The 144,179-nt window shown below is 38.0% G+C and overlaps 11 protein-coding genes, 2 long non-coding RNA genes and 1 pseudogene across 14 annotated transcripts; 7 read left to right on the forward strand and 7 right to left on the reverse strand.

Moving 5' to 3' along the window:
- The first annotated feature begins 16,170 nt into the window (after window positions 1-16,170).
- LOC143580831 (protein PHOSPHATE-INDUCED 1-like) lies at window positions 16,171-17,135 on the forward strand. Its single transcript, XM_077063766.1, has one exon. The coding sequence runs from the start codon at window positions 16,177-16,179 to the stop codon at window positions 17,122-17,124; it is 948 nt and encodes a 315-aa protein (XP_076919881.1). The 5' UTR covers window positions 16,171-16,176; the 3' UTR covers window positions 17,125-17,135.
- A 5,596-nt stretch (window positions 17,136-22,731) lies between these two features.
- Window positions 22,732-31,633, forward strand: LOC143580853 (histone H3.3). Of its 2 annotated transcripts, none has more exons than XM_077063786.1 (5): window positions 22,732-22,740; window positions 30,788-30,859; window positions 30,954-31,030; window positions 31,108-31,198; window positions 31,299-31,633. In XM_077063786.1, the coding sequence occupies exons 2-5, from the start codon at window positions 30,788-30,790 to the stop codon at window positions 31,467-31,469; spliced, it is 411 nt and encodes a 136-aa protein (XP_076919901.1). In that variant the 5' UTR covers window positions 22,732-22,740; the 3' UTR covers window positions 31,470-31,633. The 2 variants fall into 2 exon arrangements, with proteins under 2 accessions (XP_076919901.1, XP_076919896.1); XM_077063781.1 differs by lacking the exon at window positions 22,732-22,740 and adding an exon at window positions 30,102-30,225.
- Window positions 27,901-28,738, reverse strand: LOC143580843 (serine--tRNA ligase, chloroplastic/mitochondrial-like). The gene is made up of 3 exons (XM_077063774.1): window positions 28,495-28,738; window positions 28,320-28,413; window positions 27,901-28,242 (listed from the first exon to the last, which is right to left on the reverse strand). The coding sequence occupies exons 1-3, from the start codon at window positions 28,590-28,592 to the stop codon at window positions 27,958-27,960; spliced, it is 477 nt and encodes a 158-aa protein (XP_076919889.1). The 5' UTR covers window positions 28,593-28,738; the 3' UTR covers window positions 27,901-27,957.
- A 3,430-nt stretch (window positions 31,634-35,063) lies between the features above and the next one.
- Window positions 35,064-36,086, forward strand: LOC143580872 (putative membrane-associated kinase regulator 1). Its single transcript, XM_077063794.1, has one exon. It carries the CDS (start codon window positions 35,241-35,243, stop codon window positions 36,024-36,026), a length of 786 nt encoding a protein of 261 aa, XP_076919909.1. The 5' UTR covers window positions 35,064-35,240; the 3' UTR covers window positions 36,027-36,086.
- A 9,145-nt stretch (window positions 36,087-45,231) lies between these two features.
- LOC143581655 (GEM-like protein 4) lies at window positions 45,232-48,395 on the reverse strand. Its single transcript, XM_077064395.1, has 4 exons — window positions 48,290-48,395; window positions 48,094-48,150; window positions 46,072-46,346; window positions 45,232-45,595 (listed from the first exon to the last, which is right to left on the reverse strand). The coding sequence occupies exons 1-4, from the start codon at window positions 48,393-48,395 to the stop codon at window positions 45,425-45,427; spliced, it is 609 nt and encodes a 202-aa protein (XP_076920510.1). The 3' UTR covers window positions 45,232-45,424.
- A 13,452-nt stretch (window positions 48,396-61,847) lies between these two features.
- Window positions 61,848-65,879, reverse strand: LOC143581665 (zinc finger BED domain-containing protein RICESLEEPER 1-like). The gene is made up of 7 exons (XM_077064402.1): window positions 65,431-65,879; window positions 65,214-65,348; window positions 64,158-65,140; window positions 63,900-64,090; window positions 62,489-62,660; window positions 62,249-62,395; window positions 61,848-62,179 (listed from the first exon to the last, which is right to left on the reverse strand). The coding sequence occupies exons 1-7, from the start codon at window positions 65,877-65,879 to the stop codon at window positions 61,848-61,850; spliced, it is 2,409 nt and encodes an 802-aa protein (XP_076920517.1).
- Window positions 65,880-70,772: 4,893 nt separating this feature from the next.
- LOC143580883 (protein FANTASTIC FOUR 3-like) lies at window positions 70,773-71,770 on the forward strand. Its single transcript, XM_077063801.1, has one exon. The coding sequence runs from the start codon at window positions 71,059-71,061 to the stop codon at window positions 71,713-71,715; it is 657 nt and encodes a 218-aa protein (XP_076919916.1). The 5' UTR covers window positions 70,773-71,058; the 3' UTR covers window positions 71,716-71,770.
- A 12,693-nt stretch (window positions 71,771-84,463) lies between these two features.
- On the reverse strand, window positions 84,464-86,587 carry LOC143581674 (putative GPI-anchored protein At3g06035 pseudogene; annotated as a pseudogene).
- A 1,690-nt stretch (window positions 86,588-88,277) lies between these two features.
- Window positions 88,278-90,193, reverse strand: LOC143582802 (uncharacterized). Its single transcript, XM_077065292.1, has 3 exons — window positions 90,115-90,193; window positions 89,901-90,010; window positions 88,278-88,817 (listed from the first exon to the last, which is right to left on the reverse strand). The coding sequence occupies exons 2-3, from the start codon at window positions 89,997-89,999 to the stop codon at window positions 88,365-88,367; spliced, it is 552 nt and encodes a 183-aa protein (XP_076921407.1). The 5' UTR covers window positions 90,000-90,010; window positions 90,115-90,193; the 3' UTR covers window positions 88,278-88,364.
- Window positions 90,194-94,222: 4,029 nt separating this feature from the next.
- LOC143582813 (stem-specific protein TSJT1-like) lies at window positions 94,223-96,748 on the forward strand. Its single transcript, XM_077065302.1, has 4 exons — window positions 94,223-94,518; window positions 95,420-95,660; window positions 95,750-95,870; window positions 96,373-96,748. The coding sequence occupies exons 1-4, from the start codon at window positions 94,316-94,318 to the stop codon at window positions 96,558-96,560; spliced, it is 753 nt and encodes a 250-aa protein (XP_076921417.1). The 5' UTR covers window positions 94,223-94,315; the 3' UTR covers window positions 96,561-96,748.
- Window positions 96,749-107,892: 11,144 nt separating this feature from the next.
- LOC143580893 (uncharacterized) lies at window positions 107,893-108,177 on the reverse strand. Its single transcript, XR_013143737.1, has 3 exons — window positions 108,139-108,177; window positions 108,017-108,062; window positions 107,893-107,915 (listed from the first exon to the last, which is right to left on the reverse strand). It is a non-coding gene; the product is annotated as an uncharacterized LOC143580893 (long non-coding RNA).
- An 81-nt stretch (window positions 108,178-108,258) lies between these two features.
- Window positions 108,259-110,206, reverse strand: LOC143581685 (meiotic recombination protein DMC1 homolog). The gene is made up of 6 exons (XM_077064416.1): window positions 110,180-110,206; window positions 110,001-110,077; window positions 108,694-108,785; window positions 108,556-108,627; window positions 108,415-108,453; window positions 108,259-108,321 (listed from the first exon to the last, which is right to left on the reverse strand). The coding sequence occupies exons 1-6, from the start codon at window positions 110,191-110,193 to the stop codon at window positions 108,259-108,261; spliced, it is 357 nt and encodes a 118-aa protein (XP_076920531.1). The 5' UTR covers window positions 110,194-110,206.
- Window positions 110,207-111,720: 1,514 nt separating this feature from the next.
- Window positions 111,721-113,869, forward strand: LOC143581697 (uncharacterized). Its single transcript, XM_077064420.1, has 6 exons — window positions 111,721-111,929; window positions 112,281-112,426; window positions 112,502-113,329; window positions 113,432-113,532; window positions 113,629-113,690; window positions 113,805-113,869. Exons 2-6 carry the CDS (start codon window positions 112,370-112,372, stop codon window positions 113,867-113,869), a joined length of 1,113 nt encoding a protein of 370 aa, XP_076920535.1. The 5' UTR covers window positions 111,721-111,929; window positions 112,281-112,369.
- A 39-nt stretch (window positions 113,870-113,908) lies between these two features.
- Window positions 113,909-115,013, forward strand: LOC143580901 (uncharacterized). The gene is made up of 3 exons (XR_013143740.1): window positions 113,909-114,031; window positions 114,101-114,163; window positions 114,557-115,013. It is a non-coding gene; the product is annotated as an uncharacterized LOC143580901 (long non-coding RNA).
- Window positions 115,014-144,179: the final 29,166 nt, after the last annotated feature.

The raw sequence follows: 144,179 nt of genomic DNA on the forward strand, positions 1-144,179 counted from the left end.
TAGGCAGTTATGCGCGAACGAAAGAACTGAAGAATGTGTAATAGCCAATGGTAGGCAGTTATGGGCCTGAATTCACTTGGGAAAGAGAAGACCAGATGCGCATGAAATACCCACACCTCTTTCAGAACATGGCTTCTGCCAGCAACGTCTCCTAAATTTCGGGACGAAATTCGTTTAACGAGGGGAGAATGTGACACCCGGTAAATTCCCAACCCCTTAAACTAAGTAATCAACCTAATAATTAGGTGATTGTGAATATTAAGCGCGCCATATTAGTCAGCGCGTGCATTTGTTATGTGCGCCCTGCGCGAGCGCGCCATGTTAGTCAGCGCGTGCATTTGTTATGTGCGCCCTGCGCGAGCGCGCCATGTTAGTCAGCGCGTGCAGTTGTTACATGCAACCTGCGCGAGCGCACCATGTTAAGAACCAGCGTGAGCATGTGTTATATGCGCCATGCGTGAATATTTTGGCTTTATGTTTTCATGTAACTTAACGTTATGTTGTCTATGGGTTGACCATCCCGCATGATGCTAAGGCGGGTGCATCCTAAATCGTTTATGCGCGTGCGGAAGGGAACTAACCTCCCCGCATGGCGGGAACATTGAGAGCTAGTTTGTCTGAAGCTCCAAGATGGAATTGACTTCAACATGACTGATCACTATGTTGAAATACCAAGACCCCCTGGAGAATCTACAAATGAAACTCAATGTCCCTAACTGCGAGAAGGTTACGCACCTACCCGCAGCAAAGAAATGTCCTTCACGCAGAAAGCTATGCGCACAAAGTGATGCGCACAGAACACTTAGTCTATTCTCCAGACATAAGGAGATTACTCCCGCCCAAAAGGAAACAGTAGCGTGTTTCAGAGATTTTCCACTTTTTACTGTACACTGACAAAAGTTCCTGAAAAAGCACGCTGTAACATGAAAAGTCAACTGTCAGCCACCCTATTCTCACCAACCCCAGACCTGCATGTCCTGACCAAATCAAATCAAATCTTTTATCCACTACTCCACTTTTAAATAAATAACAATAATTTCCATACTTTATCATCATTACACCTAGATATGAAAAGATTACAATCCCCTAAAGCAAGGGATTGTGTTCCCTTGAGTTTGCCTATAAATTTGTAACCTAAATTATCACCCAAAACACACTTCAAAGAACTACAAACTTGCACTAATCCTCTCCCAAGCATCCGGTGTTTTCATTTCCGATCCTGTTACTAGGTAAGCCGAGAATATAACCTTGAGATCTACTATCCAACCCTTATATTCTCCTACTTCTTGATCTTAATATATATATACTTCTTGTTATTTAATCGTATTCTAGACCTTCGATTCCGAGGCCAACACCAAGAAAACCCGAATCTCGATTAATCCCTTAACAAGAACCTCAGGTGAGTCTCACAGCCCCTATTTTCACTGTTTTCACTACGTTTAAACTGTTTTCGGGGCGAGGGACACGTACTTAAATATTGTTTTATCATGGTATACTTACAAGCTATGCAAGCGATTATGTGTTTAAATTATGTTTCATGATGAGCAATGCAAACGGTTATCTATGGTTTTCGATGAGAGTGCGATACGAGTAAGTGATCACTTTACCATTGGAACTCTAAGGGTAGGGACTGCTGGTTTGATCCACCCACTCGTAGGGGTCGCACCTCTTACACAGACGAGTGCCTAGTACGGGGCAGTACTATGGGATTGAGCCCGCTCGTAGAGGTCGCTCCTCTTACGCAGACGAGCGCCTTGTTTTCCGGCACAACGTCAGCGCGTAACCCGCGGGACGGTATTATTCGCTCGTAGTGGCAGCGCCACTTACACAGACGAGCACGATTTTTCAGAAGTGTCCGCGCGTAACCCGCGGGACAGTATTACTTGTTTCGCTCGTAGTGGCAGTGCCACTTACACAGACGAGCACAGTTCCCAGAAATGTTCGCGCGTAAACCGCGGAACGATTTTATCAGAATATGTTGATAGAACTATGTTTTACCAAGCATGTGTTTTAATGATGCTACCAGAATTATGTTTCAGAATGATTATGATGCAATACGATTTATCAAGTTACTAAAACTTGTGAACTCACTCAGTTTATACTGATTCAAATGTTTTTACGTGTCTTTCATGAGATAATTAGGTAGCGCATGGAGTCACACTTAGAGCACCTCACGCTGAACATCTAAACTAGCTTTTTGGAAGATTTTAGTTCTATCCCTTCGATGCGCGTGGTTGTTCCCGCCGCGCAAGGGGATATGGCTTGGAAATCTTCAACAGTTTTATACTTGGATGTTTTTATGTAATTTTTAAACAATGTAATGTATTGTATTAAACAATTCATGCGCAATGAAAATCTTTGAATGTTTGCAATGGCCCGTGCTTAATTATCAATCCCCACTCGCGCGCGCCCGGCTGTTTCCGCCGCTCAGGGCCGGGTGTGACATCATGCCATAAACTTAAGGACAAAAGGACGTGAATGCTGCAAATTGCAATGCATATCTATCATCTTCCTAACCAACCGGAATGATCATAAGATTAATGATGATGACAATGACGAGCAATAATATATAGGAACAAGAACATGGCGATGAATGACTAGATTACATGCTCTGACTAATCATCAGTATTAAGTGTTTTCTTAACTAGACCATCATCGAACTATCGGTTCACTGGTCAAAGAGGCCTCAAGGACTGGAGTTCTTATGTTTCAATCTTGTAAGCCAGCTATTTTTAATATAGATGAACTCTACATGAGAGTATTTATTTAAATGTCATAATATTACGAATTTATGATATAGCATCAACATCTTCATAGAAGAGAGTAGTCAAACCATTTTACATGCGTACATGGCCGGGATACGTAAACATACGTAACACGAAATTAAAGAAGTTTTTAGTTACTTATTAAGTAGTTAAGTTCAAGAAATAATTGAACGAGTAATAACAATTAAAGTTCACGTTCACTCATTTATATTTATGAACATACAGTTATGTATTCGTTTATATATTTTATTTGTTTATGTACATTCATTTACATTTACATGTGTTTATGTTTATCCTTCTAAGTTTGTTTCTCTATATTCATTCATTGAAGCCTTTTTATATTATATATATCGTAGTTTATTTAACAATTACACTTTTTATATTTTTTATTTGTTTTAGGTTACTAAGTACTAACTTAAGTGACTAGCCCTAAATTCACTTCACAATCTTGTTTCCTCTCCGCTAACGAGTTTAATGTTCCTGATTATGCCAGGCAATGTTTTAAAAACCGGTTTGAACCGGCCGGTTCAACCGGTTAACCGGATTTCGGGGACAAGCCCGGTATATTATACCCGGTATAGTTGAACGGTTTTGGGAGACATCGAACCGGCCGGTTTTCATACCGGTAAACCGGTTTAAGGCCCACCAGTTTTGTTTTTTTTATTATTTTTTTTAGGCCAATGTTGTTTTACATTTACAATTATGTTAAAGTAACATTAACCTAGCGTGAAAGCGTCCATCACCCATTCACCTTTTCACAATTAAGTTAAATAATAACCTATCAGACTGCTCACCATCTCCATTTGAACTGCTACAGTGCTACCAGTCTACCAAGGTCGGTTCTTATTTTGCAAAGCATATTGTGTTATTGATTGATATAGTATCCAAATTCCAAAGTAAAAATAACTTCTTGTTTAATAATTTTGCATGTATAATGTATTTTAATGGTTTAAAATTGGTTATTATCTTGCATCTATTGTGATTTGATCGGTTGATTATATATGGTTTTATTATCTTAATATAGTAGTTAATAGATTACACATGGTGACATCTCCTAAAAATAGTTTATTGTTTTTATATGGAATCTCATATTTTGATTTTTATTTTTTAGTTAAAGTTGCATTTATATAAAATTATAGGGTAAACTAGACAACCCGGTTGAACCTCCCGGTACAATCCGGTTCAACCGGTTGTACCATTTTTTAGTATAATCCGGTACGATTAAAATACCGGTTTTTAAAACATTGATGCCAGGTGTTTATAAATTAAACTTGATTTATCTTTTGTATGGTTACTTCTAATGTTTGGGACTGCCAATGTTATTTTCTATTTCAAACTAATATATGTTCAACTGTGTTTGTTTAAATTCGCTTAAGTTCATTTGTTCGTGTTCAAAAAGTTAATGAACACGAACAAAATTATTTCCTTAACAAACGAACACGAACATTAAACTTGTATGTTAAGCATTCGTGAACGGAAACCATGGCTTGTTCGTTTTGGTTAATTTATAATCCTAATAATTACCATCTAAATCTTACTGCTTAAGGTAAAAAGCTTTAAAACTACCTGCAATTTAACGCATATCAGAACTTACATGTTTTATACAAAAATGATGTTTGAAACTCTTTTACTAAAATTTAATCTGCATTCATTTCAATCACTTAACTCTTCAAGTAATTATCAAGCAATTGTAAATCCGATCAAACAATATATATATATATATATATATATATATAGGTATTGGATTATTTCAGAATTTTTTTACAGTGAGAAGTGCGAGAAGTGAAGGTGTAACTTCATTAATCCCTAATTTCACTCCATTTCTTATGTGTAGGTGTGTTGTGTAGGTGCATATGTACGTGTGTAGGTGTGTATGTACGTGTGTAGGTACGTATGTTTGTATATGTGTATGTATGTTTGTATGCGTGTAGGTACGTAGGTTTTAATGTGGATCGGTACATTTGTATGTGTATAGGTAGGTTTGAATGTGTATTAAGACATAAATTCAACCAACCTACATACATGTAGGTAACATCATAAGCAACGGAGTGAAAAATTAGGGATTAATGGAGTTACACATTCACTTCTCGCACTTCTCACTGTAATATCACTTCTCGCAAGATTCATCCCCTATATATATATATATATAGTTTCCTAGGAAGACTAGGAATAAATCATAGCCATTGGATCATATCAATCAATGGTTGAGATTCAAAATTACAAAAAACTGTCATAGTTTCCTACAATTACTCTTTCACCATTATAATCGACATAGTTTCTTATAATTTTTCTTTCACCATAGCCCAAAAGTTTTCTTTTAGTTCAAAACGATCAATATGTAGAATCAGAACAAGTCATTTGGTCTGTTCCGATTCTGATAGGTGCGCCCGACATGGCATTTCCACGATTAAATAATATTTCATTCTGGTTGTTGCCACCAAGTCTCTTGCTCCTATTAAGCCCAGCCTTAGTAGAAGTGGGTAGTGGCACTGGGTGGACGGTCTATCCGCCCTTACCCCTTGTCCCCGAATATGGGTAATATGTTCTCATACAATGTTGCTCCAATCTGACCTAGCTGGCGAGCGATCTCAGTTCGCGACACGAGGTGCTCTACCAACTGAGCTACAGCCCTTAGTGCTTGTAATACATATTTTATTATGTAGATAATTTCTTGTCAAGATGACTATTCCATGATCCAAGATCATATTGATCGGTATTGCTTCTAAGTAATATGATATTTATAGTTTTAATACCAAATAGAGAGAGAGAGAAAATGGTTCAAATAAAAATAAGTTGTTTAATATATATATATATATATATAGAAAAGAGTTCAAATAAAAAATAAGTGTTTTATGAGAAGTGTGAGAAGAGCTTTAAAATAAAACAAACCACCTCAATATGACAATATACAATATAAATATGAAACAATACAATTATTTAGAAACAACCAATCTCAACCACTAGATCATAGATCCAAGGGCCTAGATCTATTCTTCTTCTTCTCACAAAAATATTGTTTTTTACATTAACCCTATCAAATATATATATATATATATATATATATATATATATATATATTAGTTAGCCCTTACGGATTTTTAAATATTTGCTAAGACTCTTACGAGTGTTATGATTTTAATAGATGGTAACAACATTTTTAATTTAGGTTATATTTTTATGTACGTGCATAGCGTTAACTCATTCAAAGTGATTAATCAAAGCAATATATTTAGTCGTGGGGTTGGTGGCCCGATGACAAAGACAAAGTATTTTAAACACCTAAAGATCACAAGTTCAAGTCGTTGAAAATACAACACAAAAAACAAAAATTGTCATACAAAAAATAGCTATAAATTAGGTTGTTATGAAACGACATAGTATTCTACTATTCTAGGAAACAAGTTGTGTAAGTCATGATAAAAAAAAAGTAACTACACACAAACTATATTTGATAGTCCATGCAATAAATCCAATACTATTCCACGACCGACCATTACTAATTGGTAGATAACCTTGTACTCAACAACTCTCTTTTCATCGATGACAATTCAGATACGTGACTAAATAAATATTACGTTAATATTAAAAGATTTAGTGTATTGTAAGAGTTTCAGTTTTCTTTTTCATGCACACATTTTATTTTATATAGAATTTTTAGAACGGCTTCAAAACATAACATGTAAAATTAGGCAGTTATATTGAAATTGTAAATTTTTTTATAATCAAACTTATACGTTATACGTTGATGTATTTATACTACATTCTCGTATATATTGTAATAAGCACAAGTTCATTCGATATTCACTTTTCGTTCAAACCCATTTTCATACTTATCACAAACACTCGAATCATCGCTAGATATCCAACAGATCATAAAGATGATTAAAGTTGTATTAATCATCCATGATCAAGAATGTGATAACGATATATTTGTTACTTCTACGTAGTAAAAGCTCAAACTGTCCGTAACTATATGATACAAGTGGGATATTTAATTAGTTTGTTTGTGTTAAGCAATGTAAATACTAGAAATAGAACAAAAAAAGTACATTAATTACAACCGTGGCTCTAAAAGATTCATAAGTTCATGAGATTAATTGCTCGATCTTCATCGATACGATGTTTAAATTAAATTTGGTACCTTTGAATTATGTATTTTCTGGGTTCCATAACAACCTGATTCAAACTAATCATGGGTTTTTATAAAGAGAATGTATACAAGAAAGTGACAGTTTTATTTAGTCTATAGCACATATCATAAATACTCATATTTCTGGCACTGCAAGATGCATGAGAAAACAATTCTCACCAAAGAGTTAGAGCCCTTCTGCAGCAAAATTCTTCCAATTTTAGTTACAAATTGGGACCATTGAATTTAAGGCATTTGCTTTCATACCTAAATACATATTTAGTTTACAAAAGCATAACAAACTAATTACAACCATTTCTATCAACCATATCATTCTCTCCAGCTAGATAATATATATCCCTCCTCTAATTCTATATACTCCCATTCTTCAACATCATTAAGATAACAGCCTCATGGATCTATATGGTTCTTCGAGTTCACGAAACATCACGGTGTATGAGCCGTTTGATTTTTTGAAAGGCAAAGAAGAAGAAGAAGAAGAAGAAGAAGAAGAAGAAGAAGAAGAAGAAGAAGAAGAAGAAGAAAAGTTGTTGAAAACAATACCCTTTTATAGTTTTCTTCCTCAAGAACCATGCAAGCTTGAGACTAGTTCAAGATCATGTGGTAAAGTTGTGAATGATGATCAAGATGAGACTGTGGCATTGCACATTGGGCTTCCTAGCAATGATGATAAGATTATTGTTGTTGATGATACCAGTGATAACAACAACAATGATAGCAATAACAACATGGTGGGAAATATGTTTGTGAATGCTGAGTATTGGATACCTAGCCGCGCACAAATACTTGCTGGATTTACTCACTTCGCTTGTCATATTTGCGATAAAACCTTCAATCGTTACAACAATCTTCAGGTGATGCCCCCTTTTCAATATGCCATCTTTATATTTTATCCATTTTGAAATTCTTTTAGCATGTCAAGTGAAAGTTTAATTTGTATATCTAAAATTATTTTCAATATATATGTCATCTTTATATTAAATTTATCAATGAATTACTTATATATGAACAATTCTGAGTACATTTGTGTTTAAACATGCAATTTAGGTGATTAATATATATACCATTTGATTCATGGGTGTATCTTCAACTTTTGTTATGGAAAGGTATTGATATATGGTTTCTAATAATTTGATAGATGCACATGTGGGGACATGGATCTCAATATAGGAAAGGAGCGGATTCGCTTCGTGGAACACAACCGCGAGTAATGATAGGGGTGCCATGTTATTGTTGTGAAGAAGAATGCAAGAACAACATTAGCCATCCACGGTCTAAGCCACTCAAGGATTTCAGGACACTCCAAACACATTACAAAAGGAAACATGGGGCAAAGTCTTTTTTGTGTAGAAAGTGTGGAAAGAGTTTCGCGGTGAAAGGCGACTGGAGAACACATGAGAAGAATTGTGGCAAACGATGGTTGTGTGTTTGCGGTTCGGATTTCAAGCACAAGAGATCACTTAAAGACCATATTATGTCTTTTGGTCATGGTCATTCGCCAGCCCCGCCGTCGTATAAATCATCATCATGAGGCAAATAGTTGAAACATATACATGACAATAATCATACAGTTTGGTTTATGTGTTTTGGTTATATCATTCTAGTTGAACATTGTTTTTTCTTTGTATTAACTATATTCGTTTGGTGGTTTCATGCTTACTAATCACTCCTAAAGGTTACGGTACCGATTCCAAAACCTTAAAAACTTGGTATCGAATTAATTGATACCGATGGTACTTGATACTTTTTGTTCATCCCTATAACAAACAAACAAACTTTGAACAACCAATTAACAATTTTGTTGTCATGTAAAATCATGTTTTTAAATATGATAAAAAGCTTACTTTATTTTGAATTAAACACATCATGAATCAAAGACCAAGAATCGGTACAGCCCACGTATATATGATCGACCCGTATGATGGACCTCGTACGCGGGCATACGACACATATGGAGTATCATCATGCGTAGTTCGGTGACACCAAGTGTCCTGACATTAAATACGACCGATGTTGCGCTTTGTTCCACTAATTCCATCTCTCGCAAAGTAGCGACATCTCTCGTCATGTGGTGGTGTTGGTGGTGGTGGTGGTTGCCAGTGGTGGTGTTGGTGATAGCGGCTCAAGGGTGGTGAAGGAATATTTTGAGGTGTTTAGAGCGAATAGGATTCCTTGTGTAATATGTGATTCATTCACTTGACCAACCACACATTATTTTTTACTCATTCATGGCAATCCATTTCATTCAGCTTGTGATTTCCGCATACCAAACGCTAAAAAGTTATATGTAGACTTTATAGGATATTATGGACTATTATATCTAGGAGTAGAATATGCTATCTATAAGATTTAATAAAACACAATAATTTAGTGCAACACATGAACACAAAACTGCAAAAGGCCACCTGCTTCAAGTTTCTAAATGACCTCATGATGGGCTTAAACAAAGTGCCACAATATTTATTATACAAATGGATATAAAAATTTAGCCTACAATATAGGAGGCCTATAGTCCGCAAGCCCATCAACAATTTCAACTTTTATTTAGGTTTATTGTCATAGGTCATAACTCATAACCTTTAATACGAACATGACTCTTATTTATTCTTGTCCAAAAAAACGATATATAACCTAGACACAAAGTCGTGTAAGTAGTTGTAACTCGTTTATCTTAACTTGTGAAAGGGATTGATGAGTAATAATCAAGTTGTAAATATGTTAGTTAATCTAGTTGGTGGGTTGTACTTAATGGGATGGGTTTAAAGTTTAAACAGTTTATTAGGACTAGGCAGGAGCCCATATTTTAGGCCCAAAACTGTAATTATGGCATTTAATAACTCTTGAGTCTTGAGGACTTACATAATTTATAAGCTGAAAACTTATTTTTTCAAAAAGAAAATAGTTAATGACAATAAGTTACAAATTAAATATATATCTCTTTCTTCTTTTTTAATGGGTCAACTCCATGCCCATACATGGTCACAATCATTTATGCTTACCCATAGATTCTACGTATTTGTTAGTCTCGTATATTTTTATTATAAAATATTTTTTATTTGTATCAATCATTTTGATTATTATAATATAAATAAAAGGAACATAAGGAATATAAAGCAGCAAAAACAAATTACAAGTCGCAAGGCAAGAGACAGGCTGCATGCTTACTTCTACCCCAACATCAACTGCTGGAACGCTATCCATAGGAACCATTCTCCCACAAACACACTTTTATATTTAATCCCGTTAGATAACATCTTTAATTGTTGCTATATACATACTCAACCTATCATATCATATCATGTTATATGTCAAGCGTTTTTAAAAGGGTTGTTTGGGTATAGCTAGCAGACCAAACGTAACACGTTAGGATTACAAGACCACTTTGAATTTTTATTTTCAGTAGAGCGTATATGAGAATTATCTTGGTGATCACCTCATTAATATAATTGGAGTGACCACGTATAATAACTTGAGAAATAGTGTAGTGGTAAATCTCATGTCTCTTAGCGTGTAGGTCTTTGGTTAAAATCCTACTCATTGCATAATTATAGCATTTTGTCGTTATACGAATGATTGTCGGCTTGTCACGTTTGTTATATTGAAAAGGAATTTCTTGCGAATGTTTCTGTTAAAGATGTAATCAAGCGTTTTAAATAGATGAAAACTTGCAGGATATAACTACAGGAATTTGTGATGTTTTTATTTTCTAGTGAAATCGTAATATTATTGTGAGATGTGTGTTCCCTGGCCCAATCCAGTGACCCGATCCAACTCAAAGGTCAAAACGTATGGTTGTGAGATCTATGGTCAAAACGTATGGTTGTGACCATAGAAAAAAGTGATCCCACATGTAAAAATTTCTGAGTCCGTCACGTACCGGCACTAGCGACTTTACGAATTCCTCTTGGCTTTATCACGTTTTGGTCTTTTATGACGGATCACCACAATCCTACAAATTTTAATAGTATGCTATTATTTGGTAAAATGACATTATTTTAGAGTAGTTATATATTGTATGTTTAGACGGTTTTAACAAAAACCTAAAACTTATATTTAAGTTGTTATTTTTATAATTAAATAATACAAAATAACTTGAGGTAAACCAGTGTCTACGGGTAATGAAATAAGGGACCACTTAAGTCTGATCTAAACAAATCTTTAAATGGTTTTTATTTTAATTTATTATTTGTCTCATAATTCTTTAACCGATATTTATTTATTTTCTTGTTTGTCTCACGCATCCAAGCAAGTTGCCACATATAAAATTCAGTTAATACAATAAAATAAAGCTAAGAGCCTCGCGAATACAAGTTAATTTAAGTGGCAGTTAACATAAACCAAGTTTTTTTGGCTCGTGATTTTAGGTTCATGGTAAGGTGACGATGCCTTTCGGTTCAGACGTACAAATTCATGTTTCTTTATACTAGCACCCCATTGGGAAGTGTCCATGTTAGAAAAATAAAATCTTTGTTATTACATTATGATCTTAAAAAACCCGTATTAGACCGTTAAGATTAAAAGATCATAAAATGTTCAAATCTTTTTTGAAAGTCCAGTATATTAATAAGGAAAAAAAGAAGAAGAAGAAAACAATTCAAAATTAGCAAGAAGCTCAATGAGATCCAATTTTTTGGTTATTAAGGAGCACAAAAAGAGACGTCGAAAAAATGACAAGATATTATCTATCTGAATATAAAGTCTCAATTCCAATAAGTAAAAAGCAAGTCAAAAGGGGGGATATTTCCTTATTTCGGAATGGTTGATAATGAGATATTTCGATTTTTTAGTACAATTAAAGATAAACCAGAGGGGCTTGCCCCAACGGCCAGGAACATGATGTCAACATAGCTGGCCTGAGTGGGGTGGTGGGGCGCGACTTGGTCGCGTAGTGCTAGCTTAACTGTGAAAGTCGCCATTCGAAAAAAAAAGTACAGTTAAAGATAAAAAAACACATTATAACCTTACAATGGAAAATTAACAAAATTAAATTTATTTCATTTATCACAATCCAACAACACGCTTCTACTCCTATGATTCACCCATAGAAATGAAGTTATCTTAATTTCAATAATCACATTGGCTAACGAGAACTCTTTTCCATCAAAATTATTCCATTCCTTGATTTCTAAATCACCCAACAAGTATCCGCAAAATTTTCTTGAACCCCATGACGCTCTTCCGTGTTGCTTTTATGCATGCTCAGGTACTCTACAATCTCCCTAACCGAGACTCGAAATGAACCTATATAGGTAGTTTTACCCACATGTGAAGTAAAGACCAAATATGTTTACCAACCGAACAAGGCACTATAAGATGCATAGCGGTTTAGGTGTAAATCACAAAGTCTACATCAAATATTTTCCAAAATTATCCCTATGTGTGATAGAGTCATTTTGTAGCAACTCGATCCAACAACCTCCTACAAATAAAGCAATTAACTTTAACCGATACCCAAATAAACCAATAATTTAAATCAACTATATGATGTTCTTATGTTATCAATTTCCCACCTTAATGATTTTACCATATGTGCGGATTTAGTTCCATCTGACCGACGAAAAGCCCACAAATTCGAATTTCTAGTCACCATTTTGCTTTAGTTCCATATATGTTGGGTTGAACTAGGAACTCTTATCCATCTCTATGGCCATCTCATTTCATCATTCACTTATGTGTAACAATCTTTCACAAGTATATCTTTCTTACTTTCTAAGGAGAAGAATAAGGGAAATCTCGCTTTTAACCGTGTGAACTTCTATATGTTTTGTGTAACCATCAACCTCAATATTATGACCCAACACACTAAACGATTGAATGCACCACACACAAATAGTATTATGGTATAAACATAGAATGAGATTTTCTAGCTTACCCGAAACCACTAAACTGAGTAACTAGTAACCGAACCAAATTATCACAGTTCGGGTTCAGCTTTGGTGAATTCGGGTTCAGGCTCCATGAATGCGAGTACTTCGGTTTCAGGTTAACACCTAACAGATGAGGTTTCATATTTGGAATTTGACTCAAGTGTTTTCTCACAATGATGAGTTACATTATTAATGGTGTTCTAGTGCATCATACACGTAGCGTCAAAATTATTATGAACATTTGACATTTACTTTAAAAATAGCTCAATCAGGTATTGATTATTGAGGATGGTTTCAAAGATTGTTAAAAAGATACTATATTCGTAGTATTATAATAATATTTAATTTTAATAAAAGAAAAGAAAAGGCATTGGTCATTTAATTACAGTTGTGGAAAAGGAAAAGGAGTTTAAAAGAGCATAGAATTACGTGATTCTCGGTGCTGTAAAAATTTGCAAGAAGCCACACTTCACGGTCCACACTTTGATGCTCACGTATTATTATTATTTTTTTATTCTGACTTTATAATATTTTTTAAACACTTTAAAACCCAGTTTTCTCTTTTTTTATTACTTTATTTCTGAGAAATTTAAAATTTAAAATATTATGTTAACATATAACAGGCTGTCTTACAGTATTCATTGTGTCTCATAAATTAAATAATTTTCATGATATAAAATAATTGATAATCATTTTCCATTCGGGTCTAGTTCATAATTTAGTTTGAACTTATTCGACTTAAAGTAGTTTACTCCTATAAATTTTCAGTCTCTTTATTCTCGTAGATTTATACTTCATAACTAAGTTATTTAGTATCTAATGCTGGTATGTTTCAAAATTGTTGCTAACTTACGTATGTCAATACTCTTTTAATAACACATAGGAACTCATAAGAACTCTTTTAAAATAAAAAGAAAAAGTTAGTTCACTAAGCTAAAATAACTTGAATGGCTATAAACCGAACTTTTTTAACTTTTAACCCGTATTAATACTTACAAGTTACAAGTTCAGCTAACTCTCTTAGTAGAAATAAAGCTAAAGCCTGAGTTGGTATTTATTTGTCTCAATCAACTTGTTGAACAAATCTACACATAAATATCGAAGAAGAACGTTACATGGATAGTTGGCCCGGCATTAGAGGTTTATCTCTTGGTGGAAAGTCTTAAATTCAATCTTTGGCTTAGTGTTAGTTTGGAAAAACTAGTGTGGTACATGGGTAGCATAGCTTGTCGTTAAAAAAAATATATCAAGATCATGTGTGGGTCCAAGAACGTGAAATATTAAACTTCCATACTAATTGAACTCATACAACTTACAAACACAAATAGTAAATACATATCTAATTTTCTCGAATTTAAATCACCTTGTATATATTTATTCGAACGATGAATTTCATTAACAAAGAAAAGAGGCCAAACACCGCTAACAAGCAGCTGGCGGGAGAGGCACACCATCCACACACAAACCAAAAGAGGAAAATTGTATAGTTAATACTTAATAACTATCTTACACTAATTATCAGATATTGTAATTGCATATTAATAACATAAATATAAAAAGATACGTTATACTAATTTAAAAATAATGAAAATAACCCTTTTCAAGTAAATTTGAATAATAAATGAAGTTTGTTACTCATTTGTCCCAAAATATAAAAATAGTAATAATGAAGACAGTTGTGTTATGTAAGCATGACCAGCTGGACAACCACTGGTTTAGTGTCACGAGGATCGAGTGCGACGTATTAATTCGGCTCATCGTCCGCGTATTCGTAACTCGCATCCACTTTAGAAACTAGAAAGAAGCCGTTACAGTTAAAAATAAAGAGACAATCTTAAATAAACATAATTATTTTATTAAATCCTAAATGGTACAAATTATATGATCCTTAAGGTTTATTGACAATTTATAATGGATCATTAAAATACATGACTGATTAAAAAGTAACCTCTGAATCATTTAATATGTTTGTAAAACTTAATCGTTAAGAACTTTCATGACTTTTAAATTTTTCGGTTCGACTAATGAATATACATATAATGTGGGTTTAGTGATTGATCACGTAACGGTTTTATCGCATTGGCTCGTATCATACATATGTAAGTCAAATTGTGCATTTTTAGGATTTGTGCAAATGAACATTAGGGAAATTTTTATGGAGTATTTATATATATATTTTTTACCATGGTACCATCCCTATTGAGGAGGAAGTGAGGTCATTTTCGTCCAATAAATTGTTTCTACTTACAGTCGTGATTACTTGTATGTATATTGTTGTTTAGCTGAATAAATGGAAGCCCTTTCACGCTCCCATTCATATCATGCCCACGCATCCCGTTTTACCGCATTGTACAATTGCTTCCTTTTTATAATAAACTCCAAAATGTACTTCTTTCACATAATCAGATCTAAATTTTTATTTCATAAACATTTTTTATATTCAATGTTAACCTTGTTACTTTTATTTATCGTGTTTTTAATTTAACTTTTGAATTAAAAGTAGCACCAATTGTGTTCTAACATTAGGGTAATTCCAATTAACTGTGTACGAATGTAATCTCTTTTGTCAGATATGGTTTAGGCCATATGTAATGCATGAGTCGTTCTTCACTTAAGAAAGACGTATCATGTCATTTGACAGATAAACAAAACCTTTATTTTTACCAATTTTCTTTTCAAACAATCAATTTGTTTAGCTTAAACATTTACACAACTTTACAAAAAAATATATATATATTAAAACATTAAAATGTGACTCGGGAAGTCTCCCATGACCATGTCACCAGGATCACAAGAAAAACGACTATAGATAGACTTGCACAATATAACATATGTGACACTTTCATATATCTCATTTCATGTCATATTTCAGGTGTGACAAGCATTGCAATTACTATTAGACCATCTCGGTCTTTAAGCTTATACAAGCTAATCAGGCGTATAAACTATTACAGGTAATTTGTTAATAATTAAATTATATGGATTTAAATATCAAAGATATGGAATATTAAAACAAAAATGATCAAATAATTAAGGAGCAATGCAAACAAGTTTTAAAATCCTAAATTTTATCTCAATCCATAGCAAATATTTTCACCCCATAAATCAAGAAAAATAAATAAAAAATGATATCATTTAAGTTGATACTTTAATACTCCAATACATTCGAAAGTTGAAACTAGAAACAGCTGTCGATATATTCATTGCAACGCGGAAGCAGCCTCATCAGGTTTATATGGGCAAGCAACTCCACCCCATAAATCACCCATCATTTTATTTTATTAATATTATTATTTATATATTTTTTAATCCAATAAAGTTAAACCAAATCTACCTCCTATAAATACCTCAATCCCCACTTTCATATTCATCACAAAAACCTCTTTCAACAACAATGGCTTCAACTTCTTCTTTCCACTTAATTATTTTCTTCATGTTATCTGTTTTTAACATCTCATTTGCCGCGAGGCGACTTAAGGAGTCGCCCCGCGACACGTCCACTCTTTTACAATACCACAATGGCGCCCTCCTCACGGGCGACATTTCCGTAAACCTTATTTGGTACGGTCACTTCAAACCGTCGCAAAAAGCGACCGTTACCGATTTCATCACCTCTCTCTCCTCCACGTCAGCTAAATCCCAGACCCAACCATCCGTTGCCACGTGGTGGAAAACCACCGATAAATACTTCACTAAAACTAAAAAGCCCACCCTCCGGATCGGTAAACAAGTATCTGATCCGGAGTGCTCATTAGGAAAGTCTTTATCAGAAAAACACCTACGTTTATTGGCCGCGAAGGGCCAACAAACTAACGCTGCTAACGTTGTGTTAACAGCCAATGATGTGTTAGTTGATGGGTTTTGTTCCAGCAGGTGTGGGACCCACGGATCAGTTTCTAGTAATTCCAAAACTGCCCATGTGAAAGCCAAAAATTACAAGTTTGCCTATATTTGGGTCGGTAACTCGGAGACTCAATGTCCTGGTCAATGCGCGTGGCCGTTTCACCAACCCGTCTACGGCCCACAAGGTGCACCGTTGATTGCACCGAACAATGATGTGGGTGTAGACGGGATGGTGATTAATTTGGCTAGTCTTTTGGCGGGTACGGCTACGAACCCGTTTGGGAACGGGTATTATCAGGGGGATGCTAGTGCACCGTTAGAAGCTGCATCTGCATGCCCCGGGGTGTATGCTAAAGGGGCGTACCCAGGGTATGCTGGAGACCTTTTGGTGGACCTGACTACGGGTGCAAGTTATAATGTGCATGGTACAAATGGAAGGAAGTATTTGGTTCCGGCTTTATTCGACCCGTCTACTTTTTCGTGTTCGACTTTAGTGTAACAAGAGCTACGGAAAAAATTTTGTATAAAAAAATAAAAACAAGAGCTAGGAAGTACTATGTGATTTGTATTCGTTAATTCATTTTTAATTATTTAATTTATGTGGTTGTTTTATCTATCTATTAGCATGTTGGAATGTTGTGAAATAATTATAGGCAATAGGTAGTTGTTATGTAACCGGTCTAGCTAGGTTTATTCAATTAGACAACTGATATAACCTATTATAAGTAAATTTTGAAACGGGTCATTATAAGTTAACGGTTGGTTTGGAAAAAAGTAAAAATTGAAGGGTATTTTGTAAAAGTTTAGTTAGCAAGGAATAGCTTGAATATAATTATCAAGTTTGTTTATTTTTTGTTTAGGTTAAACAGAATGTTCGGTCGTTTGTTTTCAAGTGTGTTTTTCCAATTGAATGATAAAGTGTCCAGCAAAAGGTTCGTTCTTCTCCGGTTCTTTGTTTAATATTTAAGGGTGTTTTTTCAGATGAATTATAAAGTGTCGAGCAAAAGGTTCGTTCAGGCCCGTCTACGAGAATGATAAAAAAAATTTAGGTCTCGTGCGAAAAAAAATTGGGCCTCCTCCTTGTATTGTAAACTCATCAATTTTATATCAAAAACCACAATGCAAATAGAACTGATATAGAATAAACAAAGCAAAAATAGTGTTTCAAAAATAACTGAAATTACTTAAGCTGACTTTTGAGGGTCCCCTAACGTTTGGGAACGGGAGGCGTGATTTGTAGACAAAAACAAAAATATTCAAAGTTTCAAACATTAAGTTTTATTTTACAAAGGCTAAACATCAACTTAACTTTATAAGTCTTATTATATTTAAAAAAGCTATAAATTAAATCAATTAGACTAAGGGGTGTGGGGGCTTTAGTGGGGGCTCCAGCAGAGCCAAGAACCAATAATATTATAACGTGTGGCAGAGAGAGAAATTGGATAAGGGGGGTGTTGGAGCCCCTGGCCCCTGGTGTGGAGAGCAGGGGCTCCAGCGAATTTTTTTTTAATTTTTTTTATAAATATATTCAGATAACATATTATTAAAAAAACACATAAAATATTAAAAAAACACACATTAATAAAAAAACACATTAATATCTAAAATTCAAATTACAAAAAAAAACATATTAAAAATTAAACAAACAATAATACTTAATAATAACACTAATCTAATACAAGATCATCGGGTCGCCTCGCCCACAAATGTTCAACCAACTCATGTCGAAGATTCCCGTGTGTCTCACGGCTCTTGATATTTGCTATGTTATGAAGTCTTTGTTGATCACTGATTGTGGACGGTTGTGGCGGAATGTCACCTTGGTAGTTTTGGCAGATAGCTTTGCCCTCGTCTTCTAACGTCATGTTGTGTAGGATCAAACACGTGTAGACGACGTCCATTATCCTCTCCCGAGTCCAATAACGTATCGGGTTCGCCAGCACATAATATTGTTTTTTCAGAACTCCAAAAGCTCTTTCAATATCTTTTCTAGCAGACTCTTGCTTCTTCGTAAAATACTTCTGTTTATCGGCGATTGGATCTGTAAAAGCTTTCACTAACAAAGCCCATTCGTTGTAAATACCATCGACCAGATAGTACCCGTACTTGAAGAGTTCTCCATTTGCAACAAAAGCTTGAGGTGGTTCAACCCCGTCGATAAGGTCATTGATCAAATGTGACTGATCGATAACATTAAGGTCGTTATTTGACCCAGCAACACCAAAAAAAGCATGCCAAAACCAAAGATCATGTGACACCGCTGCCTCAAGTATAAGGGTCGGCCCTTCATGATCACCACGGTGGAACTGACGCCAGGCCGTTGGACACATAGCCCATCCAACATGCGTACAATCGAGGCTACCTAGCATCCCAGGAAAACCATGTTTTTCTGCGTGCACCTCATATATGCGTTGGATGTCATACATTGTAGGTTTACGCAGATATCTCCGAGAGTAAATCGATATGACTCCTACGTATATAAATACGATATAAGTATATATATATCTATAGTTATAGGCATTAAAATAATCTATAAACATATAATATATATTAAAAATGTAATAAATATTTAATAAAAACTAAAATTAATGTTTTTTACCTTGGCAGAAAAAATGAAGTGATTCACGTGCAACCCTTTTCGACATCTGTAAATACTCATCCAAAGCTTCCGACGAAATGCCGTACGCTAATTGGCGGATAGCAGCCGTGCATTTTTGAAGAGAGGTAAAACCGGGGAGACCCCTAGCATCCTCCCTTTGTTGAAAAAAGGGATACCGTGCCTCTAAATCACTTGCTATACGCATGAACAATTGTCTTCTCATTCGGAAACGAGTTCGAAAATCCGACTCCTCGTATACCGGTTGAGGGCTAAAATAATGCCTAATCAAAGTATCGTTAGCACCCGATCGATCACGATCACGAGGTGGTGCTATAACTCTCGGGACTCGAGGTTGCTGGGCTTGATTTTGCAAAAGATCCACCACGGTTGCGGTTAAAACTCCCCCTACTTGAAGAAGCAAATCATCCTCTTCGGATGAGTCGGAATCAAACGAGAACCACGACATTTTTTTTGTTAATTTTGAGAGGATTTTAGAAGAAAATGTGTGTAATTGTGAAATGGAGTATATTTTATAAAGGTATATATTAAGAAACACGATCGGAATTTTCATAGGCGGCTCTAGTGAGCAGCCATGAGAGCTCTGTTCTTTTGCTTTGTGAGTTGTGACTTTGTTTGGACCTGAGAGGAAGAAGAAAGAAGGAAGGATTAGGTTTAAGTCTGGGCTTTTTTATTAAATGGTAGTAGGCCCACTTTTAATTTTAGAATAAATTACAAGAAGTAAAAGTAAAAAACTTGTATAAAAAATCTTTTTGTGGGCTTACAAGTTTTTTTTAATTTAATACGAGCCAACGGCTCTTTTTGCTAAAAACAAGGTGACTTCCTCTCTCTCTTCTCCCGTTACCAAGCTCACGCCTGCCTCTATTTGCCCTCTAGCGCCCCTGATGGTGTGGTGTTAGCGCATGGGGGCGCGAGCGGAGGGACTCCAGCGCCCTCGTTGAAGCCCCCACACCCCTCAGTCTTATTTTAAAACTTTCAAAAATATTAGTATGTTCCAACTAGAATATATACTTCTTTAAAAGGTTAAAATCATAGAATCATATAAAGTAATAAATTTAAAAAATCATGAAATAATACAATTACATCAAATGTATTATTTAACTATTAAATAACGATACTATAATAAAAAAGAACCTATATTATACAAATTACTAAATGATAAGCCAAATAAAATAATAAGTATAATGGTTAGAATCCATGTAGATTTATTAGTGTTAAAGCCCACAAAAAGATTTTTGATACAAGTTTTTAACTTTTACTTCTTGTAACTTATTCTAAAATTAAAGGTGGGCCTACTACCATTTAATAAAAAAGCCCAGACTTAAACCTAATCCTTCCTTCTTTCTTCTTCCTCTCAAGTCCTAACAAAGTCACAACTCACAAAGCAAAAGAACAGAGCTCTCATGGCTGCTCACTAGAGCCGCCTATGAAAATTCCGATCGTGTTTCTTCACCTTCTTACTTCAGTTTTACACATCATGACCAATCTTAGATGTCAAACTATTCAAAAACGGTAATAGTATTCCAAAAACCTTTGGCCCCCTTTGCATTTTGGGCCTCGTGCTACCGCACGGTTCTCACAGCCCTAAAACCGGGCTTGGGTTCGTTCATCTACAGTTCTTCGTTTAATATTTTGTGTGTGAGTGAATTTGGGCCAACATAACTAGTTAGATATTTAAGTTAATTACACAAATAGTTCACTAATGTAAGATGGTAAAATGGTTGGTTTCATTTTGTTCAATAGGATTACATTATATAGAGATTGAAGAAACAAGGATCCACTCCCCGGGTATGGGTCCTGGATCCGATGAGTCCACATGGTAGAGTATGATAATTACTAACACGATATGAGTATAACCTCCCCAAGTCCAGTGACCGGAACCTGCAAAACAGACACCGTGAGTCTCGTTAAAGGAATGACAAGAGTGGGGGTCTTCCTGTAACCACCATCCGGCGTGAGAATCAGTAACGTTCGTAAATAGAGAAAGTACTGAAATAAGCAGACTAAGTATAATCAGAATGTAGGTGAGTAATAATATATGTACCTTATACCGTTTGACAAGGTATTTATAGCCGCAGGATGAAGGAAGATGATTAGGGCAGCTATCCTCTTCTAGAAGATCTTCAATAACCACCTGGACGCGTGACCTTCTATGATAGGCTGAGCTATACGTCCCATGTGCATGGGTATAACAACCTGGACACGTGTCGCCCAATGATAGGACAGATCACGCCTGGGCCATGTGCACGGTTATAACAACCTGGCCAGGTGTCCTTTATTCATTGATTAGTATGTCACGTATTCCTCAAGTAAGAATCGTGAACCTTCTTCTAGAGAGTATTTGAGTGGTGACAGCTGTCCCGTTGGCATTATCCTCCGGTTATCCAAGCGGACAGATGTCCAGTCCTGCGGATGACTTTTGAGGATGCCAGGATGCTTCCGCGTGTGTTATGAGGACATATTTCCTCAATCGTGATATGCGGGTGATCCGTGTGTTCCGCGGGTGACTTACGAAACGCCTTTCTTTGAACCATATCACATATGCATAATTAACTATTTTATTTATTTGCATGTTGGGTGGGGTCTCGTTAAACACACTACCCGTTGAAGTGAATTTGAATTTGGGAGGGTAAGATTAAATGAGTTAAATCGAAATCCGGGTTCAAACACCAAGAACCAATTCTTGAAATTGAAAGCCAATAAGCCATGCCTCAACTGTGAGTCTGTGACTAGCATTTAATGTATAGGTGGAGTTAAAAATGATTTAATGTATAGGTGGAGTTAAAAATGATGGAACTGAAAGTGACAATTGTAATTAGTAGAGAGGGTTATAGGCAATGGTTATTTTATATTAAATTAACGGGTATACTTGAAAACTGTGGGCATGTCTGATACCAGACGAGGAGTTACTGGATATGTTTTGGGATGGGGTTGAGAATACCTAAACTTGTCTGGCCTTCTTAAACCCGACTCATTATCATCCCTAACAACTATGAAAGAATTGTTTAATTGATGGAAACTAGTCATTTACAAAAGATAAATAAAGAGCTCAATTCTGATAATTAAAAACATTTCCTAAAGCTAATTAAAGTGCTCATTTTAAACATCAAAACTCACTCCTACTTATTGGACTCGACTTTTCTACTTTTCACCATCTAGTAGCCATTGAATTTAAAACGACTCGTTTTTTACACTAGTGCATTTTAGACAAAACTGTATTGACTCGGACCCATTTCAACCTGTCCGACCCATCGGGTTTATCAGTTTTACCCAAAACTAAGTCTTACCCAACAAGTATCAATCCTCAATTCAAACATGTCATCCAAAGCCACTTCATGATTCTTAATTTCTTTTTAATAATAAAAGTTAATAAAAGAAAAGGCAAAAGTGAAAGAAAAAAAATGATGGTCCACTATAACCTTGCTTCTAACATACTTCATGACACTTGCCTTTGTGAGCCCTCTCTTATCCTACTTTTTATCCAGATCTCTGTTTAATGTTTACTATGTGATGTGAATTGTAACCATGCCACAGTACTGTTTTGACTTTTTATGTAAACGTGGAGTTAAAAAGAAATGACTAAGTTAACAAATCCAAAAAAAGTTCACAGAATGACAAATCATCCACATCCACATCCACATCCACATCCACATCCACAAAATATAATCATCATTTCGTTCTAGTATATTCTTGCCTTTTCACATCATTCCAAATTTAATGATAACATTTTTTTAATTGATAATAAGTCATTTATTTATTTTATTTTTTACAACTTTATAAAGTTTTAAATATATTTATACATGTATTAACGGACAAAAAGTGAAAGAAATTGTAAAGCGGTAATTTCATTAAAAAACTATTCAAATACATATTTGAAAACATTCAATTCTACGACGTTTGTTAATTCACGTTGTGGTGCCTGTTGAGAGCAAGAAATGAGTGCTTAACCGAATGTCGGTAAATCTTGGTGCTTTGGTGGAAAGTAAAAAGGTGTTGGGGGTATTTATGAGTTCGACATAGATAGAAAAAGGAGGAAATATCATGGGAGAAGTGGCCGGGTTTTAACGTGTAAGGGTCACGTTTTGAATAGGTGGGTACACGGTTAATTGTATTTTGAATACCATCGGGTGGCTTGTGTATGGTTGGTTAGTATCTTGTTATACCGTTTGGTGATAAATAAAAGTTTTGCCGGTTCTTAAAAGAAATCATTCAATTCCAAGGGGTATTTTTATGATTTTAGTCTTTTATTATTAGGCTAAGGGTAATGGGGCTTGGTTGAGCCCCAAGTGAGCCAACCAAAATCCCACACGTAGGCGTTGACGTGGCACAGGATCAAGCCCCTCAACCAAGCCTCAGAGGGTGTAATGGTCCAGGTGATCAGGGACTTGATCCAGTTATTTATTTATTTTAAATATTAATATTAATATTCTTCTTCTTCACCTCCAGCAAATTAGCCCTGCTTGTGGTGCGCACATATGATGTATATATGTGTGAACCCTCGGGTGGGCAAAAGTGAAATTGCACTAATTTTGACGTTATTTTACTAATCTCGTGAAAATAACGTTAAAAGTGACGGACGGTTAATCAGGCATCATGTAGTGGCGTTGATAGCCGAAAGACAAGGGTACATGCACCGATCAGCCGGTGTCCCGATGATTGAGTGCTATGTGCCTTATGTCCAAGGCTTGATGCAAAACTACTATCGAGCCGGGGGTCTCACCGAAAGCAGTCTCTCTATCCTTATAGGGTAGAGGTAAGGCTGTCTACATCTTACCCTCCTCAGACCCTACCATAGCTTTGCTATTGGTGGGATATACTGAGTACGATGATGATGATGATGATGATTCACCTCCAGCAAACATACACACAGATCACACCACCACCGATCACCAGACCACCGGATCACCACCACCACCACCTATCACCGGACCACCGGACCACCACCACCACCACCGATCACACCACCTCCACCTATCACCGGACTACCACCACCACCACAGATCACACACTCCTCTCTCTCTCTCTCTCTCTCTCAAGAACCCAACACACACACTCCTCTCTCTCTCTCAAAACATACACAGTTACACACACTCCTCTCTCTCTCTCTCTTTTGCGCCCCGCGGCCACAGCCACGCCGGACCATCGCGCCCCCAACCACTTGAGGGGTGTAGCGGTGTTCGCGAGCCACGTAGGCGGCCGCGCGCCCCGTTCACCCCCCATTACCCTCAGTCTTACATAAACCTTAACAAACAAAATACAAGATCAGAGAATATATCAAGAGAAAAAAAACATAGAGGATCCGACACGACAGTGAGTTAATTTATCTTCATTCTAGCTAAAAACCAACCAACCCCTTGGCAAAAATGAAAGGAGAGGCCCATCCCACATAACCACATTCATGAACCTGTTCATGCAATCATACCCACAAATGAGTTCGCTACAAGTGGTCATGGACGAACCATGCAATGTGAGCGTCCGTGTGAGGGCGTACGTTAGTGTCAGATAAGTGTTAGTGGGGCTATACAAACCGGACAATGTGGGTTCCCTAAAAAGTAGGTGATCGTGAGTAGGGGCATACCTAACCTATGGGTACCCTTATCAAGTGACCCCAGGATCACACCTATATTATCGAAAGCTGGTTAACTCCGTTGTTATGGTGAAAACACTTGAGAAACAATAGGACACACGTAACATAATAAAATAAAAATTACCTGAAACTACAATCCCGTTTATCTATATTTATAAAAGTTCTTCAAATGGTAGATACACGTCATAGATACACATCATAAACGTACGGCAGACCTATTAGCACATGATATGTTAAATGTGTAATACATGTTATTATAGCATGTTTTTAGTCGTGAGCTGAATGTGTCGACTTGTTATGAGACGAACCCTTTTACCCCAAACACTAACCCGTTTAACTTTTTATCGTGTTATAACTTGTCATTGCTAAAGACACATCACTATAACATGATTGTTATTGTCAACAATGCATCAGAATGTTGAAAAAACTATTGTTCGTTTAAAAATGATTAGTATATTTAAATTAAGGAGAATACATAGTATAGCTTTAGAAAAACAATAAAGTATACAATAGTTATTAAAATCAAACTCCGGTGGAACTAAATTTACAAGAAAGGTCAACAAATAACAAATTTAATTATTTTACTTAATTTAGCCATACTTCACTTTCATTTACAAATTTGTCACTTTGCTAACCTTTGTCACATTTAACTCATTTAAACTATGATCCATAATACCTACTATATTAAAAAAAAAAAAAAAAAAAAAAAAAAAAAACATGTAACCAACTTAAGTTTTGCTTTGCTAGAAAAACTAAACCATCACTTTGATGATAGAACAAGTGTTGGTTGTCGAGTCGGTAAGGATGGGAACAACAACTATATATGTCATATGAATTTCCGCATTATTATTATTATTCAGTTAATATTTCTTTAACTTTTATAGCATCACAATGAGTCCATTATTTATGGCAACTATATTTTGCTTAGCTAATTTGGCAAACCTTACTTATTCACCCCATCCATCATTGAAACGGTATGGCCCTTTTCATTGCATACGCATTGAATTGATGGGCATGGATCTACTTCGGGCCAACACGAACTCGATCTAGGTGAAAGAATATTATGTGTAGATGAAACATGTTAGAAAGTGGTTTTAATTGTTCCAACTAAAGTATCATGATTCATGTATACACACACAATAGACTCCTGTGAGTAAATAATTTCTTTTATCGTTTCAAAATGAAATTTATGCCTTGTCGGTTTAACTACAAGTACAGGTATCACTATCCATGAACAACAGCTACAAACGACATTTTACTCATTGATAAAAAAAAATTGGTAACAAAAATGAAGGATGAAAATTACAGATGTTCACAGCACGTATATGGCATCTATACATACGGTATATAATCGTTTTCAAGAGAAAGTGAAACACCTTTTTACCCCTTATATGGTGATGAATAATTGTTTTTTTTTATTATTTTATGAATATCAACAACTTATTAGTTTTAAGGTACACTTATGGTTGTTTGTCCAAAGTAAAATAAAACTTGGTAAAACCACAATCATATAAAACGTGATTAGATAAAGTGTTATAAAAAGTAAAAGATGAAATTTATACCCAAAGTAAAACCACAATCTTTTTTCCTTTGTTTGTTATTACACATAAAAACTTTGTCAAATCGATCAATGATATATAATCTAACATTAACTTAGTATACTTAATGTTTAACGCGTGATTTAAGTACTATTTTTTTTTCCTAAAAACTATTTTTTGTAGATAACTTTTTAGAAATATGAATAACTAGAATTCACCCGTATAGACATAACTTATAAAGCTAAATAAACACGACACATTATTTTAAATGTAATGTAAATAATGTATTAAAGTATAAAACGTATATCACAAGTACAATATCTTTCTATCTTCTATTACATATATGTTTAAAAATGACAACTTAACCATACTCTCAAACTCTATTCCTAAATTACATTTAGCTTATGACAATCACAAGACTTAACCTTCATCATTTGTAACAGCGAAACTTTATCAAAAACCTTAATAACGCTAGGTTAAAAACCATTTGGCATCTCCTATTATATACAGTTAGTACTCGGTTAAATGTTTACTTAGTTATGCGTATTTCCTTGAATTAAAATGCTGTTTGTTTTTTTAGAGGTAAAATATCTGCAGTCTGCGGACCATATCTGCAGGCATCTGCAACAGAAAAGGTGGACCAAATATCTACAGTCTGTAAGAAGACTGTTTGTTTTTTAACGTCTGCCTAAAATAAACTAAAATTTATTATCATTAATGGATGGCAATGAGCAAATCATGGAGACTTTTTCAAAAAGTATTACTCCTTGATCTACTTGCTCCTATATCATCATCATTAACAATACAATGATTAATCACCAAAACAATGAAAAATAAATCAATAATAAAGCCAGATTTCATCAGGTCTTCCAATAATTCCCTTAATCAACAGTCCCATCTTCTTCAATTCAACAAACAAACAACTGGTACCGTCAATCAGCTAACCGAATTCACCTATCTTAATAGAATCCATTACGATCACATCTACATAATGAGAGGGAGAGAGAGAGAGAGCGGCGGTGGAGGAGTGGAGGCGCCAGCGGTGGAGGAGTGGAGGCGGCAACGGTGGAAAAGTGGAGGCGGAGGCGGAAGTTAGGGTTGGAGATGGAGAGAGAAGGAGCGGTGGTGGCGTGAGGACGGTTGGGGCAGCGGCGGTGGCGTAACCGGCGTGGCAGCGGTGGTTATGGAGGAAGAGAGGTTGATGGTTGGAGGGGGAAGAAGAGACTAGGGTTAGAGGTTTATGTGTCTGGTTTAAAAGAAAGAAGGATAGAAGATATTAGAAGTTAATGGTCCATCACTTCTAGGAAAATAGGACGCGTAAATATTTTTTAATGAAAGGTCTTCCGAAAAACAAACGCACTGCAGAGCCCAATGTTTGAACGCCCTCATCATTGACTTCTTAAACTATTATTTTTATTTCAAATACACGAATTTGTTGTCATATATCTTGGTTTCATTATACAAACAAATATACTATTATTTTTATTTTTTAAATTTGCAAAATACATCATCTAACAAGTCCTCTAATTTCTTGTTTATCCGGCATACATAACAAAAATTAAAAAATCAAACAATTTAATTTATAAAATTCTAATTTGATTTTGAAGTAATTACCTGAATGCCACCCATGAAAGGCCTTAGTGGTTCAGGGATAACAACAGACCCATCTTCTTGCTGATAATTCTCAAGCAAACACACGATCATGCGTGGGACCGCACACGCGGTTGCATTCAGCGTGTGCACGAATTTTGGTGGGCTTAGATTCCGCCCTTTATTTTTCTTTGTATTTGTCGGAGGACTTGATGGATTTTCGGGACGATATCTAATTCCCAATCTTCGACTCTGGTAATCAGTACAATTTGACGCACTTGATATCTGCAATTACCCGGTTGGAACAAATTTAGTGACAATTTTTTAGAATTCTTTTTAATAATTAATTATATTAAGTGTACCTCGCCGTATCGTCCTAAACCTGGCATCCAGGCTTCAACGTCGTATTTACGGTAAGCGGGTGCACCTAAATCCCCAGTTGCCATATCCAAAGTTCTGTCCAGATGTAATAATATATTAAAAATAATATTCATAATTTCGAGCATTTTGTAATAATGAAATGCAAAATCATCACACTTGAAATGAAGTCCCAATTTTGAAAAGAGTTCCTCCTCAATTTCAATTAGTTCTTGATGGTAAGCATTGCTTTCTTCAGGTCGGCATAATATAAACATTTCCACCTTGCTAAACTGGTGCACTCGGTATAGTCCCCTGCACCACAAAAAATAAAAAATAGATAAACCTTAATGAACATTGGTGTAAATGATCGGATTGGAACTCGAGCTATCCAAGATCGCCTCACTATAAGCTCGAATTGAGCAGAGCATAAATGAGCTCAATCCAACTGAAGATTATTTAACATACAAACTCCAGACCGAACTTCACTAGACTCAAGAGTGTAAATGGGTAAATGGGCCTATTCTTTATATTAATTTAATAACTTTTATTTAATATGATAAAAATAACTAAATAAAATACACACTCTATTTTATATGTGTGTGCGTATATGTATTTAGATAAAATAAATTATTAAATAACAAATGATCCAAGTTTGAGCTCAAGCTTGGAAAAGTGTACATATATGAATCACTAACAAGGATGGGTCGGGTTCGGGTGATAGGGATCGTTTGCGGTGGCCGGAGTTTATGGTGGCCGGAGTTTATGGTGATGGTGGTGGCTTAGAGAGAAAGAAGAGAGAAAGGAGGGGATTATATATATATATATATATATATATATATATATTAATTTAAAGATACACTAAAATTACAATTATGCCCATCACATGTCTGGCACATGTCATACTTAACTGAGTTTTTCTAACCCAGTTAGCGTAAAGGACATAACGTGTAGGAAAAAAATGTTTAAAGTACACCGCCTGCAAGGAAACTTAACAAAGGACACGAACCGTAATTTGGCTTTTTTAAAGGACAAAATTTGTAATTCTGTCTTTATATTTTTCTAAAATTTTCGCTCGTCGATTGGCTTTTAGAGATTTGACTATCGGGTCAAACATTTGCAGGACGGGTACGGTTGGCGTTGGGGCGGTAGATTGGTTCGGTTGTGGATTTTGGTTGCCTTGACGGGCATATTGACCGAAACCGAGAATATTTTGGTTGTTGTTTGGAAACATTTTGGTAGAAATATTTGTGTAAAAGATATAAATTGGTATAAAAGTGGAAGGAGTGTGTTAAAAAAATGAGTTTGGTTTGTTTATATAGTATAAATATAATTAATATAATTTTTTATTTTTTTTTAAATCCCAACGGCATCAAAACCCACCCACCCCAACGGCTAGGTTTTTTGATTTCTGTGCCACCATGCACGTTATTTATAAAACGCATCAAAAAAAATTATCATAACGCAGGGGGGGGCGGTGTACCCCCTTCGTTTTCCCCCACAACGCACCAACAACGCGACCACTACACTTGGTCTAACAACAACCAGCTAGTTGTGCGAGTCGATACAAAAAATGGTTAAATTAGTTCGGTTGATGTTAACTCAAAATAATATAAACAAATGTATTTTACTAAACCTTTTAACAATCTAAATACAGAAAACCAACCAATAAGAAGAGAGTATTATGGTTCCACGATCCGGCTAGTACACCTAGAAGAGAAATCTGAACCGTCCAATCAAACTCAACAAAACACAAAGATACCAAATCATCATCGTCAGAATCATCCAACCACCCAATACACGGAAACACAATACCCTATAAATACCTTCTATCTTCATATCTTCATTCAATTATTCTATTCTGTTCCATAATTTCATATCCGCCGCCGATTAAGAAGATTTCAATTCACGGTACAATTTTGCTTAATCTTTTATATATTATTCGATTTCAGTTTCGTTTATTCGATTAGGGTTCTGTTATTCAACTTGGTATATGTTTTAGGATTTAATTTCGATAGTAATTAGGGTTTTTTTATGTTTATTATACAAATTGTTAGTTGGTGAGCTTGCAAATAAGGGGATTTGATTGTTTTAACAAACTTTAATTGATCTTTGAATTTATAACAAATATTGAATAATCTTTGTTGAATGAATTGGGGCTTTTATCAGATTCTACATGCTTAAATTGTGAACAATTAATTTTTGTAGAATAATTTGTCTGTTGTTCTGAACTTTAATTGGCCTTAATATTGTTGCAGACATATCAATTAGTTTGATTAGGGTTTGTTTAAACAACTTTTAAAAAATTTAATTTTGATAGTTACTTTGCAATTAGGGTTTTATATAATATTAATTGATCTCAAATACTGGGGCTTCTTTCAGATTATATACATGTTTAAAAATAGTGAAAATTTTGGTAGAATAATTTGTCTGTTATTTTGAATATTAATATTAATATTAATTACAATTGCAGATGGCCCGTACCAAACAAACTGCTCGTAAATCTACCGGAGGAAAGGCTCCCAGAAAGCAGCTTGCTACCAAGGTAAATAAAACAATCATATAATCATCTTTCCACAACTTATTATCACATTTAATCAAATTATTATTTGTATTTTAATGTGATATGTTTGTTACAGGCTGCCCGCAAGTCTGCCCCAACCACAGGAGGGGTGAAGAAGCCACACAGATACAGACCTGGAACTGTTGCCCTTCGGTTCGTCACTTTCTTTGTAGCTCAATTACACAACTTATGTTCTTGTTTATAATATGATTTTTTTTGTGTTGGTGCAGTGAAATCCGTAAGTACCAAAAGAGTACTGAGCTTTTGATCAGGAAGCTGCCATTCCAGAGGCTTGTTCGTGAAATTGCTCAAGACTTTAAGGTAATGTACTCACTGGTTTGTGAATTCCCATTGTTCTGAGGTTATTGTTGTTATTCTGATGGGGTCTGTTTTAATATGTGGGTGAATATTGTTTTTGCAGACGGATCTTCGTTTCCAGAGTCATGCTGTGTTGGCTCTACAAGAAGCAGCTGAGGCTTATTTGGTTGGATTGTTTGAGGACACCAACTTGTGCGCGATCCATGCTAAGCGTGTGACCATCATGCCTAAGGATATTCAGTTGGCTAGGAGAATCAGGGGTGAGAGGGCTTGATTGGTGATATGTGGTCGATAGTAAAAGGGTGTTTTCCTAGTTTTAATATGTTTTGTTTGATGGGAAACCTTAAGTTTCTTTGTTATGTTTAGTTCTGTTAAACTGTATTGTTGGTGATACTGGTAGTAGTGTTTGAATGGAACTTTTATGAAATTTGCTTGCAACATGTTTGATTGTGTGACTCTTTTCTTGTTTTTTGTATTTGTGTTCGGTTTGCAAAACTTGGCGTGTGTTATTTGGACATTATTACTTATGCCACTTGGGTTGTAAACAAGTAGCTGTTCCTGAGCTATGTGGGTCGTAACAAGTTCGAACCATGTTGGCCTAAACAACCTGAGTTTTGAGATCATGTCTAATTTTTCATTGTTTCTTAAGCGTGTACTACATGCTAATTTACTGGATCTGTGTCGAAGTGATAAAGCGTTTATTAAGTGAGCTTGGGTACTAAATACTACTCAGTAAACAACTAAAAAGTCTTTCAGATTTGCTCATATATCTATCTGAGTAACCTTCTTGTAACAAACCAAGTTGGCCTAAACAGGCTTTCTTAATCGTGTACCACATGCTAAGTTTACCAGATTTTTGTCAAAGTGAAAATCGTTTATTAAGCGAGCTTGGCTACTAATACTACGATTAAACAGCTAAATCGTCTTTCAGATTTGGTCTTATTTGTCTGTTTCATCTAATTAACCTTGAGATTTTGCTATCCTTGTCACTTTCATCCATTCTCTAACCTGTTAATTTTCTAATTTTCTAATGTTAAATGAGAGGCAATATGCTCAAATCATATTCAAAGTCAAGATTTTAAAAGTTAGTCTTAGATATCTACTAGGGGATATCCTAGTAACTTGTGAACATGTAATAGTGCTTGGGTTTCAATTTACTAGTTGCCCATGTTACAACTTTCATCGTATTGTGCTCTCCAAAGAGTTACTCGTCTCAAAATCTCATTCAAAAGGTGTGATTCATCATGTAAAAATATCATTATTCATCATGTAAAAACATCATTATTCATCATGTAGGTATAGAACTCAATAACCTGCTAACTTTTATTAACCTTATTGTCATTGCCACAAAAAAAACATTCATGTTTAAACAACACTGTGAACCAGAACACGAACAAAGTGCCATACGTTTCCAAACTCAACTCTCATGTTTTTATTAAATCACTGGTTTGGTGCACCAAAATTTTACGATAGCCATAGAATTGGCAACACCCGATTCTTTATAGAGGACCCGGAAAAGTGCCATTCTCCCTTTGCTCGGAGAGATTTGTTAGGTTTTACTGAAGATGAAATTAATAAATAACAAACTATTAATAATGTTTCCTAGTTTATACAAATATAACCAAAAATAGTATAATCCTTAATGGAGTTCTAACCGATTAACCTACCGATATAATCGAACAAAAGCAAGAGCTGACGGTTTGGTTTTAAACGTTTTTTCTAAAAACTAAATTATGGGCTGGTTTTGGTTATCTATCCATGTTGCCATCCTAACAAAACTGAATCAAATTGATGTTTTGTAATTCATGGTTAGCTAAACAGACCCAGTCGATTTGTATAACTAAAGTAAGCATACCACAAGGATACGAAAAGACCCACTCTTCTAAAGAGTTTCATGATCCCAATCGAATGTATTTCGATTTTCATAAAAATAGTCTTACACCCCCCCCCCCCCCCAACAATTTTTTTAAATGTATTCCACAAAATTAAAATACTAATATCTATGGCAGTTGTCACTTCTTATCGATATTTAGTTAGCTTTTTGATTCTTGAGATTTCAAGACAGATAGACAAACGACAACATCGTTCACTTCTCATAGGTTGAACAACCACAATTGGCCTACCTTCTTGTCATCCATCTCTCTCTCTCCATCCAGCAAAGAAACTATATTTAGAAGAACCGAGTAAAAAAACAGAAGAAGAAAATAACACGGATATGTGACCAGATCCTAACGCAAGTGCTAGTAATGATATATTGTACATTGTGCACAAAAAATAATTGTAACTTATCTACATTCTAAAAAAACTAACTAAATTTACTACATAATTTGTCTAATCATATAGAATAAATGACATTTCAAAACAATTAAGGTGGGTAGCACGTATGGTGTTATGAGAGGCAAACCTAGGTTCGAGTTCCTCTCCACCCGCTAGGCCTGTCATAACATGTCGGACACGACACGATAAGACACGACACGATAAAACACGATGACTTGTTGTACTAAACACGAACACGACACGATAACTAATCGTGTCATTTTTTCCAAACATGAACCTGTTTAGTAACAGGTTAACCTGTTAAGAAACATGTTTAAACATACAATGAATAATACTTGTGTAATGAAAACAAAATTTTCAAAACAAGCATAAAAGTCTTAGTTCTTACAAAATACATAGCATATTTGAAACAAAAACCACAATCCTTAACATATAAGAAATAGAAAACCACAAATCCATGACATACTTGAAATAAAAAATCATATAACCAAATCATAACATCCATTAAAAATATAATAGCGGATCCTAAAAAACATAAGTGAAATGTCGTATATAAGTATGACTTTAGGTTTAGGACTTTAGGAGTGTATATTTATATATTATTTTTAAATTAAAAATCTACACATGTTACTAACAGGTTAACAGGTTTTTAACCTGTTAGGACACGAATTTTAGCATGTCTTAAACAGGTCGACATGTTTAAAACACGAAACCTGTTAAGCCCAAACCCAAACATGTTAAAACCCATGTCGTGTCGTGTTAACAGGTTCGTATCATAAATTGATAGGCCCGCTGCCTTGTATCGCTCATATTTATAATGCTTTTACGGTCCTACTTAACCTTTTCTTTTTCTTTATTTTTTATTTTCATAGTTTAGTTATGATAAATTTGGGTAGGTTACATAATATATATTTTTTCCTTTTTATAATTGGATTCAGTTTAGATTTTCGTTCAATATTTGACTAGTTATGTCAATTTGGTCAACATATATATTCAATCAATACAACATAAAAGTGAAAGTAACTACAGAAATAAATATCGTTTCTTCTATTTTTAGCGATATGAGTAGCAAATGAAAATGCCTTTCAGATCCGTAAATGTGAAGTATATCCTATTCTCTTTTTGGTTATGCAATTGATCGCCAAAAAACAGAACTTCTAGAAAGCTGCCAAAAAACAGAACTTACATTTAGGGAGCTAAAATGAATTTTAAATCCAAACTTTTGTTTTTTAAAAGAAAAAGTTTTTTTTAAGATCCTAACATTTTTTTAAGGGATAATAACACATTTTCTTTAGAATACTTCTGAAAGATATAGGATCACACAATGAGCTTTATTAAAAGAAAAACTATTACAATGATCTTTTTCTCTTTTTTGAAAAGTCAAAACCTAAAAGTTTAAACTTTTAAAATTAAATAACACGTAAGATATTTTTTGTATACGATTTCTAAAAGATATGCAATTGCAAGTATTGAAGTTGTATCGAGTTTTATTAAAAATAAATTCCATTATAATGATTCCTTGCTCCTTTTTCCGAATGTTTGATCTCTTCTATAGATATTAAACAAACATACTTATTTGTTAATTAATTAGTGAGTTTGTTCTCATTGAAAGTTATGAAATCAAAAGTTCAAAACTTGTACTAGAAGTCAATAAATTTAATGAAAGAAGGTGAAGTATGTCAACCCCAAACCCTTAATTAATATTCCTTTCTCACCACAATAACATCACTTCTTTACTTCCAATTTCAACATACCTTCTCTTAACACAATGGCCATTCATAAACATTCCCATTCTCATACCCTCCCTTCCACCCCAACCCACCGCCGCACCTCCTCCGATTTCGCATTCATCGTCTCACTCTCCCCTCCCAACTCGTCGACCGCCAGTCTTCGCCCTGCCGACGAGCTTTTCTACAATGGTCAACTCCTCCCCCTCCACCTCTCCCCTCCTAACTCCATGGTCCACACTCTCTTAGCCACCGCCGCCCGCCACTCATCCGACTATCACCACCCTCTCTCCTACAAATCCTCCGCCTCTACCCACCCTATCTCCGCCATCGAAGATGGCAATGCCATTGATTGCCTCTCTCATAAACCATCACATTTCAATGACCAAACAACCACCACCTCCAACCAAAACAAAGCCCTCATCAACAAACAATTCTCATTTAACCGATTCTCTTCCGTCTTTCGCAAGGAAACCAAACCTGCTCCCACAGCTGAAGCAGGAACAGTTTCCTTGACACAAAAGATAAGAAAATACATGAAGAAACTATCCAAATATTATTGTGAGAAAACAACTCCTCCAATGGTGAAAAGAGACGACATAATATCCTATTCATTTTCGGGTAACTTAAGGTTTTTAAGAAAGACAAGCTGCGTGTCAAGCTGTCCATCCACCATGCCATCATCTCCATACCATTCCGGTGTTCTTCGACAGAAAAACGTCGTCGAAAGCTACACAAACAGATCGTCATCATCAACTGAACAAGAACTGCAAAGCGCGATTCAAGGGGCGATTGCACATTGCAAAAACTCTATGACGACGACTTAGTAAATTTAAATTTATTGGTTATCCTGAACATGTCTTTGATGATCCAATGATTTAGATTCGTGCATCTGGATCTGATCTACAGGATTTGGCGGCGACTTCCGGTTTAGTAGATTAATATTATGAAGTACGTGGTACTAATTCTGTTTCTTAATTTTTATTTTATATTATTTATATATATATTTAGGAAGAAGTTGAAGAGTGTGCATGTGATATTATTTATTATGTGTAGATCATGCATTTGCTACTTCTATATTTAGCTTGTTTTGTGTTCAATATATTCTTTTCACTACTCCCATTGTCAATCTTATAATAAGATTGGTGGGTCCAAAGTTAAAAAAGAAATTGAAAAAAGAAAATAATGCAATCTAGATTGGCAATCTAGGTTTTGGTGGAGCAAACCTAGATTGCAATCCAAACTAACCCCCGATAACTTAATTATTTAATTAACTTTTAATATCCTATCTAAAAAAAATAATTAAATACATGATATTTCTTAAAAAATAAATTATGAACATTTCGATATAAATTTTATTAAAAACGGACTTCGTTAAAAAAACATTTTTTTAAGTTGGGATGAGTTGTGAATATGTATAAAAGATTGGAATGAGTTAAATTATGTAGACTGGAGAGAGAGAAATTAATTTTATAATGTATGATTGAAATTGTGAGATTGCCAATGGGAGTAGTCTTATATTAATTTCGTTTACTTGATCTATTATTGTTTAGTATGTTTCATTATTATGTTACTTGTTAACATAAATAAGTACGTTCAATCCTGTGGATATAATATGTCGGCCAAGCTTAAAGCTAAAGCCCTAAAGCCCTAACGAGTAACGTTATAACAATAAGCATAGCAAATAATATAGTATAAAATTGACATACTTTAATAGCTAACTAATGATTCGTGTAATTTAACAAAAAATAATTGCTATTTTATAAGACATAATTGCTAACACGTACTCAATATAGGGCTAAATAAAAAATTATATATTATGACTAAATTATATATACGTCCTGCTTGTGGTGCGCACATATAATGTATATATGTGTGAACCCTTGGGTGGACAAATGTAAAATTGCATTAATTGTGACGTTATTTTACTAATCTCGTGAAAATAACGTTAAAAGTGGCGGAAGGTTAATCAGGCATCATGTGGTGGCGTTGATAGCCGAAAGACAAGGGTACATGCACCAATCAGCCGGTGTCCCGATGATTGTGTGTTATGTGTCTTATGTCCAAGGCTTAATGCAAAACTACTATCGAGCCGGGGGTCTCACCGGAAGCAGCCTCTCTATCCCTATAGGGTAGAGGTAAGGCTGTCTACATCTTACCCTCCTCAGACTCTACCATGACTTTGCTATTGATGGGATATACTGAGTATGATGATGATGATGACGACGATGATGATGAAATTGAGTTCATTGGTGGCCTATTGGTGGTCAGCAATGGCTTGTTGATGGACTCATTGGTGGGTAATGACAGTTGATGGTGGTGGATTAGGTCGTCATGTACTTGACAGTCAATTACTTGACTCTTCCCCTATTTGTCGCTAGTACTCATCTTCTTATTACTTTTATAATTAGTTCTCTTTTACTTTTATTTTGGGTCAAATAACTCAACCAATTATAGTTGGATATTTGGTTTATAGATCAAAAATATCATTTTAGCTCAATGATTATAAGTTTTAAACTTTTACTAGGATCCAATATCCAATAATTTTTATAAGATCTCAAATTTTTAAATACACGTATAATTAAAAATATAAAAAAAACCTCTCAAGAAAAGGGTCTCAGCCTGAGGTGCGATCCGCACCCCTCAGAGCTAGCTGACCCTAGTTAATATCATGATAAGATTGCCCCCCCCCCCCCCTCCCCTTCCCCTCCCACCCCACAATACACATCCGTAATATCATGATATCCAAAAGTCAAATAATAATGAAAACTAACATGAATTTCAAGAGATTGATTTGCAAAATTTACAAAGTAACACTAATAAGATTGCCCCCCACAATACACATCCGTAACTGCATTAGCCCATTGCGCGTAGGTCCTATAAGTGCCTCCTCTGTTGTTGTCGGCTATTGTAGCATCCATAGTTGTTGTTGCCCCCTAGAGACTTACTTCCTTGTACCCCACTCATATCATATCATTGTCCCTAGCTAGCCCTTTCGGCTATTCAGTATTTTGTTTTAATTTGTCCAATCTACTCTAGTAGTCTCATTTAGTGTTTTGATGCTTTGATCACATTTTGTCAAGGGATTAAAGTACATATTATGTTTTAATAATTTTTTGTAATTATTGGTTAATCAACAAAAAAGAAGATGCCAGCAGCAAATACCTAATTTTGTTACTCAATGACCAATATCCTATGCCAATCATTGTTATTTTTACACTTAAATCATACATACTGTGAAACTACATTTAAATCTATTATCAATGTGGCATAGACCAATTAACCACTTGAAGAGAAATAACTCTACTACACAACTTAACACCGTTAAATTACAAGCTCTTTGATATTCATCCTTAATTCACAATGCAACTTCGCATCATTGCTATGTACACGTGCGATGTTAATTTAAAAGCTAACGAAAGTAAACAAGCTTGTAACACATTTATTATCCAAGTTGATTTTTCACATTATTAAATTATATATACACAAATGTGAGTTAAACAAACAATGATAGCTTAACGTACATTAAGCACACGAATCACGTTCAAGGTTAAAAACCTAAGACACTCAAATCGAATTCCAAAACCTGATACGTTCAAGGTTAAACCTAATACAGTAGAACCTCTATAATTTAATACTCTAAATACAAAATTGGACCCTAATCAATAAATTAATAAAATAATATATTTTTTTTGATAATGTAAATATATTGGTCCCGGCGAAACTGTAAATTAATAATTTACTAAAATACTCCAAAATTCTAGGATTGCCTAGTAAAAAATGAATTTATAATCACTTGTTTTTTTATTGCCTACAAATCTATATTGAGTTCATTTATAAATCTCCTCATTTCACTTAAGAGTTGATGCACCGTATTTTCATATTGCAACAAAAAGGTGTGAAGAGTTGTTGCCGCTTCCAATGCTTCTTTCCGAGTGATGGTTCCAAAGGTACTGAATGATCATCTACTTCATCATCAACCAGATGTTGAACAATATCCGCCATAATTTCTTCAATGCTTTGAACCTCGTAACATTCATTATTTTCACCCAGATAATCCAACAACTCATTCACATCCATTTGGTGCTGATAATGCATTCTCATAATCGAATTTTCAAGCTCATTTGAGCCGGTTGTATTAGTCGAACGAATTTTACAATGTCGAAAGCAATTTGCTATGGACTATTGTTTCACAATTTTCCAAGCCAAGACAACCAAATTTAAGGAATCTAAAAACATTAATATATTATAGGGAAAAATGTTTAACTCATAACCTTTCAAAATCTTACGACAAAACCTTTTACGATAGTACTCTTTAAATTAATAATGTATTAATACATCTTTAAATTAATAATATGTTAATTTATCGATATAATGATATCTCGCTGAATTAATAATATATCCCGGTCCCAACCTTATTAATTTATAGATGTTTTACTGTACTTTAAGGTTAAAACCTAAAACGATCAAGATTAAAACCTAATACTTTCAAGGTTAAACCTTAAAACGTTCAAGGCTATAACTTAATACTTCAGGGCTTAAACCAATTATGCTCAAGTAAAAGAATAACTTAAAAAAGATCCAAATGTGTTTAGATGAATTTATGATTAATTGGACCAATTTTAAAGTTTAATTGATCAATTGCTAAAACAAACTTGTGAAACAAGGAAGCGGCATTCGTGTTTTTTTCGACGAGTTGTCGGACACTCGTTGTCGTAGCCAGTGATGGTGACGTTGGAGTGTTGATGCCGACGAGTGGTGGATCAGTGGCGATATGGCAATAGAGATAGCTTGAGGGAGAGTGATGGAGCAAATGAGTGTATTTGTTATTTAGAGTTTTTGAAATCAGCGCTGTATTTGGTCGTTGTATGTAACTGTGGGATTATTTTATTGGATCATTTACACACGCGCTAGTTTTTATCCCCGTATTATGGGGTTGTTTTACATTATTTATTTATAATATTAATATATTTTTCTGAATTTTAATTTTATGCATTGTAAGTTAAAAATATATTTAGGGTGTGATTATGAAAGAGCCTCATAGAAAAATAAGATGCTATAACTTATTTTAAAAGCTATCTGGATTTGGTGAGATCCACAACCCATTTGAGAAGATGTGAGAATTGTGGAGCTTTTAAATATTTCGTTTGATAACATTAAGATAAAAATAGGTAGAAATACAAAAATTCAAAAATACGTTGGTGAGAAAACTTCATTTTCTACACAATATGGACTTATGAGGCCTACAGCTGGCCCAATAGCACTACACTTCGGCATTTTGGGACTAAAACCTATCAATACCACTTTGCCACACTAAGATTTTGTAATATCATTAGCTAATCTCTATGTATCTTGATATTTTATATACTTGACCAAATAGAGCATTCTAGATCCAAAAACTACCCTTATATGAAGCACGTTCTATAATCATTTGATGTGGCTTATATGATTGAATGACTTGATGTAACATTTGAAAGACTGAGAGGGATAATGAAATTAGTTATTGCGGGAGAACGAGAAAAAAATGTTTGGTGTGCTAGTGTAATGAAATCAACAGTTACACAAGAAATTTTATTAAATCCATTCGTTTTCATCCCCTTCTTTTTTATCATTCTATTCATCTTTCACTTTACTCTCTAGATAACACCACCTGACAACAACCACCACCGCCACCACCTTACCACCACCAGTGCGCCTCCACCACCACCGTCACGCCACACCTCCACCACCACCACCATCACTGTCTTTGCCTGACCACCACCGCCGCCGCCATTACACCTGACAAGCTACCGTCGCCGCCACCACAACTGTCGCCGCCATACCACCACCACATGACCACCACAACACTGCCATACCATTGCCGCCACCACCTGACCACCATCATCGCCGCTGACGCCTTCGTTGCCATTGCAATTTTGTTTTATTCTTGTTATTTTTTAATTTTGAAATATGGGTATTTTTATCGTTTCTATTTCATTCATATCATGGTCCAGGATAGAGATTCGTGAAGACGTAGGATTAAGGTTAGCGACTTCTAGGGGAAGGCACCTAGTTAGCTTAGCTTTCTATTTAGGGTCTAGTTGGCTAGTCTTGATCCTTGTTGTTTATGAATATTTTTTTTGTTTTGATGCTGCTTTTTGTTTCTTATGCCCTTTTCTTAGTAGGTTACAGATTCCTTGCTGTTTTGGTAGTTTGTTATCTATGTATTGCTAAGTGTCTTTTGCTTGTAGGATGTATCTTTACTATGATTACCTGTATGTAGCTTTATGAGCCGGGGGTCTCTCTGGAAGCAGCATCTCTATTCTCTCGGATAGAGGAAAGACTTGCCTACATCCCATCCTCCCTTGACCCTACCGATAGCGTGCTATGCGGTGGGATATACATGGCTTGATTGATTGATTGACTTCTAAATAACACAAAATAATAATTCATTCAATTCCCCTATAAGTTAACCTAACATGACAACGAAATGATAACGTGTCATTTCAATCACTTGTCCATTTCATTATTTCTTCTTCTATTCACAGACTTGTACATATATACTAAAATATACTTGGTTAAAGACTTAGAGCATTCACATCCCATCCCCTAAATTTATGTGAGGAGAGTACGTAAATTATAGGATGAGGTTTTGAGTGGTTGGGAGTGTAAATTATAGGGTGGAGAGAAAAATGTAGTGATTTTTTTGTAAATTTGGGGAAACATTTGGGGAACATTGTTTGCCTCTATTTATTTTTTAATATTTGTTGGATTGGTTGTGAGTAGAGGAGAGAGAAAAATGTAATGATAAAGGTATAAAAAATATTATTTAATTGAACAGGAGAAAGAAATGTAGTGTTTTTTATTGTAATTATAGAGATAAGGATGGAGAATGGGTTAAGAATGCTCTTAGTTACGGAAGCCTAAATATGGCATGACCAAACCCACATATGTAATTGTAGTGTATGCTACATATTATAATTTGTATAATTAAATAAGTAGATAATAATTTTCCAAATAAAATTTTACAATTTTAATTTATGCATGTATTTTTAGTTTTTCTTAGTAATATTTTTCTTAACGTATTTATTATTATTTTATTATTAATATGCATGATTTTTTTTTGTTAGAATAATATAAAAGAATAAAAGTGAAGCTACAGTGAAAATTTGGTTATGGTTATAGTTTTTGTGTCTTCTTTGATCGACTTTAACCAAAACTGAATATTATATGCTTGTGTTTGTATAAATTTAATACCTCTATCCTTATATCTCAATTTCCATCATCGAACTTTAAAATTTATGTTGTAATTAGGGATGAGCAAAATCGGTATCGGTACCGATACCGAAATCGGTACCGATTTGGTACCGTCGGTTCCGAATCGGTACCAAAGTTTTAAGTTTCGGGATCGGTACGGTACCGGTATTTCCCGATATTTAACTCTCGGTACCGATACTATCTTGGTACCGTCCCGGTACCGAACCGAATATTTCGGTACGAGTACCGGTACTAAGAATTTCCAATTTTCGGGATCGGGAAAATCGGGATCGGCACCGGTCGGCACCGGTACCATCCCATGCTCATCCGTAGTTGTATTGTCTATAACCAAATTTGGAACCATCATATTTCAGCTTCAAAACTTCATTAATATGCTTGAAAACCATATCTGAACTAATTTCAACTTAGAGCATTCCCAACCGATTCTCCAAATTATGTGAGAGGGCTCCTATTTTTTAGAGATGGTTAAAAGTGGTTGTGAGAGGAGAAAAGGGAAAATGTTACCGTTCATAGTTATATTTGAAAAAACACACTATTCATCTCTATAATTTTTCAATATTTTTTAAAGTGGTTGTGAGTGAAGTAAAGAGAAAATGTAATGAAAAAAGTATAAAAAAAGTAAACAAAATGGCAAAACACATCATTTATGTTTGCACGGTTTTTCAATTGACGTCATTTGACAAATTAATAACATAAAACATCCTTCATGTTCAAAAAATGTTGCACAGTTCATCCTTTTCACTAACGAAGGTTAGTTTTTCTCGTTAAAACCAGTAATGTGCACCTCATGTAAGGACAATTTAGTCTTTTTACCCCCTCAAAGGTTATTTGTGTAATTGACTTAAAATTTTGGACTTTAAAAAAAAAAAATTTAACCATCATCATCTTCTTCCCCAAATCTTCCTTTCACCATCATAATCAAACACTAGCCACCACCCAATCATCATCATCATCTCAGATGCAACCATCAACCAACGACGGTGGTTCCTACGTACTGCTCAAACTACTCTTTGTAGGCCGAGACCGTTGATACTCGTAATTGGGTTATTGATCTTCGGCCACCAGAAAGTTCGTCTTAGCCTTAACACCACAAAGAGACACGGCGGCCGCGTTGTACGCACGCGCCGCGTTGCCGGAGATTCTGACCCAATACACAAAAGACACCACGTTGCCGGAAATTCTGACCCAATACACGCGTCGCGCCGTGTTGCCGGAAATTCACTAAAACACAATCAAGATCCACACTTTCGGTACAGATCTAGTCAAACAAATGGACGATTTTGATCTTTTAGCTAGAGATTTCGGGTTGAAGCCCCAAGGCAAATCCGCTTCGATGAAATCCGATATCCAATCGATGATATCCGACCCAAGTTTTTGACTTCTTCACTTGATATCGCCGATGATGATGGCGGCGGTGGTGGTTTAAATACCCCTAATTAGAGTTGGTGGTGGTGCTGGGGTGGGTGGTGGATGTGCAGGTGTGGGTGTTGCCGGAGAAGTAGTGGTGAGGTGCAGGTGAGGTTTGAAGAAGGAGAGAGAGAGAGAGAGAGTTTTTATTTTAAATAATTTTATGTTTTTATATTAATTATTAAATAAAAAATGTATAAATTTACAAAACTACCCTCATTTGCAAGGCACATGACCAGATTTAACAAGAAAATTTAACTGGGTTAGCATTAAAGAACAAAACGTGATATAGTTTTTAAATATAAAGGATGTTTTATGTTATTAAGTTTGCCAAATGATGTTCATTGAAAAACCATGCAAATATAAAGGACGTGTTTTGCCATTTTGTCTTTTTAATTGAAAATGAGTGAGAAAAAATGATGTTTTTATTGTACTTATAGAGATCGAGAATGAATTGAGAAAACAAAAACACATAATAAATACATTGGACAGTTAGCCAAACTTAAATGGTTAACCGACCATTCAGTTATGGACTTAGGGTTATAGACTTATGGCTAAGCAGTCTTAATAACTGAACCTCGATTATGGTTATGGTTATGGTTATGGTTAAGCCACCGTAATCGAACCGGCTTCGCACATCGCTAGTCTAACTAATAACCTCTTCAGTCTAACTCGGAAATCCAATCGGATGCTGGACTTTTATATAACGGGATGTCGATGTATAAATTACAAGTTAGTATGACGAGTTCAGTCATCTTGTATCATCTAACAAGTGTTTTAAAAGTGATTTCTTCCCTATTATGTGTTCTATATGGATTCAAGGAATAAAGTGAATTATTTTAAATGGTAGGCTTACCAGGTCAACGTTTGGTGTCAAAAGGCCGCCACCGTGTTCTTAGTCATTCAACCGCGTGACAGATGGACGAATCACCTGCCACCTTGACCATTTGGTCACTGGGTACCCACTTGCTTCGAAATTTCCTTCTCCCCCTTTCTAATAATATTATTATTCAATCGAATGAAAAAATTAGTCTATTTTAGATAACGACTAATCGCGACTTGGGTAATGATATTTTTAACAGCGTTTGGAATTATCATGTACCCGAGTGAGATTTTCTAAAGCAGAGTCTCAAACGTCCATACTGATTTTGACGCTCTAAGCCTAATTTATCTAAGAACACTATCAAAACACCACGGTAGGAAAACTGTCTTGAGTCAGACAAAGTAGACGAGAGGAAAATGTTAGTGACATGTTAAAAATAATTCTCATCGTTAAAGAGTATAGTTCTTTAATCATCTACTTAAAAAGAAAGACTTAATCAATAACCGCTAAACAAATAGGTATAGTTTAACATTTGATTATGAAACGGACATAGAGATAGAGAACAATAAAAAGTAGACAAGGGAGTCTTTTTCCACTTGTTAAAAATTCGAAGCGCTAAATAATAGTTCTTTAACCATCTTATTTTTTACATAAGACTTCAAAAAATAGATTAATGCAAATAATTTGTACAAAAGAAAAAAGAAACCATACAAACTAACTACCATCATAACAGTTTGGCTATTTTGGAACCACCTTCCTAAGATGGAGAAATGCTTTCTCGTATCTTACAAATCCCATGAACCAAAACTCAAAGTCATCATCGGTAATGATTTGAATGTACTTTTGTTCTGCGTTTTCCACATTCTCCCGCTCGTGACTTTCTTTAATCTTGTTCGTCGGGATCACCACCTACAAAAACAATACAAGCAAATTACACAATTTCTTACTTGTGTAAAATTTTCTAATTGTTCAGTAGACTAGTGTCACTCGAGTATCAGATACTATATGACAATAAAAAAAGGTTATCGAGTACTATTAATACACTTAAGTCGGTGCAAACTAACAGAGAAACACACAAATATGGTCATTTTTATGTTTGTTAAAAGCACTTAAGTCGCTTCATATCAAAATATCTATAAACCATGTGACTTCAAATCGGTGCAAACTTTATATTCTAGTACCATCATAACTTCCATTTAATGCAAACTTAATGCCATATGATACATGAAATAAGTCACATGTCACATGACTCTTAAGTCGTTAATAAAAGTTAGTCCGACACGCAAATATAAAGTAGTACAAAGTCACATGTCTCGTAACTAGGATACTTTGTTACACAAAATAGTCATTTTAGATAAAAAAAAAACAACAATAAAAATGGTTACCTTGTATGGGTTTCTAATAAGATCACCGTTTGACGAACGCAATTTAATGGATCTTTCACTACAGAAAGCAAGCTTTTGCGTGGAGATGAACAATATCCCAGCAATCGGACCTGCACTTGTTGATACATAACACTGTGAAGCTTTCAACAATTTCTCTCCATCATTTGCCCCAAATACTTCCTTGAATATGTTTTCTCTCCCGCCTTTTTGTATTATTTTCGCCCCCAATGTCAGCTTCCCCTTCAAGGTTTCCGAGAATTTCGGCCCCATTTTAACTGCCAATTCACCAACTAACCGTTTTCTGTTACTCAATTTCACAATAGATCTCAGAATTAAACTAGCATTACACCTCAATTTGAGCTAAAATTCATAATTTGTCAGAATCTTGGTTTAAAAGAACGCCCAAAAAGCTCATCGCTTTTGACTACCTAAGACGCAAACTTTCCAAAACGCGCACTAAAAACAGCCCGAGGCACAGGTGACTAGGTGAAGCACACACCTTTTGTACATCAATTTTTTCTTTTTCTTTTTTTAATTTTTAATTTTTTTTTCAGTGATTTTTTTTGGGTTGTACATATATGTTATTTATATACTAAATCATATATAACGCTTATTTATAGCTAAATTTTGAGATATATAAAAACTTTAGGCGGTGAGCTTTGCTATTTATCATTTTAGGCAATGTCGCTTTTGTGCGTGAAGAAACACTAATCGACCTCGGGCAGATTATGGATAATCTGGGGGTTAAGTAGATGTTTCCCACGAGGGTTAGGTCCGGCGAAGATGGTTGTTCTTCAGATGACCTGCAAAACAGACACCGTGAGCTCGTCACTGAGAAGGGGGGGGGGTTCCTCCTTGTGACCACCCTCCGGCGTGAGAATCAGACTAGATTGCTCTGAATATAAGTGTATATTGAGAGAAATAGCTAGTGAAGATAAGATACAAGATAATAATACCGTTCCAAGGTGTTGGAGTATTTATAGCCGAAGGTAGGTTTCCAAGCAGGTACAGCCAGCTGTATAATTTCCTGTTCTACCAACTGTGGGTTATGCACGTGCCATGCCAGTGGTTGGTGGGTAGGCAGCGGCTGATAGTGACAAAGCCGGCTGTGTACTGTTCCTTTTCCGCCGGCTGTGTACTATTCCTTTTCCGCCGGCTGTGTACTATTCCTTTTCCACCAACTGCAGGCTATGCGCGTGCCACGACAAGGGTTGGTGAGTAGGCAGCGGCTAATAGTGACAAACAGTACTAGAGCGTGCTCCTCCTCGTACTGTTGTCGGTGAGCTGTCACCCTGTGATTGGTTCATGGGCTGCTCTGGTCAGATCTTGTCTATTTGGTCCATACCTTGGCAGGTATAGTATAAAAGACCTTCCAGAAGCGTACGGACTGGCTCATTTGGGCGGGAGTATTCCCGCCTTGCTCATTCCTTCAGGTGACACTGAATTATTGAGAGTTAGTGTCTTGTGCGTGTAGCCTTGCTATTAGTGCGGGTAGCCTCCCCTGATGGCTTGTATCCGCAGCTGCGGGAACAGGCGGGGTACTTCACCATTGGGAGGCTTTTCCTGCGGGAACAGCTGGCGTACTGCGCGTAAGGTCTTCATCTCTGAGCATGGTGGGTCCTGCGGAACCAGTTGGTCCTTGCGCAGACGTCCCTCTTCAAGGTGAGTCTTGCGGGTCCAACTGGGCTCTGCTGGGACTTACCTCTTCAGTGCGTTTCTCGCTTTTTAAAACCAAGGCAAGAAGATTTAAAGTGTTTCCAATGCTCAATTGAAGCTTTGTGATTTTAAAATCAAGTAGCGAGAAACTAGCCCTAAACCTCAACTTAAACACCAATTCATAAAATTAAAACCAAATTAAAACACTTTCGACAAACAATTGAATTGAACCTCAAAAGTCAAAACCATTGCAATCTTACTCAAATCTCAAAATCAATTAGTGTAAAAAACAAAACCCTAAACCTCAAATTGAGCTTAAATTCATAAAATTAAAGTGTTTCCAAAGCTCAATAATTGAAATCTCACCGTGATCTCGAACTCTGTAGGCGAAATTACTGGTTTTTCGTCCGTGATTCTTAATTTCTTACCATTTGCCTTCATGTTTTCGTCTTCAAAACCTTCAGAAATCAAAACCCACAATTAATCATATATTTATAGAGAGAAAACCGTTTAACTGTGTGTTTATGTGTGTGTGTGTGTCAGAGAGAGAGAGAGAGAGTACCTTGAGTGGAATCTAGAAACGGAGACCAAGTCGAGAGCAAACGCGCCGGCGGTGACGTGGCGGCGGAGCTCCGGTGTTGGTCGGCGGTGTAGTTGATGCCGTTCATGTTATTATATCATAAGATAAAAATCGGATGGCGGTACCACATAAATGTTTACAGCTGCCTTTTGTTTTATATATATATAAAATATGTATGGCATAAAACTCAATTGTGTTATTTGGTAAGTTGACACTTTGGGCTTTCCATCAGTCTTACTGTTTTTGGTTCTTCTCCTGTCCATGCTCGAATCCTTCTAATAGCGTTTTATTATTCTTTTTGTTTGTTAAACAAGAGTTCTTCACTCGTCTAGATGATTTTTTGAATTGTTTTTATTTACAATATTTTCTTTTCAGGTTTTTATTTGTTTAAAACAGTTTTACTTTTAGGTTTTTATTTGTTTTAGAAAAATGTGAACTATTTTATGAGTTTATTCTTTTCTTTAGTTCCGGTACTATAACGAACTTAATTGATACCAACAAAATTTGCATCGGCCAGGAGTCAAAAAGTATGGTTTTTACCAATTTTTGTTGTTCCTTTTGTTTTGTTTTAAACATGTTCATTTTACGACTGTATGTTTTGGGTTTAGTTCCGATATCGTGGCAAACTTAACCAATACCAACCGAATTTTCATCTTACCGATTTTTGTTTTAAATATGTTTTTTTGTTATCCTTTTGTTTTAAATTTATTTTTTGGCTTTAATGTTGACATCGTAACGAACGTAACAAATATCGAACGAATATGTATTGTTTGATCATACTTTATGTTTTGGGTTTTGTTCCGGTATAGTGACAAACTTAACCAATACCAACTGAATTCTCACCGACTAGCCGCCTCAACGCCTAGGTTTTACCGATTTCTGTTTTAAATATGTCTTTTTGTTATTCTTTTGTTTAAATAATTTTTTTGGCTTTTTTTTTTGAATTTAGTGCGGGGTCCATAACAAGTTTAACTAATACCGACCAAATTCGTGACAATGCATTGCCCGCGACGCGGCGGTTGACACCTAGTTATTATTAATATTATTATGTGTAACAAACAAATGTGTGGAAGAAAGAGAATTGGAGAATAATAATATGGTTGGTTGGTTTGTTAAGTGGGGTTGCGGCGGTTGACACCTAATTATTAATATTGTTATGTGTAACAAACAAATGTGTGGAAGAAAGAGAATTGGAGAATAATAATATGGTTGGTTGGTTGGTTGGTTGGTTTGTTAAGTGGGTGGTCTTCTTCAACAACGCTGGTTTTGATATTAATTGTATTGTAAACTTCCACCAGGCTTCTATTTTCAATTTCAATTACTTGACTTGTACATAATTTCATAACTAAGACTATACGTTATGGGGCGTCCATGGCTGAGGTGGCGTGGGACGATGGGCACGGAACACCGCAGTGGGGCGCGGTGGTTCCTTGAGCGCCGTTACTTTGATTGTTCAAACGACCGGCGCGCTTGGAGAGGTTTGGTGGTCCCCCATCCCCAACGTTCATTTTGAACGGCTAGTTTTTTTTAAAAAAAAACTAATTATTTTATTTATAAATACTAACTCATTTTATCATTTTATACTCAAACAAATACCAAATTACTATCAAATTTCATAACAAAAAACTCTCAACTCTCTACCATGAATTATTTCTCAAATTTCACCGGCTCGAGCTCAAATCCGAACCCAAACCAGAACACGAGCTCGAGCTCAAACCCTAACCAAAACCCGAACACCAACCCAAACCCGTGGGATCCGTCTCAAAGGTGATGGGCTAGTTTACTCGCAAACAACAATGACCCCGATGACCGTCGTTTGAGTCAATCAAAAACCTAATTATTCTAAATAGTTATAGCAAGTAGGGTATCGTATCACAAGGAGTATGTGGTCAATGTATTCGTGTAACAGATTTAATATTATGAAGTGACTAATTTTTAGTGCTGATCACACAAGCAATTTTTAGTAAATTCAGAGAACTAAGCAATGAACAAGTAAACGGATTTCAAACAATTAACAAAGCAAATCACACCCGGGAATTCAAGTAAGCAACCAACAGTATCTCATGCAACCTAACAGATTAATTATTAACGATTAACTGAAAGCTGATCAATTAGACAAAACCTTAGACATCAACAATTATTTACACACGGCACTGGTTATCAAACAGTCCTTGCCAGTGTGACTCAGTTAAGGGTAATTGTATGTTTTATCGTATTCAATCTAACCAAACAGTTATATGACTAATTATCTAGCAACTGGTAACAGATCGTTCAAACCAACGTAAACCTAAACCGACCGAACACTCAGAAATACCAAACATCAATAATCATATATTAATCATCAATAACAATACACAAGTGTTATAAATCACATGAGAAAAACTGTAAAATGTTACAAACTATACATCCCGGGTGCGATTCTAGGAGATTAGCCGAGCCGCGACATCATCGAGTCTTCAATACGGATGATATGGATCATAGATATGGACTTGACACGAGCTAGGATGGTGAAATCGCCTATAGGAACTGCTGGAAATCGCCTCTATTCTTCAAAAACGGAGTTAGGGTTTCATAATGATGAAGAATATGATTTAAACTAAAAATCCCGTCTGCAACTCCCGTCGCGGTACGTGACGGGGTCTTTCATGGTCAATCGCTTATCGCGATTGACCCAAAGTCAACAGATATTTTTCCCACCCATCGCGGTACGCGATGGGGACCTCAGCAAGCCCATCGCGTACCGCGATGGGATCCCGTTACAGCAAACTTCAATTAGATCATCGATTTGCGCGCTGGACATCCCGGGTTTTCATTCTGTGTCACAACAGGTCCATATTGAGTACTTTAACGCCTATGACCTGAAATCCAATAATACACGTATGAAGTATCGATAGTTCTAGAATAAACAGTTAAAACTAAATAATAAACGAACTAAAACATATACAAATTAACCGACCATCACCTAATTATATTTAGAATAATTAGGTTTTTGATTGACTCAAAACGACGGTTATTTCACGAAGCCATTACTAGATATAAAGACATGATCAGGAAATGCCCACATCACCAGATCGAACTGTGGGAACTGGTAAAATGCTTTGTTAATGGTTTGACATACGAGGACTGAAAGCATCTTAAGGCCTCGTGTAATGGTCTGTTGCTGAATCAGCCTGAGGAAGATGATTGGGATTTTTTGGAATTTATGTGTGAAGATTCCAAGGCATAAGCAACAGCTGAAAGACGAAGACGTGGTAATTCCTCCAGGTCAGTTAAGTCAGTCACGAGTGAATCTGAAAGAATTACTGAGTTGGAACGCGAACTGGCTGAGTTGAAAAAAGGTAAGAAAAAAGAGGCCGGGAAAGTTGGAGTGAAATTCCCGGTTTGCGAAGATTGTGGTAATCTCGGGCATAAGACAGAAAATTGCCCCGAGTTTTATGATGACGAGGAGGATGAACCCGAGGAAGTTAATTATGCTTACGGGGATTCCAATGGTCAAGGGTTGAATTCAAACACCTATCACCCGGGCCTGAGGAATCACCCGAACTTTTGTTACAGGAACGCGTCTACACAGTTAAACCCGAACTTTCAGGGATCGAGCCAGAACATGTCGCAGGGTAATTACCGCAAGGGCGGTTATCAGCAGCAGCGAGGTTCGTATGATCAGAATCGGGGGTATAACAGAGACGGTAACCGGGGTGGAAATTTATCGGGTAATCAGGATCAGTAGAGGGGGTCCTCGGAAAATTCGGATGAGTCGGTGCACTCAAAGTTGGATGCGTTGCTGAAGGTTATGACTGATCATAAAGCTGAAACGAAGCAACAGTTCGAGTTACGAGATAATTCTTTAGAGGCAATGATGAAGCAGATCGGTCAGCTCGCTTCAGATGTGGCAAAGTTACAGAAGAACACGAGCCAATTCCCGAGTGACACCACAGTCAACCCGAACCATTACTGCTCAAGCTCCAAGAAAGGAGATAATGTGCACATCAACGCTGTAAGTCTTTTACCTCATTTTGAAATTTCTGTTGTTGAAGTTGATTCACCACCACAGTTTGTTGAGGGGGTGGTGGAAGAGGTTAGTAGTGAGAGTGATTGTGTCGGTCAAAATGAATCAATTTTCCAAAATGAATCAGAACCAAAAACATATGAAATGTCTTTTTGTGAAAATTGCACATGTGAAAAGAGTTTAAATGGTAAATTGACCAACATGAGAGATGAGGATGTGGAGAATAATACCACCTCAAGTAAACTCTAAGACCCGGGAGTGCCACTTTTATCAATTCAAATTGGGAAATTTAAAACTGATCGGGCACTTCTAGATTTTGGAGCATGTGTTAGTATCATGCCTGGTTGTTTATATGATCAGTATGAATTTGGCCCATTAGAAAAGGTAAACACCACCGTGGTGTTGGCGGACCAAACTCATACACTTCCCCGGGGCATGGTGACTAATGTAATGGTTCAGGTGGAGGAATTTTTCTACCTAGTTAACTTTCTTGTACTTGACTATACCAAACGTGTGAATAATACACAGCCGCAAGTCATATTGGGTAGGCCATTCCTTGCCACAGCACATGCGGTAATTGATTGTGCTAAGGGGATATTGGAGATTAAGTGTGGGGATCGTGATAAACGGTTACCATTGTTTGAAAATGCTACTAACCATGTTGCTGACAAGTGTGAATCCTTGAGAAAGGATCACACAAAAGAGAAATGTTTTGTGACTGACAGGAATGAGCTAAGGAGTAGCATGAAGGAGAAAGGATGGAATGAGATGTTGCATGGAGTTAGAGATGATGAGGAAGCAACTACAAGAAAAAAAAAGAAGACGAAAAAGAAAGATGTAAAGAAACCGCCAGACGTAAATGAAAAATGGCAGGATCATGTCGTTCCAAAAGGTTGGAAGGAATCTCTTGAGGAGCGTGCATGTAACGAGAAGGCTGCACAGGGGCAGGCTAGATGCCCACCTTGAATGTCATAAAATTTTTAAAAGGGTGGTATTTGTACATTTTGTATATTTTTAGTTTGCATTTTTTTTTATTTATTACTAATTGTATTTCAAGGGTACCATCATAGCAAAAGCTAAGTGTGGGGATAACGCTCCCCGAGAAAATGAGGTTTCAGTTAAGCGACCCAGAGTGCTTTCATGTTGATTTTGCTGTGGTTAATTCTGGTACATGTATATTATGTTGTAACTGAACTTTGTGGGTGTAGTTCACTATAAACACTCACGAGACCCCACTCGTCCTCCCGGGCTACCGGGAGGTTTACAGGGCTTGTTGCATATGCTAAATGCAATCGTGATTCCTACGAAAGTGAGTTAGGTCTTTTAACGTTTTTAACTAGTTTAACAAAATTTATTATGAAATGACTTAATTTGGGCTCGGTAATTGTTTTAATAAAATTAACAGAAAATCATTTTCATAACTCGTAAAAGACCTATGTCTTACACTTGTGAGAAGCTTGCTTCTACACGTCTCGAGATTTTGCAGGTTCAGTTGTCAGTTTGGTACTTGGTCGAGACGAGAGTATACGAGTGTTTATGAGAGTTCGCGTGCCAACTGGTCCTTTTCCAATCTCATTGATATCAGGTGATTTCGGTTTCATAATTTATTTTGTCTTATTAGTTTAAATGTTAAAAGTGTAATTGTATATTTGCTAGGAGAACCATCACATTTGAGCCCCGAATTTTAAAAATTGTTGAACAGTCAAAAAGTCAATTTCAACCCTGTCCCTCAAATGTTCATTAATTGTTTAAATATTTTAACATTGAGGACAATGTAAACCTCAAGTGTGGGGATGGGGGAAATTTGAAAATTTTAGCCCGATAGTACCTCAAAGAGTGTTCAGAAACCAAAGTTATTAACTGTTAATTATTGTCGTTAATGCCAAGTTATAGGTTTCTGGTCATGGTTGGTTTTTCAGCTTCTCGATAGTTTTACTCACGAATGTTTTCAAAAAGAGAAGTTGAAAATGGGGTCGTTTAGGCGGGGATAACGAGTCAAGGGGACGGGTATACATGTTTCATATCGGCAGCCCAATATTCCAGACATATTGTGAGATGGCCCCCTATACTTAATACACATACTATATAATAGATATAAAACATGTCTTACACCATTGATTGAGGGAAACATGTATGTTTTACAGAGTTAGAACTTGCTTGTCACATGCTTATCGAGATCTTAATACCACCACCTGTATGGAGATTAGGACTTTAGAAAACCTTTACATACACTTTTCCTCCACTAAATAAATTTCCTTACCCGACAATATCCCCCTAGGAGCCCATTTGGACCTCATTCCTGTTTATTTGCTAAACCAGACATTACTCACCATTTCAGCCTTGGCCTTCATTATATTTTAACCTTGTGTGATGAAATCCAGTTCGTTATCGAGTTGTATATAGTCAATTGTTGAGCATAGTACACAATGTACGTATGTCTCGGTTGAGTTGTAAATATGTGTTTGTCAGAGTTGTATAATTATTTGCTTCAGTGTATTGTCTATCAGTTTGAAAATAATAATAATAATAATAATAATAATAATAATAATAATAATAATAATCATCATCATCATAAAAATTCAGCAAAAAGTCAAAAAGAGAGTCGGTTCTTATTCAGTTATCTATTTAGCAATCTGTTTATTTTTGATTAGTTGTTTGTGTATTTGTAAATTGGGTTTCATTCATATTAGTCACTAAATATGCCTAATCCGCACCCAGCCTAAGCCACAGCAGAACCTTAGTCCGAGTCTTTATGCAACCGGTGGGTAATGGGTGGAGATAAGACTGGCCTGCAAGCTTATTAAGTTGTAACTCATATTTGGTATTTGAGGGCAGAGACATATACTGACACATCTTTTGCTAGTCCAGATATTAAACCGAGAGGAGTGTTGATAGTGTGAGGGGTATGAACATGTATGCATTAACCGGAAACAAAGTACACTCGTCTGGGCGGCTCTATTGTTTTCATGATATCATTTAACCTTATTTGTGGGATGTCAATCTAGAAAGTGTCAGTCTAGGAAACTGGGTATGACCTTAAACCTTACTAGTATTAATGGCGATAATCTACATACCTATGATAGAGGTTGATGTTTGCTTTAGAGTTTTGCTTGAGGGCAAGCAAAAGATAGGTGTGGGGATGTGATGGTCGGTTAATTTGTATATGTTTTAGTTCGTTTATTATTTAGTTTTAACTGTTTATTCTAGAACTATCGATACTTCATACGTGTATTATTGGATTTCAGGTCATAGGCGTTAAAGTACTCAATATGGACATGTTGTGACACGGAATGAAGACCCAGGATGTCCAGCGCGCAAATCGATGATCTGATTGAAGTTTGCTGTAACGGGGTCCCATCGCGGTACGCGATGGGCTTGCTGAGGTCCCCATCTGCACCTCCCGTCGCGGTACGCGACGGGGTCTTTCATGGTCAATCGCGTATCGCGATTGACCCAAAGTCAACAGATATTTTTCCCACCCATCGCGGTACGCGATGGGGACCTCAGCAAGCCCATCGCGTACCGCGATGGGACCCCGTTACAGCAAACTTCAATCAGATCATCGATTTGCGCGCTGGACATCCCGGGTCTTCATTCCGTGTCACAACAGGTCCATACTGAGTACTTTAACGCCTATGACCTTAAATCCAATAATACACGTATGAAGTATCGATAGTTCTAGAATAAACAGTTAAATAACATATACAAAATTTCAAAATTTAACCTTGCATTTGCATTAACTTATGTAACACTAGTACATTAATTACCAGCATGAGATTCGTGTAATAGATATTTTTTTAATTATAAGATAACGTATTATAATTCATCATTCGATGAAATTATACACAAGCATTTGTAACATAAACAAAATACAATGTATAGTTAAATTATCACTATCGTATTGTCATTCTTATTTTGGTAATGTGGTAAGATGATTAATGTGTGTAATAGGAGGTCATGAGTTCAATCATAAAGTGCAAAACTTAGTCGTTGAAAATATATTATTAATATAATTGAGAAGTGAATATGGTGTCATACACCTAAGCTTAGATGTAAAACATTTCAAAACTACATCGTTTTGATTAAAACCTTAAAAGATAAAACTAAAAGGTTGCTTTTATTTTAATCTTGTAAATGAATATATAAATATTAATTTATGCATTATTATCGCGTGTCATATTATTATTTTTGTGGCCAACGTTCGTATGCTTTGTTTTTGTAATATTTCACGAAATAGGTTTGTTAAAATAGTTATAAGTTCGAAGATTCAATTTGTTATCGTTGTTGATATTTTATAAAATAATTATAAAATGTATTCATAAATACAGAATCAAAACTTATTGGTTCGTTAAATACATTCAAGTCGTTTGTAAAAATTATCACCGACGCTCGTATTCATCGGATAAAATCCGACAGTTCGTATGCTTTCTAAAAGAATCACTTAGATGCAATGTATCGTTCATGCGTGGGGACTTATGCTAGATTCGTTACGATTAACCTGATAATTTTAAATAATTAAGGAATTAACATAATGGAATCATGTTTGGGGAAATTGTTTTTTACATGGAGAATTATCAAGCCAAACATCCAACGAGAAGCGTATTTTCATTTTCTCCCCACAAAATAGGCAACAACACAAACCCAAACCCCCATCTTCATTTGCCTCGGTTTCACGCTACCCAACAAATCTTGGTTATATTTTCATTTCCTCCCCACAAATTAAAACTTATCTTCTCTTAGTCTCTAAATTTTCCAATATTTTAGTTTGAGATTTATAAAGAGAGATAATAACTATGGAGACAATTGAGAACCGATTTAGGCATAGTGAACCGACCTCCCATAGATAGGGTGCGAGGTTTCCAATCCACGAGCCTTTTGTCAAAGATATTAACTACTGGTTGGTCTTATTCATATTAGCTCCCACCTTTATTCCAAAATAAAAAAAGAACTTTTAAATATCGTTACAAAACAACAGTTGGAAGAAATATACTTTGCAAACAACAACAACGAATAAATATTATATTCGATGTAATCCAGCGGCATATTCAGACAAAGTAGTTTTGACAAAATGCAAGTATGCGGCACGATGGCCCGAACAAAATGGGTCGGGTTTCATATATATAGTTAACATAAGGTTACAAAATCTATTTTATTAAAAATTAAATATCTCTTGAAGTACTAAAACAATTTAGAATGATCTGAGCAGTTAGCTTGAATGTAGCGTAAGTCAATGAATACAAGTAACTGTTTAGTTTAAGACAGATATTTTGAGTTTTTGACATCAGAATATAGAGTTGTAAATGTGAATTGAAGATGAGCTCAAAAGGAATGAGCTCGGGATGGTACCGGTATCGATCCCGAAAATCCCGATCCCGAAATTCGAAATATTTTGTTTCAATACCGATATTTTGTGAAAAATTCGGGAAATAGCTTTATCGTACCGATATCGAAACTCAAACTTGGTACCGATGGTACCAGTACCGATAACGCTCATCCCTAAGCTCAATTATTAACACCGGAGGGGAAACACTTGCTACATATACAAGTAGGAGCGCTAGAAACGTCGATACTTGAGCCCATGGCCGTAATCAAATAAACACAAAATATACAATTAAGGGTGTGTTTGGGATTGCTTATATAAGTTCAAAAGAACCTATTAATGACTAGTCCAAAATGAGTTTTTAAAAAAATGTTTGAATTAACTTATGTGATAGAGTAAGGAAAGTCAATAAATTGTATTTCAAAAAGGGTTTGGATTAACTTATGTGATAGAGTAAGGAAAGTCAATAAATTATATTTTAAACATATGTCTTTATTATATTATTAGAAAATGGGCTAGAATAAGAACCGCTAACATATCTTGGTATTTCACATAATTTTTTGTTGTTTACAAATTATTTTGTTCTGCAACATATCAAGGGCAACACATAGTTGAGATGTGAAAGTGTAGTTTTCAAAATATATTTCGTTCTTGTTTTTGTTGTTTACAAATGTATGCATCTATTCTTGGTATTCACAAATATTTCAGTAAGTTTTTTGTAATCAACTTTGTTCTTTTAAATTTATACATTGTCCACACTTGTTACAAAAACATATATTATTTAAAGAATTAAAGTAGTTTAAAAACATAACTTTGATCTCACATGTATAGGGAACAAAGCCCAAAGTGTGTAAAGAATTGTTTACGGTGCAAGCCCATTGGAGTGATTGTTTCGAAAACAAAAACCCAACTAAAACCATTTTAGACATTAACTAAACTTACACGAGGGGTATGTTTTACAAAACCACATGTTGGCTAAAAGCTGGTAACTTTATAAGCGGTGGCAGATCTAAGATTTTTTTCCAGTTGATTCATTATTTGGGTCAGTTAGCGGTTCGGGTTGATTTGACGGTTCGGTTCGATTAAACTTTCACATAATAAAAATACGATACAATAACAAAAAAACTAATATTGTCATTAGAACTTAAAAAACACATAATACGAATATGAAGGTTAAATCCATTCCAATCTTTCTCTTTCTCTTGTTTTATTCATTGTGAATAATTTTGTAACAACTACTAGCTTATTAGATTACACATCCAACACTAATGAATAATCATTTTGCTTGAAATAATAACTCCCACTATGGAAAAAAACTAGTTTTAGGTTTCAAGCGAAACTATTACTTTATCTTAAAAGAAATCTTAATGTACCCTCAAATAGTCAAACATCATGATAGTCACATTACCGATGTACTAGAGTAAAACTTTTTTGCAATCAAATCACATATTACAACCTTCTTAGAAATTAAATAAATTATCTGCAAAACAGAGGAGGGTATAAAATCTAATTACTTAACCAGTTTAAAAAACTCGCTTACGAAGGGATTTGAACACGGAACCTAACAGTTGGAATGTTGAATACTTACCATTGGGCTATAGATTCAGTTTGTTTATAGGTTCACTCAAAAAGTATATATATGAGTTAACTCTCATATGTTATTAAGGTATTCTACGTAAAATTCGAAACTCAGTGGGTTCCCGTGAACCCGTACCACTATATGTAGATCCACCCATGTCTATAAGTATGTTTGGCAAAACTAGCTGCTAGCTGTAGCTGGAAGTTGGTGGCTAGTGGTTTGAAGCTGAAAGTTGGTGGCTGTATCTGATAGCTGTAGCTTTTTAGATATATTTAGATGTTTGGCAGGGTAGCTGGAGCTTTTAATAAAATGTATAAAATTACTAAAATAGGCATAACTAAAACAATAATAGTAAATGTATTTAGTTTGAAATGTTATTTATGTAAATTAAAATACTAAAAGCTTGTAGCTCTTTCTAAACTCTACTAGTAGAAGCTTTAAGTTTTTTCTCCTGACCTAAAAGCTTCAAGCTCCTTAAACCAAACAATGTTTTTAATTGAGTATGAATTTTTTCTTAAAAGCTTGAAGCTCCTAAAAGCTTCATGTCATACATACACATATTTAGGTATTGAACAGAGTAGCAAAAGCTTTTAATAAACTGTATAACATGACCAAAATGAGCATAAGTAAAAAACATAATATTAAACGTACACACACACACATCTTAAATGTATATAAACGAAACATTTAAAAACTCTTTGGCTGCTCTCTACATTCTCTAAAGCCACCAGATTGTATTATTTATAAATGGATGATTCCCATGAGTCTCACCAAATCCTGATAGCCCTTAAATAGATTATAATATTTCATTAAATTAAAACGTAATCTCACCAAATATTTGATATCAAAATCTTATTCCCTCCGTCCCATTATAAGTGTCCACATTTCCTCTTTTATTTGTCCTACTAAAAGTGTCCACTTTCAAAATTTATTAGCCAATTTTCAAGTTTTCCCTTAGACACACACAACTAACATTAATAAACAATATTGATGGACCCACTTTTCAAGGGCATTATTGTCATTTGGTAAAAAAAATGTAATCATTCAATTCACATTAAATTTTGTGTTTTTCAAATTTGGACACTTACTATGGGACGGAGGGAATATAAAATAGGGATATGCTAAAAATTATAATATCCGATTTATAAAAAAAGATATTAGTTATAATTAAGAAACAATTTTATAGTAAAAAAATAATTAGGTCGTGGGTCTCACCAAACTTAAACATATTTTAAACAGATTATAACATTATATTTATTTGTAAAACCTTGAATATACTATTAACTTTCTTATTATATATATTAGAATAATGACTAGCAACTAAGAAATCAAAACAAAAGCTAGGAGTTACCTACAATTCATATTCATACCTGAATTTATAAAACTTCAAAATGGCAGGAAGAAACCCCAACAAATCTACAAAAGTAAAAAGGTGAAAACCAAAAGAGAACAAAGGACGTCGATGGCACTAGCTTAAAAGGAAAAAATTGTATATTAAGTCTCAACTTGGGCTTTTAATTAGCTCATTTAAATTTTAAAAGGATATAAGAATGAAGTTATGGAGGATTCTGGTAATTATGTAATATGCTAATTTTTTAAAGTTAAATAAGTATAACTATATCATATATCATAATCAAATTAAAAAGAATAAAATACTTATTTTTATTTTTTATGATGTAATTTTTTTCTAAAAAATAATAACATGTGAAAAAAGAATGGCTTTTTAAAAGTCATGGAGGGTAGTTGGTTTTGAATAAGGGTTAAATGTGTAGCTATTATATAAATTAACAAAAGTTGATGAAAGTATAAGTACCAAATTGTAATTCAAATATAAAAACTTGTGGCCTTTTTCTCAAACGCTAATAGTAGAAGCGTTCAAATTTGGAGCCCTTTCTCCCAACATAAAAGTTTCAATAAATATATATATAGAGAGAGTGTGTTCCATCACGAAATCCCCATAACTCGTGATGGGCATCATGCAAACCCCCTCATCACGCGTGATGAGGGGGGTGGCGCCGGTGTTCTTGGTGATATAACGGGGTGATGAGGTCCATCACGGAACCACCCCCACCCCTCTAATCAAACAAACTTTTCTTTATTGATTTTGAGCTTTATTTTTAAAAGTTTGAAGCTAGAAGCTCTTAAAAGCTTCATGTCAAACATATCATTGGTAAGACTTTTTAAGCTTGTAGCTTTTTCTAAACGCTACTAGTAGGAGCCTTAAGCTTTAAGACTTTTCTCATGACCTAAAAGCTTCAAGCTCCTTCAACCAAACAAGGTTTTTAATTAAATAAGATTTTTTTCTTAAAAGCTTGAAACTCCTAAAAGCTCTCAACCAAACATACCCCGAGTATGAGTTTTTTCTTAAAACTTGAAACTAAAAGCTCTATACCAAACAATACCCTAGATGATTACAATTCAAGTAAGGAATTTAACAGAAACCCAACTTAACCAAAAATGAAGGAGCAACTTTAAGCCATTACAATTCAAATATCCAATAAACAGGTCTGAAGTAAGAAAACCAACCCTCTTCATAAGGAATTAAACAAAAAAGCCAACTTAACCAAAATGATATCAACAATTACAATTCAAATATCCAAGAAACACGTCTGAAAAGGAAACCGACTCTCTTCTTCTAATCATGCTCATACCCAGCATGACCATATATCATCAACAATAGCATCATCACCACTAACTTGGTCGGCACCTTCACATTTTCGATTACTGCAAGCTTATTCGTGATCCTTTTGAATTCCTTAAACAACACATCTTCCTCCTCTAATTCGTGATGAGCAAGGTCCGCCGTCATGGCTTGAAGTTCCCTCTTGTGGCTTATGAACCGAGCTACATGTCTAGCAGGAATTGGAAACTCTTGATTAGTGATGATGCTAACAGCTTGAAGAATCCTATGGTCCACCAAACTTAATTCATAGTGCAACATATCTCTGGATTTCATCTTCATTGCATCTTCAATGGTAATAAATAGTAATGAGAAAAAGTGGAGTGATACAATAATTAAATAATAATATTAGCTACCAGTTTGTTCTTGTTCTTCATAGGTGATGTGCATATGTGGATAAATGGTCTTTGAATCAAAACCTTTATCATGGAACAGACGAGCCAAATCAATTGCGAGATCAATGAAATTGAATATGCCATCCAACTTCTTGTGTGTTACTCGTCCTAGTTAACATTACGAGACATCAATGAAAAATAATAACTTCATATTCTAATATAGACATAAAAACAAGAAAACATTACCTAGATGTTAATCACTATCTAAGTCTGAATCACTAAGATCCTCCACATGAACATATGCCAGATTCACATGTTTGATCATTTCAGAAAGCCATTTAACCCTTGTTCTGAGCTCCTCCCTAACCAACACATCTTCGTCTCTTATGTAAACTCTAACTCGAATTGTTGTGTGTTCATCAAATATGTTAACCTTAATCAGCAATTTCATTAAATATCTATGTTCAGTTTAACATTTTAATCTTGCTTCGATATGCTACAGTGTTAACATATTCGAAATCAAACAAAATCATAATTTGGGGTTCTGTTTCATAATGTTTTTAGAACGATTGAATTAAGTTTTGTAGCTCCATTGAATTTTAATATTTTAGATGTTCAATTTTGGATTGTAGATAAATCTAGGCTGTGATGTTCATTACTCAAACTACTTATTGTGAAATTCTTAAAAAGTTGAACTTTGTGAATTTGTATTAATTCTGTTTGTTTGAAAACAAGGGTTAATTGCTAATAAAATGTTACACATTTGGTACTCAATTGTGTGATTTTGAGAAATCTCACCTGCTTATTTGTGAAGAATGCTTCCAAATGAAACATGTTTTTTTTCCTTTTAAATGAAGTAATTTAGTTTATCTTTTAGTTTAGAACCTATTATCTCACCATAGGGATGGCAACGGGGCGGTTTCGGGGCGGGGAATGCCAATCCCATACCCGCCCCGGTTTATAAAACCCATTACCAAAACCGTCTAAAAACCCGCGGGGACTAAACGGGGAATCCCCATCTGGGATTCGGGGAAAACCGCGGGTATTCGGGGAACCCGTCTAGCATAAATGGTTTTTAAACGGGCTAAATTCCCCGTGGGGATCCCCATTTAACCGTCGGGTTCACCGTTTAAAACCCGATTGTAAGAAAATGATACAAAATTACAATACAATATTAATACACAAAAAGTTCAATATCCAAACACATTACACATACAAAAGACATTATTAATACATAAAAATGTTTATTTCTCCCATCACAACGGAAATTAACTTCATGATTGATCCTTCTTACACGTCCATACCGCACCCATTCAACCATTCAAACACTTGTCACGCCGGATTGCTATGATAATCAAACATTAACATATTAATTGGAAACTATATAAGAATCAATGTTAAACCATATTAAAATGTAAACGATAAACCATATATATATGTATTACCTCAATACCATCGTCACAATCATATTCAATAGTTTGGCAATATGCCTCGGATTCTTCTGAACAAGTTGCTATATTCATATCACAAAAGTCAAAAGTTTATATAGTAGCTAAGTTAAAAATAAAAAATAAAATGTTTGTTTACCTTTGATTTCATTCAACAACCAACTTTGGGCGCACATTAACGCTTCCAATGTTTTTGGATGAAGACGGCTACGATGTGGACTTACCAATCTACCACTTGTACTAAAAGCGGACTCGGAAGCAATGGTAGATATTGGAATCGCCAATATATCTCGAGCAATCTTTTGCAACCTTGGGTACTTGACACCATTTGTTTTCCACCAAGCTAAAAGGTCAATCTCAGTTTCTTTTATCCAAACTTTCTCTTGTAGATACAAATCAAGCTCCGTTGTGACACCTAATATATAAATAAAGTTAATACAATTAATGAATAAAGTTAAATTAATGTAAATAATAAGTCATACCCGAATGATTATCCTCTTCAACGAATGTGAAGTATTCGTTGAAAAATCTTCCACCCACCGCATTGTTTTGACTTGATCTCACACCATCATCCCGTGAAGTTCCTTGACTGTAACTTTCATAATCTTGAAACAACCTATATACAAGCTCCTTAAGTTTTATTATCGCACTCTCCGACTTTTCAGAACCATATATCTTTGGAAAAGCAAACTCCATTGCTTTCAATTTGTAACGAGGATCCAAAACTGCTGCTACTCCCATTACCCCATGAATAACCGACCAATATTTATCAAACTTAACAATCATCTTCTCTGCCATCATCTTGATCATAGGGTCTCGATCTTCTTTCCATATACCCAAAGAAGATTTAATTTCACATATTGATGGAAAAAAGACATTCGCTGTCGGATATTTAGTACCCGAGAACATCAAAGTCAGCTCATAAAACAAACTCAACTTATCACAAATGCTTGAACCTAATTCCCAATCTCTTTCAGTTGGCAAAGTTTTATATTGGGTTTCTCTTTGCTTTAAACGTTTGAAAACTTCCTTGTAAAGAATAGCGACTTTCAACATTAGATATGTCGAATTCCAACGTGTTTTGCAATCAAGAGGTAACTTTTTTGAACAATCTATTGCTAAATGACGAGCAGCTTCCTCAAACTTTTCTACTCTTTTTTGTGTTCCCGTCCAAAAAACAACACTCTCTCTAATTCTTTCGATTCCTTCACCAATGACAGATAAACCATCTTGAACTATTAAGTTCAATATGTGCGCACAACATCGCATATGAAACAACTCCCCACCTAGAATCAAAGAGCTTAAAGACAACTTATCCAATAAATAGTGAATCATTAAATCATTAGTGCTGCAATTATCAACTGTTACTGTTGATATCTTTCTATCAATATTCCAATCACACATTGATTGATATAACACCTCAGCAAGAACTTCAGCAGTATGTGGAGAAGGTACATAAATAAACCTAGTAAAAGTACATTTGATAAAACATTCAACATATTAAAGTGGCAATTAATAAAACAAATTTTGAAGTATACCTCATTATTCGGCTTTGCATTTCCCATTTCTCGTCAATTAGATGTGCGGTAATTGACATGAAACCTTTCTTTTGATTACCTGATGTCCACATATCCGTGGTAATTGCAATCCGGCTTTGATTTTTCTCCAAGATCCTTTAATAAATCAAAGATATAAATTAAAAGGCAATTAAGTAATAACTAATTATATTAAAACCAAATAATTAATGAAACATACCCCATTGTCTTTTCTTTTTGAAAGTCATAAATCTTCAAAATATCTCTCTTTAAGGTATTTCGTGATGGAACCTTAAATAAAGGTTGTAGTCCGGTCACAAACTTTCTAAATTTATGATGTTCAACAATCACAAGAGGATATTCATGAACAATAACCATCTCGGCTAGATCTTTCCTTGACTTGTCGGGATCAAAGTTTAAACAAGTTAGATTTGCTTGTCCGTCGGTTGTTTTTTGTCCCATCCCCAATACTTGTTGACGTATATCTCTTTGGTTTCGTTTTGGACAAAATTTGTTATAATGATCAAGTAAGTGGCGTGTTCCATTCTCACTCTTAGCTCCTAATTTTCTCTTGCAATAGTGGCACTCCGCCTTGTCTTCACCATTGATCGTCATCTTCTCGAAGTGGTTCCATACAATTGACGTAAGTTTTCGCTTCCTAGAACCCATGTTGCTATCATCATTTTGGGTTGGGGTTTGGGTTTGCTCTCCTGTGGTTGTGTGTGATGGACCTTCATTGCTTGTATTTGGTGAAGATTGGTTCATACAGTTATTGCTATCGGCTTGTGAGTTATCACCCGGATATGTTTGTGGTTGTTGTGTGTGTCCTTCCATAAATCCTACGAATAATTATGAAAATGAAAATGTTCTTAGCATCGCAATCAAAACACAAAGCATGCTTCACAACAGTCAATGCACTTAATACAATACACTTATACACAAGCATGCTTCACAACAGTCAATGCACTTAATACAATACACAAGCATGCTTCACAACAGTCAATGCACTTAATACAATACACAAAGCATAACTTACAACCGTCAATGATCTAATAGAATGAACAATGAGTTAGTGAGTGTTGACCTAACTGCAGAATGGGGAACGGGCGAGATGCGCGGCGGCGACTGCAGAATGGGGAACGGGCTGTGCCTACTCACTGCAGAATGGCGAGTCCGGCGACTGCAGAATGGGGAACGGCGACTGCAGAATGGCGAGTCGGGCTGTGAGATCAGAGATGCGCGGCAGCGTGCGGGCGGGAGGTTGTTCTAGGGTTAGGGTAAATGGCCAAATGGGAAAGTAGGAAACTGGTTTTAAACGGGTATACGGGAAAATGGGTTAGGCAGCCTTATTGGGAAAATAAATAATAAATAATATATTATATATAAATATAAAAATTATATTTAATTAAACGGGTTTTAAACGGGTATACGGGGCGGGTATACGGGGCGGGTACAGGCTATACCATACCCGCCCCGAACCCGATTAACTTAAACGGGGAAACCCCGAACCCGGACCCGTCCCCGATTAAGTGTCCCCGAACCCGCCCCGTTCGGGGCGGGTTTCGGTTTTCCCCATCGGGTTTGGTTTTTTTTGCCATCCCTAGTCATTTCAAACCCTCATTTACAATTTACAGTGACAAACTAGAAATCTTCACCTTCATTGTTATAGTTGGTAGAAGCCATTTTGAAATTAAACTCGGCTTCAAATTGTGAAATAAATCTTGAATAATGCAAAAGAAAGTTTTGTTTAAATACTTATGGTGAGTCAAATGACAAAGATGCGGGGTAGGGGGTGCTAAGGTTATATCAATCAGTCAAAGCTGAGAATCAACATGTCTTTATTTCTTTTACTTTTGATATATTTGGGTCCATTTGTTTCTGAAAATAGTTCAGATAGTCATGCACAATAACATATCAACGCCGAAGAACTGTAACTTTGTTTTCAATAGGATCGGTTTTCCATTCAAAAGGGGGATGCGGTGTAGTTTGTTACCCGTTTGTCTGCCTCTCTTTTGTAATTGATTCCATTTTTGAATTCATATAATTTTGTTTCAGTTAAAAAAACAACAAATTTATTCACTCAGTATTAAATAAATATAAACTTGTTGCCTTTTAGGATATTTTAGCAATGCTAATGTTTTCAAATAATTAAATTGCCATATAGAAATTCAAGAGAGATTTGTTTTCAAATAATCGAATTCAGTTATGATAAATTTGAAGCCAAGTAAGGCTATGTGTAGTGGAGGAGTTATAAATTGGGCGAATTGCGACACGTGGCGTCCAGTCAGCAAATGGTATGAATTTGTTTTTGGGGTGTAATGATGTTATAGGCTAATATATATATATATATATATATATACCACACACAAACATATATAATAATAATAATATATAATAATAATAATTCAATCCAAAATAGCCCGACAAATAGTTGTGCCCCCCCCCTTTTCGCCTCACATTTCGGCTGGGGGCGGAGGGTGGGTTGTTGCCGGATTTCGCCCCCTTTCGTTGCCCACTACGGGTAGTCTAATAGAGGTGCATTTGATGGGTGAACAAAAGGTACGTTAAAAGTTTCCACTGACTTACCAATACGAGCCATTCAGATGAATACTATGGTGATGATCCTAAAAAATGAGCAAATCCAGTTGGGAATTTGAACAGCTTAAAAAATTTGTATGTAGTTTTTATCATTCTCGAGTATATACAAGTTTTGAATAAAGTTGCTCAAAGTTTTTCTTAATTACAAAAACACATAAGTTTAATTTTTCATTTTTTGTGAACTATCTTTTATAAATGGTTAAAAGTAAGTTACCTTAACGAAAAAATTATGAAATTTAGTTATTATTTGGTTGGTTTTCTCGAAAGTGAAGAAAACCCAGTAAATAGTAATCATTTTTTATAATTGAGTATAGGTCACTTGGTTTAACATAAAAAGTTTCATCATAATAGAATAATATTGAAATTGTGGAGGATTTTTTTTTCGTAGTCAAGAAAAAGTTTTGAGTGATTCTAACGTGAAATAATTTAAGACTTGGTCACAGTTTCATTATGTATTTATTATTATTATTTTATTTATTTTTAAAAGATGACTTTCTTTTTGTGCTCAGACCACCACACTCTTTAATTTTATTATTTATTTAATACACACAGATACATACATACATTGTTAGGATTACAATTTCATTAGTTATTTAAGGATGTTAAATTGAGTTCTATTTTTTTTTTGTTTTTATTGTTAGGATCCTGGTGGAAAGGTTTTGTTGGTTACAAATCGCATCTATCAAACGACAAAAATTAATCGGAAAAGACATGTAACAACCATTTTTGTGTGGACCCAACAAAATCGTGCGGTACACATGTTATTAGTGTAACATAATATATATTATTTAATTATTTTTATCATGATTTTATATATACTGATTGTTACTATATAAGTATATATTTAACACATTAAATACAAAAAGACATTTTTAATATTTATCATTTTAACCATTTATAGTTTTAACTTTAATAACTCTTTTCAGGATATTTTTACATTAAGATTAAGCTTAATGGTTCGTTTATTGCAAAAATATTTTTGTTGAAAGTTGAAAGAATTGAGCCATCCATAATTTGTTGAAACATTTGTTTTTACATTAATCAACTTTATGTTTTGAAGATTTTGACCAACACATTTAATCAAGGCTTAATCAAGATTACAGTGGATTTTGTATTTGTTAAGCTCGTAAGTTCATAAATTGAAGTTATTATTAATTTATTATTTATTAATAATTCCAATCGATGTTTTCATTTATGTTCTAATTAATTTAAAATTGTTTGCCTGTTTCTGTTAATTGTTCTTCGACATTTCAATGGAGGATTTTATGGAATTGAATATATCAAACAAAGTGAAAATAGTTAGGTAGAAAGGACACGTAATAAAAGGAATCCAAAAATTTGACGCGTGACAAAAGGAACCAATTATGAACGAGTATACATGTCCGATAATATAAAGAATCACATCTACTCGGTAAGGACAAAATGTGGTCCCGAAAAAGACATGTAACGGCCATTATCGTGTGGACCCGACAAAATTGTACCAACGCAGATTTCCTAGATAGCGATATGTGGTATAGTACATGTAGATGTGACCTACATATGTTAAACGATTGTAACAAAGCCAAGTAGATGTGACCTACATATGTTAAACGATTGTAACAAAGCCAATAAGATAACTTAATTTTACCCCATAATTGTGTTTTTTACTCTCCGACCTTACCCTCTCATTCTTGATACACAATAACATTTCCGATAAAGTTAATATTTTCCAATCAATCCAAGAGGGCTGATGTTTGCTTTAACAGTAATATTAAAATTTTTCTTTGGAATGTCAAAAATTCATTCAGTAATATTAATTTTTCAGTAATATTAAAATGATCCCTTGCTTCTTATTTTCAAGTTTGATCCCTTGCTAGGTGAATTTTGATATCTTAAAGCTATTACTATATAACCATAGTGAACACCTTAATTAACTTACAAGTATAAAATTAGAATATCATAGAAACATCAAACGATTTACAATGAAGTGACATGTAAGCGGGCAACAAGCTGTGTCGTAACCCCCTTTTGGATAGCAAACTTAATCCTACTAAAAACAAAGTTTCGATTCTTATGGGTCGATACGTTACTATGCACAACTTTCTGAACCCTATTCAAAAGGTCCACGGCATCCGGAGCTAAGAAACCAAAAGTGTCAAAGGCAAAGGGGATAAACACGTGTTGATTCTCCAAACAAGCTCTCTCGTGTTTAGCAACCTTGCCCGATGCCGCCTTCAATGCTGTCTGGCCTGCTACAAACCCATTGTCTCTAATCCCAACAAGAGGGGACACTCCTGTGAGGTCGACACAAACGTGTTTTTCCCCTACCCACCCAAAAACTATATGAACACTTACAAGTTTGATATCTTTAATGAGAGAAGAAAAAAAGATTAAGATGCCTGAGTTGAAGTCAAAATAATTTCCCTACCGTATATGAAAAATGCATATGAAATTGCTATAGCTAATTTATTATAATAGTCAAAATAAAATATTCAACAAAAAAAAAAAAGAAAAACACAAAGTGGCACTCACACTCACAAACCAAATTCGACCATATGTACCTTCCTTTTAGAAGGCCCGAAAGAAGAAAGAAAATTCAATGATAGAACATTTTTTAAATGATATTCACGCACATTATATTCAATAAAAATACATTATACATCTTCAATCCATTAGCTATATGCATGTTTCCTTGGGCTACTTTAATGAATATAATTTGTAAATAACTCTTTATGCAAATGGGCTTAATTTACTTTTTACCTTAAGTAAATTTAATATGACATATATAACAGTGATTTTTAGTTTACATCTGTAGTAAATTTGTTTTCTTGGAAGTTGATATATTTTAAACAATATATTCAAATAATTCACAAAAAAAGACAGTAAAAAGAAAAGATTAAAGTAGATAATATACATATTTTTATATATATATAAAGGCCAAAAGTTTATTATAAAAAGCAAAAATGATTTAAAGCGTAATTGTTTATGATATTTTAAAGCTTTATAAAAAAAAGTCCAAATTGTAATACTTTGCAAAGATAATTTCACTGTATATATACTAGTTTGGTTAATACTCAAAAAAGAAAACAAATCCTGATTTATATTTTGTCACTAATAAAAGTATAAAGAATATTGCAAAATAACACATTTATACAATATCAAGTGGTGCAAAAAGGTGTCTATAACATCATACATCATCTTGTGTCACTACTTTTACTCCTTATAAATTCTTCCCTACTCTCTTATTTTCTCTTATCCCTCAAACTCAAACATGTCTACAGTTTTCTGTCTGCAGCCTTCCATGAATTCCTCACATGTCGTAGAGGCAACCACCATGAGACTTAAACTGGTTTCACCCAAACAACACAATAAAACATCATGTTTTGAAGATTATTTCAACACAGATATAAACTCATATCTATACAACCAAAAATCTTTAAAACTCAGCCAAAAAAGCCTAGAGCTTTGCACCGAAAGTTTAGGCAGTGAATCGGGCAGTGACATGAGCGATAACGATGTCTTGTTTTCTGTCCCGGCATCAAGTTTATTAGTGAACAAGAGTAGAAATAGTCGTATGGAGTCAAAGAAGGTGTTATCAAGAAGCTTTCCACCTCCATTGATGACTATGAGTGGACCAAAACCGTTTCAAGTTAGGCCTCATCGCGAAAGCGGGAGGTTGGTTATCGAAGCTATTGAGACAGATTTTGGGAATAGTTGTTTACAAGTGGAAAGGAGTGATGGGCGACTTCGGTTGACATGTTGGAAGATTGAAAAGAGTGATTTGGATATGGGAAGCCATGAAAATGACATGAAGGAATTAGAGAAGAATGAGAAACTTCAAAGGGTTAGAAGGTGCAATGAAGATGAGAATGGAAATAAAGGAATATGTTGTAATTGGGAGCCTTGTTGTTGGGTGGCTATATCTTAAGTTGTATGAACTATCCCATATTCATACTTAATTACTATGAACTACACAATAATGTAATTAACTCATCTGGTTTTCTAATAAACAAAACTCAAGTTACTGTATGGACTATCTATAATATTATTTAGGAATTCACAAAAACATGAGCAAAGAAACAAGATGCAAGCCACCCCAAGAATAGAGGCATGCATAAAGATGTTAGGATATGTTGGCTTAAACTGGTCTAAGGTTTGGCCTATTAGGAGGAGGCGCAAGATAGGGTGGCCGACCCTAATCCTAGTGGGCCTAGTTTGTTTACTTGTTGCTTAAGTTAATCACGAGCCTAACCCTTATGTTTTCTATTTATATCTCATTGTGTACTTGTAACATTGCATAACTCATATAAACCCTAGACCGAACTTTGTGTTCATTTATTTGCTTTTGTGTGTGTGTTTGTGTTCAGTTCATGTGTGCGTGTTAAATCCCACACATAAGAATCGCTGGACATGCTTATTCGATCACATGAAAGCGCTCCTCAACAAGCTCTACGACATGGCATCTTTAATTCTTCAAATATGACTTGAGTGCCTTATCGGCTAAGGAATGCCACATAACCATTAACCCTTCCACCAGAAGAGTTTGCCAACAGATTAAGGTGATCAATGACAAGGTGGACAAGTAGCTACAAGCTGATGCATGGGCAGTACTTTTTAGAGAAAACTATAAAAGTGGTGATATTCCTTACTTTTATATATACCTCTGTAGTACATGTAAAACATAGCTGTATACACACGTGATGGGCAATCTCAAACATTATAATATCTACTTTAACTCAAGTAACATACTTTATTCTTATTAATCTTAATAATTCATATGTTAATATATGTGATACTAGTACACATATCACCTTTTCACCTATGCAATTCAGAAACCGTCAACCTTTAATGAGATTATGAGAATCATGATAATACTTGACACAAACTCATGTATTAATTATCTACAATTTCACATAATCTCATTAAAGGTTAAACATAACACATAGCAGCCCGGAATTACTGAGGCCGAAGGATTAGTAGGCCCACCAAAGGTTAAACATAACACATAGATAAAAAAAAAGGTTAAAAAAAACACCAAAATAACATTTACAAGGAGATTGATCGTAATTAGATCTTATCTTCAAACAAAGCATAGCTTCCTCTTTAATCATCTCCATGATTTTTTGTTTCTCGGAATCTTCTAATGTCAAAATACTCCGTTCCTGCACTTCCATAGCACCCAAAACGCGACTAAAAAATTGCTTTTATATAACCTTCTCACATTCTCTAGTTTATATTTATTTGTGTTTGATTTTATCTTTTTCTGCTTTCTTCTTCATTAGTGTTTCATAATTTAATGTGAAGTCATTGTGTTTCTCTCTACCATCATATGTAGATAAATGGTCACTTATATGTGTCTCTACCTAGCACATAATTTGAGTCCTTTGACAAAAGATTTTGGGTCTCGAACGACTAGTTCAGCTCATTCAAGACGAGAATGAGGACGGATTAACGAAAACACATTGGAGAAATTAAGAGTTTAATTGCTCATTTAAGATGAGATCAATGAGACATATGCCACCCAGTATAAACAATGAGGGGAATTGAAGGTGACTTTTATAGAAAGAAATATAATAATATAATAAAGTTTTTAATATCTTTATTGTTCAATATGTGTGTGTGTTTTTATATAATACACTACTTTTGGATGATGTATACGTGACAATTATAAGAAAGACGTAGTACGTCTTAGTTGGACGAATTGTATATTTTTTCTTTTCTTTACAAAAAGAAGAATTGTCCACTAATTGCGTTATTGGTAAGGCTGAGGGGTGTGGAGCGTGAGAAAGGGCGCAAGAGGACAGCCGCTCGCGCCCCGGGGCGCGAGCACCACACCACCGAGGCGCGAGAGGGGCGCGAGCGCAGAAAAAGAGGCAGGCGCAAGGGGGTTCGCGGGACATGTGTGGCGTTTAGGGCATGGGGAATGGTGAAAAGAGCCGTTTGAAAGCTTAAATGAGCCGTTGGCTCTTAAATTTAAAAAAAAAAAAAATTTTTCTACTCCTATATATTACCCATTTTATACAACACTTTAACACAACTTCAAAAAACACCAAACTTACCCATTTCTTTATACAACACTTCCTATATATTACCCATTTCTTTCAAACTTTTTTAAAAAAACCTTTACAAAATCCTATATAATACCCCTAAATCAACCCATTTTTACCATATCAAACACAACTTCAATCTCCAAACAACCCAATCAACCCATTTTTACCATATCAAACACAACTTCAATCTCCAAACAACCCATCGTCCCATTTTTTTTTTAAAAATAATGTCGTCGTACTCGTCTGATTCCGACTCCTCCGAAGAGGATGATTTGCTTCTTCATGTAGGGGGAGTTTTGACCGCAGCCGTGGTAAATCTCTTGCAAAATCAAGCCCATCAACCCCGACTCCCGAGGGTTAGAGCACCACCTCGTGATCGTGATCGATCGGGTGCTAACGATACTTTGATGAGGCATTATTTTAGCCCTCAACCGGTATACGCGGAGTCGGATTTTCGAACTCGTTTTCGAATGAGCAGGCAATTGTTCACGCGTATAGCGAGTGATTTAGAGGCACGGTATCCCTTTTTCCAACAAAGGGAGGATGCTAGGGGTCTTCCCGGTTTTACCCCTCTTCAAAAATGCACGGCTGCTATCCGTCAATTAGCGTACGGCATCTCGTCGGACGCTTTGGATGAGTATTTACAGATGTCGAAAAGGGTTGCACGTGAATCCCTTCATTTTTTCTGCCAAGGTAAAAAACATTAATTTTACTTTTTATTAAATATTTATTACATTTTTTAATATATATTGTACGTAGGAGTCATATCGACTTACGGTCGGAGATATCTGCGTAAACCTACAACGTATGACATCCAACGCATATATGAGGTGCACGCAGAAAAACATGGTTTTCCTGGGATGCTAGGTAGCATCGATTGTACGCATGTTGGATGGGCTATGTGTCCAACGGCCTGGCGAGGTCAGTTCCACCGTGGTGATCATGAAGGGCCGACCCTCATACTTGAGGCGGCGGTGTCACAGGATCTTTGGTTTTGGCATGCTTTTTTTGGTGTTGCTGGGTCAAATAACGACCTTAATGTTATCGATCAGTCACATTTGATCAACGACCTTATCGACGGGGTTGAACCACCTCAATCTTTTGTTGCAAATGAAGAACTCTTCAAGTACGGGTACTATCTGGTCGATGGTATTTACAACGAATGGGCTGTGTTAGTTCAAGCTTTTACAGATCCAGTCGCCGACAAACGGAAGTATTTTACGAAGAAGCAAGAGTCTGCTAGAAAAGATATTGAAAGAGCTTTTGGAGCTATAAAAAAACAATATTATGTTCTGGCGAACCCGATACGTTATTGGACTCGGGAGAGGATAATGGACGTCGTCTACACGTGTCTTATCCTACACAACATGACGTTAGAAGACGAGGGCAAAGCTATATGCCAAAACTACCAAGGTGACATTCCGCCACAACCGTCCACAATCAGTGATCAACAAAAACTTCATAACATAGCAAATATCAAGAGCCGTGAGATACACGGGGATTTTCGACATGAGTTGGTTGAACATTTGTGGGCGAGGCGACCAGAGGATCTTGTATTAGATTAGTTTTATTATTAAATATTATTGTTTGTTTAATTTTTAGTATGTTTTTTTTATTATATGAATTTTCAAAAAAATGTGTGTTTTTTTAAATAATTTTTGAGTTTTTTTAATAATACGTTTTTTTACTACATTTAAAAAATAATAAAAAAAAAACCCGCTCGTGCCCCCTCTCGCGCCCCTCCACACCATGTCCCGGGGCGCGAGCACCACTACCAACACCCATCTTATCAACTTTCTCTCTCTGCCACACGTCACAATATTATTGGCTGGCGCCCCCACTCGCGCCCCCTCTCGCGCCCCCCACACCCCTCAGCCTAAGGGATTAATTTCTTTGGTTACTATATACTATTTGGTTTCTTAAAACATATTGGAAAATATGAATAGATGGTAAACGAACACATGTTAGGTTTTTTTTTTTCGATGTCAGGATTTTAATTAATCCAACTTGCAAAACAATAAAACGATATGATAGTAAGCACGCTAGTTGTTTTCTTCTAAACTGTATATGTTGTCCTTGGTTGTGACAAAATGGGACGACGCATCCATATGAAATTTTAACCGTGGCTTGATCATGGTAAATTTCTCAGTGAAGGTAGGTTCTGTCAGTAATATAACGTATTTACCGAACAGTTACAGTTACTGATCGACGAAATTTATCAAGATTCACTGATGGGTCTATGAGAGACGAATTATGGACCATGACAATTGCATCAGAAGTGAGATACCTTAACCAACGGTTTTCCTAACAGACTATAGATGATTAAATGGTCATCTTTTTACCGATAGACCAGTGGTCTCACCAATGGAGAAAATCCATTAGTAGTGTTGACTAAAATAATAATATTGAAGTTATTACAAAAAAAAATAGTAGAAATAGAAATAAATAATAATTTGTGGATATAAAAAATTACAAAATCTGTAATGATTTCTAGAAAACAAAATAAGGATATTGAAATATTTATCTACAAGGAGGGAAGGTGGGGGGTGATTGTATATTTGTATTAGCATTTGTGTAGGGCTTTCGGTTTCAACTTATGCCTCATGAAGTAACTAGACAACCTAGTGTCCTAGTGGTTAAACAAGAGACAAGAGGATTAGCTCATTTACACAATTTTTGATAGCATAAAACAAATATAAATCGATCATTATTATTACTACATGTTTTAAACAGTTGTAATTTTAGAAATACAATGTCAACCAATCTATCTAGTTCTTCTGACGTGCACTCGAGTGGTGGCCTATAGTAACTTCACAATTAATCTATGCAATTTAACGGAAAAATGTGTATACAGACGTATATGCATATACAAGCGCGCGCATTTACATAAGTTAAAGGATGGTTTAGACGAGGAAATATGTAATAGTCCATATTTTGAATTTTCTTTTATTTGAAATGAGTCGCTATCAAACTATGGTAGTGAACTTAAATGGTTTATGAAAGATTGTAGAAAGTAACTTTACAAGGTTTGCTCTACGTTTGTTACGTTCGATGACCTGAACTTGAAACTTTTACTATATATAGTCATAAATCTGAAACTGGAATAATGTTTATGTGCACCGTCAACTTAAGTAAGGGTGCCCCCGGCCCTACACTAAGCTTCGGCCATGTGTAAGGGTGTCCCGTCTCAGGTTTCAATTAAAATCAATAAATATGTAGCCAATAAGCTTTAGCTCAATTAGTATTGGAGGGGAAGTAAGAATTTTGGTTGGAAACCGTAAAGTCTTAAATTTGAGTCAGATCCCAAGTACCGGTTTTTACCTGGTGGGTCTTTGGGCGGCGGTTTTATATGAAACAAGAGATGGTGGGCTTAGGCCAGTGTTGTGTGAGATGTGTGATCATGAATGTATGAGATTACCTTTTACCATTGGGTTACCCTGGATAACCGGACTTTTTTTTATAACACATTAAGGTGCATATGTTTATTTTTTTCCATCAGCCTAATGTTAAGATTAATGAGAGAATAAAGTAATGTGTAATTGTTTGGTCGTCAAGTTAGAATCTGCATGGATAAGTACGAAACAGCTTTGCATATGCAAAAACTTTTCAACGAGTTTTAAATGGTTGTCCGAAAATGGAAACCAGAGTGTAGTGCCAAGTGACTACGTACCCAATCCAAACACAACATCAGCTACAGAAATGCAATCATAAAAAGTTTGCTTTTTTAATAATTATTGGCTTTATATATTAATTATAATCTTTTTGACCCACCTCTTTGGCAAATCTTTTCGTTCCTTAATTTGCAAGAGTCGATAGTGGCCAGAAAGTTCAACCATATATATGCAACATGACATAGCTCTTATTACTTATTATTAAATAATATAATTTAATGTACGCTATTGATCACCATAAGGCTATGTATTATGGGGGCTTTAAAGGGTTTAAGATGGAAACCGTGCTCTCACGTGTAGATACGTATGCACCATGCAGAATTGGTAGAAGGGGCTTTAATGGGGTGTTGTGGGGCTTTATGTTATATTGTGGTATTAATTGGGTAAATATGATTGGTCGAAAACTATAAGAACACGCACACACAATCCGTCCACACCCTTGTCTAATTGGTAGAAGGGGCTTTAATGGGGTGTTGCGGGGCTTTATGTTATATTGTGGTATTAATTGGGTAAATATGATTGGTCGAAAACTATAAGAACACGCACACACAATCCGTCCACACCCTTGTCTTGCCCACGCCCTAAGGTCTAACGCCCCCTTTAAAGTCCTTGTGTATTGATGTTGGGGCTTTAGAGAGGAAGGGGCACCCATATGGGTAAGTTTGTATGGCTTTCAAACCACATGACAACACCACCCCATCCCACGTGGGTAAGGTCCATGGCTTCATTCCATGGCAAACCTTTGCCACACAAAATTGATTCATTATTGACCATTGAATAACTAAAATAAATTAATAAAGTTAGGGTAATTGTGGGTAGGTGTTGCCTGTAAGTTTGTGGTTTGTGGGTAACTAAGGGTAGAAATGAGGTGACGGTACATGATTGATCAATGCATGGGTAATACCCATAAGTGCCCATTCCCCTCTTAAAGCCGGTAAAGTGCAAGGGGCTTCAACCCTTCCAACTTCCAAGCCCCACAACATATACTCTAGTGAATCATTCAAGACATTTATTGTTAATAATCACCTTGGGGTCATCAATGAGTAGTTCAATCCTAAATTAATAAAAGTAGAAAATACATACATTATTTCTACATATGTTGCAGATTGGTCTGAGATTGCTTGAGGATCAAAGACAATTGATTCAATTAAATTAGAAAAAAACGGAGATGTTGCAAATCATCCGGTGATAGTAACCGACGGACTTACATAATTAGACGTTAGGAGGATTTCATTCCAAGCTTTCCGGATGTTGTCAACGAGTTCATAATTGTGACGAACAGGTCGGCCCAAAGGGAGGATGAAGAGCGCGACTGTTGGTAATTTCGGACCGTATTCACAAGTCAGTGAATATGGAAGTACCTAAGTTGGTTTAGTTTCCTAATTGTAATATGATTATTATGGTAATGTCAAGTTAGAGTTAGATTATAAATATAGGACTAGCTTGGTTAGAGGCTTATGATGGGTGATCAATAGAGAATTATTGTAACGAGTTTTTGAGTCAATTTTCTTTACAATAATAAAGTGTTTGATCGATCTTGTGCCTTGAGCGACCACCCAAGGCCCAGTCTTTTGGAGGCGCGGAAGTTATATATATATATATATATAGATACTTTTTTAATAATATATTTGTTCTCTTATTTTCTTTTCTCTCTTCTTTAAAAGGTTAGCCCACATCACCAATGTAAGTAAATTTAACATTTCACACTCTTAGTAGTCACGATTATTTCAATTTCACTTTTAGAGTCTCCTGCTAAAGAAATAATTTGAGCCACAGCTAACCAGATTGGCTTGGTTTGTAGTCAAGCTCGAGCAGGTTTGATTGTGGTTTAGGGTCCATTTTCTTCTCTCGCCTGAGCTAGGTGATTCTTATCAATTCTTAGAGATGGTCATGGTGACGAATTTGTCGTAGGCTATTCATTGAAAATTTTGAAGATAAAGATTTCGAATGAGATTTATTGTGAGGCTCTTAAAAGTTGGTTTTGGTTGAAAAGGGTCACTGATGATTGTCTTTATGCGACCACATTTTACTATATGAAAACTTTTTGGTTTTCACATACATTCTTTGGTAGATATTTTCTTATTAAAATTTTTGTTTTTAAATAATCTTCAAAACAAAAGACACCCACAGTTACATCCGCTACTTAACACACTTTGATTTTTAGTGTGTGTCTTTTGATATAAAAGTTTGAAGACCGTGTGTAATGACACCATGTGTCTCATGGTTTTACTCGACAATATTATATTATATACTCAATTGTCTTTTATATGTTTTTTTCCTTGGGATGTTTGGCATAGCGTTTAAAAGGTATAATGTTTGATTTGACATCTAGTGATTTGGATCCATTAACCTGGTAAAAAGTATAAAATTTGATTTTGCATGTCGAGTAAAATACCTAAGAAAGTAAAAATGTCAAATCTTAAAAAAAAAGTATTATTAGGATTAAACTGTTTTTTGTCACTCCATAGTCCTAAAAAAACAATGAAAGCAATGGCCACTAGCAAGTGCATAAATGGAGTTGCATTCTAAATGATAGCAAATCTGTCGAGAAAATAACAAGTGGCGAATTATGGATTGTGTTAGGATATGGTTACAATTTATAAACACACACGTTGCATAAAAGCAAAGAACACGATGATTTAGGTCTAAGTTGACCTGAATACACACGCTGCAACTAAGATATATGATGAGATATTACAAATAAAGTGTGTCAAATATATTATTTAAATTAGGGTTTACTAATTATTTTTCAAAAAAAAAAACTAATTATGGACTAAAATTAATAAAAGAAACGAGTCAACTCATTTTTTTAATTTTTTTGTCACTATGGACTTAAAGTAAATCGAGCCTCCATAAACCCAACATATTGAACCTATTAACACAAGATGGTGATAAGATGATTAAGCTTCACCAATATACTCAAATTTTGTGGATTGAACGTAATTATTAGCGGTGCGCAAATATTGATCGTATGTCGAGTACAACTACAGGGGTGGTCATAAGCCGATTGACAATGAAAAGTCGAGTGACACTGCAAATATGACAACTTTAATATACAAGTAGTTTGCCTTATCAAAACCCAGATATGGAAAAAAGACGATAACCTTAGCGATTTTTTGTGGATTCCAAGTAGGCGAAAATCATGCCTGATACCGATATCTACAAGTCTAGAATTAGAGAAATGTAGTTTTTATTATATATGTTTAAAATAATTTTAGTTCACTGTAACGGTTTAAAGGGTTGTGGCCTTACAGTTTATAATTACCAACCAATTAATGGGAAGTTGGGAACAAAAAGGTCACAAAGACGCATTTTCAGAACCATGACCCTCAATAGATTCGACTAACTAGAACCAGTTTGTTTGATGGATTCGTTGGACGCTAACTACCCGACCCACCACGATGTATCAATCAAACCACGTGAATCGTTGCGGGTATATGAATTAACCAATTGTCATCAATTAAAGGGCTGTTTGATATCCTCTCAAGAGTCATTAACAGGCTACCTTAATTGTTCATAACTCTTAATGGTTAAGAGGTAGCCTTAAGTCTGAATGATTAAGAGTATGGGTGGCAATCTTGACCCAAACCCTTTCAAATGGGTCAATTTGAGTTGTTTTAAAAATTAAATGAGTTGATTTGGGTAAAAGGTTTTAACTAAATGGGTCAAGATGAGTCATTTTAAATTTCATCATTTTATTTTTGGGTCAAAATGGGTTTACAAGTTCAAAGAATTGGGTCGATGTGGGTTAGCGTCCTAAGGAAATGTGACAGGTCTCGGATCGGAACGGGTTTTCATACCAGACAGGTTTCGACACGAAACGGGTTTCAAATTGGAACGTGTTCGGTTCATGTTTCAAGCCAACACGAGTTTTCACTCGTGACGGGTTGGGCTTTGGTTTCTTTTTGGTCGATTCGGGACTCGTTTTTGTCCGTTTTTTCGGTTTCGGTTCGATACTCAGGTTTTTTTTTTATGGAACGAGGTCAACGTAGGAAACATTTTAGTGTTTTTACTTTTTTTGTTTATGCTTTATATTTTGAGCTATAATTTTTTTATTATTATTTTTGAATATTTTTTTTGAGGGTTTTTGATTTTTATAGAAAACCCCTCAAAAAAATTCAAAAAAAATAATAAAAAAATCATAACTTAAAATATAAATAAAAACCAAAATTTTAAAAAAACTAAAATGTTTCCGCCATTATTCCCGTTCATAAAAAAAAAAAAAAAAACTCGAAACCCGGTTCAACCCTAACCTATTCCGACCCAAACCAAAACAACCCTTTTTTTAATTGACCCGTTCTGACCCAAACTCATTCTAATCCAAACTCGTTTTGTCCCATGACTCATTTCAACCCATGACTCGTTCGACCCGACCCAACCCATTTGCCACCTCTAATTTAAGAGGTAACTCATTAACTCTGAATGGTTAAGAGGTGACTCATTAAGAAATATCATTTTAACAATTTGGACTTAAGATTACATCTTAACTATTAAAATGCTATGAATCATTAAGAGTTATCCTTTTAATGACTATTAATAGGCTATCAAATGGTCCCTAAATCAAGGTTTGTCTTTTTAGTTTTATCTTTATCTAAGATTCAATCCAAAATACGTACTTTTAATTCCTAAACTATCCCGTATCTAATGTAATAGTAATAGATCGCCTTTGGGAGCACTCTACATCCATATAAAAGTTTTCTTTTAAAGCTACTTGGCTACCGGCCACAAAAAAGTATCAACTTTAAACCAATGTGCTATTTATTTTTAGAATTCTAAAGTCCGCAGTGTCTGTTGCTATTATGTCTTTTTTACATTTCTTTCTTTTAGGTGTATTCCACTAAAACATATATAACTAAACATTGCGCATTAAGCATATTCAAGGTTTATACATCATTCGATTGATGGACTCTTTCTTATTGTGGATATGCTGGTCATATCAATATGGATTTTGATTTTTGTCCTGCCGTATAAAAGTTTAGGTATGTTTCGTAGGTCAGTTGTGGATATTAATAGTGGCAGCCCTTAGAATTAATGTCGAGCCGGAAAAAATATGCTTCTTATAGGCTTAATGATAAATAATGTAAACTGTTTTTTTGAACGACGATTAAAGTTATGACAATAAACATAGCAATTAGCAAAATCATGGTATTATAATGAGTTTATCACGGCAGTGGGTTTATAAGTGTTATGGCGTATAAAAGTATATACATATTCGGAATTTTTAAAATTGTGTCCCGTCTGGGGCGCCCATGTCACGCCTCCCCAAGGCCTCCCCTATTATTAACAACTCGTTAAACCTTAATCCGGCTAATTTGTAACCAACTATATGGTATTATAAACACAATATCGAATATGTAACAATTAAAAACCTCTCTATTTAAGCAATAGTTGTTGGTGGGGATCCATAGGGTTTTATGATTCAATCAACACGAACACACAATACACCCACATGCACACTAATCTTAAATAACATAATGAACGCGAGAGTTTTATAGTTGTTTGGTTTAAACTGACCTACATACACTCTCCACGGCTACTTATCTTAATTTCTATTAGGTGCTTTGCCTCCAAAAGGGGAGGGGAAGCCACAATCACACAACCACAATCTTTGTTGATATAATAAGAGAGTACTTATATGGGGAAAAATCTAGGGCTTCGCTAGACATTCAAAACATCCTTTGGTCATATTACTACTTAAACAACCTATACTCTTAACAAGTCTAGTCAGCAAGCCTCTGCTCTAACTTGTTTAGTGAGCCAGCAACCTTTGGTCTGTTGTCTAGTGAGCCAACAACCTCGGGTTTGGTAAGTTAGGCCTTGGTCTAGTGAGCCAAAGCATAACCCTTGCTATAGAATAACCGATGCTCTATTATCCCCCGCTCTGGTTGTTAAAGACTCCACACCCAACAATTGTAGCTATCAAAATGTTACATTTTTCATCTTTTATTATTTTTGCACTTTTAATAAGTGTCTTGTTTTGGTTAATAGCTAATACCTGGATCGGAACCAGACCCGTGAGAGTGATAATATCAACTACGTGACCCATAGTTGGTGTGATTGATGGGTTTGGCAGGTTCAGTTCGCGAGTTCTGCGAGTAACTTAATGCCTTCATTTGGTGCTTTATTACCCGGGTTTGACACATCTTGAATTTGATCAACATAATCCTTTACGTGAGCTGTAATTTGCAATTGGGCTAAGCCATTTACTCTAGAGTCTAGACTAGATTTAAAGCCTTATGCGAAATTGGGTTGAGCAGCCTGCAAATGGACATTTCAACTAGATCAAAGAATATTGAAATTGCCAAATTGGGCTACACATGAAAATAAATTAGCACTTTCTAAAGAAACTAATTAATCCAATAGTTAATCAAACAATAAACAAATTAATCCAAATATTTATGCAAAGTTCTTCTTTGATAATGAAATTGGGCTAGCGGCCTAGCTTGTTACCAGTTTCTATTTGTCTAAGTTAATCAAAACAAAACATAGAAAAACCAACATTAATCCAAACAATTATGGAACAATCCAAACAATTAATCAAACTCTAAGCAATTTAATACTTTTCAAAAAACTTGAATACTCCAAACAACGTCTCTTCAATCTTCATTCGATCGCCAACGCATTGATTTTCTAAAAAAAACATCTAACTTTTTTTTTCTAAAAACAATTAAGATTAGAAATTAAAAAAATACCAACCAAATGCGAAATATTGAATTTACCTTGTGAAAACTCGTTGACATTCTCTAAAACCTCGGTTTCATTAATTTATTTTCTTCCCTTTCGTGTACATTCTTGTGTCTACGTTCTCTAAATCCTTAAACAAACATGAACAAGGCTTTGTTTCGTTCGGTTTAGTTACAACCCTAATTATGCTATAAAAGTTCATGATTTCATGTGTTTCTAGAATAAGTTTTTATTTTAAAAAAAAATATATAATTTGAAACCTTGACTTTGAATAGTTATTACAATATCATCTGCATCTGAAAATTTCCAACCTCAAAACACCAAATCAGAAACAATAAGATAACATTTCAAATATTCAGACTACATCTCAAACCCCAAAAGTATGCCACCATAAGTAATATCCGTGTTAATACATAACAAAAAAAACATCCATACAAACAACTCGTAGACCGATTTATAATCAAGCCCACACGAATGACAAAAACGCCACGAGAAAAAGCACCGAGTAACACATAGGACCGATTTTGTAAACAGAATTAGTTACATCATTACTACCAGGAGAAAACCCGCCTTCGGGTGTGTTTGTAGTCAACACAACCACAATCCAGTCATCTTCAGCACCGATCCCAACACCAGTATATGAGGTGTCGTTTAAGTACTTTGAATATTGGGACTGCGTGTAGTTGGAAAGTACAAGGGTGGAATCAAGATTAGGAACACATGCGGGAAGCACAACACCGTCTCGGGTAGTGGTGACGTTCAAATGACATTTGGTTAAAAGGTCGGGATAATTGGCGAATTCTGGTTCGGTTCCGGGTACGGTGTTGGAGCCGGTTGTGTTTGTGCATGGTTGCTTTTTGAATTGGTCGGCGAGTTTATCGGCTAGGCATTTGGCTCGGTCGTTTTCGGTTAGAGCTGTTAAGTTTAGGGTTGCTCGGTAGCTGTTGATTCCGGGAAGAAGGCTGTCTTCTGCATCTGTAAAGTTACCAAAAGTTGTGTTAATTAAATGGTAATAATTGTTGAAGTTAAAACATGCAATTTGACCAAATTTTGTGTGTTGGGTTGGGTTGACTCACATATACTCTATGCTTGTTATAGACTGATCATATATATGAGCATTTGCGCAGGGGTATATATGTCTTTATGTATATTGGTTGTTATAGAGTTTGTTAGAACCACTTGTATCTATCCTTTTCCTTTGAGGTCTCAATATACAAAAAAATAGATACAAGTGGTTCTAACAAACTCTATAACAACCAACATACATAAAGACATATATACCCCTGCACAAATGCTCATATATATGATCAGTCCAATTATGAATGTTTGATGTATTACATATGATTATAATGACATTACTTTTACAGTAATAATCAAATCTTTTGAATGAGGTAGCATGTGTTAAAAAGTTACTTTGGTCGACTTTTACATGCGTCCTTTTTGGCGAAACTGTATGATTTTATCCATTTTATACCAATAAAGAAACGTAACCTAAATAATCCCATTCATAAGTAAATGAACCGAATTTTCAAATTATCATGTGTAGCAGTTGTCCAGTTCATTTTTCAACTATTTGAGTAATCTAAGAACATATGCAGAGTTCGAAGGATACAAAGGGCTTTGTTTTACAATATATCTTGGTGGCTACATAATGTTTTGTTAATTGTATGATAGTCTTTAAGGAACCGATCAAGTAAACTTTTCAAGCCCGTGAAACCTAACAGTTGCCGCAAAAGATTAAAGCTTGTATCGACTATCAACAATCTTTAAACATGAAACCATCTCCTAATAATCAATGGAAACAACATATATTGATTTCAATCTGTTACCTACCTTATCTATGCAATGTTAATTAAACGCTAATCTAATTCTGATTATTCAGTAACATTCGGCCCCATGTACCACCAGTATTGTCTGTTTTCCCTCGATGGATGGCCTAGAGGTGCACAAATCGTGTTTTTCTAATACCCGGTTCATGTTAATCTTCATTGTATCGTTACAATCTAACTCTGATTATGACCACATTCAAAGATCTAACTCTGGTTATAATAAACAAATTAATTACCAACCCCAACCAATCAGATCTAAATCCACATGTAACATTAATCACTCGAATAAACTCATCTTCATGCTAGAAATCATTAACTGCACTACTAGAAAACTTAGCTAAGGCAGCTAGATCATATATTCAGACAGTTGTTAAATTAACCGAACATGATTTAAAAAAAAAAAAAGCAAGCAAGCAATGGTGATTACTACTTGAGATTAAAACATGAAATTAATTTGTGAACAAGAAGTTACCGTCGTCGCACTTGACTGCTTGATCGATGCAGAAGATTGAAAAGAGGAGGAGCGTGAGAATCACGTGTTTTTCAACATACGCCATCAACGACATTTGTGTCTTGTGTTTGGTCGGTGGAGGAATCGTAGGACGGATTGATATGTTATATAGACTATAAAGGTTATGCGGTGGTATAACGACGTCGTCTTGATGGCACGTCATTTTCAAAGCTGTTGATGTAGATTAATAATAATAATAATAAATATATAAATACTCGACAATCGACATGGGTTTAAAGTAAACTTAAAATAAGTTTTTTCTTTTCACTTTTGTGTAGAAATTTATTTCGAAATGACAAAATAAAATATTGGAGTGAAATGGATTCTGGGAGGGGAAACAAAATTAAAGGTTTTCATGTGATTCATTATTTTAAATGACGAATTTTAGAATGATTGCAGAGTGTGTCAGTTTGTGTCGGCTGAGCTGGACGATTATCAAGACTTTCGTCATTTGAAATGCGAAAGTAAGACAATTTCCTTGTGTTCCGTCAGCCACTGCCTTGTCATCCGTCACTTTGACTAACATATAGCAATGAAAGATGTAAAGTCCTTAATTGAAATATTTAGTATTCGACTTTTTTGACATTTTCTTTTTCTTATAAAATTTTAAGTTTCTTTGTAAATACGATATCAGACTCAAAATTGCATGCAGTCTCATAGACCTCGCCAACTGCCACCTCGGCTCGGGGTGAGTGTCGGTACAAGCCAGGCTACCAGCCTTAGTTGGGCTGCTGGATTGTTTACTACATTTCTACAATTATGGGTTTTTGGGCTGCACACATACAAAATGGTGTAATTATGTTGGGCTAATTAGTAATTACACAAACAAAGATGGTATAGTAATAGTAATATAGTATGGTACTAAAGAAGTAAAGATACAATATAAAACTTTGATTGACGATGTACACGGTGTTTTCAAATAAAACCACAAAAACAATACTTGAGTCATGCTAACCATAGAATACTATACCTATAGTGAGTTGAAAAAGAAAAACCATAAAGGCCAAATGTATTACTCGCTACTGACAATGGTGGATGAAATTGTAAGTTCTCATACATATTATGATATAGAATAGAAATAGATATATTACCATCCATTTACTGCCCGAACAAGGTCAGGCATGGACCATTCGGTCTTGATTTCCGATTGATGAACTAGAAGGAAAATGGAATTCTTGTTATTTTCTGAAAAGAATCAAATTCCGTAAATACAAATATACCACGATGACTATCCATGTAATTAACTCCAAATTTTGAATTAAACTGTCTAACCAAGCATTCGTATTATACATGTGAATTAATGGAATGCGTTACTAGCATATTTTATAACTAAATAATAATAAAACTAAACGCCCGCCATTGACATCCCACCGCCACCATCACCTCACCAATGTCGCTTTCGTCTCCGCAATTATCACCACCACCACCACCACAAATTTTAGAAACCCGCGACTTTTAAACTGAATTAGGTTTAGATTTGTTTACTAATTAACTTTGTAGCTGAATGAAAGTGTGATTAACACCACATTTGCTGGACTTTTAGTGATCTGTTATGCCTTAGGGCAGAAGTTGATTCAGGGGTGATGATTATGATGTTCATGTTTTCTAAATTGTGTAATCTCAACTAAAATAACTATACTAACATTAGGGCCCACCATCGCCACAGCCATCATTGAAAACAGTATAAATCAATTGAACAAAATAAAAACCAGAGAGCACTACATCTAACAAGTAACAACATATCATGTAACACAATCATTTAAACCTCAAATTAAAATCCCCAGTCCTACAAGTCAAACTCAACACACACAACCATTCCAACATGATCTAACTTAATCAAGATAAATCTTAACATCAATACCATCATCAATAAGCGATTGAACAACCGCTCTAATTTTACCTTCAAACTTATCCCTTTCTCTAGGGGTATAAGAAGCTGTATACACATCGGCTTCTCGAGCCCGGTCAGACAATATCTTCCCAATAGCCAAACAAGCGGGAATATCAGACCGAGACTTAAGTGCAGCTTTAATATCTTTTGAGTTTGTTCCAGCAACTGCAACTTGTTTGCTTGTCACCCTGTGAGTAAGTGAAGCTGAAACGAACCGTTTTGAGATGAAAACATCCAGTGTGAATGGCTCCATATAAGCTATTGTTCGTTGTTTAAATGATATGTGTTTGTTTGGATTCTTTGATTTCTTTTCCCTTTGGTAAGTATATGGACGACTATTATCATCATCCAAGAAATCTTCTACTCCAAAAAAGCTTCTTGGTCCAGAACGTGCCTGCAGATCAGTCCTTTGTTACTGTTTGTGTGATTAAAAAAGATTACAAGCTAATATTCCTAACTTTACGGGTCGATTTGAGTTAGGCTTTATCTCTGACGAGTAGGCAAGTATACTAACCGAATATTCAGTGAACTGTTCGTGAACCAATCGGTAAAAAGTTTGTTTATGTTCAATGTGTGTTCATTCAGTTAAAGAACAAACAAGAACACATGTCTCGTTAGTTCATATATGTTCATTAGCGTTCATTTATTTTAAATTCTTTTGTCTATGTTTTTTAGTTTAGGTTTGTTCAAGATCGTTTACGTTTGTTTTTATACTTTTCTAATATTTATATGCCCATTACAATATTGTCTAGTTTTATGTAATTAAAATATCATGCAATCATAGCGGTCATAGCGGCAACCTACCCATAGGCTATGTAATGATAGCGATGAAATAGCAAGCGCTATTTGATGTTTAGCGAAAAGGTATTAGAAACTTTTTTAAATGTATTACATTATAGTAGTCCACCAAAATAGCGCTTATAATCAATAAATACCACCAACATAGCTAATAAAATAAAATAAATAAATAGCAGATGGTTGCTATTTCACGCCGCTATTATGTCGCTACAGACCGCTTAACGCTAACCTGCCTGTACGCTACGCTATTCTATCTTCGCTATTGAGAACCATGAATGTCACTTAAGTTTAGTTTTATTAGCTTATTAGGCACCACAGATTGATGTTCGTTCACCTTTACTTTTAATTGGTTTTTGGTCAGCTATGTTTGTTCGTTTACGTTCATGAACCGAACGAACGAACATGAACACCTACGCTTTCCTAATCAACAAACACGAAGAAGAAAACTCTGTCCGTATATGTTCATGTTTTAATTTAAGGTTAAACAAACTAACACGAACATGCACGTTCGTGTTCGATTGGTCTGTTTACAAGCCCACTAACGAGTCAATAATCGCCCAAAGTATACTTATAATCTATTTGAAGCAAAAGATGCATTATTATTGAAATAATACAAAACCTACAATTAACATTGTTTGTAATTTCTAACAAAGAGAAAAGATAAAATCGGATGAGATACCGGAACAGTGTGAATATGTCTGGCAATAGCATGTATACATAATTTGGCCTTCTCACATCCGAGCATAATAGATGACACAGAACATGCTTGTTTAAACATGATGATGATATCTACAAACAATTTACAAGTAAATAACTTAAATTGTTAGTGTAAGTAGATCAAATGATAGCAATCATCGATAATTAATTAAAGAAGCAATTGAAATATATCATACCTTAGGTTGGATGAACAGCAGGCTGTGAATTAATACGCAATTGTTTTATATAAATCGCAGAAACCCTAGAAATCGCCTTTAGTGTACTCAAAGTGTATCATTTAGCTTGGTTTGAGTTTATTTTTAGTGCAGGAATTGAATTGAGAAATCAATGGGTTATGGGTTATACATAAACCCTAAACCATGACCTGTATTTTGTTAAAGATTTGTGGGTATTGGACCGGTATGATAGTTAGAGGTGGAAAAAGAAAAAAGCAATTACAAATTTTGTCCTTTAAAAAAAACTAAATTACGGTTAGTGTCCTTTTTTAATTTCCTTGCAGACGATATCCTTTAAATATTTTTTTCTTACACGTTATGTCCTTTACGCTAACTGGGTTAGAAAAACTCAGTTAAATACCCTCACGTGAGGCGGGCATTTTTGTCTTTTCGTCTGAACCTTCAAATTTATAACTTACAAAACCCCAAAACCTACCACCAATCCCAAAACCTGCAAATCCACCTACCTGCAAATTTTCATCATCCCAAACCCTAAAATCCACTTACCTGCAAATTTTCATCATCCCAAATTCAAATCAAACCAAAACCCAGTTCCTAAAATCCACCATCTCCCCATTCCTCAATCCAAATTCAAATCCAACCAAAACCTGGCCGTACACCTCGGACAAACTATCGAACTCGTCGGCGTTATATTATCCGGCGAGATTTGGTTCAAACTCGTAGGAATCGTAACGGCCGATCTGGGTTTCAACGGGAAACCGATTACCGACGTGAATTGGATCTGGGTTTGTGGGTTCGTAGCCGTTCGTCGGATCTTGGTATTCAAGAGGGCATCAACTTCTCCCTGGTAAACTCCATGGGTGCTCCACAATCCGACCCGGCAATTACTCGGATCTTGACCGCCGTTAACGACCCGGAAAGCTTGGCGCGATGTAATCGGTGTTCTGCTGCTGCCGTTAGATGTTCCCACCATCCTTTTCAGATCTTGAACATCAAAAACCCACAAAATATTAATATTAGTATTAATTGTTTAGATCTTCGATCTTGAAATGATTATTATTAATTTGAAAGAGAAGTGTAAAATGTAGAAATGGGTTTTTGGTTGCTAGTGTTGTTGTCGAGGTATTCAAGAGGGTATCAAATTTGGTAAACTCCTCCATTGTTGTTGAGAGAAGAGATGGGTGAAGAAGATTTGGTAGAGAGAGTGGTGTATGTGTGTGTTTGTGTATGTGAATTTATTATTATTAATATGAGTTTGTTTTGAAAAGATTAAAATGTCTTACATGTACCTCATGTGAGGGTATTTAACTGGGTTTTTATAACCCAGTTAGCGTAAAGGACATAACGTGTAGGAAAAAAATATTTAAAGGATACCGCCTGCAAGGAAACTAAAAAAAGGGCACGAACCATAGTTTGGCTTTCTTAAAGGACAAAATTTGTAATTTTGTCAAAAAAAAACCGGAACCGGACCTAATAAAAATGTCCGTGAACCGGTTTTTATTATACCCGGGTTTTTAATACCCAAACCCGTACCCGTAGGGTATGCATTTTAGTACCAAAACTCGTACCCGAAACCGGATCCGATTTGTACCCTGTAATACCCGAACCGGTTCCATATCTGAAACGGGTTTTACAAATACACGGAACCGGGTTTTTCAAATACCCGATCCATACCCAATATTACCCGAAAATACCGAAAAAATAATCCTAAAAGGCGCTAGTGTGCAACCCCTTAAAAATCAATATATATCAGAAAAATACCCGAAAAAAAAGAAAAAATATATATATAAGCAGAAAAAACCTGAAAATAAGGTTTTTTCAATACTCATAAATAGGGTATTCAAATACCCGGTTTTAGAATACTTGGTTTTATACCTGACCTGAACCCAATACATAGGGTATGGTTTTTAGAGACAATACCCGGACCCTGGTATTGCTAATGCCCGATTTTCCAATACACGATTATTTGAAAAACCCGATTTGTGCACCACTAGTGATAGTGGGATGTACCTCGCCCAATCATTTTTCCTTTGCAACTTTTTTTACAAACTTGTGATGTCTTCATTAACCGTTACATCGAAATGACAGGTAAGTGGACAAATAAGTTATGTCATTGACCCTATTCTAATATCAAAACTAAGTCATTTAAGGTTGCATTAATAGAATATGGGGTCATAACTACTCATGACATGTTGGGCATGGCTACATTACTAATACCAAAAAAAACTTGGACTGATTGATATAATACTTGTATATAACAAAAAAGCGGGTGATATATATGCTTTGCAATGATGAACCTCAACATGGATCATCGGCAACACAATTCTAGATCAATAAATTTATGACACGGTATCAACAGGGATTGGTTGGTGTTCACTTAAACACCGACCACAAATCCATACCCAAATGTATGTAGTGTCTCTGCTCTATGCACCCCTCGATACATAAAAAGTCTTAAATGCCTGACTTATTGTTTCTAATAGGATATCAGCCAAGTATGAAGTAACTACACAAAATAATTTAACAAAATTAAAATGTGTAATCGTAAAACTATATTTAAAATAAATATTATTGGATAAATATTCTTTAAAAACATTATACGTTATTCATTAGTATTTACGATGATCGTGTATCAGTTAGAAGGACCTTGATTTATGGTATTGAAAATCCTTGCTTGATTTAAGAGATTATGTTTGACTGTCGTGATATATGTAACCCACCATGTCTTTCATATATTTTATTAATATTAAAATTAGAAAATCAAATATTTATATGCTTCAAATCTTTGAGGGTTTAAGAAATATATTGGATAAACGCACACCTTGCATTAGTTAAAAGTATTATCATTTCCATCCTTTTCACTTTTTTTTCTCTTAACTTTTTTAACTTTTAAGTGAAACTCACAAACACATTTAACCATTTATTATGTCGTCATTGTTCCTCTAACAAGATAATCCTTTTTTATCGTAGGTGAAATTTAAACTTTTAAACGGGGAAGTGAAAATATTAAAAATTATATTAAGTTTTTACACATAAAAAACAACATTTTTTTATCAAATAAATATCATAAATCAAATAATAATAATAATAATAATAATAATAATAATAATAATCAGTTCTTCTAGTTGGTTTGGTTTTTTCGTGTGGTTGATGACCCAGTGATAAAGAAAAGTCTTTTAAACACCTAAAAATCATGGTTTTATGTTCTACTAAATAGATGAGATTTGCCTGTTGAAAAAATAGTTGCTTAGATTTAGGCTATCAAAATATTGTTGCTTATGGACTCATATATATTAATGGAAATATATGAACTATATTTACTTTATATACATAGCCTATATATAGAAGTTGTAAGTTCAAAAACAAAGGGCGCAATAGTCAGTAACAAATTACAAGAGTGTAGAATAATCAGCATTCAAACGCAACATGTGTAAGATGTAAATGTATACACTCAACCACTTCATTAAATAACTGTCACAACTCTACGCAAAGAACTACGTAAACATGTTTATACACAAAATTCATTTTATATGACAAAATCAAGTGTGTGAAAATATTAAAAATGAATAGAAAAAATATACACACATTAAAATCGCTAGAGCAAATAAGAAATATCTTGGCAAAAATCGAGGGATTGCATGATTCTAACAATATACAAATTGAATTACACACTATTTTTTCTTGATTTTGTAAAAAGTTTTTTATTTTCTCTTATATCATATATGAAGATATCATGATACAAAGTCGACACTAGTAGTATAAGATATAGCTCCGTCTCGACCGCACGTCCACGGTCAAGCGCTATATATAAAGCCCGATCTCGGCTCATAACCAAGTTCTAAAGAGTTAAGCTCCTTTATTAGGGGAAAGTTAATTATAAATATCTTGAAAAAGTAGACACATCCATCATTTTCCGTGACTACAAACCAAAAACAAAAAAAAAAAGTCTTGTTAATTCTAGAAATTTGTAATCTGATTATTTTGTATTTTAGCAATAAAATATGAATTGATTCTATCGCGTCAGTAATACGTGTAAATCATTCATTATCCAAAATCCAAACCAATCCCACACACCTTAAATACGAGTCCAATACCACCACCCCATTTGACCATATCATCCGAGTTTCTTCAGCTCTCTCTCATTCATCAAACAAAACAAAAACCAAACCATAAACCAAACCAATCAAACAACAAACCAAACATGTTGGCAGTGTTCGACAACACCGTAGCCAAGATCCCTGAGGGTCTACAAACCCCACAACAGGACCCATCAATCAATGCTCTCAAAGATGCTGGTCTAGCTCGACACTTTGCTTCTATCCATCCGTCTGCAGTTACCATTAATCTCGGACAGTCTGGTCTTATCTCCTACTCTGTTGATAAGCAAAACCCTTTGTTACCTAGGTAATGTTTTGTAGATCTGGTTGGGAATATTGTTTTATTATTATCTTATAGATTAGTTGTTTTTTTAAGCAGTGGATTGGTATGAATTAGGTTCTTTTTTGGGAATATGATTCGAATCTGATCTTGTTTTACTTTGATTTAAGATTTGAAGATGGGATTGCTAAAATAAAACCCCTAATTATTTGTGATTTGGTACTAGTTTTGATCATGATCTATAAATAGGTAGTATTTATTTTTTAATCATATCTAAAGCTAAGTATCTAACATTATCTAACAAATGGACAAATAAATGTTTGTTGTTTAACTTAGACCCAAATATCTTTTCTATTGGTTACCAACTCTTCTATTTTGTCAACTTTCATGTACTGTTTCTATTTTGTGAAATGTACTTAAAAAGTCAATTTTAGTTGGGATTAAATTTGTTGGATCGGGTCGAATATGAGTGTAATGATATGCGTGGGTTGGTTTGCGTTGGTTTTGGGTTCAAAAGTTTTTGACTTTTGAAAATCGTTTGGTTTTGATTTTCGATTTTACTGTTTGGGCTTGAGAAATTTTAGCCCGAAACAAATTTTTGCCCAAAATAATGAAGTGGGACCAAAATGTTTATTATTATACATTTGGGCCAAAATATTTGGGTAAAACAATTTATAAAATTCTTACAAATTACTTAAAATACTTAAAATTCAAAATTAAAATCAAAAATCCATAAATTTGGTTTCAGTTTTAGTTACATTCAAAACCGAACGAAAAAAATCAGTTTTTTTGAAAAACATAATACCAACCTGTCTGTTTTTATATGGGTTCGGTTATTACGGTTCGTTTTTTATGAATAAATATATAAGTAGAAGTTATAACCATGTGAATAAGCGTTTGTTTGACTAATGCTTTAACTTTTTGGTAGATTGTTTGCTGTTGTGGACGACATATTCTGCTTATTCCAAGGTCACGTAGAAAATGTGGCACCGTTAAAACAGCAATATGGGCTAAACAAGACCGCAAACGAAGTAACAATTGTTATCGAGGCTTATAGAACTTTAAGGGACCGTGGTCCTTACCCTGCAGACCAAGTCATGAGAGACCTACAAGGAAAATTTGCTTTTATTCTCTATGACAGCACTACAAAGTCCACTTTCATAGCTGCTGTAAGTATTAATTTCACATTAGTTTATCTTTACCTTTTTTTTAATAATATAAAATTTTAGCTTATAATTTGCTTTTTCTTGCAACACAGGATGCTGATGGCAGTGTGCCTTTCTTTTGGGGGGCTGATTCAGAGGGGCATTTGGTGCTCTCTGATGACGTGGACACTGTTAAGAAGGGATGTGGGAAATCCTTTGCACCCTTTCCAAAAGGTTTGACTTTTCTATTATTTACATTTTATTCGGTCTGGTCAACACAACTCGATCAGTTTATAAGTTGGCTTTTTGGGTGTAAAACTGGTAACTGGCAGTCTGGCAGTAGTAGTTTGGGTCAATGGATAATGGGTTGGTTTTGGGCACGAACCGAACTAAAAAATGAAAACTTGGTTTTTGGAAACCGTTCTGTTTCTGTTTTTCGGTTTTTGGTTTGGGTTTAAGAAAATGCTCCAAAATAATGAATTTGGGTCTAAATCTTTTTTTATTGTACATTTGGGCTAAATATTTGGATCACACTACATTGTTCAAATGACTTTTAACCCGCTCAACCGACTTTGCATGTTAGAAACTTACATAACTTACATTGACCCGTTGGTACATAAACGGGTCAAAATTGCCACATGCTCCAATTTTTGACAATGAGTGGTCAAATATATGACATGAAGTGTGAGGTTAAATTTTTATAACACTAATAGTGATGATAACAATAATAATACAGGATGCTTTTTCACATCATCTGGTGGGTTAAGGAGCTTTGAGCATCCGTTGAATGAACTGAAGGCGGTACCTAGAGTGGACAGTTCAGGAGAGATGTGTGGTGCAAACTTTAAAGTGGATTCTGGTTCAAAGAAAGAGTCTGGAATGCCAAGAGTCGGGAGTGCTGCTAACTGGTCCCAACATTACTGAGAACGGGTCGTGTTTTAACTTTTTTTTCTTATTATTATGGTGATAGATAAAGGGAGATGGACCCTGTGTTTGTTTATTTTCTTTGTTGAGGTGTGCTAAAAAGAATGATATGCTGTTGGTGTTAGCATAGTTAACACCAGGTAATAAACCAACTTTCACAAATATGTCACATGGTTTTACTCTCGTAATTTATGTCAGCTAACTAACTAATTATTTGGACCTCGATATTCTAGTAATAGACTTATAAAACATTTCATGCTTCAAAGGCAATAGCGACAGTGTGTAACTGAGTTAAATTTAAATTTAAAGGTGTCGAGTCAACTCAGGCTGAACTCAGCCAACTGTAAGTGAGAGTTAAATATGATTATAAATTTATAACACTATACTGTTTTAGCAATTATAAATGACTTGTAACCTGCTCAACTCATTTTCACTGGTGTTATCTCGTCACGTTAGAAATAATCATAACCTAAATTGACCAACTTGTATATAAACCGGTAAGATATCAACACGTTTTATCATGAGAAAACAAACCTTCACAACTAAGACAGTAATGTGTAGGCAACTGGAAATGAAATATAAAACATAAACATAAACATGTTAGGACTAAGCATGTACCAATGGATGTTGAAGACTTGGTCAACAATGATGGAAGAAAGTCAATAATTCAAATAATGAGTCCTTTTGAAGCTGAAGTGGTTATATGGAGGTGGTCAAATCTTGGATCAAGACCTGAGTTAATAGATTTGTAGAATGTGTTAGAAATTTGCAGCCACATTTAATTTGATTTAGATCATTGTTAGATAAACGGGGAACATGTTAAAAATCACCAAATGTGTACTTTTAGGTTTAGTCATCCAAATTGCTTATGAATTGAATTTTGAACCATTTTGAGATTTAGATTATTGTTATTTGAATGTTTTTGATATCTAATTTACAACAGTAGGTATATGTGATTCACGCAGGGTGTTTGATAAATTAAATTAATTGACTGCAGATTAGTTATAAATTGTTTTGACATTTGTTAGTCAATCTACAAGATTTGGTATGTGGTATTGTATGTTGTATCATGAAAAGCACTAGATAAACTCATTTGAGAATCTATATTATTTTTTTTGTTTTAGTTTATAGAAAGCTTAATATGTGAATAATCTTTGTTGTTTTATTTTCTCAACCCGTGTAACACACGGGTATATAGCCTAGTGAAATATAAAACATAAACATAAACATGTTAGGACTAAGCATGTACCAATGCAGCAACTTCAGTCTTTTGCATCTGCAATTCCTCCTGGTGTTATCTGAAATATGTGTTTTTTGTCAAGAACACAAACGCTTTTTCCCCACATTTATTTAACCATCTTTTAAAGAAAGAATAAGATTGTAAAATAGATCACAAAAATTAAAAATTAGTAACATAATTGTAAGGATATAGCTTCAGATTCTGGTAGATTTGGTGAATCAAAAACCTTGCAGACACGCTGTTCGCCTTTACCCTTTCTAAACATTAATCTCACAGTGGCTGCATGAGCAAGAACATGACCGCCTGCTGGTTTCTTTGGATCTGATATGTACACCCCGCCACCTGGATCGGCTATCACTGCAACAAACATTTAACAAATTCACCATTTAAGATCTTTATAATTACATACTTAAATGTTATAATGTTTTCAGTTTCCATGTTTATTAGTGAATTAAGTAGAACCTTGATTTGTCATATACATTGCTACATTGAATTCTTCAGCAATCTTGGTCAAACGAGAGAGCATTTGAGCCAGCTTTTGCTGTAAATGATGATGTATGAATGATGTCACTTTTGAACATGAATATAACAATATTAGAAAATCATAAATACCTGCCGATCAGCAAGTTCTCCTCGTCCAGTGAAGTCCACACGGAACAAAGCAATGACAGAATCAACAATCTGGGAAATATACAAATAATTTGATTAAATTAATAAATCATAAAATAATGTGATTAAATTTAAACACACACCAGTAGTCTAAAAGGTTCTTCAGACATCTTTGTAGCCAACCCAAGGAGGAGATTGTATTGGTGCTCGTATGTGTAGGCGCGTGCATATATTATCTAATGATGCGATTGGTTAACATACAAACATGCAATATAATATATTTATTATAAAGAATAAGATTCATTACATTATCGAGCACAGCTCCAGCATCCATGCCAAACCTTTCAGCAATTGGTACAATACGATCAGGTCGGCTGTAAACATGTTTAATTAAGGTAAAACAACAGACGGAAAATTAACACTGGTTAAAACAAACTTTTAAGGATACAAGGTTCCTTCTTGAAGAGGTAGGTCCCAGCAGAGCCCAGTTGGACCCGCAGGACTCACCTTGAAGAGAGACGTCTGCGCAGAAACCAACTGGATCCGCAGGACCCACCATGCTCAGAGACGTGACGTCCTTACGCGCAGTACGCAAGCTGTTCCCGCAGCTGCGAAGTACTCCGCCTGTTCCCGCAGCTGCGGATACAAGCCATCAGGGAAGGCCACCCGCGCAGCAAGGCTACACGCACAAGGCACTTAGCTCTCAAAATAATTCAGTAGTCACCTGAAGGAATGAGCAAAGCCGGGAACAATCCCGCACAAAGGCGGGAGGGGGAATACTCCCGCCCAAATGAGCCAGTCCGTACGATACTGGAGGATCTTTTGTACTGTACCTGACGAGGTATGGGCAAAAGATCTGACCAGAGATACGACAGCTCATTGACAACAGTATGGCGAGCAGCATGCTCTTGTACTGTATATCACTATTAGCCGCTGCCTACTCACCAACTCCTGTCATCCACGTGCATAGCCTGCAGTTGGTGGAAAAGGAATAGTACACAGCAGGCCTGGTCACTGTCAGCCGCTGCCTACCCACCAACTACCAGCATGGCACGTGCGTAGGCCACAGTTGGTAGAACAGAAATACTATTCAGCCGGCTATACCCTCTTGGAAACCTACCTTCGGCTATAAATACCCCAAATGGTATGGTCATCTCATCTTATCTTGTATCTTACATCTTATACCTGATATCTGCTCTAGCAATCTCTTAATATACACTTATATTCAAGAGCAATCTAGTCTGATTCTCAAGCCGGAGGGTGGTCACAAGGAGGTACCCCCCCTTCTCAGTGACGAGCTCACGGTGTCTGTTTTGCAGGTTATCAGAAGAACCATCTTTGCCGGGTCTAACCCCTCGTGGGAAACATCTATTTAACCCCCAGATTATCCGTAATCTGCCCGGGGTCCATTAGTGTTTCTTCATTGGCGCCATCCGTGCATAAAAGCTAGAACTTCATTTCTTTTCAGTTTTTTCAAACTTCTGGAAAGATGGTTAAAGAAACTCCGGTAACCACAACCCCAGCTACTGGGGGGAATACCGGCGACTACACAGTTTTTACGAACACTACCCCGGTTACCCAAGCCGGGGCAAGTGCAGTAAATTTTACGAACACTACCCCAGTTACCCAAGCTGGGGCAAGTGCAGTAAATAATCGCCCACTGGGATTCACCGATACCCAGTTAGAGAGACAACGAACGAGGCTCCCCCGCCAAACACTCGATGAAGTTAAAGCGTGGGCGGAAGCACGTCAAAAAGAATTCCAAGCTGAGTTGGATGAACGCTTACGTTCACTCCAACAGCCTGAGGAATTCGGAGAGTACTTGGACAATGATTCGGAGGAATCCGATAGTGACGCAAACCCTCGTCATAGGACGAAAGGGAAGCGTAAGGAAACGGACCCCCAACCGAGAAGGCGTTTTGGAGAAACCTTCAAACCAAAAAAAGGGGGTGGAAACCCACGTGACTTCTCCAAAACATTTACACCAACTGCTGCAAAGGCGGGACGTCCAAATTTGCAAGGGACATTGCGGAAGCAATCGTCCCGAAAAGTGCCAAACAGATGTCCAACATCGGCACTTACGATGGTATATCTGATCCAGACGATCATTTGAACAGGTTCATAGCGGGGGCAACCGTCAGCAGTTGGACGGAACCTACGTGGTGTTACATGTTCCAAATGACGCTTGTTGGGGCAGCTAGAGCGTGGTTCGATCGTCTACCGGTCCACCACATCTACGATTGGGAAGACTTACAGCAGAAATTTAGCCAACACTTCAGCCAACAAAGAAAGTATACCGAGGAGCAATGGACAATCCTCAATTGCATTCGAGAGGAAGATGAATCTTTGCCAGACTTCATCACTCGCTTCAACTCAAAGAAGCTAAGTCTGGGTAATATTAGCGAAGATCTTGTTCGCGCTGCTTTCATCCAGGGCGCGAACGACCCAGAGCTCATCCGCACCTTAACGGGTAGAGATGGCATGCCATCCACATGGGATGCCATCATGACAGCAGCTAAACGCTTTGCGGAAACGGAGAAGCAACTGGGTAGAGATCTCCCCCAGAGCACAAACCTCTACACCCAGAAAACAAGAGAAGACAACGTCCTTACCGCCCGACTAAACAAAAAGCGGAAGCTAGGCATTTGGCAGTCAAGGGTAAACTTTGACACCTCATCCGGCTTGCAACATCGGTTAGGCGGAAGGGATAACGTACAGTCGAACCAGAACTCCAGATGGACGCCACTCACCAAAAGCGTCACCGAGATATTCGCCACTGAGGAGCTCCCATGGCCAAAGGCTCCAATAATCCGACATCGTCACAATGCTGATCGGAGCAAATACTGTGACTTTCACAGGACAAAAGGCCACAACACTGAAGAATGCACAGACGTAAAGGACATCGTCGAAGCATTTGTCAGAGATGGGACGCTCGCGCACCTCGTGGCGTAACAAACGCTGAGCAGGCTGACGCGTGTAGAACCCCAGTTGGGGAAAACACGAATAAAATTGCAGCTTCAATGTTGGAGACTACATACTGCGTAAACAACGAGATCCCGAACCAGGTGCATATCGGCTCGATGGCACTCCCATCCCAACAACATGGAAGGGAGCTCAATTACACAGTTTGCATGTAGATCAATTCCAAATTTGTAAAGAAAAGGCCCAGAGCCACTTCTAATGGAAATGATTCTCCTTAGAACATTGACGCTGATGATTTTACATTTATACTTATGAACTTTCCACACGGATATGCCGGTCTTCACCGCATACATAAGTGTGAAAGAAAGTCGTTGCGTGGGGAAGGCGGCAAAACCCGCATAAACCCAAAAAAGGCAAACCTTCACGCAGGTCAGTTAAAGGTAAAGTTCAGTCATCCCACTAAATGAAAGTGCCGGTCTATCCGCACGAATCATGATAGAGGAAACCGAACTAACCTATTGACAACCGCGCGTCGAACGGTTAATTTATTCAACACTGATATGCCGGTATTCACCGCATAATTACGTGGAAAGTCGTTGCGTGGGGAAGGCGGCAAAACCCGCATAAACCTAAAAAACGGCAAACCTTCGCGCAGGTCAGTCATAGGTAAACTTTGATCATCCCACTAAATGAAAGTGTCGGTCCTAACCGCACAAATCATGATAGAGGAAACCGAACTAACCTATTGACAACCGCGCGTCGAACGGTTAACTTATTCAAAATACTTAGAAAATTTCTAACAGAAGGATGAGGAAAACCTCCACGCAGGTCAGATGTAGGCAAAGTTTAGCCATCCTATTAAGTGCAAGTGACGGTCTTACCCCGCACAATCACGAACGAGGAAGCAAAACTTCAACCTATTATCTACCACGTTCAAAGGTTAACTTATTCTAAACACTTAGAAAATTTCAAAGGAAAAGATGAGGAAAACTTCCACGCAGGTCAGATATAGGTAAAGTTTAGCCATCCTACTAAGTGCAAGTGACGGTCCTATCCGCACAATCATGAAAGAGGACGCAAAACTTTAACTTATTATCTACCACGTTGAAAAGTTAACTTATCTAAGTACTAAAGAAATTGCTAAGTTAAATCAGAATATGCGTGAAATAAACAATGCAAGGGATTGGCAAATAATCTTTATTCCATCGAAATTCAAATATTACAAAGATTGCTGGGCACATACCCGCATACAAAAGAAGCTATACAAAAATAAAAATCTACTCTAATTGTGGAAAGGGATCTTCAGGATCAAGCTTCAGGACCACTTCCACTTGGACCAGCACCATCAGTAGAGCGTGGCGGTTCAAGGAAAGCTTTAAGGATAGCTAGCCCATCATCAGCAGCAGCAACTTCGTTTACCTTCTCCACCACCGGATGCGGGAAGGCGGCATACTGGTTCACTGCTTGGTCATAAACAGCTTCAGTATCCACATCATACAAAGGGAAGTTGGAAGGCGGGATGCCTTTCTCAACGAACCCTAGACCAAGCAGGAAGCCGGCCTTTTCCACATCCTCATGAGAAGCGTTGAGGGCTGCGCTCATGGCATCGTCGTATGATGTGTCCGTGAAGACTTGATGCACAACCTACAAGAAAAAAATACAAGTGTCAGAACATTTTCTATGTACAAAGAAAAGTGTAAAGATATGAAATCACGCATACCTGAGACAACGCTTCTCGAAGGAGCCATTCCTTGGTAACCAGAGCTTCCTGGAGGGCAGCTTGAGCTTGGTTACGGGCGCGTTCGGCTTCACTTTTGTTGAGGTTGGCAAGCAACACTTCTTTAGCCGCAGCCTCTTCAACGCCCTTTAGCTTCCGCTCAGTGTGGTCAAGCACCCCCCTCTGGTCCAAGATCTCTTGGAGCTTCTTGGCGTCTTCCATCGCCAAGGCATCATGAGCCTGTTGGGCGCCTCTAGTTTGGCTTTAAGTTCCTCATTCTCGAGGCGTAGAGGCTCAGCAACAGCTTCAGCCTTGGTGGCCCTCTCAGTTGCGTTCTGTGCAGTTTCCTTAGCCAGCCGAAGCTATTCGTTAACAGCTTGGGCAGCCTTGGAATGGGCCTCGAGACGGGCCTGAACTTCAACTTCAAGGGCCTTGAAGGCCTTCTCCTTCTCCGCAGCAACGGCGGAGAGCCTCCTATTCTCCTCCCGGACAGCCCGCGCCTGAGCTACTTCTTGGATACGAGCTGCTTTTAACTTGTCGTTTTCACGACAAAGCAGCTCGACGCGCGGCTGCATCCGGGCCAGGATAATCCGAAGCTCATTGGTTAGCCTACCCTCCTGGTAGCTAGCCATTGCTTCCCCCAACGCACCACTGGGAGCTGCGTGACGAGCCCACTCCACGCACTCCACAGGCGTGCGAAGGGTTGTTCCTCGGCGGATGTTCCATCGTGGAACATACACTTCATTGGAATCCGACACTGCAAAAAACAAAAAGCAGTTAGGAAAAGATGATATATATATATATAAAAAAAAAGGCCAAAAGAACCCTACGCACCTGTAGGGTCGACAACAGGCCGATAGCCGCCAAACCCATCACCTGAACCCAAGGGAAATCCATCCAAGAGGTCAGGCAGATGGGAAGGAGGCAGAGGTTGGCGAGAAGCCCCAAGCATACCTGAAGGATCGGCTGTAGCTGCCGACGTCGGAGGCATGGAGGCCGCCGCGGTAGAAACCAACGGAGGTGAACTCACAACCGTGGTCGCCGCTGCGGAAGTACCCGCAGAAATAGTCACCGCCGGCTCAGTGAAAGATTCAGTAAATATGGCACTGACAGCCGGCGGAGATGTCATCACAGATGGAACAGTTGGCTCAACTGGTGTGAGCAACTGAACCAACAACTGAAGCAGGCGCAGCCGCCTGGGTCATCGCCTCAGGTAGGTTGACCAAGCCTACCGTCATGGGTCCGGAGGTGCTCCTCCCCGCTCCACCTGGAATGCGGTAGCATCCACGCCTGCACAAAGAAGATATAAGTATAATGGCGGAAAGATATGAAGTTAAAAAGTAAAGTTTGTACTTACGGGTTTTCTTGAGCCTAAAAGTGCGAACAGGCGGGGACGAACCCGATGGAGCCGGCCTCTTCACGCCGCTCACCGTCGTTGTCCTAGGCTGCTCGGAGGTGACAGTCGTCTCAGCCTCCGGAGCAGTGGTCTTATCACCACCAGGGTTCCCCGCCACCTCCTCGCTTTCGGTCTCTGAATCAGACCGATGCACCGGATCGGCAGTGGAGGCAACCTTCGCCTTCCCCTTCCCGCCGGCAGCCTTCTTTTTCCGCACCAACGGAGGACCATCTGCGGATTCCTCATCAGAACACAAGATTAGAGGAATTCCAGCAGAGGTTTCAGCATTGAGAGGTCGAGGATTGAATAACTCCTTACCTGGCCGCCTGGCGCTCAGGATCTCGTGACCTGGCGGGTAGACCTCCACGAACCGATCCGCCGTCTGTTCAAGGATGGGCAACTCATTCTCATCTAGAGCACGAATACCCATCCGAGCGGGACCATCAGCCTCCCACGGATGCAGGAGCGACTGCAAGTCATTTCCCTCTGAAATAAAAAAAAAATAAACAGTTAGAAGAAAAACCTATATCAACAAAGAAGACAGAGCATACCGTAAGGGACAGAGTTCAAACCGTATTCGAGGACGATGGGAACCTGCGACGCCTCCTTCCACACCCGGCTCATCCCAAGCATCACCATCCCAGACTCCGCAAAGTGGTATAACGGAGTCTGGACCCAGGAGATCTTGGCGAACCACTCCGCCTCCTGGTAGTTGAGGGCGTGAAGGGCGGGGAGTGCTCGTCCATTCTTAAAGGTCATCGCAAGGGGGACGACGCGAGCGGAGATATAAAAAAACTCATGCTTCCACGACCGAAGACTGCGCTCGGTAGCGCAGATCTTCAACCCCTTGATCCGATTGACCAAGGTGTACCACCCCTGGATGCACCTCCAGGAGTAGAAGGTCATCAACCGATCTACGTGGGGCTCCACGCCCAGAATGAGGCACACCCACTCAAAGTGGCGGATCTTGGCGATCGCCATCGGGTGTACCTCCGTCAGATGCACGCCGTGCCTCTCCAAGACACGGTATACAAACTTCGTCAATGGGAACCTGAGATTCCCATAAACGAAGAATGCAGCGTACACCCCTATCTTGCCCTTGGGGGCATCGTACACCGTCTGGTGTGGCTCCGGAAACTCAGCCTCGAACGACTCGAGCATGAACTTCCGGACGACGTACCGATAGAGGTCGGCCGGAAGAGCACACTGGCATTCGCCAGCAGTGCTCTTATCGTCTTTATCAGACGTAGACGTCGGGATCTCGACGTGCACGTCAGATTCTTCGGCAGCAGCTTCAAAATCGTGAGTAGAAGACATGGTTTGGAGGTAAAGAAGAGTGATTTCAGGAGAATGCTTGGCAGAAAGTATTCGCCGAAATCGTTTACAAGAAGAGAAGAGTGTGTGAATTACAAAAGACCCTCTCCCCCTTTATATACTCATCGCAATTAATGCGATGAATTTAATGCGGAAGAGAGAGAAATCGCAGGTGCAATGAAACTATGACACGTGGCAATGAGCAAGCTGGCAACAGCTGTTGAAAGGACGCGTGCCATTAATTTCGCGGCCACGCGCCCGAAAAATCGCGCCCACGCGCCTGAAAAAGCGCCTGGAATGACCATATACTGTCACGTCGCCATAACTTCCTGCACGTCCTGACACTGTCAGAAGAAACCGTCGGACGACGTTTCAACAGTTTGGACTGTTCTTATCCTTTCACCAACTCTTCAAATTTCAAAATTTCAAAAAGATTCAAAAGTAAGCGGGAAAATACCCCTTACCTTGGCAACCAAGTAACTATAAGACAGGTGCGAGTACAGTGTTAAGGCAAAACCCTTCACATACTTAGCACCTGCAGGGAATTGAAGCCAAGAATACCTCGGCGACCAAGTAACTATAAGACGGGTGCGGGTACAGTGTTAAGGCAAAACTCTTCACATACTTAGCACCCGCAGGGAATTGACGCCAGGAATACCTTGGAAGTAAAGTAACCGTAAGACGAGTGCGGGTACAGTGTCAAGGCAAAACCCTTCACATACCTAGCGCTCCGCAGGGAATTGAAACCAAGAAGGATCTTCTGGGCCATGCTTGCGGAAACGGGAATAACATCCCCGCATAGCGGGAACGTCGAGAACTATATTGTTTGAAACTCCAAGATGGAATTGGTGGTTTTAACATAATTGATCACTATGTTCAAAACTACCGGAACCTCATGGAGAATCCACACAAGTGGGACTCAACGCTCCTGACTTGCGAGGAGGTTACAGACCTACCCGCATCATACCCAAAGATCAAGCAGGAAAGTCGGGAATTTCTGCAAGTGACATTAGGACTTCCGCGGAAAACCTTAAAACTAAACCCTTTTCAAAAACCCTTTGCTTAAGTCCAAAAGTTCACCTCACTTATTAAACATTCATGAGAAGAACATTGGACTGGGGGACTTGAAGAGGTAGGTCCCAGCAGAGCCCAGTTGGACCCGCAGGACTCACCTTGAAGAGAGACGTCTGCGCAGAAACCAACTGGATCCGCAGGACCCACCATGCTCAGAGACGTGACGTCCTTACGCGCAGTACGTAAGCTGTTCCCGCAGGAAATGCCTCCCAATGGCGAAGTACTCCGCCTGTTCCCGCAGCTGCGGATACAAGCCATCAGGGAAGGCCACCCGCGCAGCAAGGCTACACGCACAAGGCACTTAGCTCTCAAAATAATTCAGTAGTCACCTGAAGGAATGAGCAAAGCCGGGAACAATCCCGCACAAAGGCGGGAGGGGGAATACTCCCGCCCAAATGAGCCAGTCCGTACGATACTGGAGGATCTTTTGTACTGTACCTGACGAGGTATGGGCAAAAGATCTGACCAGAGATACGACAGCTCATTGACAACAGTATGGCGAGCAGCATGCTCTTGTACTGTATGTCACTATTAGCCGCTGCCTACTCACCAACTCCTGTCATACCACGTGCATAGCCTGCAGTTGGTGGAAAAGGAATAGTACACAGCAGGCCTGGTCACTGTCAGCTGCTGCCTACCCACCAACTACCAGCATGGCACGTGCGTAGGCCACAGTTGGTAGAACAGAAATACTATTCAGCCGGCTATACCCTCTTGGAAACCTACCTTCGGCTATAAATACCCAAATGGTATGGTCATCTCATCTTATCTTGTATCTTACATCTTATACCTGATATCTGCTCTAGCAATCTCTTAATATACACTTATATTCAAGAGCAATCTAGTCTGATTCTCACGCCGGAGGGTGGTCACAAGGAGGTACCCCCCCCTTCTCAGTGACGAGCTCACGGTGTCTGTTTTGCAGGTTATCAGAAGAACCATCTTTGCCGGGTCTAACCCCTCGTGGGAAACATCTATTTAACCCCCAGATTATCCGTAATCTGCCGGGGTCCATTAGTGTTTCTTCACTTCTGTATCTATGTAAGCAACCTTCCCATTTCCTCCTTTCATGCTAGTAGGAAGCTGCATGAATAAAGCAGGGATTAAGCCAACATTAGTTAACAATGAAGTCACATCAACCGCTGTGATCACAACATAACTAGCTTGAATATAAGAATTGGTACCTGTGTTGTAACACAGAGAGTGTGAGCTAGCTGTGTCTTTCCAGACCTGTTTACTAAAATGAGATTATAAAATATAGATTATAATATAAACATATAATCCAGCATAACATGTTTATTGTCACCTAAACTCGCCAAAAGCTTCTGTAATCTGCAGAGTTTCAATGCCACCTAACCAAATTCACAAACAATCAGTTAAAGAAATCCAACTTAGTTAAGACATAAAACACATTAGAATTCAAGTTTTAACCTCCTAGAAGTTCATCAAGTGCTTGACTTCCAGTAGTGTTCCGGACAACAGCCTTTCTCTGTTTAACCAGTTAAAATCAGATTTGTAGTTAAGTTAATACAAATTATTTGAAGCAATATGCAACTGGTAGTTAAACTAATATGCATCTTACTCTGAGCAAAGCATCACTTCCAGTAATATAGCCAAAGTTCTGAGTCAGAAAATAAAGCAAAATAAAACACATATATGCTATAGAATAATATTTTATAAACAATACTAATTGTTAATTAATCAACAGACTACTAGTACTAACCACTATTTTCTCAGCAGCTTCACAAATCTTTTCAACTTTAGCCTCAGATAAACCTTTTATGCCAGTCAAGTTCTGCATTATATAATAACTTTAGCCAGATGTCACCAAACAATCCAAAAACATCAAGTATCAAATCACCTTCTTCGTGTGCATCATCAGGCCATTACATGTGTAAATCCCTGCATCTTGCAGCTTCTTCACATCTCCAGCATTTATTCCATGAGAAGTAACTGAATTAACACAAACAGAATACCAATTCTTACACCACTGGCCACACCAAACATTCATCGACCTAAATCTAGATCCTAATCATCAATGAATCTAATCATCTAGGTCACCGATTTTAATTAAAATAAGATGACCAAACTCAAGTCCTACAAGCTCGATTCCATTTAAACATAATTAGAACGATTTCGGTATTTCAATAGAGCAATTAACATCATAATTAGGATAACACGTTACTTCAGGTATCAAACAGCAGTAATCCATAAATAGAATACTAATTCACACTACCCACCGAACATTTGATGGCCTAATTCTAGATCCTAATCATCAATGAATCGAATCATCTAGGTCACCGATTTTAGTTAAACTGAGATGAGCAAACTGAAGTCCTACAAGCTCGATTCTGTAAATTTGAACATAATTATAACGATTTCGATACTTCAATATAGAGCAATAATACATAAACAGATACTAATTCACACTAGGCACCGAACATTCAACGTCCCAATTCTAGATCCTAATCATAAATTAATCAAATCATCTACGTCACCGATTTTAGTAAAACCGAGACAAGCAAACTGAAGTCCTGCAAGCTCAACTCCGTAAACTTGAACATAACTATAACGATTTCAATAGAGCAATTAACATCGTAATTAGGATAACGCGTTACTTCAGGTATCAAATAGCAATAATACATAAACAGAACACTAATTCACACTACGCACCAAACATTCAACGGCCTGATTCTAGATCCTAATCAATCATCAATGAATCTAATCATCTGCGTCACTGATTCTAGTAAAATTGAGCCAGCAAATCGAAGTACTACAGGCTCGATTCCGTAAATTTGAACGCATTTATAATGATTTAGCATCGTAATTTAGGATAATCTGTTACTTCACTTCAGGTATCAAACAGAAATAATACATAAACAGAATGCTAATCCACATTCAACGGCCTAATCCAGATCCTAATCATCATCAATGAATCAAATCATCTAGGTCAGTAATTCTAGTCAAATTGAAGTACTACAAGCTCGATTCGTAAATTATAACATGTTTACAACGATTTCGATTTCCTAATAGCGCAATTAACGTCGTAATTAGGTTAACGCATTGGTTCAGGTAACGAGCAGTAAGAATATGAATTACGGTTAGAATAATAGCGTTAAATCTCGTAAAACGAAGAGAAATTGAGATAATATGTAGGTGTGTAGTTACGCTTATCAATTGCTTCGAACAGATCTTCATCTTCGTCGATATCATCACGTTCGACGAGCTGCAAGTGTTCTTCGGATCTGCAACACAAAACAAAACGAAGTAGAACAGTTACGATGCATTAACGTGTTAATACCAGATTTAATCATTTGTACATCGATTTAGGAGATTAGAAGACTCACTTGAACGATTGCATTTTGGAATTGAGAGGCAAAATGTGGAGTGAGAGAGAAGAGTAGCAATTCAACAATATTAATAACTAACTCACACTCCTTGTTTATTCATGCACTCATCGTGCTAATTCCTATTTGCTGACGTGGTGGGTGAATGGGTCGGGTCACGGGTGCTTTTTCTAAAACTCTATTAGTATTGGGCCGGACCATGTCAATATCCCTTTCGGTTGATGTAGAGATGTACCAAAAAACCGGTTTGGGACCGATTCATGGCAAACGACCTGTTTGATAAGAAAACCGGTTTCACCTAAACCGGTTTATGAACCGACCCAAACCGCTGGTTTTGTATCGATTCCCCTTTTGAACAACTAAACCGGTTTATGGAAAAACTAGTTAATATCGCTTCTAATGGACCGAACCGGCCTCGACCAGGCTGGCCTATCTTGCTTCTAAACCGGTTTTATAACCCGAACCTGTTTGAGTAAAACTGGTTACAACCAGTTGTTGACCAAATCGGTTCGGTTTGTGTTTAAAACTGGTTTTGTACACTTCTACGTTGATGTATCTAATACATTTTGAGGTTGTAGACAGTTACAATGTATTAGTATAGTAGTGTCTATTTAGTTTACAGGAGTAATTCGGTGTACCAATACAATTACGTAACATGGATATATAAATTTTTGGTGAATTTTGGCTATTGTTGGTAAGTGTATATGTAACCAAAACAATTTCGGCAAGTACATTGAAACAACCAAAATAATACCGATGTCCTAGTTTATGATGGTGGTGTAGTTAAACTGAGGTTCATACCCAATAGTGTATTTGAAATTGAAGACCACACTGGTGTTTATTAGCTACACTTTTCATTCGAGATTGTGCTCAGGACATGTTATGTTTCAACATTGTTAACCTCGTATCATTCCAACACATAGGCTCCGACAAGTTCACTTCCAACACTATCTCAAATATAACGACTGATAGTGTGTGGTTTGCGACCATAGAGTATTCCAAATTGCATATGGCAAAGGTACAAGTTTCCTTATGTGGATTATAACCGTTGACTAACGGTCAATACTAGAAGTTGTTGCTCATTTGATGTAATAATAACCGTTTAAATGTTTCTTTACATAGCATTTAAATAAACTTTTATGGAAATATATATGGGACAATTGTTGAATCCGTAAAAGTATTGGATTTTGTTACCATCGAATCCTTGCTTTAGTTTTTGAACAACAAATTTATTTCCATCTAAAAATTTTCATATCTTGCATTTTCAACCTACCACCTTCATTTTCAAAAGATAAACACCATACAACTAGACCATTATTGAATCCTTGTTACCTGTTTGTAACATCATTTACCTTACTAAGAAACAATTTTTTATGGTTTATAAATTATAAACATAAACTAAAACCCTCTCTAAACCCTTGTCCAAGCCCATGAGAGCCCAACAACCAAACATGTGTATATTCTTGAAAAAAAAGCCCAACATGAACCAAAAGCAAGGACTCAGCAGCAGCAGCAGAAGACCTACTACTGCTACTACTACCGTACGCCCCTGCTTCACTGCCACCTGTCGGCTTCTCTTTACCGTTTCACCGCCTTTCTCAGCAACACGGCCACCACCACTTCTTCTTTACTTCTTGTTGTGTGTCAACGGTGGAATCTTGTTATACGATTGAAGGAATATTCGTTCCTATTTCTAAGGGGTTTTGACCGATAAGGTCAAAACTAATTGTTCTAATATCTGCCGGTGCTGGTAATTATTTAATATTCTGATTTTTATAGTTGCCTTAGCTTTAAGATGATCATGCAACATGCCAAACTATGCATCCAGTAACTTTAATATTACCCTTTACTTTTAAGCATATATATATATATAGAGAGTATACAAGTTCAAATGTTGTCATTTTCTGCATGTTTGAAGCTTCAAGTTCGGAAATTAACCTCATAAATTGGGTTGGGTGGTGTCTGTTAACTTTTATTTTAGGCATATTAGAAAACATAAATTATAGTTTATGATTTGTAATTCGAAAACAAACTTGACTTCTCAGAAGGTTTTTAGCATCAAGTCCCACTACTTTTGACCCGTTTGCTGTTTTCTTAACAGACCCGTGACACCCGTTTTCATCCCCGAATGACCTGTTGAAGAAGAATAATATAGATATTTTAGAAACTGTCACCACAATATAGTTGATTATGAATCCTCATCAAAACTCCAATCAAAATCCACCATCGGCTTCTGCGGTTCAACAGGTGCGCGTTTCCCTTTTCACTTTTATTCTTTTTAAATGTTTTTATCGAGCTAATTTGATGTATTATGATGAACAGGTTAACCCGGTCATGAATCAGCAAATGATTAATGGTAATGTGGGCCCGGTATTCCCCAACAATATGCCCATTGTAGCTGCACCTGGTTTCATGAATTTCCCGAATCAATTCCCGAATTGTGTCGGCGGGTTCAATCCGCAACAGAATTTTATTCCGTTTCCTGTAAACCAATTTAACCCTTCTCAGCAACAACCGGGTCAGAATTTTATTGCATATCGTCCAAATGTCGGTTTGCAAGGTCAGCAGCAGGCCCTTGTGCAGAACACAATCCAAAACATCAGTCAGCTTCTTCAGTTACAAAATGCTAATTACACCCAATGTTTTCCCGGTAGCTTTACTGTGTTTCCGAACCCGATGATGAATGTTATGAACCCTCAAAACCCTGGGTTTGTTATGAATCAGCAGTTTGGAATGCCTAATGGTAATGGGCCTATGCAAAATGGTGCTCATGGGCCGCAGAATATGGGCCCACAGATGCAAGGGGGGCCGTTTCTACCCGGTGCTAACGGGTCAGTTCAAACACAGCAACCACAGAATATTCCCATGATCCAGAACCAGAATCCTCAAGGCGTGTGCCCACAGATGCAAATGGGGTCGTTTCTACCCGGTGCTAAAGGATCAGTTCAAACACAGCAACCACAGAGTATTCCCATGATCCAGAACCAGATTTCTCAAGGCATGGGCCCACAAAATCAGAACTTTTTTACAAATCAGATGTTTGGTATGGCTAATGTGAACACGCCTATGCAAAATGATAGTCAAGGTCCACCAGGATTTAGTTCGTCAATGATGGTCAATACGGGTCAAACAAATAACACACATGTTGAGGTATGTTTTATGTTTACTGTTTGTTGGTATATACAAAATTTTATGGAAATTATAACTTGTATAGCAATACCTTAGCTTTAATATTTATAAAACTTATGACAGGATAATAATAAAAACGGGCCTACTAATGCTAACGGCGGGTGGAATGAATCTCAACAGAAGAACTTCACGGGACATAAAACATATGATCAGTCACACAAGGGGTATGTTATATGTAATAAGATTTATAATATTAATTTTTCATGTTTTTTAAAAAATTAGTTTATTTGCTAATTGACATAGTGCTTGAGTGTGTGCAGATTTAAGTTCAATAAATATGTGAAACAGAAGTTTGGAAACTACAAAGGAAATATGAGTAAAGGTGAGGTGTTTATATTATGCATGCTACAGTTGATCTACATAAATTGCATGAGTGATTTAAATGATAAGTAAAATATTTCACTAGCATTTATTTTTTATGATTGATGAATAGCAGATGGTGGCAGCAATTTGGAAGTCGACGCGGTTTCCCGAAATGTCACCGATTTTGAAAAGAAGTAATTTCTTTCCTGACCAGTTTCTTTAATAATATTTTTACCATAAATGTTAACTTTTGATTTATTGTATTGAAGAGTACCCTCTCTGAATTACACAGAGCATGAAATAAAGGAGTGGCGTGAGGCTCGTAAGAAGAACTACCCGACAAGTGGAACCGTATCTGAGGTTAGATTTTGAATGTTTGATTGGATCTATGTTGTTTGTCTGTTTGACATTTCACTTTTTATCATGCAGAAGCTTAAGAAAGAACATACATTATCTGATGTCACCAACCAAGAGGCCGTGTTACGTCGTCAGGTACGCGTTTTATGATTATCTGCTTAACTGTTATTACAAAAACCTTGTTATTATAATTGTTTTCTTGATCATAGTTAACATATTCTCTATTTGTAGAAACTTTTTTGTTTCTTTTTAAAAGTTGACCTGACCCGACTCATTTCAACATGAGCTTGTTTGACCCGTTACCCAACTAGCTCATCTTGCCACTTTTACATAGCAAATCCATGAAAGGAGTGCTTAATATTCTGTTAAAAACCAACATAAAGCCGAAAGTCAAATTAAATTTGTTTTTGGTTTGACCAAAAAATAAAATAAAAAACCGATTAAATGGAAACCCGAACCAACGAACATCCTGAGATCCATACTAGATGAATTCAATAAAACCGATGCACATATTGTTTTATTTTGCAGCAATTAAAGGAAATATTAGCAAAACAAGCCGAGTTGGGATGCGAAGTTGCCGACATTTCTGGGTCTTATAATTTTCTGTCGGAATCTAGTCCCAAGAAACAAAACCCTAGAGATAGAAAACACGAAAGACAACACCACCACAAAAGGGGGAGGTTTCATAACAAAAGAGGAGCACATTTTCAAGATGTTGACCGGTTCGCCAAAAAGTCAAGGTCAAGCGACCAACATTCCTTCAAGGGGAATCATGAAACCAAGCCAAAGAAGCGTGAACCGTCACTTTTAGAGAAGCTTTTGACACCCGATATTAAGAGAGACAAAACTCATCTTTTGCAGGTTTTAAGGTTCATGACAGCTAACTCGTTTTTCACCGAGGAATCTTTGAGATTCCCGCCTGTAATCGTGAGAGAAACAAAGGTTGATGTGGCATCCCAGGAGACAACATCTTCTGTTGTAAAGGAAGCAAGAACATGTTCTGTTGTAAAGGAAACAAATGTTGATGTGATATCTAAAGACGCGACATGTTCTGTTGTAAAGGCCGAGGAGGAAGAAGGAGAAATCATAGATTAAGGTTGTACAGTGCAATGAAGATGTGTTGAGCCTCTTTTTGGTTAGGATTATATATCGGTTTATGGTAGCCTTGATGGTATGGACTTGTGATTGTTAAGTTAGTATGTATTGATGTTTGAATTTTGCTTGTAATATATGAAGGTTTTTGGTATTTCTCTGATTTGGTAATCTTTTATTGTATATAAATTGAAGAGGTAGGTCCCAGCAGAGCCCAGTTGGACCCGCAAGACTCACCCTGAAGAGGGACGTCTGCGCAAAGACCAACTGGATCCGCAGGACCCACCATGCTCAGAGAGATGAAGACCTTACGCGCAGTACGTCAGCTGTTCCCGCAGTAAAAACCTCCCAGTGGTAAAGTACCCCGCCTGTTCCCGCAGCTGCGGATACAAGCCATGAGGGAAGGCTACCCGCACTAATAGTAAGGCTACACACACAAGGCACTAACTCTTAATAATTTAGTAATGTCACCTGAAGAAGGAATGAGCAAGGCGGGAATACTCCCGCCCAAATGAGCCAGTCCGTATGCTTCTGGAAGATCTTTTGTACTATACCTGCCAAGTTATGGACAAAATAGACAAGATCTGACCAAAGCAGCTCATGAACCAATCACAGGGTGACAGCTCACTGACAATAGTACGAGGAGGAGCATGCTCCAGTACAAAATGTCACTATCAGCCGCTGCCTACCCACCAACCCTCATCGTGGCACGTACATAGCCTGTAGTTGGTGGAAAAGGAATAGTACACAGCCGGCCATGTCACTATCAGCCGCTGCCTACCCACCAACTACCAGCATGGCACGCACGTAGCCCACAGTTGGTGGAAAAGGAATATTATACAGCTGGCTGTTCCTGCTTGGAAACCTACCTTCGGCTATAAATACTCCAACACCTTGGAACGGTATGATCATCTTATCTTCTCTAGCTATTTCTCTTAATATACACTTATATTCAGAGCAATCTAGTCTGATTCTCACGCCGGAGGGTGGTCACAAGGAGGAACCCCCCCCCTTCTCAGTGACGAGCTCACGGTGTCTGTTTTGCAGGTCATCAGAAGAATAACCATCTTTGCCGGACCTAACCTTCGTGGGAAACATCTACTTAACCCTAAGATTATCCTTAATCTGCCGGGGTCACTTAGTGTTTCTTCATTGGCGCCATCCGTGCATAAAAGCTAGAACTAATTTTTTTCAGTTTTTTCAAAACCTCTGGAAAGATGGTTAAGGTTACTCCGGTGCCAAGGCCAACGAGTGACCAAGAAACTCCGGTAACCACAACCCCAGCTACTGGGGGGGACACCGGCGAGTACACAATTTTTACGAACACTACCCCGGTTACCCAAGCCAGGGCAAGTGCAGTAAACAATCCTTCACTGGGATTCACCGATACCCAGTTGGAGAAACAACAGACGAAGCTCCCCCGCCAAACACTTGATCAAGTTAAAGCGTGGGCGGAAGTACGTCAGAAGGAATTCCAAGCTGAGTTGGATGAACGCTTACGTTCACTCCAACAGGCTGACGAATTCGGAAGCACTCGACAACAGCTCAACATGAGCAATGAGTGCGAGTACTTGGACGATGATTGGGAGGAGTCCGGCAGTGACGCAAACCCTCGTCATAGGGCGAAAGGGAAGCGCAAAGAAACGGACTTCCAACCGAGAAGGAATTTTGGAGAAACCTTCAAACCAAGGAACGCGGGGGAAACCCACGTGACTTCTCCAAAACCTTTAGACCAACTGTTGCAAATGCGGGAACGTCCAAGTTTGCAAGGGACATTGCGGAAGCAATCGCCCCGAAGAGTGCCAAACAGATGTCCAACATCGGCACTTATGATGGTATATCCGACCCGGACGATCACTTGAACAGATTCATAGCGGGGGCAACCGTCAGCAACTGGACGGAACCCACGTGGTGTTATATGTTCCAGATGACGCTGGTTGGAGCGGCAAGGGCGTGGTTTGATCGTTTACCGGTCCACCACATCTATGATTGGGCGGACTTCCAACACAAGTTCAGCCAGCACTTCAGTCAACAGATGAAATATACTGAAGAGCAGTGGACGATCCTCAACTGCGTTAGAGAGGAGGATGAATCTTTACTAGACTTCATCACTCGCTTCAACTCGAAAAAGCTGAGTCTGGGCACCATAAGCGAAGATCTTGTTCGCACCGCTTTCATCCAGGGCACCGAATACCCAGAGCTTATCCGCACGTTGACGGGTAAAGACGGCATGCCATCCACATGGGATGCCATCATGACGGCGGCCAAGCGCTTTGCCGAAACGGAGAAGCAACTGGGTAGGGATCTTCCCCAGAGTACAAACCTCTACACGCAGAGGACTAGAGAAAACAACGTCCGGACCGCCCGGCAAAACAAAAAGAGGAAGCTAGGTATTTGGCAGTCAAGGGTAAACTTTGACACCTCATCCAGCTCTCGCCCTCTAGTAGGCGGAAGGGATAACACGCACCCATCAAGCCGAAACCCCCGGTGGACGCCACTCACCAAAAGCGTCACGGAGATATTTGCCACCGAAAAACTCCCATGGCCAAAAGCTCCAATGATTCGGCAGCGACATAACGCGGATCAGAGCAAATCCTGTGACTTCAACGGGACAAAGGGTCACACCACTGAGGAGTGTACATCCTTGAAGGATATTGTTGAAACATTCGTCAAGGATGGAAAACTTACACACCTTGTGGCATCAATCAAGAATGGATGGAGGAATGATAACCGATACAAAGGCAACGGACGAAAGCCCGTTGACATCAGCATCCACATGGTTCATAGTAACGTCAGAGGAAGAAAAAGACGAACGACAGAACCATGCGCGTGGAAGGAAGCTGAAGTGCGCTTCCCGCGAGTGCCAGGAGGACCCAGCAAAGAAGGCCCTATCGTCATCAAAAGCCAGCTGGGGCACTACATCACTTCCTGCACTCTTGCTGACAACGGCGCCTCGTCAACGGTTATGTACAGGCAGTTCTTCGACAAGCTAGACGACTAAGACAAGGAACGCCTGGAAACGGTATACGCCTCGATGGAAGGGTTCGACGGCAGCACAAACACCCCCTGGGTATCCTATCTTTCCCCGTCATTCTCACGGACGGGAAACACTCCCGCACAGAAGACGTGGACTTTGTCGTAATGAGGAAGCCACACCACACATACGACATTCTCTTCGGGAGAGACGGGATGGCAAGATTCAATGCCGTGGCATCTTCAGTCCACGGCATGATGGGATGGCCAACAGCTGAGGGTGTAGCGATGATCACCGGTATTCCCCAGGTATGCATCTCATCTGTCTCATCTGAACCCAAACCAAAGATGGCTAAACCAACCATCACCGAACCAGAAGAATGGGCCTTCAATGGCAAATACCCTGACCAGGCTGTTACCATTGGCCCAACAGTCACTGATCCTACGCGCACCTTACTCAAACGCTTACTACAGAAAAACGCTGACATCTTCGCGTGGACACCAGCTGACATGACTGGTGTACCTCGAAGTAAGGCAGAGCATAAGCTCAAGTGTGACCCGGCTTTTACGCCAGTCATACAAAAGCGCAGAGTAATGGGGGCGGAACAAGCTAACGCGTGTAGAACCCAAGTCAAGGAACTCCTGGACGCGGGCATCGTACGCGTTAGCAGATATCAAACATGGGTTGCAAATCCCGTCATGGTACCGAAATCTAACAAACAATGGCGCATGTGCATAGATTTCAAAGATTTAAACAAAGCATGCCCCAAAGATTGTTACCCGTTACCCGAAATTGACCTTAAGGTAGATTCGTTAGCACCGTTTCGCCTTAAATGCTTCCTTGATGCGTATAAGGGGTACCATCAAATCCACATGGCCGTTGACGATCAAGACAAAACCGCATTTCGAACGTCCGATGGCACATTTTGTTATCAAATGATGCCATTCGGACTTAAGAATGCCGGGTCCACATACCAACGTCTGATGGACAAAGAGTTTCATGCCCAAATTAGGAGGAACTTGGAAGTCTACATGGATGACTTGGTCATCAAAAGCCCTGAACCAAAAGCGATGTTGAAAGACATCGAAGAAACTTGCAACACGCTCAGAAAGATAAACATGAAGCTCAATCCGAGCAAGTGTTCATTTGGGATGGAAGAAGGGAAGTTCTTAGGAGTCATTGTTACTAAAGATGGCTTCAGAGCGAACCTTGAAAAGGTCGAAGCCATTATCAAAATGGAACCACCTACTACCATCAAGCAAGCTCAGACACTGAATGGACGACTAGTCGCACTTAACCGCTTTTTGGCAAACCATGCGGATAGGTCGTTCCCATTCGTGTCAACATTGAGAAACTGTTTAAAGAAAACGCACTTCCGCTGGACACCAGAAGCGGAAGCAGCTTTTCAGGAAATTCGGTCACGCTTGATCGAACTCCCAACGCTCACAGCACCAGAAGCGGGGGAGGAATTAATCCTATACCTTTCCGCCACAGATAGAGCAACCGGGGTAGTCCTGCTAGTAGAGCGAAAAGGCATCCAGATGCCAATCTACTATGTTAGCCGTGTCCTAACAGACGTAGAAACCCAGTACTCTACCCTGGAAAAATTAGTCTTAGCACTTGTACAGGCTTCACGCAGGCTAAGACGATATTTCCAAGGTCACCCAATCACCATTCTCACCAACTTCAAACTTGCAAACGTTCTAGGCAAACTCGAATTGTCAGGACGCCTAGCCAAATGGGCAATAGAATTGGGAGAATACGCGATAAAGTACAAGCCAAGACCAGCCATAAAAGGCCAGGTCTTGGCCGACTTTATTGCAGAAGTCCCCGCTTTGCGGGAGAAAGAGTGCCAGGAGGAGGCTCAACCCTCTCCAGCACGGGACATCGATGATGTCTGGCGACTCTACACTGATGGAGCAGCCAACAACGAGGGTTCAGGCGCAGGGTTGAAACTAACCAACCCAGCAGTCCAAGAATACACTTACGCTATTCGACTGGATTTTCCAAGTACGAATAACGAAGCGGAGTATGAAGCATTCTTGGCCGGGCTGAGAATTGCGCGTAAGATGGGAGTGAAAAACTTGGAAGCCCACGTGGATTCCATGTTAGTAGCCAACCAAATAAACGGGACGTACACGGCCGTGAACGACACAATGGCCCTGTACCTCGCACAAGCAAAAACCCTTATGCGCGATTTTAACGATTGTAAAGTCATACACGTCAAGCGTAGCGAAAACAAATCTGCGGATGCGTTAAGCAAGCTTGCATCATTAGCCTTCACCCACTTGGGAAAAGACATCCGCATTGAACTCCTTGGAGCACCATCAGTCCCGCACAAGGAAATCTGTGTCATCCAAACCGGCACAGAAACGTGGATGACACCAATAATAAATTACATTGTGGCGGGTATACTACCAGAGTCAAAAACACAGGCAAGAAAAATACGCTGTAAAGCACTGAACTATCAACTCATCGATGACATCCTTTACAGACGTAATTTTCTTGGCCCACTCCTAAGATGCGTGGACAACCAAGATGCTGGCTACCTCCTAAGGGAAGTGCACGAGGGCATCTGTGGAGTACACGCAGGTCCACGCGCTGTTGTAGCTAAGCTAAACAACGCGGGATACTTTTGGCCGGGGATGCATACGGATGCGCTGGCATACATCAGAAAGTGTAGGTCTTGCCAACTCTACGCACCCAACACGCATCGCCCGAAGAATGAACTTGTTCCAGTCACCTCTTCATGGCCATTTCAGAAGTGGGCCATCGATGTGACATGCCCATTTCCCACAGCAGCAGGGAACGTTCAGTTTCTAGTGGTAGCCATCGACTACTTCACCAAGTGGATAGAAGCAAAACCCTTAGCCCAAACAACCGCAAAACATATCAAAAAATTTATTTGGGAATTTATTATTTGTCGTTTTGGACTTCCACAGAATTTGGTGAGCGATAACGGCACCAACTTTGCTGACAAGAAGCTACAAAAGTGGCTGGAAGAACTTCAAATCACCCACACCTTTACCTCAGTGGCTCACCCGCAGGGTAATGGTGAGGTGGAAAGAGCAAATAAGAGCATCGTCGACGGCATCAAGAAAAGACTCTTGGAACACAGATCCGGCTGGGTGGACGAAGTTCCACACGTCCTTTGGGCAAACAGAACGATGAAAAAGGCAAGTACGGGAGAAACCCCGTTCAGCCTCACTTATGGCACTGAAGCCATGGTCCCGGTCGAAATTGGTCTACCCTCACCAAGGGTCTTGACTCAGCCAGAAGACAATGATGCAGAAAGACGGTTAGACCTTATGCTAACCGAAGAACGCAGAGACTTAGCCGCAGCGCGTGAAAATAATTACAAGCGACATGCAAAAATACTACAACACGCGGGTAAAACTCTGCAACTTCAATGTAGGAGACTACATATTGCGTAACAACGAGGCTTCGAACCAAGAGCGCCTAGGAAAGCTGGCCCCGGTCTGGGAAGGACCATACATTATCAAAGAAGTTTTGGGAAAGGGCGCATACCGGCTCGAAAGGGTCGATGGCACCCCCATCCCAAGAACATGGAATGGAGCTCAATTACGCAAATGTTACATGTAGATAAATTCCAAACTTGTAAAGAAAAGGCCTAGAGCCACTTCTAATGGAAATGATTCTCCTTATCACATTGACGCTGATAGTCTTACATCTACTTATGATCTGACCACACTGATATGCCGGTATTCACCGCATAAATAAGTGGGAAAGTAAGTCGTTGCGTGTGGAAGGCGGCAAAACCCGCATAAACACAAAAAACGGTAAAAATTTCTAAGGAAAAGGATGAGGAAAACCTTCACGCAGGTCAGTTATAGGTGAAGTTTGGTCATCCCACTAAATTAAAGTGACGGTCCTACCCGCACAATCATGATAGAGGAAACTGAACATTAACCTATTGACAACCACGCGTCGAAAGGTTAACTTATTCAAAACACTTAGGAAATTTCTAAAAAGATGAGGAAAACCTTCACGCAGGTCAGATATAGGTAAAGTTTAGCCATCATACTAAGTGAAAGTGACGGTCTTACCCGCACAATCACGAAAGAGGAAGCAAAACTTTAACCTATTATCTGCCACGTTGAAAGGTTAACTTATCCAAAGTACTCAAGAAATTGCTAAGTTAAACTAAAATATGCGATGAATTTAATGCGGAGGAGAGAGAGCGCAGGTGAAATGAAACTATGACACGTGGAAAGAGCAAGCTGGCAACAGCTGTTGAAAGGACGCGTGCCGTAAAATTCGCGCCCACGCGCCCGAAAACTCGCGCCCACGCGCCTGGAAAAAAGTCTGGAATGACCATATACTGTCACGTCGCCATAACTTCCTGCACGTCCTGAAACTGTCAGAAGAAACCGTCGGACGACGCTAACGTCCCTTCAACAGTTTGGACTGTTCTTATCCTTTCACCAACTCTTCGAATTTCAAAAAGATTCAAAAAGATTCAAAGATTCAAAAATAAGAGGGAATATACCCCCTTACTTTGGAAAGCGAGAAACCATAAGAAGAGTGCGGGTACAGTGTCAAGGCGAAACCCTTCAAATACTTAGCACTTGCAGGGAATCAAAGCTAACAAGATACCTTGGGAAACAAGAAACCGTAAGACAAGTGCGGGTACAATGTCAAGGCGAAACCCTTCACATACTTAGCATTTGCAGGGAATTGAAGCCAAGAAGGATCTTATGGACCGTGCTTGCGGAAAGGGAAATAACACCTCCGCATAGCGGGAACGTTGAGAACTAGCTTGTTTGAAACTTCAAGGCGGAATTGGTGGTTTAACATAACTGATCACTATGTCCAAAACTACCAAAACCTCGTGAAGGATCTATGCAAGTGAAACTCAACGCTCCCGACGTGCGAAGGGGTTAAACACCTACCCGCATCATAACCAAAGATCAAGCAGAAAAGTCGGGAATTTCTGCGAGTGACATTAGGAAAACCGCGGGAAGAATCCTCACGGAAAACCTTAAAACTAAAAACCCTTTTCAAAACCCCTTGCTTAAGTCCAAAAGTTCACCTCACTTATTAACAATTCATGAGAAGAACAATGGACTGGGGGGACTTGAAGAGGTAGGTCCCAGCAGAGCCCAGTTGGACCCGCAAGACTCACCTTGAAGAGGGACGTTTGCGCAAAGACCAACTGGATCCGCAGGACCCACCATGCTCAGAGAGATGAAGACCTTACGCGCAGTACGCCAGCTGTTCCCGCAGGAAAAGCCTCCCAGTGGTAAAGTACCCCGCCTGTTCCCGCAGCTGCGGATACAAGCCATGAGGGAAGGCTACCCGCACTAATAGTAAGGCTACACGCACAAGGCACTAACTCTTAATAATTCAGTAATGTCACCTGAAGAAGGAATGAGCAAGGCGGGAATACTCCCGCCCAAATGAGCCAGTCCGTATGCTTCTGGAAGATCTTTTGTACTATACCTGCCAAGGTATGGACAAAATAGACAAGATCTGACCAAAGCAGCCCATGAACCAATCACAGGGTGACAGCTCACTGACAATAGTACGAGGAGGAGCATGCTCCAGTACGAAATGTCACTATCAGCCGCTGCCTACCCACCAACCCTCATCGTGGCACATACATAGCTTGTAGTTGGTGGAAAAGGAATAGTTCACAGCCGGCCATGTCACTATCAGCCGCTGCCTACCCACCAACTACCAGCATGGCACGCACGTAGCCCACAGTTGGTGGAAAAGGAATATTATACAGCTGGCTGTTCCTGCTTGGAAACCTACCTTCGGCTATAAATACTCCAACACCTTGGAACGGTATGATCATCTTATATTCTCTAGCTATTTCTCTTAATATACACTTATATTCAGAGCAATCTAGTCTGATTCTCACGCCGGAGGGTGGTCACAAGGAGGAACCCCCCCCCTTCTCAGTGACGAGCTCACGGTGTCTGTTTTGCAGGTCATCAGAAGAATAACCATCTTTGCCGGACCTAACCTTCGTGGGAAACATCTACTTAACCCTAAGATTATCCTTAATCTGCCGGGGTCACTTAGTGTTTCTTCATAAATGTTTCTTGTTAAACCTTTGTGATAGTTGAAATTCAAGTATAAAGTATTAACTAAGTTAAAAATCGACACATAGAACATGGTAACTTTTCACTATTAAGGAAGTGACCACCGTGAATGGTAATGATGATCTATTAATGATTCTTGATCTTTAAACGTCTTTACACACTCGAAGCATGAAACGATTGTGACATCGACCGCTTTGTTTGTTTATTTTGATTATATATGATGGTCGTTCAACGGTCCACTGTGACATCCCTCACAATTTTCACATTAAAAAATGCTTTTAACTTCACAAAATATTAGAATTATCTAATACATAGCTCATGTACAAAAAATACTCGAATTTGGAAAGAAATATTTGGATGAGACTTATGCCTTTTACATTGCACGTTTTCACAATTGTATATATTAAGAATTAATTAATTAATTACACAAGTCACTACCAATCTAATTAAAATTATTAACTGGTTTTTGGTATAATTTAAAGCTTTTGTGTATTATTTCTAGAAGTTAATACATCAGCAGTATGTCAAGCATTCACCAATCTAATTAAAATTATTAACTGGTTTTTGGTATAATTTAAAGCTTTTGTGTATTATTTCTAGAAGTTAATACATCAGCAGTATGTCAAGCATTCATTTGTACACAGGGGCGGATCTATAGTAGAAATGGGTGGTTCCCTGGAACCACCCGAGTTTCGAAATAATAGTGTATTTGTATATATAAAACATTAGAGGAACCACCTTATAAATTAGGAAGGAACCACCTTAAAAACATTTGAAACGCTTGGCCAGCTGGTAAGGTGCTGGTTTTGTAACTTGAAGGTCACAAGTTCAATTCCGGATTTCCACATAATTTTTGAACTTTTTTTCTTGAACTCTTCCTTTTTACTAACTACTGCACAACCCATTTAGGGTTTTATTAGTCAAAAAATAAAACACACCGACACTAAACACAATGGCGCCTGCTATCTCCCCTGTCCCCTCGTCCTCGTCGGCCGTTCCCCGACCACCACCGCAGCTTTTCCGGCCGTTCTCCAACCTCCTGCCTTCCTCTCCTCCTGTCTTCTACTCTTCCTCGAAGCTCGATTGCTCGAATCCTCCCACTTTGAAGGTAAGTTTGCATTCATTTGTTAAATGTTAAATGTTAAATGTTAATTGTTCTTGACTTGTTAATTGTTCTTGATTGCTAACTACTTAATTGTTAGGTTATTTGTTAAATTTAGTTTTAATGGCTTGTGGTCACGAATAATATATTTCAAATCATGGTTGTTGGTGTTGGGTGTTAAAATAGTTGGAAAGATAAGAGTGGTGGTGTTGGTGGATGTTTTTTGTTGAGGTAAGGTTAATTGTGTGAATATGGTTTCTAACCGGCCCGAACCTCAAACGGACCCGGAATTTATTATTGTATTTTTATTATGTAATGAACTTTGCCCGAACCATCTAACCGACCCGAACCTCAAACCGACCAGGAATTTTTTATACCCGATTCTATGAAATTGAATCATCTAAAAGTTGTGCACCACCTGAAAAAAATTCCTGGATCCGCCACTGTTTATACAACCTGTTTACCAAATGATCTCTTTCCAGTTTTGGTTAAAAGTACACCCGACACAAAATTAAATCACCCTCTATATTTGGATTCCTAAATTAACTCAAATAATTGTAATGTACATTTTTTTTTCTCTTTTTCATTTTTATATTTGCTAGATATCAAGATTTTTTTAGTTTTAATAACAAGAGGGGTATTTCTCACTTGTTAGTGACGAATTAAGATAAACTATAGGTGTGTAAATTGGTTTTTAAAGAATGTAAGTAATGTTGTCATAGAAACTATGATCAAAACTTCGCTTGTAGGGATCATGTTACCTTGATTAGGTTGATTCGACATAAGGATGCTTTGACATAAGGAGAAAATTGATAGGCAACATAATTAACAGTAGTTATCAAATCAAATAGGACACTACGAAAACAATTAATGTTGAGCACAATACGCCATTAGTGATTGATTTATTAGAAGAATGATTAAAAGAGACTATCGTAATCAGGGCCGTCCCCTAGGATTTATATACCTCGGCCGAGCTGGAAAAAAAGACCTGTATAGTTTAAACGGGTTTTGGATATAAAATTTTTTGGGGTGTATATCTAAAATTATTAATCATTAATCGGTTTACGCAAAACAAGATCACCAATAATTATTCTTCAAAAAGTTTTTCTAACCTCTTTGAATATTGATTTCATTGGTATTTAGAAGAGAGGATAGAACCCAACTAATGTTTAAGGTTTCTTTTACAACATGTTCTTCTAGAGAAATATTTTAAAAGAAATAAACATGTATTGTTAAATTAAAAATTAGAGTAAGTCTTATAAATTTATAGCCAGCAAAGTTAAAAGTTTGACATAGAAAATATAATAATCATATAGAATTAGAAAGAAAAAAGTAAAAGTAAAAAACTGTTAGTTATTCAAATCATTTATTCATTTAGTAATAAAAAACTAAAAATAATTTTACATTTTAGTAATAAATAAAAAACTAAATAAATTTACAACTAAAATTAAAGTGAAAAAAGTATGTATATAAATCATTGATTGTTCACTGGTGGAGTGGTGGTGTCAGAAGAGATAAAAGAGACACAAAAACTAAATAAAAAAGTATGTATATAAACCATTGAGTGTCGTGATATATGTAACCCACCATGTCTTTCATATATTTTATTAATATTAAAATTAGAAAATCAAATATTCATATGCTTCAAATCTTTGAGGGTTTAAGAAATATATTGGATAAACGCACACCTTGCATTAGTTAAAAGTATTATCATTTCCATCCTTTTCACTTTTTTTTCTCTTAACTTTTTTAACTTTTAAGTGAAACTCACAAACACATTTAACCATTTATTATGTCGTCATTGTTCCTCTAACAAGATAATCCTTTTTTATCGTAGGTGAAATTTGAACTTTTAAACGGGGAAGTGAAAATATTAAAAATTATATTAAGTTTTTACACATAAAAAACAACATTTTTTTATCAAATAAATATCATAAATCAAATAATAATAATAATAATAATCAGTTCTTTTAGTTGGTTTGGTTTTTTCGTGTGGTTGATGACCCAGTGATAAAGAAAAGTCTTTTAAACACCTAAAAATCATGGTTTTATGTTCTACTAAATAGATGAAATTTGCCTTTTGAAAAAATAGTTGCTTTGATTTAGGCTATCAAAATATATTGTTGCTTATGGACTCATATATATTAATGGAAATATATGAACTATATTTACTTTATATACATAGCCTATATATATGAAGAGGTAGGTCCCAGCAAAGCCATGTTGGACCCGCAAGACTCACCTTGAAGAGGGACGTCTGCGCAAAGACCAACTGGATCCGCAGGACTCACCATGCTCAGAGAGATGAAAACCTTACACGCAGTAAGCCAGCTGTTCCCGCAGAAAAGCCTCCCTTGGTACAGTACACTGCCTGTTCCCGCAGCTATGGGTACAAACCAAGAAGGAAGGCTACCCGCACTAACAGTAAGGCTACACGCATAAGGCACTAACTCTTATACTTCAGCAATGTCACCTGAAGAAGGAATGAGCAGGGCGGGAATATTCCCGCCCAAAAGAGCCAGTCCGTACGCTTCTAGAAGATCTTTTGTACTATACCTGCCAAGGTATGGACAAATAGACAAGATCTGACAAAAGCAGCCCATGAACCAATCACAGGGTGACAGCTCACCGACAATAGTACGAGGAGGAGCACGCTCCAGTACAAAATGTCACTATCAGCCGCTGCCTACCCACCAACTCCCATCGTGGCATGAACGTAGCCCGTAGTTGGTGGAAAGAGAATATTATACAGCTGGTCGTACCTGCTTGGAAACCTACCTTCGGCTATAAATACTCCAACACCTTGAAACGGTATTATCATCTCATATCATCTTATCTTCTCTAGCTATTTCTCTCAATATATACGTATATTCAGAGCAATCTAGTCTGATTCTCACGCCGGAGGGTGGTCACAAGGAAGAACCCCCCCCCTTCTCAGTGACGAGCTTACGGTGTCTGTTTTGCAGGTCGAGAAGAATAACCATCTTTGCCGGACCTAACCCTCGTGGGAAACATCTACTTAACCCTAAGATTATCCGTAATCTGCCGGGGTCATTTAGTGTTTCTTCATTGGCGCCATCCGTGCATTAAGCTAGAACTAATTCTGTTTCTCAGTTTTTTCAAACTTCTGGAAAGATGGTTAAGGTAACTCCGATGCCAAGGCCACCGAGTGACCAAGAAACTCCGGTAACCACAATCCCAGCTACTGGGGGGAACACCGGTGAATACACGATCTTTACGAACACTACCCCGGTTACCCAAGCCGGGGCAAGTGCAGTAAACAATCCTCCCCTGGGATTCATTGATACCCAGGTGGAGAAGCAACAGACGAGACTTCCCCAACAAACACTTGAACAAGTTAAAGCTTGGGCGGAAGCACGTCAAAAAGAATTCCAAGCTGAGTTGGACGAACGTTTACGTTCACTCCAGCAGGCCAATGACAAATTCGGAAGCACTCGACAACAGCTCAACATGAGCAACGATTGCGAGTATGTGGATGATGAAGATTGGGAAGAATCTGACAATGACGCAAACCCTCGTCATAAGGTGACAGGGAAGCGTAAAGAAGCAGACTTCCACTCGAGAAGAAATTTCGAGGGAACCTTCAAACCAAAGAACACGGGGGGAAACCCGCGTGACTTCTCCAAAACTTTCAGACCAACTGTTACGAATGCGGGAACGTCCAAATTTGCAAGGGACATTGCGGAAGCAATTGCTCCAAAGAGTGCCAAACAGATGTCCAACATAGGCACTTACGATGGCATATCTGACCCGGACGATCACTTGAACAGATTTATAGCGGGGCAACCGTCAGTAATTAGACGGAACCCACATGGTGCTACATGTTCCAGATGACGCTCGTCGGGGCAGCCAGAGCGTGGTTTGATCGTCTACCGGTCCACCACATCTACGATTGGGCAGACTTCCAGCAAAAGTTCAGCCAGCACTTCAGTCAACAAAGAAAATATACTGAAGAGCAATGGACGATCCTTAACTGCATCCGAGAGGAAGATGAATCTTTGCTAGACTTCATCACTCGCTTCAACTCAAAGAAGCTAAGTCTGGGCACTATTAGCGAAGATCTTGTTCGCGCCGCTTTCATCCAGGGCGCTGAGTTGTGACATCTGACCCGATCCGACCCGACCCAGGTACCCATTTCTCCGATCCGATCTCTTTCTTTTATGATTTAATATTTATACTTATATTTTACTTTTAATAATAATATATATTTCCTTCCCGCCTCTATCTCTCTCTTTCTTTCCGCCGTCCCGTCCCTCTCCTTCTCTCTTTCCGCCTTCTTTTCCCTCTTGTCGCCGTCCCGCCCTTAAGCCTTGTTTTCCTCTTTTTCTTCTAACTCTTTGCTTGTCCTTTGTTCCTTTCCGCCTAAGGTTGTCTGCGCAGCTCCACGCGCTAGACCCCTTACAAGGAATCCTGCGTGAAGACCACCTGTTTCAGCGATACGCGAGACGAACTCTTCTCGCAGCGCGCTAAGAATTGTAATTCTTCTCGCAGCGTGCTAAGAACGGTAGTTCTTCCCGCGACGCGCTAAGGATTTGTAGTTCTTCTCGCAGCGCGCTAAGAATCGTAGTTCATCCCTCGACGCGCGAAGAATTATAGTTCTTCCCGCGGCGCGCTAGGAATTTTAGTTCCTCCCGCGGCGCGCTAAGAAATGTGATTCTTCCCGCGGCGCGCTTAGAAATGTAGTTCTTTCCGCGACGCGTTAAGGTTGGTTCTGTCTGCCTTCGCGCTCGCGCTCTCTTGACCTTCTGTGTCTGCCTTCGCGCCTTAGCCTTCTCGCGCTGAACCCTTTGAGTTTTCTTCTGTTTAATCTAGCCGTTTGCTTTTGTGATGTCTTATCTTCTGTGCTGTTGACCTGACCTATCTTATGTCTGAAAAGTTACTTTCGGCGCAGCATGCGCACCAACCCCATTGGTTGGCAGAAAAAGTGACTGACATTATCTTTTGAGATCTGCTTTTTCCATGCTTGACCAGTACCTTTATCTGAACCGCCCATGCTTTTACTGTTCCCTGTCAGCTTTTCCCTTGTCCCCTGCAGCTGCCATATCTTTTGATATCTTTTGCTTTTGGAATCTTTTGCTTTTTGAGATCTTTTCCCCTTTTCTAGGGATTGTGTTCCCTAGGGTTTCCCTATAAATAATAATCTTATTTTCTTTCCTAACACTACACACACAAACACTTAATTTAACCTTCTCCTTGCTCTCTCTGCCGCCTCCCTCTCTGCCTCCGTCTTCCTCCCTGTTCTGCCCTGCTTTTCCGGTAATATATATTATATATAATAATTTACTTATTAATTATGCTAACTTATGATCAAGACTTAAAACCAATCATTAAAACAATAATCTTATTTATAGGTTAACTTGTGCTTGTTTAAAGTTGGTTCTTGCTTTATCTTACACCGCATCGTTTATCAAGTGAGTAATCTCGTACCTAATCCCTTTTTGCTTTTTAATGTTTTGGGATGTTCATGTGTTCATACAAACTTAGAGTCTTAAACTTGTTTATGAACTTTAGTTGCGCAGTATCCCATGTGTTGAGGACGTAGACTTGGCTGTTTATTTGTATGTGTGGATCATTAACCGTCTTGTCGGTCTATTCCGCAGTTTTCATGGTACCATTAGATGAACACGGGAGAACTATCGTTTATGATTTTCTCTTTTGTTTGCACATACACAGTTTGTCTTGTTTGTGAGCTCAATTGTGAGCACTGGCAGTCTTATGAATCTTAGAGTTGGTCCCGATCAGATTACACCCTTGTTGAAAACCAGACATACACATGTTGCGCGCAGAATTATTGTTATCTATGTATTGTATTAAACTTGATTTCTCATCAACACGCAAGTGTTTGACGTTTATTTTAACACATGTTCAGGTTTGCTGTAGCTACATTTGGAGCTTGTGGACACGTAGGACGTTTTCACTTTTGGACCTAGATTAAAATGTATCAAGACAAGTTACTATTGTTCGAATATTTTGTTTTATAATATAATGATTTATGTTATCTTGTGTTTACCCTGCGCGTGCGCGAATGAATGTATTTATTAAATATTGACACCCAATAGTGTCACGAGTAATGAAACAATATGTGGCGCCCCGATGTATAATCCGCCTTTGGTCGGGGTGTTACAGATTGGTATCAGAGCTCGTTGACTTTAGGATAGGTGGTTAGACGTAACGGCCTAGAATACCTAAGAGTCCCTTCTCGCGCATGAGAGAAATCTCATGTTTGCACGCTTATTGTTAATTACTCGTTATTTATGAATATGCTCGCGCTTGCGCAGTATATGATTTTATGTTTTATTTCGCGATATTTCGATTTTTGTTGAATTTCGATTTTTATTGATTTTTCTTACATATTCGTTTGTTGGGTTTGAAAATCCGAAAAGTCATGGTGATACATGAATAGTTGATTTTCAATTTCCATTTACGATTATGTTCTGAGGTTGGAGACTTGAAAAGTCATGGTGATACATGAATTGTCAACTTCCAATACTCATTTTCTTGTGTATTTTATATTGAAGATTGAAAAGTCATGGTGATACATGAATCGTCAATCTCCAATACTCGTTTGCTCGTATATTTTAAATTGGGAATTCGGAAAGTCATGGTGATACATGAATTGTCGATTCTTGATTCGAATTTGTTACCTTTATTAAGTCTGCATTTAGGGTCATTTATTTTACTTTAACTTTTGACAGTAACTGACTCCGTGAAACCAAGCTTTTCGAGGTTATACTTTGCGCTAAAACCAAGATATTAACAAAAATTAAAATTTTTATAGAATGCCTCCGCTATCTCGCCGATTTCAGAGAAGAGAAGCCTCGCGCATGCGTAGACAGCAACGTTCCCAGGAAATGGCCGCCGCGATAGCCCAAGCCTTGAGCCAAAATAATACCTCCAGTTATAACATTAAATCCTTTAACGCGGGTAACCCTCCAAAGTTCACAGGACTTGAAGGAGCCACCGTGATGCTCCAGTGGCTTGAGAAAATAGAAAACACTTTCCTCCACACCCAATGCCCCTCTGACAAACGAACCCTGTATGCTTCCAGTGTCCTGGAATCTAGAGCGCTTACATGGTGGAATGGAGTAGCTCATGCGCGTGGCGCAGAAGCTGCTTCCAGCATGCTCTGGGAGGAATTCAAGGAAATTCTTACGCGAGAATTCTGCCCTCCCAACGAAGTTAAGCGCCTGGAGGAGGAATTTTGGAATCTCAAGCAATACAGCGGTGAAGCGCGCGAGTACGCGACGCGCTTCCATGAACTAAGTTTGCTTGTCCCTCACCTTGTTACCCCTTCACGCCGAGCCATAGAGAAATTCCTTGGGGGTCTTCCCATGGAAATTCAAGATTCTGTATGGGCCAGAAACCCAGTAACCCTCTCTGACGCCATCGAGTTGGCCGCTGTGCTCAGCGACAACCATGTCAGAGCAGGAACCCTGTTCCTGCGGGGATCTGAGAAGACCAAACTCACCAAGACTGCCCCTGAACCAACAGAAACCAAACCCGAACCCTCAAACCGTAACAACCTCAAGCGCAAGGCCTATGCGCTTACCAACCCGCCCATTGTCCAGCAACCCGCATACCAACCTCCAGTTTATGCGCCTAACCCACTGTCAGCCTACCCAACACCTCCTGTAGTCCACAACTATGCCTTAACCAATCCAGCACTCCCTGCCCCGCCAACTAAGAAACCTTACACAGGAAACCACCCCTTTTGCCCAACCTGTAGATTTCACCACCCAACCCAAACCTCGTGTCGACTTTGTACCCGATGTGGCCGCGCTGGTCACACTGCTGAGAACTGTAGAGTCCTTCCCGCCAATCCAATTGCGCCAACACCACCAGTCTACCCGCAGAATCCACAACCAACCTACCAAAACCCACGACCCAGATCGTGCTTTAACTGCGGTGATCCCAGTCATTTCCGGAACGCGTGCCCGAGACTACAAGTTCAGATCACACAAGCGAATCCGGTGAACCAGATTTCAAACCAAGTGACGCGTGGACGAGCTTTTAACATAACCGCGCACCAAGCGCAAGCGAATAATGACGTAGTTAATGGTACATTTTTGCTTAACGGATTTTATGCTTCTGTACTTTTTGATACTGGCGCCGATCGAAGTTTTATCTCTCGCGCCTTCGAGCAGAAGCTTGCGCGACCGCGCAACGATTTAAAAGAAGATTTTTCAGTTGAATTGGCTAATGGCGAAACTATTTTAATAAACTCAGTGATTAAAGATTGCACGCTTAACCTTAACGAAAACGATTTTCTGATTGACCTCATCCCTATGCCTCTTGGAAGCTTTGATGTTATCATTGGTATGGACTGGCTGTCGAAGAATCGCGCCGAAGTTATTTGCGCCAAGAAGATGATTCGCATACCTCGAGAAAATGGTGATCTTCATATCTACGGCGAAAAACCCTCCAGTGGTCTTAAACTTATGTCTTGCGCCGAAGCCCAAAGACTCATGCGGAAGAAATGTATTGCATTCCTAGCCCATGTGGTTAAACCTGCTGAAGAAAAGAAGCTTCGCGATATCCCTGTTGTGCGTGATTTCCCTGAAGTTTTTCCTGATGATCTTCCTGGTATCCCTCCCGCTCGTGAAGTCGAGTTCCGTATTGATCTTGTCCCTGGTGCTTCCCCCGTGGCTAAATCTCCTTATCGTCTTGCACCCGCTGAGATGCAAGAATTGGCCAGCCAACTTCAAGAGTTGACTGCTAAAGGATTCATTCGCCCTAGCTCTTCGCCCTGGGGTGCTCCGGTGTTGTTCGTTAAAAAGAAAGATGGATCGTTTCGCATGTGTATTGATTACCGCGAGTTGAACAAACTCACCATTAAAAACCGGTATCCCTTACCGCGTATTGACGACCTCTTTGATCAACTCCAAGGTGCCTCTTGTTTCTCGAAGATTGATCTCCGCTCTGGCTATCACCAGCTGCGCATCCGCGATGAAGATGTTCCGAAGACTGCTTTTCGAACTCGTTATGGCCATTTTGAATTCTTGGTCATGTCCTTCGGTTTAACCAACGCACCCGCCGTTTTCATGGATCTAATGAACCGGGTGTGTAGGCCTTTCTTGGATAAATTCGTGATTGTGTTTATCGATGACGTTCTGATTTATTCTAAGACCAAGGCCGAGCATGAGCAACATCTTCGGTTGGTGTTGCAGAAGCTTCGAACCGAGCAACTCTATGCTAAGCTTTCCAAGTGTGAATTCTGGTATGGTGAAGTACAGTTTCTTGGTCATGTTGTAAACAAGATGGGTATTCATGTCGACCCATCCAAAATTGAAGCAATCAAGAACTGGATTACGCCATCCTCTCCTTCTGAGATCCGTTCCTTTCTGGACTTAGCTGGTTATTACCGGCGCTTCATTTCGAACTTCTCGAAGATCGCTTTGCCTTTAACAGCTCTAACGCACAAAGGTAAACCGTATATTTGGGGCTCGAAGCAAGAAGAAGCCTTTCTAACGCTCAAGCGTTTGTTGTGTGAAGCTCCTGTTCTTGCGCTACCTGAGGGTAATGATGATTTTGTCGTGTATTGAGATGCATCCAACCAAGGTCTCGGTTGTGTTCTTATGCAACGAGGCAAGGTTATCGCTTACGCATCAAGGCAACTCAAGGTTCATGAAAAGAATTATACAACTCACGATCTCGAACTTGGTGCAGTTGTTTTTGCCTTGAAGATCTGGAGACACTACCTTTATGGTACTAAGTGTATCCTCTACACTGACCATAAAAGCCTTCAGCATATCTTTGATCAGAAGGAACTTAACATGAGGCAACGCCGATGGAACGAACTCATCAGCGATTACGATTGTGAGATCCGGTATCATCCTGGTAAGGCTAATGTGGTAGCCGATGCGCTCAGCCGAAAACCCTGCCACCTTAACTGTATCTTGCCGCGCACCCAGCTTCACTTCGCGCCGATTCAAAGCAACCTTGAATCGCGTATTCGTGACGCGCAGCGCGCATCCATCAGTAATGGTAACCTTCGCGCCGAGTTAGCGTGTGGCGCGGAAGCACATTTTGTGCCTAATCTGAGTGGAATTCTCTGCTATCTCAATCGCATCTGGATTCCCTGTGATGAGAATCTTCGCGCTGATATCCTGAGTGAAGCACACAAATCTCGGTATTCTATTCATCCTGGCGCTGATAAGATGTACAAGGATTTGCGCATTAATTATTGGTGGCCCGGTATGAAGAAGGATATTGCTGTGTTCGTAGCTAAATGCCTGACTTGTTCTAAAGTAAAAGCTGAACACCAACGCCCATCTGGTTTGCTCGAACAACCAGAAATTCCTACGTGGAAATGGGAATGTGTAGCGATGGACTTTATTACCAAGTTACCTTTGACAGCAAGCAAACATGATAGCATTTGGGTAATAGTGGATCGTTTGACTAAGTCTGCTCACTTTCTGCCCATTCGTGAAAACTACCGTGTTGAGCAACTCGCGCAGCTTTATGTCAAGGAAATTGTCTGCCGCCATGGTACTCCTTTGAGCATCATATCCGATCGCGATGGCCATTTTATATCTCGCTTTTGGAAATCTCTCCAATCTGCGCTAGGAACTCGCTTGGACATGAGTACGGCATATCATCCCCAGACTGACGGTCAGTCTGAGCGAACTATTCAAACTCTTGAGGATATGCTCCGATCTTGTGTTCTTGATTTTGGAGGTAATTGGGATTCACACCTGCCTTTGATTGAGTTCTCTTATAATAACAGCTATCATTCCAGTATCGGTATAGCCCCATTTGAAGCACTTTACGGTCGTAAGTGCCGCTCCCCGATTTGTTGGAGCGAAGTGGGAGAAGCTCAAATCACAGGACCCGAACTTGTTCAAGAGACAACCGATAAAATCGCCAAGATCCGTGATCATCTGCTGACTGCCAGAAGCCGACAGAAGAGTTACGCAGATCGTAGGCGGAAGCCTCTCGAATTTCAAGTTGGTGATCTTGTTCTCCTCAAAGTGTCGCCTTGGAAAGGTGTTGTCCGCTTTGGGAAGAAGGGTAAGCTTGCTCCTCGTTATGTTGGTCCATTCAAGATTCTCGCGCGTGTAGGAAAAGTTGCCTACAGACTTGACCTGCCGCCTGCGCTCAGTAATGTGCATCCAACGTTCCATGTATCCAATCTCAAGAAGTGTTTAGCTGACGAGAACCTTCACATTCCACTTGATGAAGTTCAAGTCGATGAATCTATGCATTTCGTTGAGAAGCCTGTTGAGATTATGGATCGCGAGGTTAAGCAAACCAAGCGCAGTCGTATCCCTATCGTGAAAGTTCGCTGGGAGTCCAAGCGCGGAGCCGAGTTTACATGGGAAAGGGAAGATCAGATGAAGATCAAGTACCCGCACCTGTTCTCTGCGCAACCTACTTCGAGATAAATTTCGGGACGAAATTTCTTAAAGTAGGGGAGACTGTGACATCTGACCCGATCCGACCCGACCCAGGTACCCGTTTCTCCGATCCGATCTCTTTCTTTTATGATTTAATATTTATACTTATATTTTACTTTTAATAATAATATATATTTTCCTTCCCGCCTCTATCTCTCTCTTTCTTTCCGCCGTCCCGTCCCTCTCCTTCTCTCTTTCCGCCTTCTTTTCCCTCTTGTCGCCGTCCCGCCCTTAAGCCTTGTTTTCCTCTTTTTCTTCTAACTCTTTGCTTGTCCTTTGTTCCTTTCCGCCTAAGGTTGTCTGCGCAGCTCCACGCGCTAGACCCCTTACAAGGAATCCTGCGTGAAGACCACCTGTTTCAGCGATACGCGAGACGAACTCTTCTCGCAGCGCGCTAAGAATTGTAATTCTTCTCGCAGCGCGCTAAGAACGGTAGTTCTTCCCGCGACGCGCTAAGGATTTGTAGTTCTTCTCGCAGCGCGCTAAGAATCGTAGTTCATCCCTCGACGCGCGAAGAATTATAGTTCTTCCCGCGGCGCGCTAGGAATTTTAATTCCTCCCGCGGCGCGCTAAGAAATGTGATTCTTCCCGCGGCGCGCTTAGAAATGTAGTTCTTTCCGCGACGCGTTAAGGTTGGTTCTGTCTGCCTTCGCGCTCGCGCTCTCTTGACCTTCTGTGTCTGCCTTCGCGCCTTAGCCTTCTCGCGCTGAACCCTTTGAGTTTTCTTCTGTTTAATCTAGCCGTTTGCTTTTGTGATGTCTTATCTTCTGTGCTGTTGACCTGACCTATCTTATGTCTGAAAAGTTACTTTCGGCGCAGCATGCGCACCAACCCCATTGGTTGGCAGAAAAAGTGACTGACATTATCTTTTGAGATCTGCTTTTTCCATGCTTGACCAGTACCTTTATCTGAACCGCCCATGCTTTTACTGTTCCCTGTCAGCTTTTCCCTTGTCCCCTGCAGCTGCCATATCTTTTGATATCTTTTGCTTTTGGAATCTTTTGCTTTTTGAGATCTTTTCCCCTTTTCTAGGGATTGTGTTCCCTAGGGTTTCCCTATAAATAATAATCTTATTTTCTTTCCTAACACTACACACACAAACACTTAATTTAACCTTCTCCTTGCTCTCTCTGCCGCCTCCCTCTCTGCCTCCGTCTTCCTCCCTGTTCTGCCCTGCTTTTCCGGTAATATATATTATATATAATAATTTACTTATTAATTATGCTAACTTATGATCAAGACTTAAAACCAATCATTAAAACAATAATCTTATTTATAGGTTAACTTGTGCTTGTTTAAAGTTGGTTCTTGCTTTATCTTACACCGCATCGTTTATCAAGTGAGTAATCTCGTACCTAATCCCTTTTTGCTTTTTAATGTTTTGGGATGTTCATGTGTTCATACAAACTTAGAGTCTTAAACTTGTTTATGAACTTTAGTTGCGCAGTATCCCATGTGTTGAGGACGTAGACTTGGCTGTTTATTTGTATGTGTGGATCATTAACCGTCTTGTCGGTCTATTCCGCAGTTTTCATGGTACCATTAGATGAACACGGGAGAACTATCGTTTATGATTTTCTCTTTTGTTTGCACATACACAGTTTGTCTTGTTTGTGAGCTCAATTGTGAGCACTGGCAGTCTTATGAATCTTAGAGTTGGTCCCGATCAGATTACACCATTGTTGAAAACCAGACATACACATGTTGCGCGCAGAATTATTGTTATCTATGTATTGTATTAAACTTGATTTCTCACCAACACGCAAGTGTTTGACGTTTATTTTAACACATGTTCAGGTTTGCTGTAGCTACATTTGGAGCTTGTGGACACGTAGGACGTTTTCACTTTTGGACCTAGATTAAAATGTATCAAGACAAGTTACTATTGTTCGAATATTTTGTTTTATAATATAATGATTTATGTTATCTTGTGTTTACGTTGCGCGTGCGTGAATGAATATATTTATTTAATATTGACACCCAATAGTGTCACGAGTAATGAAACAATATGTGGCGCCCCGATGTATAATCCGCCTTTGGTCGGGGTGTTACATGAGTACCCAGAGCTCATCCGCACCTTGACAGGCAAAGACGGCATGCCATCCACGTGGGATGCCATCATGACGACAGCTAAACGCTTTGCGGAAACGGAGAAGCAACTGGGTAGAGATCTCCCCCAGAGCACAAACCTCTACACCCAGAGGACAAGAGAAAATAACGTCTATACCGCCCGACAAAACAAAAAGAGGAAGCTTGGTATTTGGCAGTCAAGGGTAAACTTTGACACCTCATCCAGCTCTCGCCCTCTCTTAAGCGGAAAGGACAACATGCAGTCGTCGAACCGGAATCCCAGATGGACGCCACTCACCAAAATCGTCACCGAAATATTTGCCACCGAGAGGCTCCCATGGCCAAAGGCTCCAATAATCCGACAACGTCACAACGCTGATCAGAGCAAATCCTGTGACTTCCATGGGACAAAAGGCCACACCACTAAGGAATGCATATCCTTGAAGGATGTCGTCGAGACATTCGTCAGAGATGGGGAACTCGCACACCTCGTGGCGTAATGGGTGCTGAGCAGGCTAACGCGTGTAGAACCCTAGTTGGGGAAACAACTACAACACGCGGGTGAAACTCAACAACTTCAATGTCGGAGACTACATACTGCGTAACAATGAGATTCCGAACCAGGCACATACCGGCTCGAAAGGCTCGATGGCACCCCCCATCCCAAGAACATGGAATGGAGCTCAATTACACAGATGCTACATGTAGATCAATTCCAGACTTGTAACGAACAGGCCTAGAGCCACTTCTAATGGAAATGATTCTCCTTATCACATTGATGTTGATAGCCTTACCTTTATACTTATGAACTGACCGAACTGATATGCCGGTATTCACCACATAAATAAGTGAGGGAGGAAGTAAGTCGTTGCGTGTGGAAAGCGGCAAAACACGCATAAACACAAAAACGGTAAAAATTTCTAAGGAAAAGATGAGAAAAACCTTCACGCAGGTCAGATATAGGTGAAGTTTGGTCATCCTACTAAGTGAAAGTGACGGTCCTACCCGCACAATCATGATAGAGGAAACTGAACATTAACCTATTATCAATCACGCGTCGAAAGGTTAACTTATTCAAAACACTTAGAAAATTTCTAAGGAAAAGATGAGGAAAACCTTCACGCAGGTCAGATATAGATAAAGTTTGGTCATCCTACTAAGTGAAAGTGACGGTCCTACCCGCACAGTCAGGATAGAGGAAACAGAACATTAACCTATTATCTGACACGCGTCGAAAAGTTAACTTTTCAAAACACTTAGAAAATTGCTAGGTTAAACTAAAATATGCATGAGCAAATCATATAATGTTTATAAGGCAAGGCAATTGCTAAATTAAACTAAAATATGCATGAGCAAGTCATATAACGTTTATAAAGCAAGCCATTAAGTGAGAATGACGGTCTTACCCGCACAATCATTTATATTCATGATAAAAGCTGTTCAAACATTACAATATGGCCGGGTATCTACCCGCCTACAAAAAATACAAATCTATCCTAACGGTTGGAAGGAATCTCAAGATTCAAGCTTCGGGGCCACTTCCTCCAAACCCACTTGAACCCGCACCATCAGTCGGCTGCGGCAGTTCGAGGAAAGCTTTAAGAACAGCTAGACCGTCATCAGCAGCAGCAATTTCATTCACCTTCTCCACAACCGGATGCGGGAAGGCAGCATACTGGTTCACAGCTTGGTCGTAGGCAGCCTCAGTGTTAACATCGTGTAAAGGAAAGTTGGAAGGCGGGATGCCCTTCTCTGCAAATCCTAGACCAAGCAGGAAACCAGCTTTCTCCCCATACTCATGAGAAGCGTTGAGGGCTGCACTCATGGCATCGTCATAAGATGTGTTCGCGAAAATCCGATGCACAACCTACAAATATATATATATAAAAAACTTTTCTAAGTATAAAGAAGCGTAAAGCAAAGAAATTATGGAACTATGCGTACCTGCGGCAACGCTTCTCGTAGAAGCCATCCCTTATTGGTCAGAGCTTCTTGAAGGGCAGCTTGAGCTTGATCGCTAGCGCGTTCGGCTTCATTCTTGTTGAGGTTGGCAAGCAACACATCCTTGGCAGCAGCCTCTTCAACGCCCTTAAGCTTGCGCTCAGTGCGATCAAGCATACCCTTCTGATCCAAGAGCTCTTGTAGCTTCTTGGCATCTTCTAAAGCCAAAGCATCATGAGCCTGCTTAAGCTTCTCTAGTTTGGCTTTAAGCTCTTCGTTCTCAGCGCCCAGAGGCTCAGCAACGGCTTCAGCTTTGGTGGCCCTTTCGGTCGCATTACGCGCAGTTTCCTTGGCCAACCTAAGCTGTTCGTTAACAGTTTGGGTAGCCTTAGAACGGGCCTCATGCTTGGCCTGGATCTCGACCTCAAGGTCCTTTAAGGCCTTCTCCTTCTCCGCAACGGTGGCAGCAAGCTTCTTATCCTCCTCCCGCAGTGATCGCACCTGAGCCACTTCCAGGCTAGGCGCAGTCTTTAACTTGTCGTTTTCACGACAAAGTAACTCGACACGCGGCTGCATCCTAGCGAGAAGGATTCGGAGCTCGTTGGACAACCTGCTTTCCTGGTAGCTAGCCATTGCCTCCCCCAACGCACCGCTTGGGGCGGCATGGCGCGCCCAGTCAACGCAGTCTGCAGCCGTCTGGAGGGTCGTTCCCCGACGGATATTCCACCGTGGAGCATACACCTCATTGGAATCCGAAACTGCAAAAACAAAAAACAGTTAGAAAAAAAATGATAATGAATAATAGGCCAAAGTAACCCCACGCACCTGTAGGTTCGATAACAGGCCGGTAGCCGCCAAACCCATCACCCGAACCTAAGGGATATCCATCTAAGAGGTCAAGGAGATGGGAAGGAAGCAAAGATTGGACCCCCTCATCAACAGAGGTAAGTCTAGAGGTCCCAACCCCAAACATACCTGAAGAACCGGCCAAGGACGAGGCAGTCGCTGACACCGGAGGGGGCACGGTAGAAGCCACTGTGGTAGAGACCATCGGAGATGAACTCATTTGAGATGAACTCATAACCGTGGTCGCCGCTGCGGAGGAGCTCGCAGAAAAAGTCACCGCCGGCCCAGTGAAGGATGTGGTAAAGATGGCACTGACGGCCGGCGAAGATGACGTCATAACTGGAACAGTTGCTTCAACAGTATGAGCAACTGAACCAACACCGGAAACAGGCGCAGCCGCCTGGGTCATCGCCTCGGATAGGTTGACCAAACCTATCGTCGTGGGTCCTGAACTGCTTCCTCCTGCACCGCTCTGGAAGGCGGATACGTCCACTCCTGCATAAAGAACAAAATATTAAAAACAATGGCGGAAAGAAATGCGGAAAAGGTACACAAAACATATACTTACGGGTTTTCTTAATCTTGAAAGACCTGACAGGCGGAGACGAACCCGATGGAACCGGCCTCTTCACGCCAGTCACCGTCGCAACGCTTGGTTGCTCGGAGGTGACAACCGTCTCAACCTCCGAGACAATGGTCTCGCCACCACCAAGGTTCCCCGCCGCCTCCTCACTTTCAGTCTCGGAATCAGACTGATTTCCCAGGTCGACGACGGAAGTAACCTTCGCCTTGCCCTTCACGCCAGCAGCCTTCTTCTTCCTCACAAAGAAAGGCCCATCTGCGGATCCCTCATCAGAAGATGACAAAATCAGAGGAACTCCAGCAGAAGTTTGAGCATGAAGAGGACGAAGATTAAAAAACTCCTTACCTGGCTGAGTGGCACTCAAAATTTCGTGGCCCGGCGGGTAGACCTCTACGAATTTATCCGCCGTTTGCTCCAGAATGGCAACTCGTTCTCATTGAGATCACGAGTACCCAACCGTGCGGGACCACCAGTCTCCCGCGGATGCAAGAGCGACTGTAAGTCGTTCCCCTCTGAAATAAAAAAGATAATGTTAGAAGAAAAACCCTAAACCAACACAAAAGACAGAGCATACCGTAAGGGAAATAGTTCAAACCGTATTCAAGGATGATGGGTATTTGCAGCGTCCCAGACCCAGCATCCTTCCACACGCGGCTCATCCCGAGCAGCACCATCCCAGACTCCGCGAAGCGATAGACCGGAGTCTGGATCTGGGAGATCTTGGCGAACCATTCCGTCTCCTGGTAATTGGAGGCGTGAAGGTTGGGGAGCGCCCGCCCATTCTTGAACGTCATCGCGATGGGGACGACGCGAGCGGAGATGAAGAAAAACTCCCGCTTCAAAAAACGAAGACTACGCTCGGTAGCGCAGATCTTCAACCCCTTGATCCGAGTAACAAGGGTATACCAACCCTGGATGCACCTCCAGGTGTAGAAGGTCATCAGACGGTCTACGCGGGGCTCGATGTCCAAAATACGGCACACCCATTCGAAATGGCGAACTTTAGCAATCGCCATTGGGTGCACCTCCGTCAAATGCACACCGTGTTTCTCCAAAACACGGTATACGAACTTCGTTAATGGGAATCTTAGATTCCCATATATGAAGAACGAGGTGTAAACCCCTATCTTGCCCTTAGGGGTATCGTACACCGTCTGGTTGGGCTCCGGAAACTCTGGCTCGTACGGCTCTAGCATGAACTTCTTGACGATGTAATGGTACACATCGACAGAAAGAGTACACTGGCACTCGCCAGCAGTACTCTTATCGTCCTTATCGGACGTAGACATCGGGTTCTCGAGGTAAACGTCAGACTCCTCGACGTTAACCTCAGGATCGTGAGTGGAAGAAGACATTTTTTAAGAAAGTTAAAAGAAAGCGGTTTCAGAAGAATGCTCGCCGGAAAAGATGAGTATTCGCCGGAAATCGCTTAAAAGGGAAAGAAGAAGTGAAGGTATGGGATGAGATGCACCCTCTACCCCCTTATATACTCATCGCAATGAATGCGATGAATTTAATGCGGATGAGAGAGAGAGCGCAGGTGCAATGAAACGGCGACACGTGTGGATAAAGCAAGCTGGCAACAGGTGTCGGAATGGCGCGTGACATGAAACTCGCGCCCACGCGCCTGAAAAAGCGTCCTGATTGACCACATGCTGTCACGTCGTCATAACTTCCTGCACGTCCTGAAACCGTCAGAAGACGCCAACGTCCCTTCAACCGTTTGGACGGTCCTTATCCTTTCACCAACTATCCGAATTCCAAAAAGATTCAAAAAGATTCAAAAATAAGAGGGAATATACCCCCTTACCTTGGAAAACAAGAAACCATAAGACAAGTGCGGGTACAGTGTCAAGGCGAAACCCTTCACATACTTAGCATTTGCAGGGAATTGAAACCAAGAAGATACCTTGGAAAACAAGAAACCATAAGACAAGTGCGGGTACAGTGTTAAGGCGAAACCCTTCACATACTTAGCACTTGCAGGGAATTGAACCCAAGATGGATCTTATGGGTCATGCTTACGAAAAGGGAAATAACACCCCCGCATGGCGG

This window comes from Bidens hawaiensis, unplaced genomic scaffold (genome assembly GCF_021521415.1).
Source record: "Bidens hawaiensis isolate Kalapana, Puna unplaced genomic scaffold, B.hawaiensis_p1.1 tig00001511_1, whole genome shotgun sequence".
NCBI lineage: Eukaryota > Viridiplantae > Streptophyta > Magnoliopsida > Asterales > Asteraceae > Bidens > Bidens hawaiensis.

What these genes read in the sequence shown, in the direction of transcription:
- LOC143580831 (XM_077063766.1), top strand. Translation starts at nt 16,177, where the DNA reads ATGGCTTCAACTTCTTCTTTCCACTTAATTATTTTCTTCATGTTATCT.
- LOC143582813 (XM_077065302.1), top strand. Translation starts at nt 94,316, where the DNA reads ATGTTGGCAGTGTTCGACAACACCGTAGCCAAGATCCCTGAGGGTCTA. An exon ending in CAAAACCCTTTGTTACCTAG is followed by an intron (nt 94,519 to 95,419) that starts GTAATGTTTTGT and finishes ACTTTTTGGTAG; the next exon opens with ATTGTTTGCTGTTGTGGACG. An exon ending in CTTTGCACCCTTTCCAAAAG is followed by an intron (nt 95,871 to 96,372) that starts GTTTGACTTTTC and finishes ATAATAATACAG; the next exon opens with GATGCTTTTTCACATCATCT.
- LOC143581665 (XM_077064402.1), bottom strand. Translation starts at nt 65,879, where the DNA reads ATGGGTTCTAGGAAGCGAAAACTTACGTCAATTGTATGGAACCACTTC. An exon ending in TTAGTACAAGTGGTAGATTG is followed by an intron (nt 62,661 to 63,899) that starts GTAAGTCCACAT and finishes TTGCTGATTAAG; the next exon opens with GTTAACATATTTGATGAACA. An exon ending in TAGTGATTCAGACTTAGATA is followed by an intron (nt 62,396 to 62,488) that starts GTGATTAACATC and finishes AATGTTAACTAG; the next exon opens with GACGAGTAACACACAAGAAG.
- LOC143580883 (XM_077063801.1), top strand. Translation starts at nt 71,059, where the DNA reads ATGTCTACAGTTTTCTGTCTGCAGCCTTCCATGAATTCCTCACATGTC.
- LOC143581697 (XM_077064420.1), top strand. Translation starts at nt 112,370, where the DNA reads ATGAATCCTCATCAAAACTCCAATCAAAATCCACCATCGGCTTCTGCG. An exon ending in TATGATCAGTCACACAAGGG is followed by an intron (nt 113,533 to 113,628) that starts GTATGTTATATG and finishes GAGTGTGTGCAG; the next exon opens with ATTTAAGTTCAATAAATATG. An exon ending in CAAAGGAAATATGAGTAAAG is followed by an intron (nt 113,691 to 113,804) that starts GTGAGGTGTTTA and finishes GATGAATAGCAG; the next exon opens with ATGGTGGCAGCAATTTGGAA.
- LOC143582802 (XM_077065292.1), bottom strand. Translation starts at nt 89,999, where the DNA reads ATGTTTAAACAAGCATGTTCTGTGTCATCTATTATGCTCGGATGTGAG. An exon ending in GACATATTCACACTGTTCCG is followed by an intron (nt 88,818 to 89,900) that starts GTATCTCATCCG and finishes ACTGATCTGCAG; the next exon opens with GCACGTTCTGGACCAAGAAG.
- LOC143580843 (XM_077063774.1), bottom strand. Translation starts at nt 28,592, where the DNA reads ATGTTTATATTATGCCGACCTGAAGAAAGCAATGCTTACCATCAAGAA. An exon ending in AAATTGGGACTTCATTTCAA is followed by an intron (nt 28,414 to 28,494) that starts GTGTGATGATTT and finishes ACATCTGGACAG; the next exon opens with AACTTTGGATATGGCAACTG. An exon ending in GTTTAGGACGATACGGCGAG is followed by an intron (nt 28,243 to 28,319) that starts GTACACTTAATA and finishes GGGTAATTGCAG; the next exon opens with ATATCAAGTGCGTCAAATTG.
- LOC143581685 (XM_077064416.1), bottom strand. An exon ending in GTTCGAAGCAATTGATAAGC is followed by an intron (nt 108,786 to 110,000) that starts GTAACTACACAC and finishes GTGTTAATTCAG; the next exon opens with TTACTTCTCATGGAATAAAT. An exon ending in AAGCTGCTGAGAAAATAGTG is followed by an intron (nt 108,454 to 108,555) that starts GTTAGTACTAGT and finishes TTTCTGACTCAG; the next exon opens with AACTTTGGCTATATTACTGG.
- LOC143581655 (XM_077064395.1), bottom strand. Translation starts at nt 48,395, where the DNA reads ATGAACGGCATCAACTACACCGCCGACCAACACCGGAGCTCCGCCGCC. An exon ending in GTTTCTAGATTCCACTCAAG is followed by an intron (nt 48,151 to 48,289) that starts GTACTCTCTCTC and finishes GCAAATGGTAAG; the next exon opens with AAATTAAGAATCACGGACGA. An exon ending in CTACAGAGTTCGAGATCACG is followed by an intron (nt 46,347 to 48,093) that starts GTGAGATTTCAA and finishes GTGAATTGGCAG; the next exon opens with TTAAAATGGGGCCGAAATTC.
- LOC143580853 (XM_077063786.1), top strand. Translation starts at nt 30,788, where the DNA reads ATGGCCCGTACCAAACAAACTGCTCGTAAATCTACCGGAGGAAAGGCT. An exon ending in GAAAGCAGCTTGCTACCAAG is followed by an intron (nt 30,860 to 30,953) that starts GTAAATAAAACA and finishes TGTTTGTTACAG; the next exon opens with GCTGCCCGCAAGTCTGCCCC. An exon ending in CCTGGAACTGTTGCCCTTCG is followed by an intron (nt 31,031 to 31,107) that starts GTTCGTCACTTT and finishes GTGTTGGTGCAG; the next exon opens with TGAAATCCGTAAGTACCAAA.
- LOC143580872 (XM_077063794.1), top strand. Translation starts at nt 35,241, where the DNA reads ATGGCCATTCATAAACATTCCCATTCTCATACCCTCCCTTCCACCCCA.